At 45.8% G+C, this 125,727-nt stretch overlaps 2 protein-coding genes across 2 annotated transcripts; one reads left to right on the forward strand and one right to left on the reverse strand.

The window, feature by feature from the left end:
- The first annotated feature begins 11,644 nt into the window (after nucleotides 1-11,644).
- LOC148505413 (lamin-B2.L-like) lies at nucleotides 11,645-90,086 on the forward strand. The gene is made up of 12 exons (XM_088448363.1): nucleotides 11,645-12,027; nucleotides 21,843-21,979; nucleotides 42,293-42,449; nucleotides 56,066-56,191; nucleotides 56,288-56,458; nucleotides 56,701-56,826; nucleotides 57,034-57,254; nucleotides 64,820-65,159; nucleotides 73,291-73,395; nucleotides 73,550-73,669; nucleotides 85,031-85,135; nucleotides 87,769-90,086. Exons 1-12 carry the CDS (start codon nucleotides 11,809-11,811, stop codon nucleotides 87,808-87,810), a joined length of 1,869 nt encoding a protein of 622 aa, XP_088304489.1. The 5' UTR covers nucleotides 11,645-11,808; the 3' UTR covers nucleotides 87,811-90,086.
- Nucleotides 38,806-39,813, reverse strand: LOC148505414 (sperm acrosome membrane-associated protein 6-like). Its single transcript, XM_088448224.1, has one exon. The coding sequence runs from the start codon at nucleotides 39,811-39,813 to the stop codon at nucleotides 38,806-38,808; it is 1,008 nt and encodes a 335-aa protein (XP_088304350.1).
- Nucleotides 90,087-125,727: the final 35,641 nt, after the last annotated feature.

The raw sequence follows: 125,727 nt of genomic DNA on the forward strand, positions 1-125,727 counted from the left end.
GAGGACTCAGGAGGAATAGATATTTGCCTGCAATACCTGCATCCAAGCCCCAGATTTAAGAAAAGTTTGATTCTTTGTACCATTCTGTGCCCAATGAAAGTGAGCCAATCAAAATGTGGTATGCATTGTGTTCCCTTCCATGTTATAAAACATCACAAAGTATGATTAGCAAGTTTTACTGTTAGAATTGTATAGATCTTTGTCGTGATTTGTTCAATAAAAGTTATATTCCTTATTCAGATATCAGCCTAGGTCAGAGGTTCCCAAACGCGGTCCTCAAGGATCACCAATAGTTCAGGAGATATCTATGGTTGACCACAGGTGGTTTAATCAAATTGGCCGAGGTACTAATTAAGTCACCTGTACTCAACCATGCATATCTCTAAAACCTGAACTGTTGGGGAGCCTTGAAGACCACGTTTAGGAACCTGTGGCCTAGGTTTAAAATGTTTACCCAAACTACTGGTGGTCAAGGGAATGAGGCTGCAACTCAGCCGTGGTAGTGTTACATCAGTGCAGAGTCATTACTGGTAGGCTCTGAGTACACATTCCATTGGCCAGCCTGGATAGACGGCGGTTTACTACCAAAAATTGTGTTTGCCACCTTTTTAATATGTCGAATCTGCAAATATGAAATACAAGTTAGCAGTTTTTAATCCGTTTTGCATCATCTCCATTGTGTAAGGTGATTGGACAGAAACAATGCAGAATCTTCACAGAACAGTGCATTAGCATACTACAATACAGCCATGCTTTTCATTATTGAAATAAGAGCAAGTGAAGGAATTTGAGGTGAGCATTCCAAAATGCAGAGTAAGCTTAATCTATCACAGAGACAAGCAATGACTTTTCATATGCAGCAGCATTTCTACTTTTATCACATGCTGCAACTCATGTTAGGGGTCGATTCACTTAGGGAATATAACGGTGAATTATTTTTGTCATAATTTACCTCTAAATATACCGTTGTTAGTCTATTTTTCCAAAAATACATTTATTGGATAAATGCCATATGTACAGCCCTAGTTCCAAACCATTATACATCTACTACTCCTGATGTGTATTATTGTAAAACTTTACAACTGTACTGAGTAATACAACAATACCTATTTTAATCACTGGCTCAAAAATCTCAGAATATCCTAGATTAACATGAGATATTGGATTTATCGTATGGAATATTTGATGCTGTATTTTTGTTTTTCTGTGAATTTAGGACCTCATTCAGAGCCGCTCGCAAAATGCGAGCGCTCGCTCTGAATGAAGGCGGCCGCATCTAAAAAATTATCCGGCCTCCTGCCGCTCGCTAGGCTGTGGGTTACCACCCACAGCCTTAACGAGCGGCCAGGATGATGGTCGCAATGGTCAAGACCATCGCGACCATCGGGGCTTGCGACGAGACCCTTGTGGTAGGGTCTCGTCTGCCGCAAGCCCCAGAGAGCTTTCGGCTCTAACAGAGCCGGAAGCTCTCCCACTGACATCACTGGTGATGTCAGTGGGGCCGCCCACAAACGGCATGCATTTGCTTGGGAATGCCTCCGTTTGTGAAGCCACCCCCCCGCCAACCCTACAAAACGGGGCGAGCTGTCGATCAACATTGACAGCCGCCCCTTTTGTAGTGAGCCACGGAGCGAAATTATTTCTCTCGCTCCGGGGCTTGTGCACGCGCAGTGTGGCCGCTGCACGTGCGCACAGCCAAACATCGACCCACTTGCGAGCGCTCAGGCGCTTGCGAGCGGGTCTGAATGAGACCCTTAGTGTGCAGGAATATAAATAGAAAGAGTTCTTACAATTGTATGTGTTTGTTCCTAGGCCTGCTAACATGTTTGAATAATAGGTAAAACATCCACATGTGGCCAGATGGGCATGAATTGACAACAGGTAAACCAGGCCCGGACATGGTATTAAAGTGATTGTGTAAACTATTACTTAAAATGTTAAGCTGGATACGCACTTGTCAATATATCATTCATTCAATCGACCAACGATATATCACTAGTGCATCGGCGGGTGTTTACATCCGATATGTCTGTGAATAACGTCGTTTACAGACATCAGACATATCAAGTCGGCCCTGCAACACAGCCAATGCCAATATTGGTACGTCTGGCTGTGTGTGTGTGGGTGACCCACCGCCCGCCCATTTTCTGGCTGCAGGGACTGCCGACACTGACATCACAACTGGGCGGGCAATTTTAAATGCCCACCCAGTTGTTATATTAGGCCAGACATATTGAGCGACTGATGCTAATAGTGTATAGCTTACAAAATGGCCACTTGGACGGTGGATTGGTCCGCTGACCTATCCGTCGTTTAAGTGTATACCCAGCTTTATTCTTCGTCAAGACAAGCTCTTATAGGATCTTATGTCCCAGCAAAAAAATGTTGATAGCTTGCCCCCCCCCAAAAATCATTCCTTATTGATATGAAGCAGCAAGAAATTATACTTTATGTGGCCCCAACACCTCACCAATGATAGATATGCGCCTTAATGTTCTTGTTCTTCAGAGCTTCTGCAAAGGTAACAAAGAGACAGAAAATCAGATTTAAAGAGCCATATTCAATTAGAGGCGAAGTTTTCGCCTGTCCGACTGTTCGCTTCATTCGCCTGTTTCAGAGGCGAATTTATTCCGTGCTCGTCCCCGCTTTTCGCCTAATTCAATTGCAAAACAGGCGAACACGGAAATAGGCGAATGCGGAACAGGTGAAAAGTACTGAAAGAATTGGGGAAATCAGTCTGTACCCCAGAAAAAGATGCACTAACATAGGGAATCAATATAGATGTGTACTAATAGCCCTAATAAAACTATTTTGCGTACTTAAGTTGTGTAAATTGGCTGCTATTAGCGTCTTTGTAAAAGTGGTGAAGAATGGCATAAAGCTGTATTTTTTGGTGAAAATAAGTAGTCCAGACAAATTTGGGGAGCTTGAAAATGGGTGCTAGCATATTCTTATGTCTCTAAAGTGAAGTTTTAAAAACCGTGAAAAATCCACCTGCTGCATGCACCTGCAATCCCAAAAACACCTTACCCATACTTGTGGACCCCCAAGAAGTATTTTTCGTTACTTTTAATGTTCATCCCCCCACTTTTTAAATTTACACCCCAAAAATGACATGTCTTTTTTGCGGTGTTCTTAGGTTTTAGTTTCTGGTTTTTTTTGCGTATTTGTCCTTTGGGGGCTGTCCCAAGGGGTCTGAGTTGTTTCCCCATGTTTGCACCCCAAAATAAAGATTTTGCATTTGTTTTCACCAGCTATTGATTGGAGAATCATTTTTGGAGAATTGTTTCCACTTAGGCGAAATTGTCCTGCAATTGAATTTGGCGAATTTATTTTAGGCAAATTTTTACAAAAAAACAGGCGAATATGGCTTTTCGCCTCTAATTGACTTCCCCTCAAAATATTTGCTTCTTAAAAGCCAAAATGTACTATACTGATCCCTGGCCTAGCTATGTCACAGCAAATAATACACATGCATATGCTATTCCCATTTTCTTTTTGTCAGCTGTTTTGGTAATGAAGAAAATATTTATTTTATTTATTACTAGTTATTTATATAGCGTACACACAGGGCCGCCATCAGGGGAGGACCGCTGGGCCTCGAGTCCCGGGCCCGGAGAGAGTGGAGAGAGAGGGGGGCCCGGTGGCAGCGGCAGCCAGGGATGGTAAAGAGAATAGCTATACATCGCCGGCAGTATTTCAACTATTAGGCGCCGCGGCCGACTGCAAGCCAGCCAGAGCTTGCGGAACGGCATCCAATCAGGAGCGGACGCTCCTAATTGGCTGCCGGTTCGCGAGCTGTGATTGGCTCGTGGCCAGCGCCATAGTTGAAATGCAGTCGGCGATGTATAGCTAGTCTCTCTGCCATTCCTGGCTGCCGCTGCCACCGGGCCCCCATTTCTTCTACCTGCGCCAGCCGTGTGCTCCCCCCTAGTCCAGCCTCTCCTTTCCTGCCCCGTTCCAGCCAGCCTTCCAAGTCTCTCCATAGTACAGCCAGCCTTCCCTGCCTAGTCCCCCCCCAGTCCAGCCAGCCTTCTCTGCCCTGTGCCTTCTCCCCCTAGTACAGCCAGCCTACACCCCACCAAGTCCAGCCAGTGTTCCCTGTCCCCCCCCCAAGTCCAGCCAGCGTTCCATGTCCCTCCCAGTCAAGCCAGCATTCCGTCCCCCCCAGTCCAGCCTGCCTTTCCTGTCCCCCCAGTCCATCTAGCCTGCCATGCCCTGTCCCCCTTCCCCCCTGGTCCAGCCAGCCTTCTCTGCTTTGTGCCTCCCCCCCACCCCCCCTAGTCCAGCCAGCCCTGTGTCCTGCACTTCCCCTTCCTTTTGGCTTTTTATGTGGATCCGGCTTTTTCATTTTAGATTTTTCGAGAATCTTTAAACTGGTTTATAAACCAATTGATGTCCCACCCCCGGTGTAGCTCCGCTCACCTCTGCCCCATCCCCCCTGGGGGGCCCTATTTTGACAGTACCGGGCCCCACAATTTCTGATGGCAGCCCTGCGTACACATATTCAGAAGCACTTTACAGAGATTACTTGGCCATTCACCTCAGTCCCTTGGGAATAGACTGTACAGGTGCCCACACACAAGGCTATATTTTTACACGATCAGCCCAATTCCGACGCATCGTTATGACAGATCGTGTAAAATATGTCCTAATCGTGAGCGTCCCCGCTGGTCGTACATCGCATCTTTAGATCTTGCCTGCTGCAGGCAAGATTTGCCAATGTCGGACCCAATGTGGTGCGGATCGTACGTGTGTTTGTACTCACGATCCAATGCACGATCTATCGTCCATTCCGTCACTTGACTGACATACCCCTGTACACGCCCAGTCTCCATTTTGTGCAGCATCGTGACTTCAAGGAGACGTACGCGAATCAGCACAACTCGTGGAAGCTGGAATTTAGTGAGTATATTTGTACAGAGCATCAATGTATATGCAGACCCTGTCCACCAATGAATATGCCTGACCCACTGGCCACCAATGTGACCACCCACTCAGCACCTAAATGTGTTTAATGCATCGCACACCCACTCAGCACCTATATGTGTTTAATGCATCGCTCACAAACTTAGCACCTATATGTGTTTAATGCATCGCCCACCCACCCATTGACCTATGTGTTTAAAGCATTGCCCACCCACTCAGCACCTATATGTGTTTAATGCATCGCCTACCCACCCACTCAACACCACTGACTCAAGTAAATCACTGGATTTTTAACAAAAAAAATATTTTAAAATGCAATCAGGATTTAAAAAATTTAAAACACCATAACAACATAACCAAACAACTTTTAAAATGTATGTTTTATATATATATATATATAAAGTCCAGGAATGATGATGTTCGTCCATGCAAGATGACGTTTTGCCTCTTTCTGAGTTCCGTTTTTTTGGAGGGAAAAATCCGAACTCAACGTGCAAACTCGAACCTATCCGAGCCTGCACATCCCTAATATATATATACACAGTATATATATGTGTTTATTTATTTATTTTTTTATACGTCCATATTTTTTTATTTTTTTTTTCCCCCAACAGAAATGTCTATGAATCAGGAACGCGAGTTCATCACAGGCTTCCTGGAACGTTGGGAGGCAAAGGAGTGCCTATGGAGGATTAATAGTCACGACTACTCCAATAGGGCGAAGAAACTTATCGCGTTGGAGGAATTGATTGAATACAGCCGCCAATTCTACCATGATGCAACACTGAAGTCAGTGCGCCTCAAAATCCAAAACCTTTGTACTATGTTTATAATAGAACTGAAAAAGGTTGAGGATTCCAAGCGATCCGAAGAATCTGCTGATGATGTCTATCACCCCACCCTATGGTACTATCCTTTGATATAATTTTTAAAGGAGCAGGAACCACAACGACAGTCCATTGTACTGATGGCTAAGAGAGAGAGAGAAGAGGAGGCGGATGATGGTCCGAGTGGTTTGTCCCAGGCTGGTTTGGTAAGTAGAGTGCATACACACCATGTTTTGTTTTTTATAGTTATCTGAGACAGTCCTTCTGCCATGGCACTGCTCCCGGGTCATTAAAATAGGCCAGATACTCCTCTCTCACCTGTTTGACCCGTGCAGTGCCTGTTGATTGCATTGTTGGTGCTGCCAATGATGAAATCTGGCCAATCACCTCTGGAAGGTCTGGGTCTTCTGGCATAGCTGTGCCTAATGCCATTTGTAGGGTGGTTTTGTGGTGTAAAAAGTTATGGAGAACACAGCATGCCATCACAACCCAGTCTATCTTCTCCACACGCAGGTTTATGCTGGTGTGTAAAATGCGGAACCGGTTACTGAGTATCCCAAAGGTATTTTCCACAATCCTGCATGCCCGAGAAAGCCGATAGTTGTATATTCACTTTTCAGATGTCAGGCCCCTTTGCGCATATGGCTTCATCACATTTTCATGTAATGCGAACGCTTTGTCAGCCACAAAAACTAAGTTTAGGCCGTGCTTCGCCTCCTCCACTGATGGCAAGTTGAGAGTTTTGGAGGTGAGCCTCTCATAGAATGCCATCTGCTTGAACGAACCACTATCCGAAGCACAGCCATTCTTGCCAACATCTACAAAAACAAACTGATAGTTGGCATTCACCACCGCCAACGATACTGAAGTGTTCCTTGTAGTTGAAATACTGTGATCCGCTGTTGGCAGGTGGGTTGATGCGGATGTGTTTGCCATCAATTGCTCCCCCGCAGAAATTCCAACGCCGTTCGAAGTCTTCAGCTATGGTTTTCCACTCCTCAACTGTATTAGGAAACTATGGAAAAATTAAAACAAAAACAAATGTTAAAACATTAACAATCTTTTTTCTTTCAATACAGACTCCAACACAAGAAATAGATTTGGGGTCTACGCCCGATTTAAGTTGCATTGCAAACAGTGAAGGGGGGGGTGTGTTTATCCCAATGCACACCACCAACCACAACGCACCTACCCAGCAAAAAAGAAAACGTCCAGCGAAAAAGACCCAAAACAAAGATCTTGTGGACACATTTCTGCAACAAGCAGAAGAGCTGTTAAGAAGGCCCCCAGACCATCTTGATAATTTTACCACTTATATTAACAGCACCATGCGGAAGATGAGTGATGAAACGCAAAATCAAGTCCAGCGGCTCATGTATGAGTTGCTCATCAGGGCGATGGGTAACAACCTATAGCCAGTTACCTATATTGCCGACTCTGTACCTTTCCCACCTACCCCAGCTCCCTGAGATGCCTCCATCCCAGGCGCAGCCAACTCCACCATCCGCTAACCCCCCCACTGCAAGACAGGCTATATATAGTGCGGATGATGACAATACAGGGTTTTACCAAATGTAAACTTTCTGTTGTTGTTGCCTGCATTATCCACAAATTTTAACACTCCCAATACCTGCCCTATGGTATATGGTGGTGATTATGCTGATTGGACACGGTCAATACCCACATGGCTCAAGAACAGACTTTTAGTAGCCGGGGCTACAATATGTCCTTGCGCCATGTGCGTATTGGCCTATTCAATCCGGCATCTGACCCACCATATATCATAGAACAGGCTAGATATTGGGACTGTTAAAATTTGGGGAAATGCAGTTTTTACATTATAAATGCATATAGCAGCTTTCTTCAAAACCACAATTGCTATGTTATGTATTCCTTGTTTGGAAAGCAATGTTTCTACTGCTGTCATAAAGCCAGTTTTATCGCTTGCAGCAATATTGGTTGAAATTTTGACCCATTTTTAAACTGTTTATACAGTCCTTATCTACATTTGCAAAAAAAAAAAAAGTTTTTTTTTTACAAGAAACAAATGTGTAGTGTTTTTGTTTTTTTTTCTTACCTTGCAAAACTGGTACTGCAGCACTTTGACAATAGCCTTGCAGGTCTTTGGAATGATGACACCCAAAGCCTGAGGGGATCTGAGGGTCCCAAACTTCAGATCTTCCAGTGACCGTCCTGTAGCCAGATACCTCAGCGTAGCCACCAGCCTCTCCTCAGCAGGGATAGCCCTCCGCAGCCTTGTGTCCTGCTTCTGGATAAACGGGGTCACCAGACACAGCAACTCCTGGAATGTGGCATCATCCCTGCGCAGGTAGTTGCGATAGTCATTCGGATTGTTCTCCTTAATCTCCATCAGCAGGTACATGTGAGAGAGACTCTCCCTCTGCAGCAGCCACTCCTTGGTCCAGCATGCTCTCCTCCTATGCTGGGCCCTCTCCTTCATCGCCTTCAACCCAGCATAAGCAACCATCACTCTATACCGATGGGGATCAATCAGCACAGAATACAGGATAGAATAGATAGAATGCAGCAAAGAAAACACTTTGTTGAGCCAGGCAAAACAAAGTATAGCACAATAGCAACGTGCAGTGTTCAGCAGGTATACACCAGGTCTCACTAGTCACAGAGCAGAAGTGCACTGACCTAAAATGGCGCCTGTTTTATATACCACTGACTTAAGCACGCCCATTATTAAAATTTTCGAGCAATCTGACCAGTCATCGTGGTGTGCACACGATTTATTGTGTACGATCTCACGATTTCGTCATCGGACATGATGCACGATAGATCGTGAGATCATGTGACAATTTGGAGAGTTTTTGCACAAAATCAGGTCCACGACTGCCGGGGAGAGTTCACGGGAAATCGGACATGATATCGGATCGTCACCAGATCTCCCTAGTGTGTGGGCACCTTAAGATCCCAGTTGAGCTTACAATCTATTCCCTACTACATGCTCACACACATACACACTAGGGTTCATTTTTGTCGGGAACCAATTACAAGCCCAGGGAGAATATACAAACTCCACACCGTTTGATAATTGTGGGTAAAAATGAAACCCTCAAATGCAGTAATATTGGAGTATTTTTTCCCATAAACCCACTATGATTAAGGGGTCTATTCAGCACTGATTTTTTACATAAAAAATACGGAAACTATGATTTCCGTATTTTTTATGTAAATCCCCTATTCAGCAATGGGATAATGGGGAAGATAACGCAATTATCTTTTCCACTGATTCCCATCTTGCTGAATACCGCACTGTAGGGATCACCCATTGATCTCTACAGTGCTTTAACACTTTTTGCTATTCAGCAAAGCAAACAGTGTTAAATCACTCGATAAATATTTCCTTTATATAACGCCATTTCAGAATGGCGTTATACAAAGAAAATACTTAAATATCCCGAAAACTGCAGGGACAGAGGGAAATTTTCCCATAAGCCCCTGCAGCATTTTGTAAGCCCGCCCACTCTCCATCCCTGCTTGCCGGTGATCGGCAGCAGGTAAGTAATTCTAGAGCCTTTTAAACCTCTTGAAATTGATTGATATGTGTATACAGGCTTTATACTAGCCTGTATACTTATATATTTATGTGCGATTATATTTAACATTTATATATAAATGTTAAACATAAAAGCACATAAATATACATTTATACAGGCTAGTATAAAGCCTGTATACACATATCAATCAGTTTCGGGAGGTTGGAGCTGTACTTACCCCTCTGCGGTACCGGGAAGCCAGGACGGAGAATGTTCCCGAGCGCATGACTGAGCATGCGCAGAGGAACAAACAGAAGGGATTGTTTTCGGAATCTCGAAACAATCCCGTCTGTGGCATTGCAGGGACAGCGTGTTACAGCAACCGCTGTCCCTGCTGAAAATATTGCTGCATAGCTTACATATTTTATCATAATTGATAAAATCTCGTCACAATGTTGCCCGATAATATTCTGGGCAACATCGTCACTGTTGCTGAATAGACCCCTAAGAAAGAAACATCACTTCTAACTATTTTAGATACTCACAGATGAATAACTTAACATGCCTGCTCTACTTAACATGCCTGCTCTTTAAGTTTAAGTTATTTTAGAGTTTACCAAAAAATTCTTCTTAGAACTCTATATTTAAAATATACACCTTTGTTTGTAGATCATATAACTTTGTCATATATTGATTGAAGTGCAGATATTTAAATAAACAATACATGTCTGTATAGATGTATGCTGTTACACAGGTAATTTAATCATTGCATCTGTGAAATCAAGATAAAGAATAACTTTTCATACTATGGGCCATATTCAATTAGTTTCGCACCTGCGGAAAAGTTTTGCCTGACGGACTTTTCGCGGACATCGCGTCTTTTGGACACAGAAACTTATCGTGCGCGTCCCCGCTTTTCGCTGTTTTCTATAGCAACATAACAGGCGGAAAGTGCTGTCAGAATTGGGGAAACCAGCCTGAACACCCCAAAAAGATGCACTAACATTGGGGATAAATGTAATGTTGGAATAGCCCTAATAAAACTGTTTGGGGTACTTAAGTTGTTTCAATAGCTTCTTATTAGCGTCTTTGCACAAGTGAAAATAAGTAGACCTGTAAATTTTGGGGTACATGAAAATGGGTGCTAGCATATTTTAAAGTCTCTAAAGTGAAGTTTTAAAAAAACATGAAAAACGCACCTGTTGCATGCACCTGCGATCATAAAAACACCTGACCCATCCTCGCAGACCCCCAAGAAGTCTATTTTGCTAGTTTTTATACTTGTCCCCGTTTTTTTTTTTTACACCCCCAAAATTAAAGTACTTTTTGGGATATTCTTAAGTTTTTCCCCTGGATTTTTTGACACAGTTGTCCATTGGGGGGCTGTCCCAAGGGTTCTGATAGGTTTCCCTACCTTTACACCCCAAAACAAAAATGTTGCACTTCTTTCCACCTGCTATTCAGGGGTGAATCTTTTTTGCCTATTACATTGTATTTACTTTTCACGTAGGCGAAAACCTTCTAATACGGCCCTGTGGTGAAAATTCAATTCAAAGCGATGTGCCGCATTACCAGTGTGCACATATCAGTAGTGCCGACATGGCATATTTTCCCTTACACCTCTATGGAGTGTGAGCCTGCGAGGGCAAAACTTAATAAAAAGCGCAATTATTAATATATGGTACCAAACAATGAACACTATAGTGATCATGAAGATGGTAAACCTGTAGGTGTTAAAGCGTTGAACATACACCTGGACATTTATGTAATTATTATTAGCAAGCAAAGTGCTGCAGCACACTGCCTTTGTCTCCTCACTACAAAAGCTTTAAGGTTCATTAATGAAAATTAAGGTTCCTTAATGCAATTTTATTTTCTTTGTTATACTGAGATAGACAGCAAACACAGAGAGAGACTTTTCATGGACATACTGCTGGCACATGGCATAGTGACATACAGAATCATTTATGGTAGCGGATAGATCACGCACAACCAAGCAGACATACATAAATAAAGGCATACTAATATAGACTGCATCTAATAGTACAAGCGGCAAACACTGGAAAGCAGCAAAGCAGCTTGCAGAGGGTCTGAAGGAAACAAATGGCCGGGTGACAGAGAGGACTGCTGGTGGCACAATGTATATGTGTAAGCAGGTAATAATGAATGACAGCAGTCACATAGGGCACTCAGGCGGGGCTGCTAGCTGGAGGGCGTAAAATGGCCGCACACAGACCCAGTGCCGAGATTTACAGGGCTGGCGCATGCGTTCCTTCAGTAAACCCCTAACAAGGCAAGTTACAGCGCCATTTTGGAATAGGGCACACTACGTTCAGTCAAGCACCTAGATTACCCCACAAAACATGTCCGCACCGGCTTCGTACGACCCAAATTACGTCAAACACATCTGCTAATGCGTTTGGTTGGCACCGATCGCTCCCGCCATTGAATGAAAAGTGACCGTTGCCTGAGGAGAAAGGAGCCGAGTGGCGATCGCTGTGTGATAGTTATTGACTCAACGTTTGGCGGGAACCCAGAATTGCAGCATGGCAGCCTCCACTCCAAGCCGCTCTGCTGCGTCCCCGGCTCGGGGAGCGTCCACGCCGCTCTCTCCGACTCGGATCACCCGCCTGCAGGAGAAGGAAGAGCTGCGGCACCTCAATGACCGCCTGGCGGTGTACATTGACCGGGTGCGCTCCCTGGAGTTGGAGAATGACCGGCTGATGGTGAAGATCTCCGAGAAGGAGGAGGTCACAACTCGGGAGGTGAGTGCTGCGGGCACCGGGAGCTCCCTGCACGTCTGCGGGCAGCGCATGGGGGGCTAGACGTGTCCGGAGAGGGGGCTCTCTTCTGCTTTGGGGGGTAGCACGGAGTATAGCCCTGCTGGGAGGCAGCACATGGCGGAGGGAGGGGGTGTGATGCAGCCGGCGTCTTTGTGTCACACTGCCAGCGGAGGGGTGTCAGACTGTGACACAGGTCAGCAGCTCAGCCATTAGCTGTGTACTGGGGGTGACCGGCTGGTTGCAACCGAAGCTTGCAGGGAAAGACACATAGCGACTTTGTGTAGTATAATGTTATCTAACTGGGAGCCCCTGGCGTCTATTCCGCTATGGCCCTTTGTATGAGAGCTGTGCATTGTCCCTGCTTTCCTCTGTGCCCCCGCTATAGTAACGCCATTTGTATACAGTGTTACTGTACCGCACTTCTGTGTGCACCATACAGTTCATGTCTGTAACATGCTCCTCTGTTAATTTTTGAGGCATATGGTAGTAGTAGTACCCCCCAGCAGCCTCTGTCTGCATGGTTACATAGCAGTGTGTGCATACATATCACATAGGATAACTGGGGGGTGATCCGCTACTGTAACTTATTCCCTGTGTGCGTGAAGTTTTGGGTGGGGCATAAGATGCACCTGTCATCGCAACCTGCTCCATCACAGCGATCCATTGTAACCAACATACACCCAAGTATATAAGGAGAGGGGGGGGAAGCATATACAGTACGTGTGAATGGCTGAAAATCTCTACTTAAAAACAAATGTAAAAAGTGCTGAAAACACTCCCAGCCTAGGAGCTTAATAAAGATAAATAAAACATGCACACAGTTGTACTTAGGTTAAACAGTAATTGGTCCGTGATACCACTTTTAAGGAGCTCTCCATTTTACCAGAGGCATGAAATAACAGCATCAGTACCCCTGTAGTGTATACTGTCCGCCTAGCTGTCAAATATATTACACACCAGTGATAGGCAACCAGGTACAGTGGGAGATGTATGAAGGGAGTGACTGTCTGGAGCTGCTTCGCCCATTATCGAGGCGAATCACCACCCGCATGTTTTAACATTTGTTTTGCCGATAAGGGAGAGTGCGAATTGCGTTCTCCCTCTTCTGGCTGTCAGTTGTCAACAGATGTGTGTGAACGCGCATGCGCTGTCTTTTATTACCCAGCCGCACCCGTGGCTTTTTATTTTTCTAAACTTTATTATCAAAAGACAAAACAACCACAGCTAACTCGGGCGGAGCAGTGAGGAGACTGCTGCATCACCAGTTGGAGCTGGCAAAATCATTTAAGGTACATTTCGGAACAGTCAGTGCCACTGTCCGTTCATACATTTACCTGCACATCGGCACACCACGTTAAAGATTGGAGCACAAATAATGCAGGGGGCACACATTCATACATGGGGAAGAAACTGTAGCTGCTGCACATAACGTGCGCAGTTACCAGTTATACCCATAAAGCAGGGTCATATAGCGTTCCCGCTAGGCTGTTTAAGCCTGCGTGTTCTGTCCACCCCGTGGGCCGCAGTGTCCCATGGGTGGGGAAACGGCAGAGCAGCGGTCGCCGCCGGTGACCGCCTGGCATCCATTCAGTGACTACGGTGCTTGGGCGGTGCCCGGCATGTCTAAGTGCCGGACACGCACCCAAGAGTGACAAAAAGGGGACACGTCATAAAGACACGACCCCTTTTCGGGCACACCCAGAATGGCCCTTGCTCTAGGTCCGGCACCCTGCCTGCAGCCAGACCTAGAGTGAACACTAGTCATACATCTACCCCCACATTTCAGGGTCCAGCCCTCTAACCGTCAGAGACTGCACATTACTCTTAATCACAGTCGCAAGTTAAATTAATACATTTAATCAATAAGACGCCTATCTGTAATAACTGATCAGTAAGCCTTATGAACAAGCATTATAAGTCAAATTAAACAATTATGACGAGAGGGAATGTGGTGCAACTGGTTGCCAACTTCTGGACTATGCCAACACCTCATTCTGGGGGGATACAATCAGCTCCCCACTTGCTCAAAATTAATCCTTCCATAGTTCATTTGTTTCCAAGTAGCTCATTTGTTCCAGTGCACTTACAAAGAATAAGAAGTGTCACTATATAACAGCCTTATACACTTGTTGCATGTGAGTTTGATAACCATTGGTACATATTTTAGTGAATATCTAATTATAGAAAGCAAAAGTTAACACAACAGCTTGCAAACTTAGTTTTCTGCACGTCCTAATGCTCAACACTATTTTATTGGCTGAATTTAGTGGCACGAATGAAATATGGGGGCATTTATTAAATCTTCACAGGACAAGTGGAAGAGTTGCACATAGCACAGATTCTAGCTATTTTATAGAATTGGGATAGACTGTGTGTGGGACTCCGGATGCTGTGAAACTACACATCCAGCATGCTACGGCCACTGTTTTGTTGTTTTGGCATGCTAAAACTGTCAGGGAATGCTGGAATTTGTAGTTCCACAGCACCCAATGTGCCACAAGTTGCCTACCGATATAGGTAGAATCTTATTGGTTGCCATGGACAACACCTCTGACCTTCCCCTATAGACGTTTTAATAAATGTGTCTTGGGCAGTTATTAATAATACCACCCAACACACAAACACATTCTTTTTAAGGACTACAAAATGTACTACAAGCTGAACAATGTGCCACAGACTGTACGAGGCACTATGCATTTGGTGTTTACATATAGTGTGGATGCTCACTATGACTACAGACTGCACAATGTACAACAAGCTGCATAATGTACCACAGACAGAATGCGGTACTATGCGTCCAGTATTTGTTTATAGTGTGGGTGATATGACTACAGTCTGCACAGTGTACCACAGACTGTACGAGGCACTATGCATATGGTGGTTATACAGTGTTCTCCCCAGAATTTTTTTCCAGCCGGGTGGCATCCAAAAGTTGCCGGGTGGGGGCCTTCGCAATTATACGCGCACGGGAAAAGGGGTATCTCCCTTACCAATCCAGCCCGACAGGTCTCAGGCTGCTTCCCCACTGGCTCTCAGACAAAAGTGCCCATTATACAGTGCCCCCTGTAGTTTTTCCCTGTTATGCATTGCCCCCTGTAGTTTAACTTTGCCCTTATGCATTGCCCCCTGGCTAAAGTAGTGCCTGTATGTAGTGCCCCCAGACTGGTCCCTTATGTAGTGCCCCCAGACTGGTCCCTTATGTAGTGCCCCCAGACTGGTCCCTTATGTAGTGCTCCCAGACTGGTCCCTTATGTAGTGCCCCCAGGTTTAATACTGTCCCTTATGCAGTGCCCACAGGCTGGCCCCTTATGCAGTGCCCCCAGGTTTAATAGTATCCCTTATGTAGTGCCCCCAGGTTGGCCCCTTATGTAGTGGCCCCTTATGTAGTGCCCCCAGGTTTAATACTGCCCCTTATGCAGTGCAGTCAGGCTGGCCCCTTATGCAGTGCCCCCAGGTTTAATAGTGTCCCTGATGCAGTGCCCCCAGGCTAGCTTCTTATGTAATGCCCCCAGACTTAAATAGTGCCCCCAGACTGATCCCGGCCCCAGCACTTACCTTTACTTGCTGGCTGCTGCCGCTCCTGCTGCCTCGCGCTGACTGGATCTAACTAGATCCAGCAGGCGCGCGGGGCAGGCTCATCACGTCGCGGGTGACGTCATGACGTCACCCGCGCAGTGCATCACTGTGGAATGCTGGCCTCTGAAGCGATTGGAGGCTTCTTTAGCCTCCGGTCACTTCAGAGGCCAACGTTCCACAGTGGGGGACAGCGGGGGTCGGCGGGGAAAATTGCCAGGCAGCAGGCTGTTTCTGCCGGGCGATTGCGCTCGCAAAAAACAGCCTGGGGGAGAACACTGTTATATATAGTGTGGGTGGTCGATATGACTACAGGCTGCACAGTGTACCACAGACTGTACGGGGCACTATGCATCTGGTTATATATTAAAAAAAATCACATTCTCTTGTTAAGGTTTATAACAGGAATGTGATAGAATGCAGTTGCTGTGCCTGACATAAGTTGTGTAACTAGCTCTAAGCTACAGTACATACATACATACATTGTTTTATACAATAGAGGATTCTTGCTCTAACTTCTTGTCTTTGTTTTACAGAGGAGATGTGTTATATGCTTTGTAGTTGGTGACTATATACTTGCATTTTTTTTTATACCTAATTTATGGGGTATTGTTTGGTGCCCAGCGCATTTAAACTGTTTATACATTGGACGATTATGAGAAAACTAAGCTTTTTAAGTCCTCTTTCATTCTTTATTCCCTGCCACACTAATTTTTGTCAGAAGCCAATTGTCCTGTCTTTGGAATATTTGAAGAAACTGTAGCACTAGGAGAAAACCCATGTAAACAGAGGCAGAACTTATAAACTGTAGACATATAGGGCCGTAGATGGAGTCTAACCCATGACCCCAGTGCTGTAAATAGCAATGCTAATCACTGTGCCTTCTTGCTGCAGATACCACTAGCTGCTTCATTACCTCTGATTTATCCCAAAATGACTAATATTTTTCTAGTGTTGTTCATTCCAGCAGGTTCCATGTTTCACATTTGTTTGTGATGTCTTAATATTTGTAAAACTTCACACCCACATATCATCCCTGTAATATCCACAGCCTTCAATAACATTAGTCAAGTGCTTCAATAATGTCACTGATTTCTAGTAAAATTCAAGTCTGCATTCTTCTTAGGCTGGGTACACACTAGACGATATGTCGCCTGATCCAGTGTGTACAGACTGTCTGACGACGCGCGCTCGTGCAGCATGGCCCCGGCCACTGCGATGTCTCTTCCGACATCGGCAAGTGTGTAAGGTTTGCACGACAGGTCGCCTGGGTACACATCATTAAATGTTTACCCAGCCTTACTGTTGGTCTAAAGGACAAATGGTTACTCTTGGTGTTAGGTGACTGGTCCTTTTTACATGTTGTAGTAACTTCTGTAGAACTCTAGTGTGTGCCACTAACTGCATTGGTATTACTTGGCAGTGCAGAGGGTAGCTCCAAATAATAAAGATTACCAGGGTTTGCCTGACTTGACTTTCTAATTTATCAGGAAACCAGGCGCTGTGATCTATGATGAGACTCATTTGTGACATTAATACCTTGTGTATGTTACACAGTTGTTTGATTTGTTGTACAAAGCAACTGTTCAAATAGCTTAAAATATATCAGTCACCCAGCAAATGGCTATTTACAGCTATGCATTACAGTTGTAAAGTAAACTATTTCACAGTTGAATGTTTTACACACACACACACACACACACACACACACACACACACACACACACACCTACCTATCGACTATTTTTTTTTAATTGCCTTTTGGATCATTCTGTTAGCTGTCCTTGTCTACACGTTAGGTCAAAATGAAGACTTGTGGTCAAGTGAATAGAACACCTTGTCTAGTTACTGATAAACATGTATGGGGGAATTCAATAGTTTTTCATGCCCACAACTCGTGTCATGATATTTAATTGTTGCGCCGCAAGCGCCCATTGTTTTTCCCTGCACAATCCTGAGCTGTCGAGCAGATATATGCCCACATTTGTACTTTAGAATGTCCAAACTCATCGCACCCAGTAGTTTGCATGGGTTTAGCTGCTTTACGTGGGTAATACTGGTGCATTTGGTCACAATAAGTTAATGTGCGCCCATGGCATCTGCACCCATTGGCACAAGAATTGAATATGGCCTATCGGCTTAGGCAGGAGCTGTGGGCTTGAGAAAACAATTGAATTTCTCCTGTGGAAGTATTAGTTAAACTAAGCTAAAGACAACTCATAAATGTCAGTGGTTTGTGCAGATATCATACATTCACTCGTTGCACATCTGCCATCTGGTGAAATATAAAAGGACAGTTACATTTCTTAGCACTATCCTAGTTTAGCTGTTTGACTAAGAGGTAATCGCTCAATCGTTCATAAATCGATAAGAAAAATGTATCTATAACAACCAGTGATGCGAGCTCCCGCTGGTTGTTTAGACATCTATCATTGGGAAAACATGCTGGACAACCAGATGATAATGTCAGTTTGAGCATGTTTGCAGATGATTGATGTGCCTACACTGAACGACTGCTCGTACCGTGCAGACTCATCACAGACTGACAGACTGCACGATTACAATGTCGTAATCGTGCAGTCGATTTCATGTCTAAGTGGATGGGCACCTATACTCTGACAACACACTAATCCACTAATTAACCAAAAGCTGCATGGGGAGCAAATTGGATGGTAACTTCCCTGAGTAACTGAGTTCAAAGCTGCTCCAAACCAAAATTAAGGTGAAGTTCTCTATAAAAGGAGCTACTTGTGAGAGAAATCTGTATCTTATGGAGTATGTATGTCTGATATAAATATGCAGTGTTCTCCCCAGAATATTTTTCCAGCCGGGTGGCATCAAGAAGTAGCTGGATGGGGGCCTTCGCAATAATAAAATGTCTTAAACCCTAACCGTATAATGATTTAAACTTGAAATAACATATTATTTATTAATTCTCCTCCTATTAGACGCCCAGTCGTCTGATTATGAAAAAGCTGCAAAGTCTGTAGGATCTGGTCCTTTTTACAGCTCCATGATATTGTCCCCACTTCCAGGCTCCCAAAGTGCCAGGTGGTGCACCCGCAAAAAAAAAGCCTGGGGAGAACACTGAATATGTAATTAAAAATAGAAATGCAAAGTTATGCAACCACTGGTATTAAGATTCTGTATTTAGGATGTTCTTCTTACTCCTTTTCTGTGCATACAAAAGGCTGTAAATATTAAATTAATGGGGCTATACATATTTACAGATTATTTTTTTTTTGTTCTAATCGCTCAGTGCATTGGTTTATTACTGTTTTGAGCCATTTTAGTGTTTCTGAAGCACATCAACAAAGTTAAAAACTAAAGGCGGCCATACACTGCAATTATAGGCTGATCGCGCAGATAATTGCAGTGTGTATGGCCATGGCCGAGCACTAAATATCATTCTGTCAAGCATGAGAAATCTTTCAGCATGTCAGACAGATGTAATAATTAGTGCTCAGATCTGAAAGCTGATAAACTTACCATCAGACACAGACTAATTATCTGACAGTGTATGGCAACGTAGGAATGGTAAATGAGGATAAAAAAAAACGTACAGGTGATAGAGTACTAAATATACACTAGCGGTATGATATTGAAGTAATGTTCCTACTATGCTGTTTTAGCAGGGCGCCACGCCCTGCCCGATTTCAAAAGGGCAGAATACACCTTGCCCCTTTTGGTGGCGCCCCGCTAAAACAGCCTGCTGGTGCTGTCCCCACCCACGGGTGAGGAAAACTGCGATGTAGCGATCACCGCCAGTGAATAGATGCCAGGGTGCATGCGTCCGGCATCTATTCACAGAGAAGGGAGAGCTTGGGGGCAGCCCAGCATGTCCATAAGTGCCGGGCAGACCCCCAAGTCCCAGACTTGGGTCGTCTGTCTTTGACGGCGTGGCTATTGAAACAACCCTCTTATGGTCCAGGGGTTTTTCTAGCTCTGTAGTTAACACCATGCTCAGAGCTCAGAAGCCTGCTTCTGCAAGAATTTACCACCGAGTATGGCATACTTTCTTTGAATGGTGTCGACCTAGAGGCTATGATCCTCAGGTGTTTAGGATATCCAGGGTTTTGTCTTTCCTACAGGCGGGCTTAGATCACGGGCTTTGCCTTGCTTCCCTGAAGGTGCAGGTTTCTGCCTTGTCAGTGTGGTTTCAGCGTAGGATTGCTACCCTTCCTGGTGTCCGCACCTCTATGCAAGGTGTACTTCATATTCAGCCTCCCTTTGTTCCACCAGTGGCTCCTTGGGATTTGGCTGTGGTCCTGAGGGCTCTCCAAGGACTGCCTTTTGAACCACTGAGCTCAGTGGATTTAAAATGGCTTACAGCTAAGACTGTTTCTTCTGGCCTTTGCTTCTGCCAGAAGGGTGTCAGATTTGAGGGCTCTCAGGTGGACCTCCCTTACTGATTTTTCATAGGGATAGGGCAATGCTTCGCACTCGCCTTGGTTTCCTACCTAAGGTGGTATCTAGTTTCCAGTATAGCAGCTGGGGCAGTACTGGGGGTAGGGAGGAGGTAAGTTTGGGTAGTGGTTACCTCCTTCCTCCTACTGGAAGTCCCTGGCTGGGGCACTCTTGTCCGTCTCCAGCTCCTTCCTGTCGCGGGCGCCTCCTGTGTGCAAGAGCTGGCTGAAGGAGTTAAGGATGGAGCGCAGACTGCTGGAGGGGCCCAGCACCACCGACAATGCTGCAGCCAAGCAGGATGCCTGATGGCTAGCGGAGAGGCACGATGGTGGGCAGGGAAGGAAGGATGGAGGTCTCGATTGGATGAGTAGATGCTGCAACCGTGGTGATTGGTTAGGAGTTGGGAGACACTTGAGTATGTTATTGGGCCGGCTACTGCAGCGCGCACACAGCGCGTTCTGCAGAACCTGCTCGTTTTTTTTAAAACCGAGGTCCTTCACTGCCAGTAGTGCGTACTTTGCGATCACTGTGAATAGCGCTGGGAATGAGTGCACTCAACTCCCAGGGGTTTAGTCGCAATAAACTGCATTCTCTGCCTTAAATGCCAGGAGCGATGCTGTTAGCGCACCCGTTAAGCCCAAAAATCGTTGTGGCTCTAGTTTAGTCATTTCTGGTTGCACCTCAACATCGCATTTAATTGACAGACTTGTACGTACTGTCAAATGAACATGAGGTAATAAAGTCACATAAGCAGAAAGTGTTGGTGAATCCACCAATGGATTAATAGCAGTCAGATATCCGCACCATGGATAAAGCTATATAAGTATAGAAACACAATCCAACTGTATAATAACAGTAGAATGAAGCCTTCACTTACATACTGTATAACTGTGGAATCAGTGATGGAATGGCCAACGAAGGACCTTGAGGAAACTGCCATCAGTAGACAGAGAAACGCATCAGAAATTGATTTGTTACCTGTGCTGTTACTGCAAGGATCAGTATTCCACCAATTCACCTAGTGCTATTGAGCGCCTATCGGACACCACACTCACATTCCAGGGAGCCAGTGTGTGGAACTATTCCCAAGGGCACATGGTGCTCCTCTGCCTATTCCATCACGGATTCCACTTTTATACTGACTGTTCATGACACAGGCTGAAATTTGCATTTGGTTGACCAGTGATGCCTGTCTATTTACCTTACACTTCAAATGGGCAAATGCCACAGTCCAGAGGGGCAATCCAATTAGCCGCGAGGAGTGCGAATTGGATGCATTTTGCTCTTGCCACGGCGTTGAAACGTCGCCAACGGCACTGCATCTTGCACACTTCACAGCCCTCTTTTAAGCTGAATTCGCTCAATTTTGTACGCAGCCCTATGAGGCTGTGAATTTAGGCTACAGTCAAGCACTGTTGTTGTCACGATGACCCGCACGCATGAGTGCATCGCGCATAATTGTAGTCTGTGCTTCAGTCCCTTTGTTGGTAATGTTTTACCTCAGACCTCAATGCTGACATTGCTTTATACGCTTGCTCATGTAACAGTGGCAAAGTTGTACTGGATTCATTTTACACTTTTTTTTTTTTCAAAGTCACTAAGGTCTACTCTTTCAACTATGATGATGCAGTACAGCATCTTTATACATGACCCTGAGCTGTATTTCTATAAGCCCTGCTCTTAGTCTACTGCATAGCATATATATACCTATAGTGAGCAGCAGCAATTCAACTTTGCAATTACGTTTCTCTGATGTGATTATATTTAAATTTTTTTATATTTTTTGTCTTTTTTTATTTTATTTTTTTTTATTTCAGGTTAGTGGGATCAAGGTCCTGTATGAGACCGAGCTTGCTGATACTCGAAAAGTTCTAGATGAAACTGCAAAAGACAGAGCCAGGCTGCAGATAGAGTTGGGAAAGTATCGGTCAGAGTTTGATGAGATAACGAAGAAGTAAGTGTCTTATAACTTCAATTTTATACTTGTCTTTCCTTCAATGCTCCATAGTAGCCCTTAAAATGGATTAACTATCTAGGTAGGTAGAAACAGGTAAAACATTTACAATTAGTATATAATGAAGCCTCTCCTTTTCCCCAATGTATCTCCTGTCTATAGCATGGCAGGTAGTGTTCAAAAAAGTAATTAAATTTTCTTTCTGCTCAATGGAGAAATGTAGCAGTTTCTCGTCCTTCTCGTGTTGAACATCGGATAGCACAACAGTCCTAGATGTTGGAATGCCCTGTTTTCTGAATCTAGGATAGCTATGGTGCAAGCAAGCGCGCCTTTTTTTATTTTTTGCTACAAACTTGCCAGTGCAAAGTATTCCTTCACAGTTGGAAGTACAACAGTAGCTTTAATTATTACTGGAAATGGGAACTGCTGCCACAAGTGTTCAGATGCAAGAAGTCCCTTGATTATATTTCCCAAATAGGTTTATTTTTATCTGCCCACCAGGTCTACTCTAGTCTGCCTATGCCAAAATATAGCCCCCCTCATACTCTAGTGGCATAACCCCACTTAATGTAATCAACCGTTCCTCTCTGCAGCTTGCGGCTGTAGAACCCCATTCATGTAAAGAATAAAGTGCTTTATTTAATTTCAGCATTTCTAACTGTTACACTGTTCTTGTAACAGCTATATCTGGGAGTGGTTTCCCTTTAGGAAATAACGTCCGGTTACCTACTCTTGGGTGTAATGTAGAATTACACGCTGTCATAACTGTTACAGAGCAGTGTTAAATACAATACATATTTCAGTGAATATGTAGATAAGTCCAGATGGTATGAAGTGTAATGGTACTAGCTGCTCACAGACAGAAACACAATAATGTTTATTTTAAATGAAATCTGCTTTGTAAATCTGTCACGGTTTTGCTAATTTTTAGTTGGCATTTCACTTCCAGGTTAGAAGTGAAATTACATTGAAACGGCTGCAGTCTCCTAGTTGTGCCAAATGTGCTTGAGGCCTATTGATGGGTGTCATCTCCCCCTTCTTCTTTTTTTTTTTTCTTTCAGTGAGGTCTACTCTAGCCTTTTTTTTAATAAAAGGAATCGGAGTGCTAGCAAGGGACGCACAGAGTGGTGTTCTAAGATGTTAGCTGCAAGCGCTTCTTGTAACCTACTGACCTTTCTTGGTAGCCTAGCTGCTAAATATTCCTCTGGATACCTGTAGGATCTGTATGAGTATTTTAATCCCATTCTGATATATAATCCACTTAAAAGGAATGCCATTGGTATTCCTCTTCACCTGAGCTTTTATGTCAAGGGTTTAAGATTCTTTTTGTATTGTTGGCGGTCAGATTTGAAAATATGGAAAATAACTATAAATGGTTAATAGGGCACTGCTATGTGTTTGTCCCAGCTGCTGCTAAAATAGACGATAGTAAGTCTCCTTATACAAATACATCAACCAACATGCAGCGCTAAAAGACAGTGTTATCAAATATAAAAATTTATTTAATATCAAATCACAAAATGAATGATCACAGGAAAGTCATGACAAAATAAATCATAATAAACATAAAAATCATAATGGATGCAAAAAAAGGGCTTCTAATACTCTTAAGAGACCTTGGCACTGGATAAAGGCATTTCTTGTGTACATAACAACAAAGTCCTGTGGGTATTCTAATTCCAGCTAGTTAGGTAATGTTACCGGCTTGTGGTGAAGTAAACAAGGATCCTGGACTTCCGGTGGGCGGAGCATCGTGATGGCCGCATTTTAATACCTTCTTCGTCTCAGCTCTACATAATCTATCCATCGGTGACTGGAGTGAGTTTTCTCTACCTGTCACCCATCATACATGATACACAAGAGTGAGAGCTTCCAGATGCTACCACTTAAGAGCTGAATGGACCACCCTTTCTACCGGAGTCTGGCCTTGCTGTTTGGGCTCATGGCGCGGTGAAGAAATTCCCGTGTAGCCGCACATCTGAACTGTTAGGATCTTACCGCTGATCCTTAATCATCTAAGCTCCTATATATTCTCCCACCCCCCAACTGCTGTCGTCTGTTCAGGCAAGGAGGCTCTTTGGAGAACCCCTCCTCTTACCTGGAGTGAGAATCGCAGGTGCGCTGGAGCCTGATGAGTGGCGTCCCTCGAGGCGCTGAAGATTCCTGGAGAACGCGCGGCCAGGGACTCTGCTCGCTTCGGAAGCTGCAAAGCCTGTGCCGGGAACTTGACCCTGTATTGGAACATCTGCGGGGCACACTGCTAGTGAGATACGGTGTTAGCGCGGGGACGGGCTGCGTCCGACTGCTCCACTGACCCCCTTCGTGTCCTGGCTCAGCGTGAACACATTGGTATCTGAGAGCGAGGCTGCCGTGATCGCTGACCCCATCCACCTGCTGTTTTACTGTGCTCCCTAGAGGAGCTTGTGGAGGCGGATACCGGCCGGCGTTTATTGTTATCCTGGGCTGTGCATGCTGGGGGACTCGCGGTGCCTTCAAGTATCCAACACTGCACAGAGTTCTCCCCCCCCCCCCCCCCCCCCCTCATTTACCTCTACAGCCTGCTTCCTGGTCCAAGACACAGCTGCTGGGCGACATCAAGGTGAGGGTTCCGGGTCTGCTGTCCATGGCTGGAGCTGCTGTACACTCCCTGAGCTGGCTGTTGTCCCTGTGGATTCTCCGGTAGCTGCAGAACCTGCTGTGTCGGAGCTGCTCTCTGTGGAACTGCACAATCGCCGTTTTGCTGCCGGCTTGGTCGTCTTGATCTAAGTGGTGAAAGCGTGACACGCAGATAGCTGGGCAGCCCTTGCGGCAAAGTCTTCTGAACTGACACGGCTCCCCCCTTCCTATAAGGAACTCTTGCCATCAACAATACAGCAGGGTGACAGTGGGCTTCCCTCCAGGTGACAGCAGATCTCATATACTCCTAATGTGGTATCTGCTATACATATGCTGCCATTCTTCCCCCTCCTAATCCAGTATACTGATATATGCAATTTAACCCCACCCATCCCATTTCTAGAATTTTTTATTTTTTACTTTCTCATTGTGATACTTATGCAAATGTCTTGTTTCTGATATATATGTGCCTTAGGTTAGATTTATTCTAACATATAACATACTTTCTTATCACTGCATTTCATTGTTCTCAATAACACTGTTTGCCAATATTCACAGTGTAAAACCTATACAACAGCACCACCTGGTGGCATTGGTGAAATAACTATATATTTTTCAGATTTACTTGTCTGTACCTTGGTCATAGCGAATGTTAACATGCAATATAAGACTTGTCTGCCAAACCAGGGTGTGAGCACATTAGATCTAAAGGCGAACATACTTTCCCTTCTACCCTAGATCTCGGATCAAAGTATAGGCGACACTATCATATGTTACTTCACTCCAAGACACTGTGATATCTATCTTTACATATACTCAATGTAAGTTATGTAAATAATACATTCAAACATCTTGACTTAATGTAACCACATCGCCTAGGAGGGACTTTTGATTATAGACTTGTCTAAGTACAACTATTTTCATACTCATTACTCTTGCATGGTATGGAAATATTTCTAAAACAGGCTAAACCGTTACCCCAGAGAATGGCTAAACACACTAACAGGGGTATTCAATATGCAGCGAAAAGTCATTTCTTGCGATAATTTCGCACCGATGACGTCATTTTCGCTGGTTTTGGTTTTACACCGTATTCAATTTCAAAGACTTTTCGCAGGTTCGAAAAGTCTTTGAAAAATAACGGGGATAACTTTTCACCACTGAATAGGTGGCGAAAAAAGTGCAGAATTGGGGTTTAGGGGTGCAGGCTTAAAAAAAAATAGCCTGCATCCCTGGGAATGTAATTTTTAAATAAACTGTGTCAAAAAAAGTTTAAAAAAAAAAAATAGGGACACCCCAAAAAAAGTATTTTAAATTTGGGGTGAAAAAAAAAAATGTGGAAAAAGTGTTTAAAAATAGGGAAATAGGTTCAGGGCTATTTTTGCAAGTATGCGGCAGGTGTTTTCTAGAATAGGCTATTAGCGGCAGGTGCATTTTTGCAGAATTTTTTAAAAATTACTTTAGGGACATAATATGCTAGTACCCATTTTCATGTACCCCAAATTTGATGGGACCACTAAAAAAAACGAAAAAAATAACCTAAGTGCTCTTCTGCAAGACTTCTTCAATGTCGGGAAAAAAACACCTGCAGCTGCTATTTAAATCCCCGACTTTCATTTGCAGGCTAAAACGGGGGTACCCATAGTGATCCCCCATGTTTTTACAGTTTTAGAGGGATCTTACAATTTATTCCAGGAAAATTTCGTGTTTTTTCGCAGATCCCACTTCGCAGGTTCCCATATTCGTAGCTTTTATATTGAATACGGGGATAAAGCGGGCGCGCGTACGATACTTTATACCTGGAAAATCTCCAATGTGGAGCAAAAAGTCCAGCATGGACTTTTCGCTCCCATATTGAATACCCCTCTAAAGGTGGAAATAAATCTCGCCAATATAAAACGTCTCTGGGTCACAACATGTAATCATCAAATGACTCTCAATCTCCTTTAACACATGGTAACCCCTCTTCCCCCAAATCAGATGCTTCCCAAGAAGACGCGACGATCTTCCACCAGATGGACAAAAAACTGGATAATATCCAGACGTCCATGTATAAAAAAAACTTGACACCATTCAGCTAACACTAAAGGATAACTGACCTCGAACAATGCACTAGCGACAACGAGGATGCCTTACTTACCCTACAAAATATGGTAGATTTAAAATCTAAGGCAATTGAGGAATTAACCGATAAACTGGATGATCAGGAAAACCGCAATAGACGCAACAACTTTAAGATTTTTAGGTATTCCTGAATCCATTAAAGGCTCTGACCTCAATGATCTCCTCAGCGTTGATCTCATCAATGTACTAAAGGTTCCTACAAATGTGGGTACTGTAGCAATTGAACGTTTCCATCATATTGGTCCAGAACGTAACTCAAAAAATGGTGCCCCTAGACAGGTGGTAGCCAGATTTTTAGATTTCCGTGACAAGGAAAATATCTTGAGGGCATACCGCAAAACTAATTCCCTTCAAATCCGCGACTTTAATGTTCTAATCTTCCAGGATTTCTCGGTGGCGATCACTCACAAAAGGGAATTCAGTTTTGTTTGCAAATTCCTCCTTGGAACAAAAAAAATTGTGTGCCCTACTATACCCAGCAAAACTAAGGGTTATACTACTACCAGTAGCTGCTGCATTTCCCATCCTAGGCTTATATTCGAGTCAATAAGTTTTCCCAGTTTTTTTGTGGTAAAATTCGGTACCTCGGCTTATATTCGGGTCAACTTATACTAGAGTATATACGGTATGTGCGCGCCGGGAAAAGGGTTATCTCCCTTACCAATCCAGCCCGACAGGCTGCTCCCCCACTGGCACTCAGTCAAAAGTGCCCATTATGCAGTGCCCCTTGTATATGTGCCCTTTATACAGTGCCCCCTGTAGTTTTCCCCTTTATGCATTGCCCCCTGTAGTTTAGCTTTGCCCTTATGAAGTGGCCCCAGACTGATCCCTTATACAGTGCCCCCAGGTTTAAATAGTGTCCCTTATGCAGTGCCCCCAGGCTTAAATAGTGCCCATTAGGCAGGGCCCCCAGACTGGTCCTGGTCCCAGCCCAGAACTTACCTTTACTTGCTGCCCGCTCGTGCTCCCACTCCCGTTGCCTCGCTCTGACTGGATCTAAGTAGATCCAGCAGGCGCGTAGGTAGGCTCCTCACGTCGCAGGTGACGTCTTGATGTCACCCGCGCAGTGCACCACTGTGAACACTTGCCTCTGAAACGATCGGAGGCTTCTTTAGCCTCCGGTCACTTCAGAGGGCAGGGGGGGTCGGCTGTTTCTTTCGGGAGATGCGCCTGCAGAAAACAGCCTGGGGAGAACACTGCATTACCTCCACCATGCTTGACAGATGGCGTCAGACTGCTGCGTCACTGGGGTAGACTGAACATATATAGGCAATCCCATATACTGACCAACAGTGAGAGACCCCGGGGGAGACTGCAATAACTGCGGAATACCCCCGGGGGATGGGCGGCTGGGGCAACGCCCTGGTAGGGACAGCAGTCGGAACCGCTAGACGGTCCGCAATAGACACCAGCACTTGTGAAAACATTGCCCATGGAGGGTCCTGCGACATACTGGGTTGAGGGACCAGGCAATAGCTGACACCGCCCGCACAGACCATCCTGACATAAATCCTCCCTCTCCACTCCCGCAGAACAGCGTCTGCAGGAGAGCAACACCGGAGCCACGGAGCGCTCAATTTCCTCATCAGACGTGTATATATATCTCGCACAATAGAGAAGTATGGTGTTTAACACCTGTGCACTCACAAGTATGCAACACAACAGGCCACAATATGGTAAACACCCAACTGTATGTGACTGACCTCACAAATACGCGATATATATATAAATGTGAGGTCCACAGAAATCGCCCTTCCCCCCACACACCTGCGGGCCGTAGGAGAAGGAAAGGGATAGGTATCAGCTGACAGTAAGTAGAAAAATTAGCACAGACAGGCAGCACTAACAAAAGTCACATACCATGCAGAAAAGTCAATACTCGCTGCACCTTTCACTACAATCAACCGCCCAGATTCTAGTGTCTGGGAGGGCTATAGTACTGTGTACACTGTCCTTTAGCAGGGGAGAGAGACCGGACCACACGCCGCCTGGGAGGTCTGCGCTGCTGCCAGTTAGAAAATGGCCGCCGGAGACCTCGGAGAGGGAGTTGCCACCAGGAGAGCAGCTCAGCGACGCCAGTACACTTGAGAAAAGGCGTGCTGAGCTGAGGGGAGGAGCTGCTAGACAGGGAAGGCTGCCTCCCCTGGCTAGCAATTAACCCCAGGGTTGCCGTTCCCGCTGCCAGCCTGTCACCCTGGTGGTCTAGCGGTCATGCGGGGTATGCCTCTGTGAGGGGGAGCCCGCTGCTAGCGCCTCCGGTCTGTCCCCAGAGACCGGAGGCAGCCAACGCGCGGCGGCCCGCCGGCTTACTTGTTCACCGGCGCTTCCAGGAGCAGTCGTAGGGATTCCCCAGAGCCCGGCTAGTACAGACTCTGGGGTCCCGCCCTGATCCCCAGATCTGTACTGGGTGTAGGTGCGGCAGCGTGGACGTCCGGAAGGACAGTCTGATGCTGCCGCTCTGAAGAATAAAGAAAAAAAAAAAAAAAAACTCTTCTTTAAAGAATCAGCTTAGGGGCTGCTCCTGCAGCCCCACTGCGCAAGGGTGACCCGACTTTGGCCGGGCACCAACTAAAACTGAGGTGCCTGTGGCTCGGGGCAAGATATAGAGGAGGATGGACCCAAGTGCATCCTATTAGCAGCAAAAGCTTTAACTGCGTGGTGCCCGTGGATCCAGATCCAGCTATACCCCCAAGGTCAACCCTGTGGACTTCGTAGCAACCGAGATGACAAAGGTAAGTTCTTACCATATCTCTTGTTTTTCCAATATTCCTCTGTCCAATGTCTGTGTTCTTTTGCCTATATTAATATTTTCCTTTTATTGGCCAGTCTCAGATAATGGCTTTTTCTTTGCCAATCTGCCTAGAAGGCCAGCATCCCGGAGTCGCCTCATCACTGTAGACGTTGACACTGGCGTTTTGCGGCTACCATTTAATGAAGCTGCCAGTTGAGGACTTGTAAGGCATCTTTTTCCTCAAACTAGAGACTCTAATGTACTCGTCTTCTTGCACAGTTGTCCCACTTCTTTTTCTACTCTGGTTAGAGGCTGTTTGTGCTGTTCTCTGAAGGGAGTAGTACACACAGTTGTAGGAAATGTTCAGTTGCTTGGCAATTTCTCGCATGGAATAGCCTTCTAGATCAAGAATAGACTGTCGAGTTTCACATGAAAGTTCTCTTTTTCTGGCCATTTGGAGAGTATAATCGAACCCACAAAGGTGATTCTCCAGATACTCAACTAGCTCAAAGGAAGGCCAGTTTTATAGCTTCTCTAACAAGCAACCCTGTTCTCAGTTGTCCTAACATATTTGCACAAGGGTTTTCTAATCATCCATTAGTGTTCTAACGCGCTTGGCAAACACAATGCATCATTAGAACACTGGAGTGATGGTTGCTGGAATGGGCCTATATATACCTATGTAGATATTCCTTTAAAAACCAGACGTTTGTAGCTGATATAGTCATTTACCACGTTAACAATGTATAGCGTGTATTTCTGATTAATGTTATCTTCATTGAAAAAAATGGTGCTTTTCTTTAAAAAAATAATGAATATTTCTAAGCTACCCCAAACTTTTGAACGGTAGTGTATATACAATATATTCGTATAAGGTCTTTAGGGTGCGGGTTATAAGCCAGCCATTCTGTATGCCAGCCTCCAAGAATGAGGGGAGTGTAATTAATTTAAACTGCATTTCATTACAGTGGTACAAATTATGTTGGTGTACAACTTGCATAAACCAGAAGACCCATGATGTGGTTTGCAAGCTTAAAGGCTCTATTTAGTACACATAAAAACCTTCTCTTAGTGATATAGCCCCAAAAGGTTTAATTGGGGAGCGATCAGTTATGCTATGATAGAAACGTTAAAATATATAAAGGATTTTAACAAGGTAAAGGAAGGAGACATTCTTCAAAGAAAGAGAAGTATTAGAACAAGAGGATATGTTCTGAAACTGGAGGGTGGTAAGTTCAGGGGAAATTTGAGGAAAAATTACTTCACAGAAAGGGTAGTGGACAAGTGGGATAGCCTCCCATCAGAGGTGGTAGAGGCTAAGACAATAGAGCAATTTAAACCTGCATGGGATAAACATAAGGATATCCTTCAGAAGAAGTAGGGATCAATAAGCGTTGAGGTAACAATGTTTAAAAATGGGGCAGACTAGATGGGCCAAGTGGCTCTTATCTGTCGTCATATTCTATGTTTCTATGCTACTTATGGAGAAGAGAAACTCTCTTCTCCAAACTAATCTCCAAAAGCTGACACCATTTTTACATGGTGTTAAGGTTAGATAAAACAGGAAAAACACACAAACAATGCAGGTACATAATTTTTTTTAATATATTTATAATTCCCTGCTCAAAATGCGATCACGGCCTTAGCAAGGAGACTAAAAGGACTAGAAATGGGGGGTGGGTGGGGTGCTTGGGGGCATGCCTGGTACTTACAGACATGCAGGGCTGCCCCAAAGCTCTCCTGGCTCTGAATAGATCCCGTGCGCATCTATCCACCAGCGGTGATCGCTACACCACTATTCTTCACACACGGGTTGGGATGGTACACGCCAGCGTGGTGCCGCCAAAAGGGCAGTGCGCATTCAGTCCTTTTGAAATCGGGCAGGATGCTATATATATATATATATATATATATATATATATATATTTATTTCTACTTCAGGGTCCATAGGGGGTCCACAGGGTTGACCTTGGGGTATAGCTGGATCTGGATCCATGGGCACCACGCAGTTAAAGCTTTAGCTGCTCCCAGGATGCACTTGGGTCCGTCCTCCTCTATACCCCGCCCCCGGCCACAGCACCTCAGTTTGAGTTGGTGCCCGGCCGGAGTCGGGTCACCTGCGCAGGAGCAGCCCCCAAAAGCTTTCTATTTTTTGAAAAAAAAAAAAAAAAAAAAGAGCCTGTTAGATTTTTATTTTAAAACAGAGGCTCTAGTGTGGCAGCGACTGGCTGTCTATGCAGACGCCCACGCTGCCGCTCTCCTTCCCCGCTGGTGCCGCGACGCCAGTACTGCACTGGGGATCGCGGCGGGAGGCCAGAGTCCGTACTAGCCGGACTCTGGGTCCCTCCCTGGACTGCTGCCGGAGTCGCCGGGGACAAGGTAAGCCGCGAGTCGCCGATTAGCGGCGGCTCGCGGGTTTTGCCTGCAGATGCAGTCCTTTGCCCCCGGTCCTAGGGGACAGACCGGGGGCCGCTAGCGGTGGCGGCGGGCTCCCCCTCTGAGGAGGAATAACCCGTGGGACCACTAGACCACCAGGGATATATGGCAAGCGGGATGCCGGCAAGCCCTGGGGTTAATATGCTAGCCAGGGGAGGAAGCCTTCCCTGTCAGCGGCTCCTCCCCTCAGCTCAGCGCGCCTTTCAGCACGGAGTCTGGCGTCGCTGAGCTGCAGCTACTCGGCCACTCCTCCTCTGAGGTCTCCAGCGGCCATTTTCTCACAGTGGCAGCGCAGATCTTCAGGGAGCACGCGGACCGGTCCCCCTGTGTACCTCTCCCCTGATTAAGGACAGCGTACACAGCACTATAGCCCTCCCAGACACTGAATCTGGGCAGGTTGATTGTAGTGGAAAGGTGCAGTGAGTATATCTTCCTGCATGGTATGTGACTTTTGCTAGTGCTGCCTGTCTGTGCTTATTTTCTACTTACTGTCAGCTTATACCTATCCGTTTACTTCTCCTACAAGCCCTACAGGTGTGTGGGGGAGGGGCGTTTCTACTGACCTCACTTATATAGATCACGTATTTGTGAGGTCCGTCACATACAGTTGTGTGCTACTCAGTGCCATATTGTGGGCTGTTGTTCAGCACACCGGTGAGTGCGTTTTACTTCTACCCTGGTGCCAGATATATAATATATTCTGTCATGTCAGACGAGGAGGTTGAGCGTTCAGTGGCTCCGGTGTTGGCCTCCTGCGGACGCTGTTCTGCAGGAGTAGATAGGGAGGATTTGTCACAGGATGGCCTGTGTAGTCGATGCCAGGTGGCTCCTGGCCCATCCAGACCTTCTCTGGCGCAGGAACCACCGTGGGCGATGTTTTCTCAAGTGCTGGTGTCTATTGCGGACCGTCTGTCGGTCCCGACTGCTCTCCCTACTAGGTCGTTGTCCCAGCCGACCATCCCCCATTCCCCGTGTGTCCCGCAGTTATTGCGGAGTCCTCCTGGGTCTCAGTCGGTGGGTCCCTATGCGGGGTTGCCTATGTATATGCAGGCTTCCCCTGTGCCGCAGCAGCCTGTGGTACCTTTTCAGGCCCCTATGGTGACTCCTCCACCCTGGGTGGATGTGCTCTCCAACTCCGTGCAAAATTTGGCGGCCGCTTCCTCGGCTTTTCAGTCAATGTTGCAGACTGACATGCCTTCTAGGATTTCAAAACGCCCACTCATGACACGGGCTGCTCAGGTATCGGACTCAGAGGGTTCCTCAGATGATGGGGAGGTCCCTGATGACACTGACTCGGACGCCTCGGTCCAGGAAATGGATACCAAGTCGTCCATTAATGTGCGAGCACTAGTTAGGGCGGTGCAAGCTATTCTTCTTATAGAGGATGAGGCACCGGTTCCTAAGTCGAAGTTTCCTAGTTTCAAAAAAACTAAGGTGGCTTCTGCGGTGTTTCCCCTGTCGGATCAGTTGACGGATCATATGGCGGTAGCTTGGCAGGCGCCCAGTAAGAGATTCCTTCCTCAGAAGCGGTTGGCTTCTAATTACCCCTTCCCTGAGGCACATTGTAAAAAATGGGAAACTCCACCGGCGGTGGATTCCCATGTCACCCGTTTAACTCGGGGCGCCACCTTACCATTACCGTCGATATCCTCACTGAAGGATCCCACGGACAGGAAAGTTGAGACTTGCTTAAAGTCTATTTACTCCCTCTCCGGGGCGGTGGCCCGACCGTCCATGGCCATCTCCTGGGTGGCCAAGGCCATTGAGGGGTGGGCCAATGCATTGGAAGATACCTTCCCGGACGATGCTCCGGATGTCCAGCGGGCGTTGTTGGGACAAATGAGGGACGCTGCTTCTTACATTGGAGAAGCTTCTTTAGATGCTAGTCTGCTGACCTCGCGGGTATCGGCTGCAGCGGTGTCTGCCCGCCGATCCTTATGGTTGCGGTCCTGGAGAGCGGACTCTGATTCAAAAGAAAGGTCTGGAGGCCTTACCTTTCAATGGGGAAATACTATTTGGTCCGGACTTGGACAAAATAGTGGACACCCTGGCTAAATCCAAGTCGGCCTTCCTCCCTTCCGCGGCACTGCCTGCTAAGGTTCGGAGTTCGGCTTTTCGTTCCTTTCGGGTTCAGGGTAAGGCGAAAGGTCAGTCCTTCCCGAGACAGTCTGCGAGTAAGACGGCCTCTAAACCCAAGAAGCAAGCCTGGAGTGCTCGGCGCCCTTCTTCCAAGCAGGAAGATAAACCTGCGGCCTGATGGGACGGGCCTCCCTCTGGGGGACCTCAGAGTGGGAGGCCGACTTCTTCTATTTGCCCAGTGCTGGCACAATACCACCACGGATGCCTGGGTTCGAGAAGTGGTCTCCCAGGGGTACGCCCTGTCTTTTCGGCACAGACCACCCCACCAGTTTTTCTGCACAAGTCCTTCTCAGGACAAGACCAAGGCGTTACAGGTTCAGGAGGCTATAGAGTCCTTGCTGAAAGCAGGGGTCATTGTTCCCGTTCCTCTATCACAACGAGGGACGGGGTATTATTCGTCTCTGTTTCTGGTGCAGAAACCCAATGGTTCTCATCGCCCTATCCTCAACTTGAAGTCTCTGAACAAATTCCTCAGAGTTCCCAAGTTCAGGATGGAAACGTTACGTTCCATCATTCTGGCGATGGAACCGGGGGATTACATGGTGTCCCTGGACATCCAGGACGCCTACCTCCATGTTCCGATAGCATCTTCACACCAGCGGTATCTGAGGTTCGCTATCCTTCAACACCACTATCAGTTCCGGGCGCTACCCTTTGGTCTCTCCACGGCACCGAGGGTGTTCACGAAGATTATGGCGGTCATGGCCGCACATCTTCGGAACCAGAATGTACGGCTGCTGCCGTACCTGGACGACCTCCTGTTGCTGGCGAGCTCCCCGGAGGTACTGCTTCAACATCTCCACCTGACGATCGCTTGCCTGCAAGCACACGGGTGGTTGATAAATTGGAAAAAGTCCTCCCTGATTCCATCACAGCGGATGGTTCATTTGGGAGCCCTGCTGGATTCGCGTCAGCAAAGGATCTTCCTGACTCCGGAGAAGGTCGCCTCCCTACAGCTGCGGATACGCAGTTGCCTGAGCCGTTGCCGCCTGTCGGTCCATTCGGCTATGAGAGTTCTGGGGTCCATGGTGTCGACATTCGACATGGTGGAATTTGCCCAGTTCCATTCCCGGCCCCTGCAGGGGCTGATTCTATCAGAATGGAACGGGTTACCTCACCGGATCCGCTCTCAGGTGCTGGTGTTGTCTCCGGACGTTCGGCTATCTTTAGCTTGGTGGCTTCAGACAGCTCATCTGGTCGAGGGGCGCCCATTTTGGATCCCGGACTGGGTCCTGCTCACGACGGATGCCAGTCTCCGGGGTTGGGGGGCAGTGACCGGCTCTTTGTCGCTTCAGGGTCGTTGGTCAGCGGAAGAAGCACTTCTCCCCATCAACATCCTGGAACTGCGGGCAGTATTCAGGGCCCTGCAGTCGTCCGGCCCCGCTCTTCACGGAGGGCGGTACAGGTGCAGTCCGACAACGCCACCACGGTGGCGTATATCAATCACCAAGGCGGAACTCGCAGTCAGGCAGCGATGTCGGAGGTGTCTCGTATCCTGACTTGGGCGGAGGGTCACATTCCAGCGATCTCGGCGGTCTTCATCCCCGGAGTCCTCAATTGGGAGGCGGACTTCCTCAGCCGTCACGACGTGCATCCCGGGGAATGGTCGCTTCACCCAGAGGTGTTTCAGCTACTCGTGGACAGGTGGGGACTGCCGGAGCAGGACTTGATGGCCTCCCGTCACAATCACAAGTTGCCCGTTTACGGGTCAAGGACAAGAGACGCAGGTGCAAGTCTGGTGGACGCGCTGTCGGTGAAATGGACGTTTCACCTGGCGTATCTGTTTCCTCCGATATCCCTGCTTCCTCGGGTTCTGCGGAAATTCAAGCAGGACGGCGGCATGCTCGTGCTGGTAGCTCCGGCGTGGCCCAGACGTCCTTGGTACTCCGATCTCAGGAGCCTCTCCATCGACGCTCCGTACCCTCTTCCTCAGCGTCGGGACCTGTTGTCTCAGGGGCCCTGCCTTTATCCGGATCTGGGTCGGCTGTCTTTGACGGCGTGGCTCTTGAGACAGCCGTCTTGAGGTCTCGGGGCTTCTCCAGTTCGGTTATTGGTACCATGCTCAGGGCACGCAAGCCTGCTTCAGCACGGATTTATCAGAGTGTGGCACACTTACTTTCAGTGGTGTGAGTCCAGACGTTATGATCCTCAGGTGTTCCGAGTTTCTAGGATCTTGGAATTTCTTCAGTCAGGATTGGATCTCGGCTTACGCCTTGCATCTCTGAAGGTTCATGTGTCCGCCTTGTCCGTGTGGTTTCAACGGCGGATTGCAATACTACCAGACGTTCACACCTTTTTCCAAGGTGTTCTCAGGATCCAGCCTCCCTTTGTGCCTCCTGTGGCTCCTTGGGACTTGGCGGTGGTGCTACGGGTCCTGCAGGGTCCTCCGTTTGAGCCTCTTGAGGCGGTGGAGCTCAAGTGGCTGACATTTAAGACTGTTTTTCTCCTGGCAATTGCTTCGGCCAGGAGGGTGTCTGAATTGGGGGCGCTTTCCTGTCGCCCTCCTTTCCTGATTTTTCACCAGGACAGAGCGGTGCTCCGCACTCGTCCTGAGTTTTTGCCCAAAGTGGTTTCGAAGTTCCATATTAATCAGGAACTTGTTGTGCCAGCTTTTCAGTCCCCTGATCTTTCAGCTGGTGAGACTTCCTTAGATGTGGTCCGGGCGCTTAGAATTTATGTAGACCGGACGGCTTCGGTTAGGAAGTCTGATTCCTTGTTTATCCTCTTTGGTTTTCACAAGAGGGGTTGGCCTGCCAACAAACAAACGTTAGCCCGTTGGCTTCGTTCCGTTATTTGTGAGGCGTATGCACAGGAGGGCTTACCTGTGCCAGCCTCTGTTAAGGCTCATTCCACTCGTTCTGTGGGTCCCTCTTGGGCTGCTAGACGTGGCGCTTCTGCTGTTCAGCTGTGTAAGGCGGCCACTTGGTCTTCAATTCAAACGTTTTTGAGGTTCTATGCGTTTGACACCTTTGCTTCTCAGGATGCATCCTTTGGGCGCCGGGTACTCCTTTCAGCACAGGAGCGTCCCCGCCCTTAGTTGTACTGCTTTGGGACATCCCCAAGGTCAACCCTGTGGACCCCCTATGGACCCTGAAGTAGAAAACAAGAGATATGGTAAGAACTTACCTTTGTTATCTCTGTTTCTACGAAGTCCATAGGGTCCACAGGGCGCCCGCCCAGACTCACCTGGCTTCAAATGGGCTGTGTGGCTGGTCACCGGTTTTCCGTCTCCCATTTCTGTGAGTATGGTTTCTTGTGTGTTCCAGTCTTCCTTCTCTCTGTTTAGTCTCCTCCTCCGGCCTTGGCTGCTTACCAACTGAGGTGCTGTGGCCGGGGGCGGGGTATAGAGGAGGACGGACCCAAGTGCATCCTGGGAGCAGCTAAAGCTTTAACTGCGTGGTGCCCATGGATCCAGATCCAGCTATACCCCAAGGTCAACCCTGTGGACCCTATGCACTTCGTAGAAACAGAGATAACAAAGGTAAGTTCTTACCATATCTCTTGTTATATATATATATATATATATATATATATATATATATATGTATATATATATATATATAAATATATATATATATAGACACTCAATACAACACCAGCGTTCTGGGTGCCCAAACACTTCAGGCAGACTGCACTCACGCTGAAATTTCAATAATGGGTCCACAAGAACCTCAAGTTCAATGTTTCAGTTTATGAAACAAACTTCTGTCAGGAACAATTATAACCACATTAAGCTTACCTTTATAGATGCTCCACATAAATATGGATACCTAGCATCTACCATGATCCAGGCATGGCCCAGGTGTACAGCAGCTGTCGGGTGGGTACTCCTCCCCCAGGATGGCAGCAGATCGGAGCAGGGATATTAGGCTCACTCGAAAGCCCCGGGCACAGACTTGCTGACCGAGGAGAAGTAGGCCTGTATTTGTACTTAATTCAACAATAACGCAGGGGGTTCCACCAGCGGTCACTGTAAATGGTGGCTGCAGATCTAGATGGGGAGGTCCCATGTGCTCCCTTTGGTAAAAACAATAATAAAAAACCTGATGACCTGCGCCTGTCAATTTAGTTGTAAATGCTGCAATTAATATGTGCCCCTTAATATTCAATTCCAAGGTACTGTGTGAATATTTGACCAATAAATATATGCTATTAAAGATAATGTAACAAAATAAACAATAACAGAAAATGGTATAAAGAAAATCCCTTTTATTAGATCACAGTGCTTCAAGGATGATGTGGAGTAGCATGGAAAGGGGTACCATACGGAGGATATACCAGGCTTAGAGGTGGGCATCCCTCACCTCCAGTAAATGTGGATTATAAAGTCCTGGTGAGGCCCCACCTGTGATAAATCTTCAATCTTCTTCTTGCTCCCTTGTTGATTCCTTCTTCAGGCTGCAGTCGATGGTGCTGACTATACAGCCACTTACTTAACTTCCGCAGTGCTCTCCAGGGTGAATACTGCCTCCAGTGCAGAATGAGGGAGAGTGTCTGTCTCTTGCGGGCTCGACTCTGCCAATTGCAGAGGAGACTAGATGGGCAGCCCATGCTATATGAGCCACTAGTAGAGAATGTGGCACCTTGCCAGGTGGTCGCAGTGTCTTCCGGGATTGATGGAATTTCTGGTGGTGCAGTCTAGCGAGATAACGTGGCCTGAACTGAGTCAGGTCCCGGGGATCTTTTAGTGAGAGTCTATGCCAGGATGTTAAAAGCAAACAGTCTTTGTGGGATAAACCTAGTAATAACAGGTGTTGATGACTGAACTTGAGCGTGTCGGTCAAACAAAGTCTTCGCCAGGTTCTTTTTCAACATTCGTTGCATAGCGAAATACAAATATTACCATTATAGTCAGTAAAAAGGAGATCAGTGCGATCACTGCAGTGATGGCGATGCAGGTTGGGATACTCGTTGATATTTTATTTTTAATCAGATCTACTATACTGATGTGTTCCCGTGTCGGCTGCTCTGGCTCAACAGTGATGTCTGAGTGCAGGACGTCATCGAAGATCTTCTCTAGCTCTGCAATTTCCTTTCCTAGTCTCCGGGTCACTTTCAGGTAATAAAAGGACTCTGCTATTACATCGTTATCCTCATCCTTTATTTCACAAGCATATGTCCCCTGGTGGAATGATCGCGTAGGCTCAATTAGAATATGCAGGTCTGGTCCTGTATAAATACTGGTGAAGTAGCTCATATCAGTCACCCTGATGTTTCTAGCAAACTTCCATGTTACGGTTATGAACTCAGGAAGGGGAAAGGGCACGCTGCAATAAATGTTTGCCTCTGTCAGCTCTAATACGTCGATGTCTTCAAGTGGACACTCCACAGGTACCTGACAGTCCTCCACTGTGCATTCATCACACTTAAAGACACGTGCCGCTTTTTGAAGACCGCAGGTGGATATACAGTTTTCAGCTGGATTCTGCGAGACAATTTGTTTCACACCGTCTATCAAAGATCTTATCTTGTGTTCAAAAGCCGCTGTCCAATCTTTTGAAGAAAGTGATGGCTGGATCTCCTGGACAGTTTTATTAAGGCTTAACAGATACTCTCTAACTCTGATCATCTGTAAATACGGTAGAAGAAGCTCATCCATAGGTTGAAATCCTTTTCTTACTGTATTCAGGCATTCAACTGCATCCATCTTATCCAAGTTATGGGCATATTGGCAAATTCTTGCCTTATCCTCAGGTGTCACAAGACAGTTATAGCAACAATCATATACATCTGCTCCACAGAAAAGATATAAGACACAAAGAAGCAGGCAACGCTTCTGTACTCGCATGGTTTCCAGCAGCAGCGTTGTGTCTTCCTGTCCGCCAACAATCGTAGAAATTGTCACGCTTTAAAATGAAGAATAGCCTTAAGTATGCATCTCCTTCGGTTATAAATACCTTTAGGTTCAGCCTACCATTAGGTTATGAGTCTCTGTAGACTATGTATCATCTTAAGTAGGAGAGCATGTGTGCAACAATAGGCCATTGTGAGGTCACAGTACTGGTTTGTCACATGTCATGTGGTTACCAGCAGACTGTTATATGTGATGTATGACAATCAGATACCTTACATCTTATTTGAAGATAATTTCAATTAGTGTTATGTTTATTTTATTCTATCTTGTCTTGTAGAACATCCCCATTAATATGGTTGTATAGCTACAAACTGTCTGTAATCACTATTCTTATTTTCATGTCTTTATAAGTGAATATATATTGCACAGGGAAATATTCAAAGGTCAGCAAAAATGTCTTGATGGGGGATTCAGGTTAAATACGGGAGTAAAATGGTCAGAATTTGCGCATTAGAATCCTATTGTGTATTTGTCATATATGTAAATGACCATGAAATCCTGTGTTACCTTACCACTGCAGACAGTCCATACTTATTTCTCCTGCTTTATCATCAATATATACAGTGACGGGCTTTCTTTTGTTCTTTTTATATGCACCTGTCAACCTACACTCTGTAGTTAAAACAATGAATAAGGAATAATACAACTGTACATGTGTCCATTAGAAAATGTTCTTCCAGGATTGGAAAAAGCTAAATAAAAAATAAATAAATAACAGTGTGTGTGTGCGTATATATATATATATATGTTGGGTATGGGATCCCGGCTGTCAGAATGCCGACACTAAAAAGCAAGTTCCCTACCGCTACCCCTTCCCCCGGATCTATCCCTCCCGCCTTAGTGCCTAATCATAATCCCTAACCTAAACCCCCAGTGTTCTCTCCAGAAATTTTTTCCAGCCGGGTGGCATCCAAAAGTAGCCGGGTGGGGGGCCTTCGCAATTATGCGGGCTGGGAAAAGGGGTATCTCCCTTACCAATCCAGCTTGACAGGTCTCAGGCTGCTCCCTCACTGGCTCTCAGTCAATAGTGCCCATTATGCAGTGCCCCCTGTAGTTTTCCCCTATGCATTGGCCCTTGTAGTTTAACTTTGCCCTTATGCATTGCCACCTGGCTGAAGTAGAGCCCCCAGACTGGTCCCTTATGTAGTGCCCTCAGGCTTAAATAATGCCCCCAGACTGGCCCCTTATGCAGTGCCCACAGGTTTAATAGTGTCCCTTCTGCAGTGCCCCCAGACTGGTCCTGGCCCCAGCCCAGCATTTACTTTCATTTGCTGGCTGCTGCCTCGCACTGACTGGATTTAATTAGATCCAGCAGGCGCGCGGGGCAGTCCCCTCACGTTGCGGGTGACGCCATAACGTCACCCGCGCAGTGCATCACTGGGAACGCTTGCCTCTGAAGCGATCGGAGGCTTCTTTAGTCTCCGGTCACTTCAGAGGCCAGCGTTCCACAGCAGAGGTTGGCGGGGAAAAGTGTAGGGCGGCAGGCTGTTTCTGCCGGGCGATGCACCCGCAGAAAACAGCCTGGGGAGAACACTGAAGCAGCAAAGCTGGTTATACAAACATGACATTGGGGTGATTCATTTGTTTATAGGTCATGTCTAAAGTGACTGGGAGCTATTATGAATTTCTGTTTGTATCCTCCTGAGGTGTAAGCAGAAATCCATGTAAAGTAGGGCTTTGAGGCTGGTCGCAAGTGCCGGGCGCACCTTAACTGCAGTCTGCCTGGAACATAGCACAGGAGAAGCCGCATAACGCATCTAATCCCATGCATTAGAGTGGGAGAATGCATTTGTCATTACCATGACGGTGGTTGCTCAAACTTTGTAGATGCCACTGTAAAGATGATATACCTCAGGCTATTTATTTGTAACAGCAAATTTTGTCCCAGTTGGTCATGAACTGGAGTCATTATTATGGTTTTTTGTATGATGTCTTCCAGTGGACAAAGTGGGGTGTTTTGCCTTACTGGCACTTTCCTCATAGAATAGATAATCTAACTTACCTCTTGGTAATCAGTTACCACAAACAAATAAGACTGCAATGCAGAAGCCACAGTAGGTGAGGTTTCTGTCTTTCTACAGAAAATGGCTGCAACAAATCTCAGTAATAGACACTGCTTAGGATAGAATCTAATTCCGCTAAAAGTGATATTCTGATAAAACCTTTATTTAGCAGAATGAACAAAGCAGGAATTGTTTTGTTCTAGTTTACTCAGCCTCACTCTCTGCATCAATCTCGGGACACGTGCAGGATTTAGTGATGAATATCATACCCATTCCGCTGCGGGAGCTCCCTCCTGCGGCTATTGATCATCGCGCTGAATTGAATTCCCCCCCCCCCCCATTGTATTTTTGTCCCAATTGCGTGCTCTCTGTGTTTCCTTCCCCCTGTCTTAACGCATTTGTTTCCCCAGCTACAAAAAGAAAGATGCTGATCTGCTTCATGCACAACAACGCAATAAGGACCTAGAGGCCTTGCATTTCCGGAGTGAGGCAGAACTGAGTGCAGCCCTTGATCAGAAGCGAAATCTGGAAGGTGAACTGGCTGATCTACGAGCTCAGCTTGCTAAGGTATGTTGTGATACTGCTGTTATATATAATCATTGCTGCCCGTATCATTGCCTGCCATAATAGTTTCTAATACAGGAGACCTTCCTAAGTTTATGTATGTTTCTCCTTCATCCACTAGGGGACACTGGAGTTCAAGACAGTGGGGTATAGACGGTGGTAGAGTAGAGCCTGGCACTTTAAAAAAAATCTAGAAGTGTGACTGGCTCCTCCCCCTCTATGCCCCATCAGCCCCAGTTTTTAGAATGTGCCCGAGAGACCCGGAAGCACATCAGGCTGTCTCCAGCCTTTTTTGAGTATAATTTATTTTATTTTATTTTTTTAGAGCTTTTTATTTAAAGCATTGAGGACAGGCAGACTGTTTACTGTGGCAGTCTGCCTGCTACGTGGGAGCCGCCGGGAGGGCACCACACGGCTACTGCAGCCTGTGTCCGGTGACCCTGAGGGGGGACTTTAAACAGAGTCATCAGACTCCATGAGGACCCGACACAACTGAAACCGGTTCGTGTCCGGGTTTCCTCATTTGCCCCCCAGCCCAGCAACCCGGCCGCAGCAGTTTGTAAGTATATCCCACCACTCCTGACTAGCTGGAGCGGTGGGCCAAAACGCTGGGCTTAGGGACAGCGCGTGCTGCGCTCTTGTCATACACAGCTCCTTCCAACCTGCCACGTGGTGGTGTCGGAGCTGCTGACGAGACCCGCCGCTGCACTCAACAGTCAGCGTCAGGGTCTCTGGCTTATTCCTAGCCATCACCCTCTTAATTGAAGGAGGGGATGGAGCGCGGCCCCTGCAACATCAAAAGCGCGGTGATGCCGCGGCGGTCACTGAGGACACCTGCTCCTCCCTCCTCTATATAGGAGTTGTAATGCTGGGTGAGTAGATCACACAGTAATGATAAACGCCGCACTGCTGCTCATTAAACAGTACAGCGCTGACAGGCGAGGTCCCGCCATCTGCACAAGCAGTGTAAGGTGCCGGCTTCGGAAGCCAGACGAGTCCCTCTACAGGAGGCAGTGCAGCGCTGACAAGCAGCGCGGTCCTTGGCGCGCATATATATAAAAGCCGGTATTATGGAAAAAGCGCGTCATGCATGTTAGCGGCGCCATCTATAGTCTGGCCCGTGCTCTCCCTCATCTGAGAGCAGCGCGGTTCTACCAGTGCTCGCTTCAGCAGATAGATTAGCTCTATAGCAAAAGGGCTTTAATGTTATAACTAACCAGCAGCTCTCCTCTAATATACAAAGGAGGAGACGCCGCGACCCTATGCTTTTTAGTGGCTGGGCTGACAGACGGAGCGGTGTCATCCCACAGCCCCTGGACGGGCACTTAGTGGAGGAAGCCATGCCGCCGCTGAAGTACTAACGTGTAGCAGCCTGCTTTTGGGGGTGTTTTCCTGTTAGCGCAGCAGCGCAGACATTCTCTGCATTAGTTCCCCCGCGAAGAGGCACCCAGACGGAGTGCTGTGCAGACAGCCGCCTGCATGAGGGAAAGCACATTAAGTGTAATGGTTAGCGTTACTGCCTCACAGCACTGAGGTTATGGGTTCAGTTCCCGCTACGGCCCTAACTGTGTGGAGTTTGTATGTTCTCCCTGTACTTGCGTGGGTTTCCTACGGGTACTCCGGTTTCCTCCCACACTCCAGCAGCTGCCTCCCGTTTTCCCTCTTTCGGGCTGCCCTAACAGCAGGGATTATTAGCGTGGGTCTCCTACGCGCCACCCTCCCCCTCCTACGCTGGGAATGCTGAAGCGCAAAAGGTAGGGGATGCCTGTCACTGTTTGACAGGAGTAGTGCTAGCTATAGTAGATAGCTGGTTGCTAGCATAACACCGCATTATGCGGTTATGAAAGTAAATGACTGGTATTACCCCCTGTCAGGCTTCCCCTTGGTTCTATACAAAGGTTGCATAGCTTAATCTAATTGCTTGTGAAGGCTACCTCAGGGTGCACTAGCTACCCTGCCTAAATGAACATTGTTTTACATTGGCTCACCTTAGTCACTGTTCTGGTGCTGCTGCCAGAATTTATGGTTATAGCATACCCTTAACCCAGGGTTAGCAGATTATTGCGTCCCATACCCAGGTTATGGCTCACCTTATAGAGGGGCAGTACTCTTCCCATACATATATGTGGCAGCACATATACTAACTTATAGGCTGGTTTTTAAAAACTTCTAGTTCTCACCAGCCTTCTGTGTTTACCTTAGAAGGTATGCATATGTGCATCTATATAGATTATATTTTAGGTGCTCCATTCAGCAGCACATACAAGAGGAAGTTAGTTACTGCCGGTGTGGGGGTTGGCATTGCTGCCTCACAGCATGGAGGTTGTCTTTTTGATTCCCGCTTTTAAAGTAAGTAACCAGTAACAGAAGGGTCCCAGGATAGTCTGGGATAGCACGCTGCTAAAATATCCTGCTTCCTATGCCGTAGCAGAATGACGACCACAGGCGGCACATGAGCAGTTCCCCTGCGTGGAGGTAAGCCACATGTATGTATTTGTATTTTATACTAAGCCCTGCTTTAAAATATATACATGTCTGGAGTGAATTTTGTCTTGTGGCTCAATTCCTTCCATAGCTCTACTATTGCTCATGTTCTATTTTCAAATTATTATCGTCACCTACTAATCTTGTATGTAGGTATGCATGTTTGGAGATAAATATCTATCGCTTCTTATCCTTACCATAAAGGTAGAGGTAGGATCTGTTATCAGTTTTATGTCTGGTACATAGCATATTTTATAAGAGAGGTTTGCGATTGGAGGCTGGTCTCTCGTGATGCGGTAGTTAATACAATAACTCCGCTTTACACCATCTGTCCCTAGGGTTTTGTATGTGGGTATATACCTATATTCCACAGATGGGAAGCCGCCTGGGATTACCAATAGCTGTCAGCTTTATCCATATATATATTAATGGTGGCTCTATAGACTAGAGTCAAGTTCTGCAGCTTACATAATGATAGTCGCAATTCCCTAAGGCATTGCTTCTGTTATGAACCCTATACATAACTGGGGCCTTCTTGTATGTACATGTGTGTGTGTGTGTGTGTGTGTGTATATATATATATATATATATATATATATATATATATATATATATATTAGCTCAGATGGTGTGGTGGTTGGTGTTCCCGCCTCCCAGCGCGGAGGTTGTGGGTTCGGTTCCCACATCAGTGTGGAGTTTGTATACTCTCCCTGTGGCACTCTGGTTTACTCCAAATGTGAGTGGCCAACTTGTCACCATATAAATAACTGGTGATTATTTAATCATATGTACTTTAATCCTCCTGGGGTTATAGTTCTGTTCTTGTCAGTCCCTATCTATGACGCCCCCCTTTAGGGTGATCTATGATTATTTTCAACTTTGCACTTGGTAGCAAACTTATAAGACACTAAGAAGGCGGGATATTTGTGTTATGTATGTATATGTGTGTATAATATATGTATGTGTGTGCGTATATATGTGTGTGTATATATATATATATATATATATATATATATATATATATATATATATGTATATATGTAGCATGCTGATCTCCTGAGGCAGGACATGTATAGATATGGCATGCTGATCTCCCTGTGCAGGAGTCTGACAAGTAAACTTGCTGTGTAGGCACTACTCTTCCTTTCAAAGAGATTGCCTTCTCATGCAACTATGTTGTCTGTGTGTATGTGTGTGTATATATACTGATATATTCCCATTCCTTGTATGAATATTTTCTAATAATTGGAAAAACCTGGTTTTTAACCCTATGGGGGTTATCACTACAGATATATCCCTTCTTTTCTGGGGATAACGAACGCACTCTATGTACAGGTACCCTTCTCCGTATAGATTCCGGTACTCCATATTATTGTCTTGTCACATATTTTAATACATGAGTGTCTAAAGGGCCCCTAGGTACACTCTATCTGTACATAGAGCATCCAGGTTCTATTCCATCCTCAGGGCTTCATTTGTTAAATTAAATGAAGGCCTAGGGCCACCCGCTGATATAGGCAGGGTTAGGCCTGGATTGTATTAGATTTGTGGGCGTAATACACACTTCACCTTTATAAGTGTTAATGTACTGATATTTACACGAGCAGACCGTTTTCTGTTTTATGAAAAGTTTCTATATGGATACACATCCCTAATATAACCAGCTCAGGTGCAGAGTACTGTTGTACAACCTTCTTGTCTCCACTAACATTTTGCTAGTTTATACAGTGTTTTCTACCTCAACATCTCCAGGCTGAAGTCCGTGCTGTAGAGCATAGGGTCTTAGCCCACTGAAGCTACTCCCTATACCTGATGGGGCAGGTTGCTGTGAGATGGAAAAGGTCAGTGACATTCTACATAGCGTCCAGAGGGCTTTTGGACGCTCATAGGTAAGCGGGCTTACCCCACTAATGCCCAACCTGACATGGCATAGCCGTTATTCTCCCTTATGCACCCTAGTGGTGGTCCTAGCAGCCATCCGCTCTGTTAATCAGTTGGCTCTACATTTTAGAGCTTCCCTGGTGCATAGTTTTAACATTGAGATTAGTGACACTATTCTACTAGAATCTGTTGACTGGTACCTGACTGGTACTTTCAGGGTTGTCCTAGTGCTCTAGCCTTGCTGTATGGAATGCTTCCCTATATTGGTAGCTCTCCCTGGGTGGCTGTTGCATACGTGCTCTTTAACTGCTAGGGTATCCTGTGTGTTTCAGAATATGTTCAGGCCAGCAGTTGGTACTGTCTACGCACTTCTATCATGTTGGGAATTGTCTGTTGTTTTGGAGTTTATGGCTGTGATTTTCTTTTCAGCTGCAGGTGTTCAGTCACTGTTTTCTACTCTGTTTTCGGAGTGGGGTTCTGCTGTCTGATCCTCTGAAGGTATTGTAATCTCAATCCTCTAGATGCTGCCTCTGCTTCGTCCCCAGTGTGATCTCCACTCATGGTCTTTTCCTTCTGCTGGTTTACAACTTTGTAGTAGTTGGACCTCCAGAATGGTTGATGGTGACTGTTCGGCCTTGACTTTTACCTCCCTGCAAATCTCTTTGTTAGGAGTCTGTGGACAGGATCAGCACTGTTTCTGTAGATTGGTATCGTTATACTTGTATCTATATGATTTTGTCCAACAGTGCTGGTATTCTGCTATCTGCGACAGCTGCAGTTTCCTGTTTCCGAATCTGGTACGGTTTTCTCGAATTTTGTTCTCGGGTTACTGCCCTTCTCATATGGATTCTGGTTGGAGCTCTCTGCTCCCAATAGTCTGGTTTGGTCTGTTTTCAGCTGAGTTTACAGGGTTCTGATGCTTTTCACCTGAGGGTGTTTTCTCGCTAGCCACTTATTCCATTCTATTTACGCTGTAAGTTGTGGAAGTTCTGTGTCTGTTCCGCTTGGAGTTCTGATTGTCTCCTGGCTCACTACACTTGATCCTCCGCTCTTGTCTTCCATTGAACCTCTGGTTCTTGGCGGTCCCTGTTTCTGTTGGCCAAAGGGTCGGCATGTTCTCCGCGCTTCCCACCCAGGAGGTTGGCTTTGGGACGTCCCCACTGTCTTGAACTCCAGTGTCCCCTAGTGGATGAAGGAGAAAACAGGATTTTGGTACTTACCGATAAATCCCTTTCTCCGATTCCACAGGGGACACTGGACGCCCGCCCAGCGCTGCGTACCTGCCAGTTGTTTGGTTCCTTCTATGGTTGTGTGACTGCATAATTCCCTGCAGTGGTTTCCTCTGTTCTCCTTCAGTCGGTCTTGTTTCGTTCTGTGGTCTTCTCCTTCTCCTTGTTTTCCTGTTGTCCTCCGTCTCCTCTCGGGCTCAGTTCTTAAACTGGGGCTGATGGGGCATAGAGGGGGAGGAGCCAGTCGCACTTCTAGATTTTTTTTAAAGTGCCAGGCTCTACTCTACCACCGTCTATACCCCACTGTCTTGAACTCCAGTGTCCCCTGTGGAATCGGAGAAAGGGATTTATCGGTAAGTACCAAAATCCTGTTTTTAATGTTTTACAGCAGTACAATCTGTAAGACTGCTCATGATATATAAGAAAAAATAAGATTCCTAATGTGTACTTTTATTTTATTTTTTTCTCCATGAGACTAATTATTTTTTTTTTAACGGTATGTTATTGTGTCTCAGCCTAACCAACATTGCTAAAAGAAACCCATATCCCTACTCTTTATTGCTATATATTTTTTTCTGTTAACCTCTAATAAGTGCAGGGGCGGCTCTTAAAGCGCTCGACCAGTGCGGTCGAATATAGAAGATGCAGTTCTCCCAACCATCCCGATTTCAGGGCACTATCCCGCTGTTCCACCCGCAGGCCGAAGTATTCAGCAAAAGGATTAAGCTTTGAATTGGTGTCTCCCTGCATCTTACTAAGGTTTTGCATGGGCGGCCTTCTGGGGTTGGAATACATATGTATGAGCTGCTTCTTGGTGATCTTGTGATTTTATGGTGGTTATTGGCTTAAAGTTAATAAATGTAATCCTATAATAAGTGTTTAGCTTTGTATTGAAGTAAGGGAGTGATGAAGTCACTTATTGGCAGTATGTTGGTGTACCATTACTATGCAGCAATGTTTGCATAGGCATACTACATTGTGGGGACAGTTAGCTTGTGCACCACTCTTGAATTTACCAAATGTATCTGGGTGTTTTCGTAGAGGACTGTTTTTGGAAGCTTCTTCCATGCTAGTCTGTATGGAGGAGATGCCCAGCATAGGGCATAAGTCTTTAAGAGAAACTGATAAATGAAAGCTGTTATTATAATTACTAAACTGCTAAGTGAAGGTGGCATGTGTGTTTTGCCCCATATGAGCAGACCACATTGTGTATGTTGCAGTCACCAGGATTATTTTAATATTGCGTCCCCTATCCAAGTAACTTACTATTTACATTCAGCCACCCGTTTTGCCATTTTTGATCTTATTTCTACAGCTACTGATCATTCACAAACCCAATGCTAAATTTTCGACCTCTGTTTAAACGGATACCTATGTGCCCTGTTGTCGGTACTCTTATGGAGATTATATTCGCCAATAACGGCCGTAATTGCTTGTACATGGGGTGTTTGCCATGTAAGCTGTGAGACCTTGCGTGACATTGTATGAATTTACTTCTTGATGCACCAATGGGTTAAATTATTTTACATGTTTTAAAATAATTTGAGAGATCTAAGTGACCTTGAAGATTGCTCACTGAATGGCTACTCAACTAATATGTTCACTAAGGATTCATGTGACTCTTCGATATAATATCTTTCTACTTCAGGGTCCATAGGGTATCCACAGGATACCTTGGGTATAGGTGTGACGTCAGTCGCAGGGCACCAAAGAGTTAAGCTTTCAGCCTCCCAGGATGCACTAGGTCCCCTCCTATACCCCGCCCCCGGGCCAAGGCACCTCAGTTTTAGTTTGGTGCCGGGCCGGAGTCGGGTGCACCTGTTGGAGTGGGGGCTAGAAGAGCCCCTGAAGCTTTTTCTTCATGCAGCTGTGGCTGCACATCTGGATGAACAGCATGGACAGTCAGTCCTGACGTCCATGCTGTCTTCCCTACACCCCGCCGGTACCAGAACGCCGGTACTGATCCGGGGATGCTGGTGGGCGTCTGGGGTCACAGCTAGCGGTGACCCCAGATGCTCCGGACCATGGCCGGATTCAAGGGGGACAGAGGTAAGCAGCGGGGTCCCGCGGTGGGTCCCCGCTGATCACATGGTCCTAAGTCCCCAGGCAGGGGGCTCCCTGGGGACTGGCTGCAGCGTGGAGCCAGACAACCAACCTGCGCTTCCACTACCCCCTGTGACAGCGGACCGCAGCAGAGCGGTAGCGCTGCGGCGTCCCAGGGGTTAAATGCATGCCAGGGGAGCGCGCCTTCCCTGTCTCACAGCCGGCGCCTCCCCCGCTGCACACAGCCCTCTCTGCACTGTGCTGACTGGTCCTGTGTCAGCGCTCCTCCCCCAGGCCAGCTTCTCTCTGCTCCTCGGCGGCCATCTTCTCTGCAACGCATGGTGAACGCTGCTGGAAGTCTGGAAGGAAGCATCGTGGTCTGGGTCCCCCCGCATACCTCTCCTCCGCCGTGGCTCAGGTCTGTGTATGCAGCGCTGTGTCCTACCAGGCCCTGTGTCTGTGTAGTTGAGTGATCAGCGCTGTTAGTGCAGGAATTGTTATTTCTCTGCATTGTATGTGACTGTGCTAGCGCTGCCTGTAACTATTCTTCTCTAAACTGTCAGCTTTATTACTGTCCCTGTTCTTTCTGCTAAAGCCCTTGCGGTGCGGTGCTGCAGGGTGGTCTCTCGCCTATTTAATACTTAATTGGTGAGAGAGGTCACATACGTGGTGCCATCATGTCTGAAAGTGATTTTCCCCTCCGGCTACAGTGTACCACGTGCAAAGTACCGTTAGCGGAGGGGGAGGGTAGCGCGGAGGGCCTTTGCCGGCAGTGTTTGTCCATGGCGCGGCCTATTACGGTTACAGCACCGGTACAGGAGCCGCCCTGGGCTTGTTTCGCTCAGGCGTTAACAGCTTTAGTGGGCCAGTTAGCTCCGCAGCCCGCGTTTACTCCGATGGGTTTGTCCCAGCAGTCTGTGGTGTCGTCACCCATGCAGGGGTTCCCACGACAATTGGTGGTACCCCACAGTCTCCCTATTTCCCCGCTCCCGGGTTCTCAGGAGCCAGCGTGGGTTAACTCCCTGACGAGTTCTTTACAGCACTTGTCGGATGTGTTGCAAGGGGAGTCTGTGATGCGGCCTCATAAAAGGCCGGTGGCGTCTCTGTCCGCTCCTTATGAGGATGACGAAGGGACGTCTGATGATGGGAAGATTCTGGATCCTTACGATCAGGAACCTTTCCATACTAAGGACGCTGATGCTAAGTCCAAAGTATATATTCCTGGACTTATTCGGGCGGTCCGCACAGCCTTGGTGATTGAGGACGAAGTTCCCCCAGCGGCTAAATCTAAGTATGCCTTTTTCAAAGATGTGAAGGGCGATGCCACAGTCTTTCCTCTTTCGGGTCAGTTGGTGGACCATTTAGAGGAGGCGTGGAAACAACCTGGCAAAAGATACCAGCCGCAGAGACGCCTGGCGGTGGCTTATCCGTTCGCGGATAATTATTTTGCTAAGTGTGAATCCCCTCCACAGGTGGATTCTCACGTGACCCGTCTTGTCCGTAGTGCCACATTGCCGATGCCATCCATGTCCTCCCTTAAGGATGCTACGGACCGCAAGGTAGAAATCTGCCTGAAGTCCGCTTATTCCCTTGCAGGGGGGGCAGCACGGCCGGCTATGGCCATTTGCTGGGTTGCCAGAGCGATGGAGCGCTGGGCGGATTCATTAGAGGCTTCTTTTGAATCCGACTGTCCGGCCGAACAAGCGGAGTTGATTGGCAATCTCCGTGATTCGGCCACCTACATCAACGAGGCGGCTCTAGACATTAGTACTCTGGTGTCTAGAATTTCTTCAGCAGCGGTAGCTGCTCGTCGCACCTTGTGGCTGCGATCCTGGAAGGCGGACGCAGATCCAAGAAAGGTCTGGAAGCGTTGCCGTTTACCGAAGAAGTTCTCTTCGGTCCGGATCTGGATAAGATTGTGGCCACGCTGGCGGCAGCCAAATCTGCTTGTCTCCCGTCGGCCGCTGCTCCTTCTGGTTCTGGACCATCGTCCTTTCGGTCATCTAGGGCCCAGGGCAGGCCCAAACCACAGTCGTTTCCTCGACAGGCTGGCCCTAAGAAATCGGTCAAGCCCCGGAAACAGGCATGGAGTACCAGACGTCCGGCCCCCAAGCCAGATGACAAGCCTGCGGCCTGACGGTCCGGGTCTCCCCTTGGGGGATCCCAGGGTGGGAGGCCGCCTGCTGCAGTTCTCCCGGTGTTGGTCGTTCACTACGACAGACACTTGGATTCTGGAGGTGGTCTCTCACGGGTACGCCCTCTCCTTCCGGCACAGACCCCCGGCTCGATTCTTCACCACGGGTCTACCATCAGACCGGAACAAGGCTACGGAGCTGCGGAAGGTATTGCACACTATGCTCCAGGCTGGAGTTATAGTGCCTGTTCCATTCTCCCAGAGGGGCCAGGGTTTCTATTCAAATCTATTTTTGGTACAGAAACCCAATGGGTCATATCGTCCGATTCTCAACCTCAAAGCACTCAACAAGTCTTTGCGGGTCCCGAAGTTTCGGATGGAGACCCTACGGTCCATCATTCTGGCGCTGGAACCTGGGGACTACATGGTGTCATTGGACATACAGGACGCTATGGCGGTCATGGCGGCTTCTCTGCGGCTGCAAGGAGTCCGCATGTTGCCGTACTTGGACGACCTGTTATTGGTGGCAGGATCTCCAGAGCTCCTGTTACACCACTTGGACCTGACCATTGCACTGCTGCAACGGCACGGCTGGCTAATCAACTGGCAGAAGTCCACTCTAATCCCGTCTCGGAGGATTCTGCATCTTGGAGCCTTATTGGACTCGGGACAGCAAAGGATCTTCGTGACGGAGGACAAGATCTCTGCTTTACAGTCAAGGGTGCGCAGTTGTCTGCACAGCCGCCGGGTGTCCTTACACTCGGCGATGAGGTTACTGGGCTCCATGGTGTCTGTGTTCGACATGGTGGAATACGCCCAGTTTCACTCTAGACCTCTGCAGCACCTGATCCTGTCCAAGTGGAACGGGCTGCCTCAGTCTCTGAAGTTCCAGACGATTGTGCTCACCCCGGAGGTTCGCCTGTCCCTTGCGTGGTGGTTAAAGACGACCCACCTCAACAAGGGACGTCCGTTCTGGGTTCCAAATTGGGTCCTGTTGACAACGGACGCCAGTCTTCGGGGCTGGGGAGCAGTTTCGGGTCCACACTTGTTCCAGGGCAGGTGGACACCGACAGAAGCGGAGCTTCCAATAAATATCTTGGAACTCCGTGCGGTCTTCAATGCTCTCCTGCAGGCACAGCGGTTTCTCCAGGGTCACCCGGTGCAGGTCCAGTCGGACAATGCTACCACCGTGGCCTACATAAACAGGCAAGGAGGAACTCGCAGTCGGGCGGCTCTCGTAGAGGTCTCTCGGATCCTGGTTTGGGCGGAGCGCAATCTTCCGGCCATATCAGCGGTCTTCATCCCGGGAGTGCTAAATTGGGAGGCGGACTTTCTAAGTCGCCAGGACGTTCATCCAGGGGAATGGTCCCTGCACCCGGACGTTTTTCAACTACTGGTGGACAGGTGGGGTCTTCCAGAAATCGACCTCATGGCGTCCCGGCACAACAACAAGTTGCCGGTGTACGGGTCTCGCACAAGAGACGAAGGGGCGTCTCTGGTGGATGCTGTGGACGTTCAGGTTCGCATACCTGTTCCCTCCGGTCTCCCTTCTTCCACGGGTAATCCGGAAATTCAAACAGGAAGGAGGGACGCTCCTGTTGATAGCTCCCGCGTGGCCCAGACGGCACTGGTTCTCAGACCTTCAGGGTCTGTCCGTGGACAGTCCTCTGCGGTTGCCGCTACGACCGGACCTTCTGTCTCAGGGTCCTTGTCTTCACCCGGACCTGACTCGGCTGTCTTTGGCGGCGTGGCTGTTGAGACGGCCATGCTGAGGTCCTGGGGGTTTGCCAGCTCTGTGGTGCGTACCATGTTACGAGCTCGGAAACCGTCTTCCGCGAGGATATACCATCGCGTGTGGCATACGTTCTTCCAGTGGTGTCGACCGAGAGGTTATGCACCGCGGGAGTTTCGTCTGTCTCGGATTCTCGCCTTCCTGCAAGCGGGACTAGATCATGGGCTTCGCCTTGCTTCTTTGAAGGTACAGGTTTCGGTCCTGTCTGTCTGGTTTCACCGTAGGATTGCTACAATCCCGGATGTGCGCACCTTTATGCAAGGTGTTCTCCGTATTCAGCCGCCCTTTGTTCCACCTGTGGCGCCTTGGGATTTGGCTGTGGTCCTGAGGGCTCTCCAAGGACCGCCGTTTGAACCACTGGGCTCAGTGGATATTAAATGGCTAACAGCTAAGACTGTTTTCCTTCTGGCCGTTGCTTCAGCCAGACGTGTTTCTGAGTTAGGGGCTCTTTCTTGTAGACCCCCTTTCTTGGTTTTTCATGGGAACAGGGCAGTGCTCCGCACTCGGCCCGAGTTTCTTCCCAAAGTTGTTTCCCAGTTTCATGTTAACGAGGAAATAGTTGTTCCGGCCTTTAACTCACCGGGTCTTTCCGTGGGTGAGGCCTCTTTGGATGTTGTGCGGGCCTTAAGGACTTATGTTGACCGCACTTCTTTGTTTAGGAAGTCGGACGCTTTGTTGTCCTCTATGGCTTCTGTAAAAAGGGTTGGCCTGCTTCAAAGCAAACTTTGGCAGCCTGGATCCGTATGGCTATTTCTGAAGCTTATCTTCATGAAGGCCTACCGGTCCCTCCTTCTCTGAAGGCTCATTCCACTAGGTCTGTGGGTCCTTCGTGGGCAGCTCGACGTGGTGCCTCGGCAGTTCAGATCTGCAAGGCTGCTACGTGGTCTTCTGTCCATACCTTCGTGAGGTATTACAGGTTTGACACCTTCGCCTCTCAGGATGCTTCCTTCGGGCGGCGGATTCTCCTTTCTGCACAGGAGCGTCCCCACCCTTAAAGGATACTGCTTTGGGACATCCCCAAGGTATCCTGTGGATACCCTATGGACCCTGAAGTAGAAAATATGAGATATGGTAAGAACTTACCCTTGTTATCTCTATTTCTACGAAGTCCATAGGGTTCCACAGGACTCCCGCCCTGTCGCACCTGTGCTGCAGATGGGCTTTGCTCTGGTCACCGGTTTTCCGTCTCCCTCTGGTGAGAATGTGATTCTTGTATGTGTCCAGATCTTTGTTCTCTCTCTTCCTTCTCCTCCTCCGGCCTATGGCTTGGTAACTAACTGAGGTGCCTTGGCCCGGGGGCGGGGTATGGGAGGGGACCTAGTGCATCCTGGGAGGCTGAAAGCTTAACTCTTTGGTGCCCTGCGACTGACGTCACACCTATACCCAAGGTATCCTGTGGAACCCTATGGACTTCGTAGAAATAGAGATAACAAGGGTAAGTTCTTACCATATCTCATATTTTAGTGCTGGACGTGACCTATTCTAATCAAAATGGCCATTAGAATCTCCCCCTATATGTTTGTCTGCTGCCCTTAGTAGGGGAGTTTGGGAACCCCAAATACATCGATAAAATTGACAGACTGATATATCAAATATTTTAATAAATTCTCAGCCCAATTAGAAAATCAATAAACATTAATAACTATAAATTTACAAGGAAGCTATACTATGTTTTAATCATCCTGGAAATATCACAATAACTAGAGTGAATATATCAATGTGAACCCAAAGACCCAATACATTTCTAATAAGGCACTCATAAACAATATAGATCATGATTAGTCGCTCACACACTTGTTACGTGGGTTAAAGCAGGTAGTACAGTATTAATTCACTCACTGAAGAAATGCTTGTAACCATAGGGCTCTTTTGGAATATTGCAAGCTTGCTTATCGGCAGGTTATTTAAAAGGTCAATCTAATTGAAATGTATACACATTGGCTAAATAAAAACATGCTCACAGTTTATACAGTCACTTGTACAGTGTTGGGTAAATGTTACATTACTCCTGTAAAATGTATTGCACGTGAATGGACTAAGTATGGTGCTTTAACAGGCTGAAGATTCTCATGCTGTTGCTAAGAAGCAACTGGAAAAGGAGACTTTGATGCGTATTGACTCTGAGAATCGCTGCCAGAGTCTGAGGGAGGAGCTGGAGTTCAGGAAGAATGTACACGAGGAGGTGGGACCATTTCTACACCTTTCCTGTTACTACATGCAATGGTTATAGACCATCAGGGGCCATTCCTGTATCGTAATTTCATGTTACTATCTGCAGGAATTCCGAGAGACCAGGAAGCGTCATGAGCGCAGTTTAGTAGAAGTAGACAAAGGCCAAAAGTATGACTATGAGTCCAAACTGGCACAGGCTCTGGATGAGCTGAGGAAACAGCATGATGAACAAGTTAATATGTACAGAGAAGAGCTGGAGCTGACATACCAGGCAAAGGTATTATTTTTGTTTTTTTTACATTATACATATTGTTTGTTACATTACCTCTGCACCCACACAAATGTATCCATCTGGAAAACCACTGGTGAAAAGGAATCCTATGCAAAAGGCAAAATGTAGATTTCAAAGCATGTATGATGTTTATATACAACTCTTGTGTTTACAGCAGTAAGTAAGAGCTAAAACCTTTCTTCTTGTAGAGGTTTCCGTGTGGTTAGATATCTCTTTACTCATTGCAGTTGGACAACATCAAGCGTTCTTCGGATTACAATGACCAGGCTGCAGACGTAGCTCGTGAGGAGCTGTCTGAGGCACGAATGAGGATGGAGACTCTCAGTTACCAGCTGACCGGTCTTCAGAAACAGGTACAGCCCAGGAAAGAACACGCTTTTGTTTTTTATGCTGTTCTTATTCTCATTTATTATTGTTAGTTTGTTTTATGGGGCTTATATATATATTATCTAATAGTAAATGAGGTTATATTTTAACATTGCTCAGTTTTTCTTTGGTATTTATAGGCAGTTCTGCTGCTGAATATACAGTTTCTGACTTTTATAATATGTTCATTTCAGCTGAATGCAGCAGAGGACCGCATACGTGAATTGGAGGATTTAGTATCCAGTGACCGTGACAAATACCGCCGACTGCTGGACCATAAGGAGAGTGAAATAGCAGCACTGAGGGACCATATACAGCAGCAGCTGACTGAATATCAGGAATTGCTAGATGTGAAATTTGCTCTAGACATGGAGATAAATGCTTACCGCAAGCTGCTGGAAGGAGAAGAGGAGAGGTAAAGAGTTTTCAGTCAGTGGTGACTTTAATGGTGTACCCATAAACCCAACAAGTCAATACACAAAGTACTGGTATGTGTGTGTTTTTAAAGCTGAAAGGGATTTAACTGCACGTAATTACCTTATTTGTATTTAATGTACTGATACTTTAGTTACTTTTCAAATATGTTTAGTTTGTAGACAACAGATTTTTTTTCATGAGAAAATACACCATTAATCAAAAACTGAAGCCCTGACCACAGATTCATGTGGTGCCATTGCTATAATGAACACAAATTGAGGATATTCTATAGTAAATAGCAATACTACAATACATTTTTCAGGTTATGATTTTAGGCTTTAATATAAAAACATTAAAAATAACACTGAGCTGCATGAATTCTAGTTGCTTGGTGACTGGCGTAGGGCCATTAAGCCGAACAACACAGAAATCTTCCTTTTTTTAAGAAAACCTAGATTACACTAGTTATAAATGCTGGTACTGTAGGGACTAGGAGTAGATGCTGGTTTCCAGTGTGACCAGCCAGCTGTAGAGAGGACACAGGCAGGTGTGTAGGGTAATTGATGTTGATATGTGGAGTCTCTGGTGCTGGTATAATGTGTTGGGCACCATCTGACGTGTTCGGTCACTGGTATATGACGGCTCTGTTTATGCTGCAGATAAATTCCAAAGTTATTTAATGGATTAAATTGTGTTTTTAGCGATAATTCTCGACACCAGACTGCCTTTCAATTGTAACAGATGAGCACATCTTGCATTAAGCAGTGTGGCCTACTTTAAGAGAGGTCGTATAACATATGAGAAGAATAAAGAAACAATGGGTAGCGCTACTAAGAGTCCCTTTGAATCCAAAATTTTGTACTCAATATTCACTGTCTATAAACACTTCAGCTGCTGCACAAAGAAACCAGGTAGTGTCCTGGTGTGATATAGAACTTTCTACTTCAGGGTCCATAGGGGGTCCACAGGGTTGACCTTTGGGTATAGGTTGGGAACCAAATCCGGGCACCACGCAGTTAAATCGCTTAGCTCCCAGGATGCACTTGGGACCACTCTCCCTATAACCCCACCCCCAAGCCAGAGGCACCTCAGTTTAAGTTGGTGCCCGGCCGGAGTCTGGTCACCGTTTAGTGCAGTGGGGAGCTGATTAGCAGCCCCTAAGCTTTATTTTTTCTAAAGGACAACGTTTTTTATTTTTACTTTGGATTCTTCAGAGCGGCAGCGTCAGACTGTCCATAGGACGTCTAAGCTGCCGCTCCGTCACCCCGCTGGCGCTGAGACGCCAGTACAGATCTGGGGATCTCAGCGGGACCCCAGAGTCTGTACTAGCCGGACTCTGCGGGCGCCCAGGACTGCTGCTGGATCCACGGGGAGCAGGTAAGGCGCGGGTCACCGGTTGCGGTGATCCGCGCATTTGAAATGCAGTCCTGTGCCTCCGGTCTCTGGGGACAGACCGGAGGCGCCGGCAGTGGCGGCGGGCCCCCCATACCCCGTGTGTCCACTAGACCACCAGGGACTTAGTGTTCGGTGTAGGGAGCCGGCGTCCCGGGGGTTAATAGCCGGCCAGGGGAGGCAGCCTTCCCTGTTACAGCGGCTCCTCCCCTCAGCTCAGCGCGCCATTCAGTAGCTATAGTCTGGCGTCGCTGAGCTGCTTCCTGCACGGGCCACGCTTCTTCTGAGGTCTCCAGCGGCCATTTCTTTGCGGTGCAGCAGAAATCTCCGGCGATGGCAGTTGGTCCTGTCCCCCTGCGTACCTCACCATCAGGTCAGTGTACACAGTGCTGTAGCCTTCCCAGACACTGAATCTGGGTAAGTTGCATGCAGTGTAATAGTGCAGTATATTATATGACATGTTTATGTATATATGTGTATATCTGCATTGTATGTGACTTATGCTAGTGCTGACTGTACTTTATTCTCTCACCTGTCAGTGTATATCTATCCCTTTTCCTTATCTGCCCTAATACAGCTGTGGTTGGGGTGGTTCTGAGACCTCACATTTATATACTTGTTAATATTTGTGAGGTTTGTCACATACTGTTGCGTGCTGCACGTTGCCATATTTTGAGTGGAACTGTGTGTTGCATACGCTGAAAATGGGTCCCTGCAGCTAATTTTTAGTATCAGTCAGGACCAGTATAGCGCTGCTTGATCGCAAGGCTTGGTCAGATATGTCTGACCAGGAGATAGAGCGTTATACTGCACCCATTTTTACTATCCTGCAAGCCATGTGCTGCAGGTGTTAGTGCGGAGGATTTAACTCTTAAAGGGTTCTGTGTGGAGTCATCTGGTGCCAGCCCCTTTCACGACCCCCTTGGGCAGTTTGTTTTCTCGGGATCCTCTCGATTGCGGATCTCCGGGTGGGCCCTGTTGTTGTACCTCACTTGGGGTTACTTCACCATACTGCCCTTTTTCATCTCAGGGTATCTCGCAGTTTCTTGCACTCTTCCCCTGTGACACAGACTATCGCTCCCTGCAGGGGTTTTTCGAGTATATGAATTCTCCCTGGTGTCACAATAGTTTGTCATGCCCCTTACAGGGATTACCACAACAGCCACCCTGGGTGGATGTCGTTTTTCTACGAAACGCAATTTGGCGTGGTTGACGCCCTGTGGTTACTTCCTAGTTGGCTCTGCCGTGAACTGGATACTGTTTTGGGCTCTTTCCCTCTTACACGGGGGGGAAGCCTATTTCAAGTATTATTATCCCTGCTTTAGGGCTGGTAGCAGGTCCATTCTGGTTAGAGTGAATGTTGATCTGCACCTGTATCATACACCCTCAGTATTACGTGCCTTCTGGTTCCCTTTTGCTGACTAGCGGGTGGATCGCATGGCTGGACTCTGGCTGTTGCCAGATATGAGGTATTACAACAGTGTTTGGCCTCCTGTCCCAAATTCCCTGAGGGTCATCACGAGCCCCTCCTGGGGTGGATGGGCATGTTACTCGTCGGATTACAGACGTTACTACGCATCCCATTCCTGCGTGGTCGGATTCTTCTGATCCGTAGGTGGTAACTCTGCCTGAAATCAGTATACTCGCTTTCAGGGGTTGTTACCCATCCTACCATGGCTATAGCATGGTTGGTTAATACTATTGCATACAGAGCTGATGCATTTGTAATGTTTTTTCCCCTCCAACACGTCTGGGGTTCAAATGTATTTGGTCGCTCACATAATATATGCAGTTGTCATAGGTGGACATGCCTATATTGGATATCAGTCTCCTAACTTTCAGAGTTCCGGCTGCGACGGTATCCTCCGTAATACCCTATGGCTGTGCTCTGGGAATGCAGAGGTGCAGATACCATCTATAGGGTAGATCTTGTTGGGTCCTGACCTTGACAGTGGCAGTACAAATTTCCCACCTTCAGCTATGCCCACTACAGGGCCTCAGACTAAGTCTATTAAGTCTTTTTGTCCTCTGGGTCAGCCTAAAGGTCTATTTCTTCATAGACTGTCGGCCTTTACAAGGGCCGACATATCCAGTACCGAGCAGGCCTGGACTTCCAGCCGATCCTGCTTCTGAACCTACGGTTATATCGTCAGCCTGACGAGACAAGCCTACCACTGGGAGATGGCGATTTTCTCAGTTCGCCCGGTACTAGTGTCTAGTTTCCGCGGCTATGTGGGTAGGAGGGTATGCCCTCTCTTTGCTCAGGCGGCCTATTTCCATGTGATGGTACGCAGGCCCTTATTCGGACCCGAACAGGGCCTTACAAATCCAGAAAGCTATACAGTTGTTGCGGTAAGCGGAGCTAATTGGGCCATCCCCACTTTCTCAGTGAGAGACTGGTTGTTCTGCTTTCTTTCTGGTGCGGTGGCTGAATGGTCCTCTTTGGCCTATTCTCTGTCTCAATTCCCTGAACCAGTTCCTAAAGCTACCTGGGCTCAGGAGGCAATCCCTATGCTCCATCATACTATGTTTGGAACCTGAGGACTTTATGGTATCACTGGATATACAGGACGCGTGCCTACGGGTACTTACAGAGACCTTGCCTCAGCATGGACTGAGGTTTGCTGTATCACAGCACTTACGATTTTTCGGGCTCTGCCTGTTGGGACTGTCCTCAGCCCCACAGAGGTTTACCAGCGTTTTGGATTTTCTGACAGTTCTTCTGTTCAGTATATCCCAATGCTCCTGTACCTGGATGGCCTCCTGCACTTAGCAGGATCACCTGGGTACTTTACAGCCGAGTCAGGTTGACTGTGGCTTCTTCAGGGTGCAGACGTTTAATCAGTGGGGAAAAAGTCCTCCCTGCATCCCTCTCTGGTATTCTTCACCTAGGAGCCCTGCTGGATTCTCAGAATCTGAGAATTCTTCTGGTGTAAGACGGCATCTCCACTCTTCCATTAGGAGTACATGGATGTCTGCGCAGTCGACATATGTCTTTACACTCTGGGATGCATGGTCCACTATTCAGTGTCTGCCTTTGGAAGGGTGGAATGGGCTTAGTTCCATTCCAGGCCTTTCCATAATTGGCTTATCTCCAGATGGAACAAGTTTTTTCTGTCTGCTCACTGTTCAAACGATGATGCTCTCCCCGGAGGCAAGTCGGTCCCTTTTCGGGTGACTATGGCCATCTCGTCCTGGGTATTCTTTGCTAAGGACAGTGTCTGGTTCGCATCCATTTCAGTGCAGTTGGATGTCTGTCGATTCCACCCTGTCAATTAACTTGTTGGAACTTTAGCCTGTCTTGGGCCTTCACTCTGGCATAGCCCTTGTTTCCTGGTGAACCTGAAAAAGTTCAGTCCGACAGGGTCAGAACAGTGGCTTCCTTTTTAGCAATACTGTTCGTTGGGTGGCAATGTCAGGTATGTCGTACATTCGGACATTGTCTGAGGGTCTCCTCCCTACCATCTCGACAGTGTTCATTTCAGGTGCTCTCCATTGGGAAGCGGGAGTCCTCAGCCGTCACGACGTGCATCCCGGGGACTAGTCTCTTCCCCAAGAGAGGTTTCATCTCCTGGTGAGCAGAGGGGGGGGGGGGGGCCCTCCTGAAGTGACCCTCATGGCCTTCTGACTCTATCACACTATGGTGTTACAGTCCAACTCTGGGGATTCTGAAGCAACCTTCAGTGACTTTGTCGGTGAAGTGGTTCTTCCAATTTGTGTACCTGTGTTCTCCGGTCTCCATTCTTCCTCGAGGGAAGTGTTTCAATCGAGACGGAGATGCTTTCCTGCTGGGGGCTCCTGATTGCCCCAGATGTCAGGGGTACTTGGTTTTTCGGAGTCTCTCCATCGATACTCCATTCCTGATGCTTCACTGCCCAGACCTGTTGTCTCAGGGTCCTGGGGTTTGCCTTGGACCTGGGTCGTTTGTCTTTGACTGCGTCCCTACAGTGGTCTTACGGCTTCCCTGGCTTTGTCATTGTTGGAATGATTAGAGCACATGGATCAGCTTTTGCTGGGACCTACCACAAGCTGTGGCAGCCATAATTCTTATGGTATTATACCTGTCGATACGATCCTCTGGTGTTGAGGATTTCCAGATATTCTGGCATTCCTTCCGGCTGGCTTGGGTTTCACCCTCGGCCTGGCCTTCCTGACAGTGCGGATCTCTACACTGTCAGTATGATTAAGATATGGAATTGCTCCGCTCTGGTATCCAGTTCATCCTTTGGAGTGTTTTCTGGATTATGCCTCCATTTGTCCTCCCTAGGGACTCCTTGGGAGTTAGTAGTGGTTCTTCGTTAACTCCGGGGAAAGTTAATGGAACCGCGGGTTGTGATAGCCATTACATGGTCTATTGCTTTGGCTTTCTCTCAGGGAGTTTATATCAGCCAGGTGAGTGTCGGAATTGGGAGCGTTCTCATGTGGCTCCCTCTTCTGGAGGGCATCTTGTCAGGGTGTGAGTTGCTCTCACCCTGTGTTTCTTCTTAGTGATTTTTAGGTTCCATATTATTCTGGAACTTATGGTGCGGCCATTCAGTCCCCAGTCCTCTCGGCTGGTGTGGCCTCATTGACTGTGGTCCGGCCTCTGTGGATTTATGTGATCCGTTCAAGTTCCTGACGGAAATCGGACTCCTTATTGGTGGTCTGAGATTTCTGGTTTTAACAGGAAAGGATGGCTGGCCTGTGGCCAAACGTTGGCTGGATGGCCTCGTATGTCTTCTTCAGGGGCCTACCCATGGGTAGGCCTTTCTGTTGTTGATGCTTGTTTTTCCTCGGGCCATGTAACCCTCGTGGGTGGCGCCTTGGCTGTTTTGCCTTGCTAGGTGGCCACGTGGTCTTCTGTCCACACCTTTTTAAGGTTCTGGGCATTGGTTTCCTTTGCCTCTCAGATGCTTCCTTTTTGGCGGCGGATTCTCCTCTCAGCACAGGAGCGTCCCCTACCTTGGTTGAACTGCTTTGGGACATCCCCAAGGTCAACCCTGTGGACCCCCTATGGACCCTGAAGTAGAAAACAAGAGATATGGTAAGAACTTACCTTTGTTATCTGTTTCTACGAAGTCCACAGGGCGCCCGCCCTGACGCACCTGGCTTCAAATGGGCTGTGTGGCTGGTCACCGGTTTTCCGTCTCCCATTTCTGTGAGTATGGTTATCGAGTGTTCCAGTATTCTCTCTCTTTTTCTCTCTTCCTCCGGCCTTTGGCTACTTACAAACTGAGGTGCCTCTGGCTTGGGGGTGGGGTTATAGGGAGAGTGGACCCAAGTGCATCCTGGGAGCTAAAAGCTTTAACTGCGTGGTGCCCGGATTTGGTTCCCAACCTATACCCCAAGGTCAACCCTGTGGACCCTATGGACTTCGTAGAAACAGAGATAACAAAGGTAAGTTCTTACCATATCTCTTGTTATTAACCACAAAAGAATACAGCAGCGCTTGGAGTGTTCAGTCAATGAAAAGTACTTTAATTCTTAGGTACTATATACAGATGCTAGTAATAACCAGTGTAGAATTAACATTAAAATAATACATTTCCTTATTGAATAAAAAGAGGAAAAATCCCCACATGAAAAAACATAAAAATCATAGTGTCCTTGGGACGCCTCCAATTTGTCACACCTGGGGCTTCCACAGGTGCTGGGCTTACCCCAAACACTCCCCTCTAGGTGTAGAGATGCCTTGCGTATGTTCAATTGGCAGTGATCTGTCACCGCAACTTTTCCCATCCTCGGGACACTGTCCTGTGTGTAGGGAAAGCAAGGCTCCGCATAAAGGGCAGGGCGCATTTTGCCATTTTAAAATCGAGGAAGGTGCAGCGCCCCGCTAATACAAGATAGTGGGAACACTATTAGAATTATGCAATTTCTGTAAAACTCATTACTGGAGAAATATTTGTCTATTTTCAGAGTGACATTTTTACAAATGATTCACACACTTGCACATTGTACCCTAGATGTGTCTGGGCAAATCTTAAGATGTTCACGGGTTGTTTATTTTTTTTTTTCGTTAGAGAGACTTGAAATCTTTGTATAAATTATTTTTAAATGTTGTAATAGCATATAAACTATTTTGACCACCCATGTTTTATGGCTACTGTAGCGATGCATAAAGTAAGAATTACTTTGCTTTGCAAAATGCTAGAACTACTTTTAAATACTGACTTGTGTTTCAATTTAAAGGTTGAAATTGTCACCAAGTCCACAATCTCGTGTTACAGTGTCACGAGCTACATCCAGCAGCAGCTCCTCTACCACCCGCCAATCTCGTAGCAAGAGGAAACGTGTTGAAGCTGAAGAAAGTGAAGAAGGTGGCAACATTCAGACTTCTGGTAGCTGGAGTAGGATCTCCTCACGTGGTTCAAGCAGTGCTGGTGGAGTAGAGGGCTCTGGCATCACTAGTGGACGAAGTAGTACTAGTAAATTTCATATATCGCAGCAGTCAAGTGCTACTGGTAGCATCACTATAGAGGAGATTGATCTGGAGGGAAAGTATATTCACCTGAAAAATAATTCTGACAAGGTGAGTGCCCAGACAGAACATATCAGCATTTTATTGCACATTATTTTCATATTTGTAGATTAAAACCTCAGCATAGTGTTTCTTCTAGGGTTGGTAATAGGCAGAGCGTCTCTCATTGAAGAACACTACTCTGCGCATGCCTGAAAAAGGGGCATGGTCACTAGAAAAGGGCATGACCGTGAGACGCAGTTGCCCCCCAAGCTTTCCCCGCAGTGTGAATTGATGCCATGCTCATTGCCATTGATTGTTTCACCTGAACTCCCGCAGTGGATCATGTTATTGTGGCCCTTCCCCCTGCTTCACAAGGCGGGGCCACGATGTGGTTAAACCCCCAATGCCACGGCAAGTTCCTACCACGCCCCCCCAAGTGTGCTACAACGTGTGTTAACCTGTAGCATGTAACACCATATGGCTGTTTTTCTTCTCATAGGGGTGTATCCGATTGGGCCCGATAACCCGTTTTTCTACTTCAGGGTCCATAGGGGTCCACAGGGTTGACCTTGGGGTATAGCTGGATCTGGATCCACGGGCACCACGCAGTTAAAGCTTTGCTGCTCCCAGGATGCACTTGGGGTCCGTCCTCCTCTATACCACGCCCCCGACCACAGGCACCTCAGTTTTAGTTGGTGCCCGGCCGGAGTCGGGTCACCCTGTCGCAGTGGGGCTGCAGGAGCAGCCCCTAAGCTTTATTTTAAGAGACATTTTTTATTTTTTTCTACTTTTTTTACACTTTTAGAGCGGCAGCATCAGACTGTCCTTTAGGACGTCCACGCTGCCGCTCCTTCTCCCCGCTGGCGCCGCGACGCCAGTACAGCCTGTACTAGCCGGGCTCTGGGGACTCCCTTGACTGCTGCCGGACGCGACGGGGATCAGGTAAGCCGCGGGTTATGCAGTCAGAAGCCTCCGGTGTCTGGGGACAGACCGGAGGCGCTAGCGGCGGCGGGCTCCCCCTCTATTGAGGAATACCCCGCGTGTTTGCTAGACCACCAGGGTAACAGGCTGGTAGCGGGACCGTCAACCCGGGGGTTAATTGCTAGCCAGGGGAGGCAGCCTTCCCTGTCTAGCGGCTCCTCCCCTCAGCTCAGCGCGCCTTTCAACTAGCAGTCTGGCGTCGCTGAGCTGCTCTTATCTTACGGCCACTCCTCCTCTGAGGTCTCCGGTGGCCATCTTTACTGGCAGGCATCGCAGACTCCCAGGCGGTTTCAAGTGGACCGGTCCCCCTGTGTACCTCTCCCCTGCTAAAGGACAGTGTACATAGCTCTATAGCCCTCCCAGACACTGAATCAGGGCGGTTGATTGTAGCGGAAGGTGCAGTGAGTACTAACTTTTCTGCATTGTATGTGACTATTGCTAGTGCTGCCTGTCTGTGACTTATTCTCCTTGCTGTCAGCTTATAACTATCCCTTTCCTTCTCCTACGGCCCGGCAGGCGGGTGGGGGAAGGGCGTTTTTCTGAGACCCTCACTTATATAAAACACGTATTTGTGGGGTCAGTCACATACTGTTGTGTGCTACACAGTACCATATCTGGGCTGTTGTGTCGCATACTGGTGAGTACGCGGGTGTTAAAACCGTAATTCCTCTGGTGATACGTATTTCTTGTGATTTACGGTATCATGTCTGATGAGGAGACTGAGCGCTCTGTGGCTTCTGTGCTATTTTCCTGCAGACGCTGTGCTGCTGGAGTTGATGGGGAGGACTTATCTCAGGATGGTCTGTGCGGGCGGTGCAAGCTGGTACCAGGCCCCTCCAAGCCCCCTGTATCACAGGACCCTCCTTGGGCGATGTTTTCACAGGTGCTGGCGTCTATTGCGGACCGGTTATCGGTCCCATCAGCGGTCCCTTCTAGGGCGTTGCCGCAGCCCACCATCCCCCATTCCCCGGGTGTTCCACAAATGTTGCGGTCAGTCTGTAGTGCCTTTGCAGAGTTTTGCTCCGACGGCTCCTCCGCCTTGGGTGGATGTTCTCTCCAGCTCCGTACAGAGTCTGGCGGCTTCATCCTCGGCATTTCAGTCCATGTTGCAAGGTAATGTGCCACCAAGGGCGTCTAAACGTCCGGTTGTGAGTTCACTAGCTGCGCAGTTGTCGGACTCGGAAGTGTCCTCAGATGTTGGTAGAAATCCATGAGGACTCTGACTCTGATGCCATGGGGCAGGAGGTGGAAGCTAAGTCCTCTATTAATGTTCCAGCCTTAGTTAGGGCGGTGCGGGCTATCCTACATGTTGAGGATGATGCGCCGGCTCCTAGGTCGCAGTTTCCTAATTTTAAAAAGGCCAAAGTGACTTCAACTGTGTTCCCCCTGTCTGATCAATTATCGGATCATATGGCGGCGGCCTGGCAATTACCCAGTAAGAGGTTCCATCCACAGAAGAGGTTGGCGGCGAACTATCCTTTTCCTGAAGCTCATTGCAGGAAATGGGAGACTCCGCCGGCGGTGGATTCCCACGTTACCCGCTTGATCAAAAGCGCGACACTGCCATTGCCGTCTATCTCCTCTTTGAAGGATCCCACGGACAGGAAGGTGGAGACTTGTTTAAAGTCCATTTAGTCCATGGCTATCTCCTGGGTGGCTAAAGCCATTGAAGCATGGGCCAATGCCTTGGAGGATACCTTTCCTGAGGAGGCTCTGGATATCCAGAGAGCGTTAGTGGGACAGATGCGGGATGCAGCTTCCTATATTGGGGAAGCGTCTTTGGATGCCAGCCTGCTCACTTCTAGGGTGTCGGCTGCAGCGGTGTGTGCTCGGCGCTCCCTGTGGCTGAGGTCCTGGAGGGCTGATGCAGATTCAAAAAAGGGTCTGGAGGCCTTGCCTTTTAATGGTGATTCACTATTTGGTCCGGATTTGGACAAGATAGTGGATACTTTGGCTAAGTCCAAGTCGGCTTTCCTCCCTTCGGCCTCTGCGCCGGCTAAAGTGAGGAGCTCTGCCTTTCGGTCCTTTCGGGTTCAGGGTAAGGCCAAGGGCCAGTCCTTCCCGAGACATTCGGCGACCAAGGCCGCACCCAAGCCCAAGAAGCAAGCATGGAGTGCTAGGCGCCCTTCTTCCAAGCAGGAAGATAAGCCTGCTGCCTGATGGGACGGGCCTCTCTCTGGGGGACCCCAGAGTGGGAGGCCGACTTCTCCAATTCGCCCAGTGTTGGCACAATACCACCACGGATGCCTGGGTTCGAGAAGTAGTCTCTCAGGGGTACGCCCTGTCTTTTCGGTTCAGGCCACCCCACCAGTTTTTCTGTACGAGTCCTTCTCTGGACAAGACCAAAGCTGGTCAGATTCAGGTAGCTATAGAATCCTTGCTACAAGCAGGGGTCATTGTTCCCGTTCCGCAGTCTCAGCGCGGGACGGGGTACTATTCTACTCTGTTTCTGGTACAGAAACCCAATGGTTCTCATCGCCCTATCCTGAATTTGAAGTCTCTGAACAGATACCTCAGAGTTCCCAGGTTCAGGATGGAAACGTTACGTTCCATCATTCTGGCGATGGAACCCGGGGATTATATGGTGTCCCTCGATATCCAGGACGCCTATCTCCATGTGCCCATAGCACCGGCACATCAGCGGTATCTGAGGTTTGCTATCCTGAACCATCACTACCAATTTCGGCCTTTCCACGGCTCCAAGGGTGTTCACCAAGTGATGGCAGTTATGGCTGCCCACCTTCGGGGTCAGGGTCTACGTCTGTTGCCGTACCTGGACGATCTTCTGCTGCTGGCGAGCTCCCCGGAGGTGCTTCTTCGACATTTCCACCTGACCATTGCTTGTCTTCAAGCACACAGGTGGTTGATAAATTGGAAGAAGTCCTCCCTGATTCCATCACAGCGGATGGTTCATTTGGGATCCCTGCTGGATTCTCGTCAACAACGGATTTTCCTGACTCCGGAGAAGGTCTCCTCCCTGCAGTTGCGGATACACAGTTGCCTGAGCAGTTGCCACCTGTCGGTCCATTCAGCTATGAGAGTTCTGGGGTCCATGGTGTCGACATTAGACATGGTGGAATTTGCCCAGTTCCATTCCCGGCCCCTGCATCGGAATGGAATGGGTTACCTCACCGGATCCGCTCTCAGATGCTGGTGTTGTCCCCGGAGGTTCGGCAGTCTTTGGCTTGGTGGCTTCAGACAGCGCATCTGGACGAGGGGCGCCCCTTTTGGATCCCAGACTGGGTCCTGCTCACGACGGATGCCAGTCTCCGGGGTTGGGGGGGCAGTGACCGGCTCATTATCGCTTCAGGGTCGTTGGTCCGCGGAAGAAGCACTTCTCCCCATCAACATCCTGGAACTGCGGGCTGTGTACAGGGCCCTGCAGTCGTCCGGCCCCGCTCTTCACGGAAGGGCGGTTCAGGTGCAGTCCGACAACGCCACCACTGTGGCGTACATCAACCACCAAGGGGGAACTCGCAGTCGGGCAGCAATGTCGGAGGTGTCTCGCATTCTTGCTTGGGCGGAGTGTCACGTTCCAGCGATCTCGGCAGTCTTCATTCCCGGAGTCCTCAATTGGGAGGCGGACTTCCTCAGCCGTCACGACGTGCATCCCTGGGAATGGTCGCTTCACCCAGAGGTGTTTCAGCTACTCGTGGACAGGTGGGGGCTGCCGGAGCTGGACTTGATGGCCTCCCATCACAATCACAAGTTGCCCGTTTACGGGTCAAGGACAAGAGACGCAGGCGCCTGTCTGGTAGACGCTCTGTCGGTGAAATGGACGTTTCACCTGGCGTATCTGTTTTCCTAGTGTTCCCTCTAGCTCCGGCGGCAGGCAGGGTGCCGGAGCTAGAGAGGGCAATGTTGTGAGCGCGCCGAAGGCGCGCTGCACGTCCGAAAAGGGGCGTGGTAACGAAAAGGGGGCGTGTCTATAAGACTCGTCCCCTTTTCGTCATACTTGGGGGCGTGCCCGGCGCTTACGGACATGCCGGGCAGCCCCCAAGCGCTGCAGAAAGGGAGAATAGACGCCGGGCGCATGCGCCCGGTGTCTATTCTCCGGCGGTGACCGGGTCACCGCATGTTTGTCCACCCGCGGGACACTGCGTCCCGCGGGTGAGAACGGCTCCCGCAGGCTGTTAGGGCAGGGCGCTTTTTACCCTCCTCCTGGAGGGCAGGGTGCTTTTTGCCCTCCAGAAGGAGGGCAGGGCGCCGCGCCCCGCTAAAACAGCCTAGCGGGAACACTATGCTTCCTCGGGTTCTTCGGAAATTCAAGCAGGACGGAGGCACGCTCGTGCTGGTGGCTCCGGCGTGGCCCAGACGTCCTTGGTACTCCGATCTGAGGTGCCTCTCCATCGACGCTCCGTACCTTCTTCCTCAGCGTCGGGACCTGTTGTCTCAGGGCCCTGCCTTTACCCGGATCTGGGTCGGCTGTCTTTGACGGCGTGGCTCTTGAGACAGCCGTCTTGAGGTCTAGGGGTTTCTCCAGTTCGGTCATTGGTACCATGCTTAGGGCACGCAAGCCTGCTTCCGCGCGGATTTACCACAGGGTGTGGCGCACTTATTTTCAGTGGTGTGAATCCAGAAACTATGATCCGCAGGTGTTCCGGGTTTCCAGAATCTTGGAGTTTCTTCAATCGGGTTTGGACCTCGGCTTACGCCTGGCCTCTCTGAAGGTTCATGTGTCTGCTTTGTCCGTGTGGTTTCAGCGACGGATTGCTACACTGCCAGATGTTCACACTTTTTTCCAAGGTGTTCTCAGGATCCAGCCTCCCTTCGTGCCTCCGGTGGCTCCGTGGGACTTGGCGGTGGTACTGAGGGTCTTGCAGAGTCCTCCTTTTGAGCCGCTTGAGTCGGTGGAGCTCAAGTGGCTGACGTTTAAGACCATTTTTCTCCTGGCAATTTCTTCTGCCAGGAGGGTTTCAGAATTGGGGGCGCTTTTCTGTCGCCCTCCTTTTCTGATTTTTCACCAGGACAGGGCGGTGCTCCGCATGCGTCCTGAGTTTTTGCCCAAAGTGGTTTCAAAGTTCCACATTAATCAGGAACTTGTTGTGCCAGCTTTTCAGTCACCTGATCTTTCTGCTGGTGAGGCTTCCTTGGATGTGGTCCGGGCACTTAGAATCTATGTGGACCGGACTGCTTCGGTTAGGAAGTCTGATTCTTTGTTTGTCCTCTTCGGTTTTCACAAGAGGGGTTGGCCTGCCAACAAGCAAACGTTAGCCCGTTGGCTTCGTTCAGTTATTTGTGAGGCTTATGCACAGGAGGGTTTACCTGTGCCAGCCTCTGTTAAGGCTCAATCCACTCGTTCTGTGGGTCCCTCTTGGGCTGCTAGATGTGGCGCCTCCGCTGTTCAGCTGTATAAGGCGGCTACTTGGTCTTCAATTCAGATGTTTTTGAGGTTTTATGCGTTTGACACCTTCGCCTCTCAGGATGCATTCTTTGGGCGCCGGGGACTCCTTTCAGCACAGGAGCGTCCCCGCCCTTAGTTGAACTGCTTTGGGACATCCCCAAGGTTGGACCCCCTATGGACCCTGAAGTAGAAAACAAGAGATATGGTAAGAACTTACCTTTGTTATCTCTTTCTACGAAGTCCATAGGGTCCACAGGGCGCCCGCCCTGACGCACCTGGCTTCAAATGGGCTGTGTGGCTGGTCACCGGTTTTCCGTCTCCCATTTCTGTGAGTATGGTTTCTTGTGTGTTCCAGTCTTCCTTCTCTTTGTTTAGTCTCCTCCTCCGGCCTTATCTGCTTACCAACTGAGGTGCATGTGGTCGGGGGCGGGGTATAGAGGAGGACGGACCCAAGTGCATCCTGGGAGCAGCAAAGCTTTAACTACGTGGTGCCCGTGGATCCAGATCCAACTATACCCCAAGGTCAACCCTGTGGACCCTATGGACTTCGTAGAAACAGAGATAACAAAGGTAAGTTCTTACCATATCTCTTGTTTTCTCAGAAGCTTTAACCAACTTTCTCCAAAAATGGTTATTGGGCTATCTTATTAGCCGCGGCTTTCTTATATGCGAAATCTTGGGACCAGGAGTATTTTGGATATTGGAATAATCCGTATTTTGGAATATTTGCATACCATAATGAAACATTTTGGGAATGGGACCCAAATCTAAACATGGAAAGCATTTGTTTCATATACACACAGCCTGCATATAATTTGATACCATATTTTCAATAATTGTGTGACTCAGTTTTTGTACATACATGAAATTAATTTGTTCATATACACCTAATACACAAAGCCTGAAGGTAATTTTATACTTTAGTTTTAATAAGCTTGTCCCTTAAGCACAGTTTGTGTACATTGTACCAAAAAGCAAAGTTGTCACTATTTCAGGCATGCTTAAAAAAAATCCGTATTTCTGAATATTTGGGTTTGGGAGACTCCAGCTGTATAGGAATTATTGCATATTTCTTTTTACCACCTTAGAGCAGGTGATGATAAGTTCTGAAAAAACCCTAATTTTGGCAAAAAAAATTTGGGACGGTGCAGGACCACTGGGACACCCTCCTTAATTACTAAATAGGCAAAGCTAATTTTTAATTGGCTTAATTTGGCCAATACTGACATTTCATTTTTGGGGTGAAAAGTTAAGTGTTGAAAAATGGGTTTCAAGTAGTGGGACAAGTCATTTAAACATTGGAGGTGCAAGTGACAGGTGTATTTTTAACATTGAAAATAAAAAGCCCTATAATGACACAAAAATGTACGTACACCTATTTCAATGTACCCCTAGTTTTACTACAGCATTTATTTTAGCCAAAAAATAGTGCTTTCTACATATTTTTTTTTTTGCTGTTAGAGAAATATACATATAACAGCCATTTGACACAATTTAAGAACCCCAGACCTTTGGATTATAGCCACTAACGCCCTTCTATACCATTACCCTACCTTAGTTTACCTTTTTTGGGGTACAGGCTGATTTAACCACCTGTACTTATCACCTGTCATCCATGCAAGAATTATAGTGCAAATTGGTAATCTCCTGTTTTGCAATAGGATAGCATGATAAATGGGACCGCGCAAACATGCGATAAGTGGCAAATTTGGGAGAATAATCCAATAGGTTTTCAGCTAAATAATTATTATCGCGGCTAATTGGATATCCCCCCCTGAGTGTAGTGTATGTGCTTCTGTAGTGTCTTACCTTTTTAAAAGATAAAAGAATTGGGGAGAAATTTAATTGCTACACTTTACATCTTTTACTTCCTAGGACCAATCTCTAGGGAGCTGGAAACTAAAGTTTCAAATTGGAGAAAAAGAAATCGTTTACAAATTCACCCCCAAGTATGTGCTGAAAGCAGGCCAGTCTGTTAAGGTGAGGTGTTTTTTTTTGTTTTGTTTAATCCTTTAAGGGGCATTTCACATCTTGTGAGTCCTCAAGTAGCTTTCTGTGACGTATGCTAAAACATTGATTTTGATGTGTAATAGTTTAAGTTGTCTAGATTTTTAATGCAGCCATGTTTCACTAGATATACAGTGCAGATGCAGGCGTGGCCCATAGCCCTCCTTCTGTCTTGGTCTGGAAGAACCAAACTTCTTGGGGAATAGATGGTAACTTCAAAATCTCCTTGGTGAACAGTGATGAAGAGGTACGTCTAAAGTATTATATTATTTAGAAGGCATCAACATTACTTGGATTAATCACAGGCTAACTGATATGACTTTTATTGTATTTTTTTATGTTTGTTTGCTTTTGCAGCATTCCCTTAAGTCCAAGGCCTGTTTTTAAGTTTATTATAACTTGTTAGAGCATTGCACAAAGTGACTGTGTTTGGATATTTTGTCTGAGACAGCTGTATTAGCTTGTAGTCAGTGTACATTTATGTTTACATGCAAAAAGAAAAGTATTGTCTCTTTATTGGCGCACATAAGAAGAGAAAAATATGTAAAATTTAACTTTTATTATACTAATTAAAAATCACTTTACCTTTTTAGTGAAATATGAGATCATAAAAAATAATTAAATTGTTGAAACAAAAAATGTATTGTAAGTATCGTTATTTTTTGAATTATTGACAATACATATATCTCTGTCCTATAATATATTCGGTTGACCTTCTGATTGATTTTACAAAATTGTGTATCACATAATAATCATTAATCAAATAAAGTGTATATCATCAGTGATATATTGTCATCTATTGAGTATGGTCTGTAATAATTTCATAAACTATTTATCCAAAAGGAGGAATCAGTTAAAAAATTGATATAAATATCATAACCACCTTTATTAGGAAGATTATTGTCTATCCTGGATTATTGTCACATGGGATCATGTGTCCAGTATCCAATATACAGACATCAACTTCCCATTGGGGTAAAATATGATGAATCATCTTATTATCAGATTCACCATACGTAGGGAGTGTAAAGGGTTAACTCACAAAAACGGGTGCGTTAGGGTTTGTTATACATCCTACAAGCCTTTATGTGCAGAAAGATATTTTTATTGTATCATTCCTTATTTAAATATATAAATCCCAATATGATGTGCAGAGGGATCAATAGTATCCTCTAATAGATATTATATATTGTGTTAATAAATTATCTGATATTTTTGTACTGCAAGTTAACAATCCTTTTTTTGGAATTCAGCAATAGTATATATCAATTGTAGTGCCCCCTGTTGGTTATTTTCGTTTGTGTTGACACCGCACTATATAATATTTTATATTGCCGTATATGTAACACCCTCTAAAGGATATTACACATTATATCAATACGTGTTATTGGTTCTTATGCAATCAAATATCTTTTTAATACACTCCCTATTCAGTAATTCATAATGGTCTAAACCAAATAGTTAGGTGTTAGAGGTGGGGATATAGATAGGGAACTTCTCAGGTTTGAAACTAGAATGATTTTCCTAATGAATAGTCTACATCCCTTTGGACTAAATGAAAACATAAACTACTCATCTTTTTTATGATCTATTTACTGGAATACATAAATAATTAGATACTGTTTCTTCTTTCTTGTGGATTATCTCATTAATAATTAATCATTACGATAATGAGGGGCCCTTACTCGTGTTTGTGTACGGATCTTTTTCTGATATAATCAAATTTTTAGATAGATGAAGTTACATTATGAATTTTATAGGTATATATTATTGATATGAATTTGTGTCGATTTAAGTTATAAATAAATGGATTTTTGGAGTCATATCTCACTTTATTAATTATTATTTTTTCACACAATTTTACACTTTCACATATTTTTAACACACCAACTAGTTACTAAATGCACATCATATAAATATATCTTATTAAATGTTTATTATATTTTTAGTGTATATAGACACTTATTTAGATTTCACTAGTTTATTGACTGTAGTAAGGTCATGACAATAATCAGTGAATTAATTAATAATCCATTATACCAATTTTTTTACACTTTTTTTATTTTTCTTTTCGTTTTTTTACTTGCACTTACATACGTATCAAAATATTAGCATTATGTTTTAATTTGCTGTGAATTTTTTGAACATTATATTAATACATATACACAAGTCACAATATTCATATACACATACTTTATTAAATGTTTAGATATCCATTAAAATTTAATTTATTTTTTATAAACACTTATCTAAATTTTATTAATTATGGTAACAATAAATTAATCCTTTTCCTTTATACAATCTTAAAGGAATATTTGTAGGAATATTAATAAATATGGGTAATATATACAGATATGGGCAACATAATTGTATCATTAATTGATCATTATGCATAATCTATGATATATAATTAAAACAATTATAGAACTTATAATGACAGTATTTAATGTCAATATGATTCCATTGGGTTATAATTATGTAACAATAATCTATAAAAGGGAAAAGATTATGATCAAGATTATCAATATGTTTAGTGCAGTGAACGTTATCTATTCATATCAATAAGATATGCTCTGATCTTTGTTATTACACGACAAACCAGAGACCTACTTTAGACAGAATAAGTGATTTTGCCATAGAAGTGTGTGATTCTGGTTGCTAGGTAACGTATCAACATGATGCTATGGGTCCTAGTAATAAGATCATGTTGTTTTGATTGAAGATGACTGATTTGGTCCAATGTCCTGGGTGATGACGCTGATGAGTCCTGATTGGATGAGTGGAGCAGGCTGTTGATTGACCCGGCGTCCTACGCGTATAGAAGGCGATGACTAATTTTCAGCTTGAATGGGTCATGAGTGCCGGGATGACTAAGCTGGTATCACATGTTAGGAGGGAGTTAGGCCAATGCTGATTGGCCTGATACCCCATGTGATCAGCAATAAGTAAAACAGTCCGCTATTGGTCCGGCGGCTCACATGATTATAGAAACATGCCCTAATTGGCTGTTATTTTTCAATAAAGCCATACTAACAGGCACAAACGGGTTGCCTTGAAAAAAACTTAAATTTTGAAACGTACGTTGGCGTGGGCAGCTCTGACTGCTCTCTCAAACTCTATGTTGTGACCTTAAAAGATTGTTGTACCACTTGCATCCCATTAAATAACTGTATGGAATAGCAAATAATCTGAGTTTACAATTAATATATTAATTTAGTGGGAGCAGGATACATTAAAAATTTTATATGTGCCGCCGATACATCCAACAGGGGGCGCTGCAAAAAATAACACCTTACATAATTTGCAAAGAGCTTTGATTGCTCTTTCATGCTGTGTGTTGTGAATTAAGAGTGTTATACCATTTATATCTCACTATATAATTGATTGGAAAGGCAAATAGTAGCCTGAGTGTATAACCAATACAAACTAATATAGTGGGAGACACTAGAGAATTTTATTTTGCACGTGCAGCAATTACACCCAACAGAGGGCGCTGCAATAAAAGTAACTGCAACAAATTTTACAGAGTAATATAAAAGTATCCAATAGGTGGCGTGGCATGAACAGCTCTGATTGCTCTTTCATGTCTTATGTTTTGATCTAAGAAAATTGGAGTACCACTTGTATCCCACTAAAATAGTCGAATGGAATGGTAAATAATAACTTGAGTATACAATTAATATAAATGAATATAGTGGGAACTGGATACACTAGAGAACTTTACACGTGCAACGGATACACCCAACATGGGGCGCTGCAATTAAAAACAACTGACTGCACAAATCTTACAGAGCATTGATAGCTTTTTAATGCTCGATGATATATCTTAAAAAGATTGTTATATCACTTGTATCCCGCTAAATAATTGTTTGGAATGGCAAACAGTAGTCTGATTATACAATTGTTTATAAACTAATATAGTGAGAAACAATAGAGATTTTTACTTTACACATGCAGTAAATATACCCAACAGGGGTCGCTGCAATAAAAATAACTGTCTGCACAAATTTAATAAAATATAAAAGTAACCAATAGGTGGTGCTGTGGTTGATATGCTTAAGTGTGCAAATTACTGTATGGTGCTGTACTAACATAGTGTGAATCATCCAATAGGGGGTGCTATAATAACTTATATGTCAACACATAACATCTCATAATACAGTATTAATATTAAGTAAAGCTACCAATAGGGGGTGTTGTAATTGGTACATATTATTACTGAATTTCCAACCAAGAGTTGTTGATTTGCAATATGAATCACTGAATAGGGAGTGTATTAAAAAGATTTTTGATTGCATAAGAACCAATAACACGTATTGATATAATGTGTAATATCCTTTAGAGGGTGTTACATATACGGCAATATAAAATATTATATAGTGCGGTGTCAACACAAATGAAAATAACCAACAGGGGGCACTACAATTGATATATACTATTGCTGAATTCCTAAAAAAGGATTGTTAACTTGCAGTACAAAAATATCAGATAATGTATTAACACAATATATAATATCTATTAGAGGATACTATTGATTCCTCTGCACATCATATTGGGATTTATATATTTAAATAAGGAATGATACAATAAAAATATCTTTCTGCACATAAAGGCTTGTAGGATGTATAACAAACCCTAACGCACCCGTTTTTGTGAGTTAACCCTTTACACTCCCTACGTATTGTGAATCTGATAATAAGAAGATTCATCATATTTTACCCCAATGGGAAGTTGACGTCTGTATATTGGATACTGGACACATGATCCCATGTGACAATAATCCAGGATAGACAATAATCTTCCTAATAAAGGTGGTTATGATATTTATATCAATTATTTAACTGATTCCTCCTTTTGGATAAATAGTTTATGAAATTATTACAGACCATACTCAATAGATGACAATATATCACTGATGATATACACTTTATTTGATTAATGATTATTATGTGATCAATCAGAAGGTCAACCGAATATATTATAGGACATAGAGATATATGTAATGTCAATAATTCAAAAAATAACGATACTTACAATACATTTTTGTTTCAACAATTTAATTATTTTTTATGATCTCATATTTCACTAAAAAGGTAGTGATTTTTAATTAGTATAATAAAAGTTAAATTATACATATTTTTCTTTTTTCTTATGTGCGCCAACAAAGAGACAATGCTTTTTCTTTTTGCATGTTTACTCTCTTATTGTCTTTGGCAGCACCCCCAAAGGTTAATTACTCATGTGATCTATATCAGTCATTTGGGGCCAATACACAAATATTTCTTTGTTTAAACCAAAACCTAATGCAGAGGTATATCCCTAATCCCTTATCCTTTATTAAATACATTTGTTTACCCAACTTGCAGGAGCGAATTGCATGTAGGTGACCAAAAATCCTATTTCTACTTCAGGGTCCATAGGGTATCCACAGGATACCTTGGGGTATAGGTGTGACGTCAGGCACCATAGAGGTAAGCTTTCAGCCTCCCAGGATGCACTAGGGTCCCCCTCCTATACCCCGCCCCCGAGCCAAGGCACCTCAGTTTAGTTTGGTGCCCGGCCGGAGTCTGGTGCACCTGTTGGAGTGGGGGCTAAGAAGAGCCCCTGAAGCTTTCCTGTATGCAGCTGTGGCTGCACATCTGGATGTACAGCATGGACAGTCAGTCCTGACGTCCATGCTGTCTTCCCTACACCCCCGCCGGTACCAGAACGCCGGTACCGATCCGGGGATGCTGGTGAGCATCTGGGGTCACAGCTAGCGGTGACCCCAGATGTTCCGGACCATGGCCGGATTCAAGGGGGACAGCAAGGTAAGCAGCGGGGTCCCGCGGTGGGTCCACTCTGTTACATGGTCCAGAGTCCCCAGGCAGGGGGCTACCTGGGGACTGGCTGCAGCGTGGAGCCAGGTAAGAACCTGCGCTTCCACTACCCCCCTGGGACAGCGGACCGCAGCAGAGCGGTAGCGCTGCGGCGTCCTGGGGGTTAAATGCATGCCAGGGGAGCGCGCCTTCCCTGTCTCACAGCCGGCGCCTCCCCCGCTGCACACAGCCCTCTCTGCACACTGCCGACTGGTCCTGTAGCAGCCCTCCTCCCCCAGGCCAGCCTCCCCTCTGCTCCTCGGCGGCCATCTTCCTTGAACGCATGGTGAACGCTGCTGGAAGCCTGGAAGGAAGCATCTTGGTCTGGGTCCCCCCGCATACCTCTCCTCCGCCGTGGTCAGGTCTGTGTATGCAGCGCTGTGTCCTACCAGACCCTGTGTCTGTGTAGTTGAGTGATCAGCGCTGGTTAGTGCAGGAATTGATTTTCTTTGCATTGTATGTGACTGTGCTAGCGCTGCTGCCTGTATCTTCTATACTGACTGTCAGCTTTATTACTGTCCCTGTTCGTTCTGCTAAGCCCTTGCGGTGCGGTGCTGCAGGGTGGTCTCTCACCTCTTTAAAATACAATTCACATACTTAGTACCATCATGTCTGAAAGTGATTTTCCTCTCCGGCTGCAGTGTACTACGTGTAAAGTACCGTTAGCGGAGGGGGAGGGTAGCGCGGAGGGCCTCTGCCGGCAGTGTTTGTCAATGGCGCGGCCTCTTACGGTTACAGTACCGGTACAGGAGCCGCCTGGGCTTGTTTCGCTCAGGCGCTTACAACCTTAGTGGGCCAGTTAGCTCCGCAGCCCGCTTTTACTCAGATGGGTTTGTCCCAGCAGTCAGTGGTGTCGTCACCCATGCAGGGTTTCCCAAGACAATTGGTGGTACCCCGCAGTCTCCCGATTTCTCTGGAGCCGGCGTGGGTTAACTCCCTGACGAGTTCTGTACAGCACTTGTCGGATGTGTTGCAAGGGGAGACTGTGATGCGGCCACATAAACGGCCGGTGGCGTCTCTGTCGGCTCCTTATGAGGATGACGAAGGGACGTCTGATGATGGGGAGATTCTGGATCCTTACGATCAGGAACCTCTTCATACTAAGGACGCTGACGCTAGGTCCAATGTATATATTTCTGGACTTATTCGGGCAGTCCGCACAGCCTTGGTCATTGAGGACGAAGTTCCCCCAGCTGCTAAATCCAAGTATGCCTTTTTTAAGGATGTGAAGGGTGACGCCACAGTCTTTCCTCTTTCGGGTCAGTTAATGGACCATTTAGAGGAGGCGTGGAAACAGCCTGGCAAGCGATACCAGGCGCAGAGGCGCCTGGCGGTGGCTTATACGTCGGATAATTATTTCGCTAAGTGGGAATCCCCTCCACAGGTGGATTCTCATGTGACACGTCTTGTCCGTAGTGCCACATTGCCGATGCCATCCATGTCCTTTCTTAAGGATGCTACGGACCGCAAGGTGGAAATCTGCCTGAAGTCCGCTTATTCCCTCGCGGGGGGGGCAGCGCGGCCGGCTATGGCCATTTGCTGGGTTGCCAGAGCGATGGAGCGCTGAGCGGATTCATTGGAGGCGTCCTTTGATTCCGACTGTCCGGCCGAACAAACGCAGTTGATTGGTAATCTCTGTGATTCGGCCACATATATCAACGAGGCGGCCTTAGACATTAGTACACTGGTGTCTCTAATTTTTTCAGCAGCGGTGGCTGCTCGTCGCACCTTGTGGTTGCGATCCTGGAAGGCGGACGCTGACTCCAAAAAGGGCTTGGAGGCGTTGCCCTTTAACGGAGAAGTTCTCTTCGGTCCAGATCTGGACAAGATTGTGGCCACGCTGGCGGCAGCCAAATCGGCATGTCTCCCGTCGGCCGCGGCTCCTTCTGGTTCAGGACCATCGTCCTTTCGGTCTTATAGGGCCCAGGGCAGGCCCAAACCACAGTCTTTTCCCTGACAGGCTGGTCCCAAAAAATCGGCCAAGCCCCGGAAGCAGGCATGGAGTACCAGACGTCCGGCCCCTAAGCCTGATGACAAGCCTGCGGCCTGACGGTCCGGGCCTCCCGTTGGGGGATCCCAAAGTGGGAGGCCGCCTGCTGCAGTTCGCTCGATGTTGGTCGGTCACCACGACAGACACTTGGGTTCTCGAGGTGGTCTCCCACGGGTACGCTCTCTCTTTCCGGCACAGACCCCCGGCTCGATTCTTCACCACGGGTCTACCATCACACCGGAACAAGGCCACGGAGCTGCGGAAGGTCTTGCACACTATGCTCCAGGCTGGAGTTATAGTGCCTGTTCCATTCTCCCAGAGGGGCCAGGGTTTCTATTCAAATCTTTTTTTTTTTTTTTTTGGTGCAGAAACCCAATGGGTCGTATCGTCCGATTCTCAACCTCAAAGCTCTCAACAAGTCTTTGCGGGTGCCAAAGTTTCGGATGGAGACCCTACGGTCCATTATTCTGGCGCTGGAACCTGGGGACTACATGGTGTCATTGGACATACAGGACGCTTACCTGCATGTTCCTATTCTTTTGCGCCATCAACAGTTCCTCAGGTTTGCAATCCGCAGCGGCCACTAACAGTTTTGGGCGTTACCTTTTGGCCTGGCGACAGCACCGCGTGTGTTCACCAAGGTAATGGCGGTCATGGCGGCTTCTCTGCGGCTGCAGGGAGTCCGCATGTTGCCGTACTTGGACGACCTGTTATTAGTGGCAGGATCTCCATAGCTCCTTCTACGCCACTTGGACCTGACCATTGCGCTGCTGCAATGGCTCGGCTGGTTAATCAACTGGCAGAAGTCCACTCTAATCCCGTCTCGGCGGATTCTGCACCTCGGAGCCTTATTGGACTTGGGACAGCAAAGGATCTTTGTGACAGAGGAAAAGATCTCTGCTTTACAGTCGAGGGTGCGCAGTTGTCTGCACAGCCGCCGGGTGTCTCTACACTCGGCGATGAGGTTACTGGGCTCCATGGTGTCGGTGTTCGACATGGTGGAATATGCCCAGTTTCACTCTAGACCTCTGCAGCACCTGATCCTGTCCAAGTGGAACGGGCTGCCTCAGTCTCTGAAGTCCCAGACGATAGTGCTCACCCCGGAGGTTCGCCTGTCCCTTGCCTGGTGGTTGCAGACGACCCAGCTCAGCAAGGGACGTCCGTTCTGGGTTCCAAATTGGGTCCTGTTGACAACGGACGCCAGTCTTCGGGGCTGGGGAGCAGTTTCGGCTCCACACTTGTTCCAGGGCAGGTGGACGCCGACAGAAGCGGAGCTTCCAATAAATATCTTGGAACTCCGTGCGGTCTTCAATGCTCTCCAGCAGGCACATCGAGGTCTCCAGGGTCGCCCGGTGCAGGTCCAGTCGGACAACGCTACCACCGTGGCCTACATAAGCAGGCAAGGAGGAACACTAAGTCGGGCGGCTCTCGTAGAGGTGTCTCAGATCCTGGTTTGGGCGGAGCGCAATCTTCCGGCCATATCAGCGGTCTTGATCCCGGGAGTGCTAAATTGGGAGGCGGAGTTTCTAAGTCGCCAGGACGTTCATCTGGGGGAATGGTCCCTGCACCCGGACGTTTTTCAACTGCTGGTGGACAGGTGGGGTCTTCCAGAGATCGACCTCATGGCGTCCCGGCACAACAACAAGTTGCCGGTGTACGGGTCTCGCACAAGAGACGAACAGGCGTCTCTGGTGGATGCTCTGTCCGTCCGGTGGACGTTCCGGTTCACATACCTGTTTCCTCCGGTTTCCCTTCTTCCACGGGTAATCCGGAAATTCAAACAGGAAGGAGGGATGCTTCTGTTGATAGCTCCCGTGTGACCCAGACGGCACTGGTTCTCAGACCTTCAGGGTCTGTCCGTGGACAGTCTTCTGCAGTTGCCGCTACGACCGGACCTTCTGTCGCAGGGTCCTTGTCTTCACCCGGACCTGGCTCGGCTGTATTTGACGGCGTGGCTGTTGAGACAGCCATGTTGAGGTCCAGGGGGTTTTCCAGCTCTGTGGTGCGTACCATGTTGCGAGCTCGGAAACCGTCGTCCGCGAGGATATACCATCGCGTGTGGCATACGTTCTTCCAATGGTGTCGACCGAGAGGTTATGCACCGCTGGAGTTTCGTCTGTCTAGGATACTTGCCTTCCTACAAGCGGGACTAGATCATGGGCTTCGCCTTGCTTCTTTGAAGGTACAGGTTTCGGTCCTGTCTGTCTGGTTTCACCGTAGGATTGCTACAATCCCGGATGTGCGCACCTTTATGCAAGGTGTTCTCCGCATTCAGCCGCCCTTTGTTCCACCTGTGGCGCCTTGGGATTTGGCTGTGGTCCTGAGGGCTCTCCAGGGACCGCCGTTTGAACCACTGTGCTCAGTGGATCTTAAATGGCTAACAGCGAAGACTGTTTTCCTTCTGGCCATAGCTTCGGCCAGACGTGTTTCTGATTTAGGGGCTTTTTCTTGTAGACCCCCTTTCTTGATTTTTCATGGGAACAGGGCAGTGCTCCGCACTCGGCCTGATTTTCTTCCCAAAGTTGTTTCCCAGTTTCATGTTAACGAGGAAATTGATGTTCCGGCTTTTAACTCACCTGGTCTTTCAGTGGGTGAGGCCACTTTGGATGTTGTGCGGGCCTTAAGGACTTATGTTGACCGCACTTCTTCGTTTAGGAAGTCGGACGTTTTGTTTGTCCTCTATGGCTTCCGTAAAAAGGGTTGGCCTGCTTCAAAGCAAACTTTGGCAGCCTGGATCCGTATGGCTATTTCTGAAGCTTATCGTAATGAAGGTCTGCCGGTTCCTCCTTCTCTGAAGGCTCATTCCACTAGGTCTGTGGGTCCTTCGTGGGCAGCTCGACGTGGTGCCTCTGCAGTCCAGATCTGCAAGGCTGCTACGTGGTCCTCTGTCCATACCTTCGTGAGGTATTACAGGTTTGACACCTTCGCCTCTCAGGATGCTTCCTTCGGGCGGCGGATTCTCCTTTCAGCACAGGAGCATCCCCACCCTTAAAGGATACTGCTTTGGGACATCCCCAAGGTATCCTGTGGATACCCTATGGACCCTGAAGTAGAAAATATGAGATATGGTAAGAACTTACCTTTGTTATCTCTATTTCTACGAAGTCCATAGGGTTCCACAGGACTCCCGCCCTGTCGCACCTGTGCTGCAGATGGGCTTTGTTCTGGTCACCGGTTTTTCCGTCTCCCTCTGGTGAGAGTGTGATTCTTGTGTGTATCCAGATCTTCTTTCTCTCTCTTCCTTCTCCTCCTCCGGCCTATGGCTTGGTAACTAACTGAGGTGCCTTGGCTCGGGGGCGGGGTATAGGAGGGGGACCCTAGTGCATCCTGGGAGGCTGAAAGCTTAACTCTATGGTGCCCGATGACTGACGTCACACCTATACCCCAAGGTATCCTGTGGAACCCAATGGACTTCGTAGAAATAGAGATAACAAAGGTAAGTTCTTACCATATCTCATATTTTTTTTTTATAAGTGTGGATAGGCTGTGTGTGTTTGTGTGTGTGTGTATGTATGTATATATATATATTAGATATATTATATTTTTTTTAATAAAAAAAATCTAATTTCTGTTGGCATTTTATTTCTCCTTTTATTTCACTATATTTCTAAATTTTACATTGCACACTTCGGTTTTTCTTTTTCTTGTAAAATCAAAATAATGCTTTGATATATATGTTGCATTGTTTATGTACTGTGCATACCTTTTTTATTATACATGTCATTTGTGACCTGATCATTTCTTCACACTATTCCAACAGGAAGTGGCGGTGAGAACACTATTAAAGTCTGTTCTCTCCAGTGTAGAGGAGGATGAAGAGGACGAAGAAGCAGATTTTGGGGAGGAAGATCTTTTTCATCAGCAGGTTAGAAACTTTTTTGTGTTCATTTTATGTATTTTTTATATTTGGGACGGGGGGTTACGATATTTGAAGTTTACACATGCATGTATACACTTGAGTTGTGCAGGAAACATAGGCCCGTATTCAATTTGAAGCGAAAAGACGGTTTCGCAAGCTTTTGGCGAAAACTTTTCGCTGATGACGTCATTTTCGCCTGTTTTGATTTTACTCCATATTCAATTTGGAAGACTGTACGCCTAGGCAGAAAGTCAATGAAATGCTTTTTCGCCTATGAATACCAGGCGGAAAAAAGTGCAAAATTGGGGTTTTGGGGTGCAATGTTGCGGGAACCCCCGTGCAGCCTTCAGACAGTTTTTAAAAAAACACTTAAGGACACCCCAAAAAAAACACTTTGAATTTGGGGATAAAAAAAAAATGTTGGGGGACAAAGTTAAAAACTAGCGAACTTGACTCTGGGGGGGTCCCCAAATATGCCCCAGGTTTTTTTTTTCATCACAGGCGCTTGCGGCAGGTGGATTTTTCACAATTTTTTTTTTTTTTTTCAACGTAACTTTAGCAACTTTAAAATATGCTGGCCCCCATTTTCAAGTACCCCAAATTTGCTGGGATAACTTATTTTCTGCAAAAAAACCCCCACTTACACAAAAACACTATTTAGCAGCTTTTGAGCCCGTTTGAAAACACCAAATACCTTCAGCAAGCCAAATCAGGGGGTACCATAGTGAACCCCCATGTCAGAGCATTTTTTGGGGGGTGTCAGGCTGATTTCCCCAAATCTGACAGGACTTTCCACTTGTTTAAGCTTCGCCGGGTGCTGTTTTAGCGTCCTTTGAAATTGAATACGGCGAAAAGCGTGCACGGAAAGTTTTCTCCAAAAAAATGCGATGTAGGCGAAAAATCCGCGACTTTTCGCCTCACATTGAATATGGGCCATAGTCTGATGCCAAGAGAAGCTCCTAACTACAATGTACGTATTATGGAGAGTAGTGCGTACAGGCCTTACTTAGAATTAGTCTTTGGGTTTCCAATTTTGTCATTTGGTAACTAGTAAGAGTACTCTTTTATACAGTAGAAATCAGTTTATTTTTTTATACTATATTTTAATGAATAGAATTTTAATAAGGTGCAGGTCATTTCCCCTATTGCAGCCACCTATACTGTATGACTAAATATACACAGTACTATCTGGCTCTCGATCATTTATACGCCCCTATTCTCTGCACCCTCCACCCCTCCTTATCTTGGCTCACCCTTTCATTCCCACATTTTGTCTCCAACAGTGAATACTTTATTTTACACTTTCTAAAATGATAAATTTATTACATATGCAAAACAATGTGTACATTACTTTCATAGTATATTTTGATTTTGCATATTGTATATACACACACGTATATTTATTTGTGTTTTAGTATTTTTGAAAATGAAAACAAATTATTGCACCCAAGAATATATAATTACAATGTCATTCAACAGGAAACTTGAATGGTTGTTCTTAATTAGGCTCCTCTTACCTCAAAGTGAGCAAATGCCCCCTGGAGGGATGTATCCAATAAAGCCGTTCTGAAGCCGGGTACACACTTGTACGACCGGCAATCTTGCCGATGGTCGCAGCGATTTACCTGCGCCTCGGGCCATGCAAAATGCCGGTACACATTACAAACTTTAATGAACAACTAAACAATGTGGATGTGGAGAGCTCAGTCGGGCACACCCTCCACACGATATGCCCGATTTTGTTTTTCCAGTATGGCAAATCGGGCCGATATCGTGCAAGTGTGTACCCACATTGACAGTACTCGTTCTTGACAGCACCATTAATATATTTTACAATGAGAAGATATTGAAGGAGAATTCAAATGTTGTCTATATTCTGTCATTATATTGCAGTTTATTTGAACACTCAGACAACTTATTGTAATGAGTTAAAAATTGGGAGTAGTTTAACACCATAAAGTCGCATAATTTTTACCCTTGTTATATAGTCTGTTTTCACTTTTAGGGGCCTATGTATCAAGCTATTTGTTGCATAACATTCTGCACAAATTATACATCTTCAGATGGTGTAAACTGCTGTAAGCCTATGGGGCAGGAGAGAACTTTCGGTTTCTCTTACAGACCCCGGCCAGTTCCGGAAACTGACGCTGTGCGCATGTGCAGTGTTAGCTTCCCCCGGAGAAGTCTTTCACTTCTGTGATAGACTTCTAGAATTTGCTGGGGATATAACTCGCATGGACAGCCGTATCCTTGCGAGTTCCTCTTTGTACATAGTGGGGATATTTTAATTAAAAATGAAAATTTCTCCTGCATGATGGATGGATAATCTCAGCAGTACCGCGATTATTAGTATATAGATCCCTAAATCTCTTCATATCATTTATTAGTAATTTGAAAGTGTACATTCTAATAAATGCTGTCTTAGCTACAAAACGAGTTATACTGTATAGTGGTGAAATGTGCTTTGACCAGTGTAAAGTTATTATGCATATGTTGATTGACCTGGACCAAATGGACCCCTGCTCTGATTCTTGCCATCTGAATCCTTCCAGGACATTAAAAATTGTTTTTCAATTGAGGTTTTTAATTTTGAAAGCTAATTTTGTGTTTTTTTTTTTTGTTTTTTTTTTATTTTACAGGGTGATCCACGTGCAACCTCTACAGGCTGTTATCTGATGTAATGAATCTCTACAATGTTTGATTTACTGCCAGAGCAACAGAAATCTATTTTTATATCTGGAATCTTTTTTTTATTTTTGGCATTGTTTAGTTGTAATTCATGTGAAGACAAAAATCAGCTGCCAGGCATATCTGGGAAGGTTTTATATCCTTTTTTTTTTATTTATTTTATTTTTAATGTTCTTAACACTATATATCTTGCAGTGAGAACAGAAGTTTGTTTTCTAATGGCAGAAATCTTGTAGAGAAGACGTTTTAATGTGGCTTGTTCTCACAGAACGCAGTGCAGTTTTATTGGTTAACTTGTTTGTGACACTGATGGCCTACTTTTAAAGTTTGAAATGTTTTTAGAACTCTTGTTTCCGTTGCAACGATAAGATGTTCTAGGAGTATATATGTAGCTTAGATGCTCAGAGGCCAGGCTAGAGCTATGTGTCTAGTCGGCTGGTCACTGGCAGGTCTCTAACGCTCAAATAGCCAAATCTTTTGTTAGATATCAACCAAGTGATTTCAAGGCAGGAATTCCCAAACACAAGTTGTGTCTTCTTATCAGTAAACCATTGTATTTTACCCCATCATAGCTGACAGATATACTAAGAATCTGCAGATAAAGTAAACAAAAATAATGTATATCTGTCAGCACTGGAAAACTTAATAGATAAAGCAATGTTTAGTGGCCCCTCAAACTTCACACCATAGTTATAAAGGCTGGTGCAGTTCTAAAAACAACTTTAACTGGTAAAAGCTATGCTGTGAATTGTTTTCCTGTGTTCATACATTATGGTATTGCAGGATGTTGGGAGAAAACTACCATATTAATTGCAAAAATAGTCTTATGTAGGTTTAAGTTTGTTCTATTTTAAAGTTACGTAAAGTGATATCTGACTTAAAAGGTAATTTCATTTGATCTCAGTATCCTTCATTTTCCCAGCTAAAAGCACCATGGGCTCCTTTCCAAGGTACCACCTTGATTTGGGAAACCTGTCCCTGTCGTCGGCATGCTTAACCCAGCATTGGGCAGAGCTGCAGCACCTGTATTGGCATTGCCAATCTCCTGGTTGCCAAACACTGGCAAACTTCTAAACTAACTCTGATTTAAACAGCTGCTTTTAGTCAAGTGGACAAGAAGTATTGTGCTGTGGTCCATATTTCTAAACAGTGGTGCCCGGCATGGAAAAATTGGTTGTATAAATTGAGGTGAGGGGAGATGTTGGTAGATTGCTGTTCTAAAATGTGTGACCTAATCTTTCAAAGCTGATGAACCGTAGCCATTTAAAGTAGATTTGTTTCCTTGTTTGTTGTATGACTGTATCACGAAGCTTTGGGTTAGTTGGGGAATTGTGCAGAGTGTAGCCATGTACTACACAAGTATACTGGCCAGGAGCTGCACTTTATTCAACAGAAGGAAAAAGGTTACATCCATTGTCAAATCATCCCAGCATGTTTCTTATAGATTAGCTACCACTAAAAGATTGATCCATCTCATCAGCTATCTGGAGGTGAGGCAGTGCTTTATGGGGGGTATCCACTTAGTGATATACAAACGAGAGCACGATTGTGACATTGCAATCGTGCTGTCGTTTGTATAGCTAGTGATGTGCCTAGACTGAACGCTCACTCGTTCAGTCCCGGCACATCCCTCATCCCCGCACATGCAGAACCTGATGAGATTGTCAGGTTGACCTGCATGTACGGGCGACGTCGGAAGCAACCCGTGGGCACACACATCGTGGGTCGCTTCCGTCCACAACATGCCCGATGCATGCGCGATTTGCAAGCGATTGCACGATAATGACATCGTTATCGTGCAATCGCTTGTTTAAATCGCTAAGTGGATACCCCCCATTAGACCTTCTGATTTGTGTATGTGTGTTGCATTTAAAACATTCATCCCGTTCCAATAGCTTTGTTACAGATGTGTCTATTTTCCAGGCAACCCTGGAATTAGAATCTACAAAGTGCTGACATTAGGGCGGTTCTATCTTCAGGCAGCAATAACCTGTTGAGAGGAGGAACTTTGCTGTTATATAACTCTAAGCTCTTTGAAAAGTGTTTTGTTCTACCTGGGAGGGGGGTGAGATGTGGTGGCTTATGATGACTTAATGTTCCAAAATATTATGTTCATATTTAAAGGTCACATTACTGTGTTAATCAGGAAAAATAATTTCATGGTTGTGTAATACTGTTGTTTTGCTACTAAATGTGAGACAGGATTGATCCATAATTACTGTCAAATCACGTTAACACACATTGCAATAAATATTTCTATTCAAGCAAACTGCAATGTAATTGAAATTGCTATATATTGGAGTAAGTTTGTATGGAAAATAAGTTTTATGTTTTAGTCTATTAAGCAAAAGTGGTGGTTACCCATTTATTCCCACCAACCTTTTATTTACGTCCTATCGAGTTGTGCGCTCAGGACTCCAATATAGATAAACAGCAGGTTGTACCATCATTGCAGCTTGGTTGCTGGTAAGAGCCCATAGATCCAGTAAGGGGGATGAAGCAAATTACTTTGACTCTTGGGGCCTGATTCAGACTTGGGAATAGAGAGAGAGCTATCTCTCTCAACTGATCATCTTGGTGAAGCCATGCTGCACTGCAGGTGGGGCAGATTTAAAATGTGCAGAGAGAGTTAGATTTGGGAGGAGTGTTTCCAAACTGACATCTAAATTGTAGAGTCATAATAAAGCTGTGCAGTATTTGTGAGCTACATGCAAAAGCAGCCAGTATTTACCCCACATGCAAAAAATTTATGTATTTACACCCCTTGTACACAGGTAGACAGTTAAGTGCTATCTCTCTCTCTCTATTCCCAACTCTGATCAGGCCCTTGGTCCCATGATTGCTTACACTGTGTTCAGTTGTAGTGGTTCCATATTAAGTGATGGGGGGGATACACAGACAGGGTCACCCCTGCATACTAGCTCTATTATATAATAATCAACTTATTCATCAGATTTTGAATCCAAATTACATATGAGATGCTCTCACTTTTGGCTTTTTAATACAATTTTTAAACCCTCTTTCAAGGAAAAAACAGTGTCCTACATTGTTACAGTAAAACATTCTGAGAGGGATTAATGTCACTGAAAAGTAAGATTGTCCCCAAATATCAGTTCACTTTTGGAACTTAAATTGTGGAACTGTATCGGACCTTATTTAAAGTATAACTGTTTTATATCTTTATACTCAGAACTGCTCAGTTACATTTCGGTGTAAAGTTCTCGACAACACAACTGCATAAAGTAACCACAATCATGGGAAAGTATATTTAATTTTCCTGTTATAGAATGTCTGGAAACTATATCTAATATATTCTCTATCCAACACCACATTCTTAGACAATGGTAAATGTTTTAAGACCTCTTTTGACCACCCACCACGTTTGTATTTTGTTCAGTTTACCATTGGGATTCCATACATTGGTTTAATTAGTACATTAGTTTATTTTAGGATCTAATCAATATTTTTCTCAATACTAGTTTGTGTTTATTTTCCAAAACACATGTTTATGCACACCTTATTTTTTTTGTGTAAAAACAAAGACGTTTGTCTTGCAGGTGAGGGATCACATCATACGCCTTCTGGTTTTAGATGCTACATGTTAAATAGATTGTGTTACCGCTAATCTAAGCAAAAGGCATGATTTATAAGTGGCCATGCTGTTTCCATTGTACAAGTGCCTGTTGGAGCTGACCCTCCTAAAGCCTGTGTTTTGGCACCTTTTGATCACTGGCCTTTACTAGTTATGGTGTATTCTCACAACACAAGTAATATATCGTTTTCTTTCAAACAAGTATCTAAATGTTTCCACGTACAGTTAATGTACTGTATTCATGAATTTTATGCATTAAATGGGTGTTCTTTTGCTGCACAGACACCAGTGAGACTTTCAGCTGTCTTATTAGCATTGTGAAATTAGGCCTATGTATCAAGCTGTTTTTTACTTAAAATTGTGCAGAAACTGCCTACCTATGTACTAAAAACTAGGGATGTGCAGGCTCGGATAGGTTCGAGTTTGCACGTGGAGTTCGGATTTTTCCCTCCAAAAAAACGGAACTCAGAACGAGGCAATACGTCATCTTACATGGACGAACATCATCATTCCTGGACAAAAGACCAGGAATGATGATGTTCGTCCATGTAAGATGACGTTTTGCCTCGTTCTGAGTTCCGTTTTTTTGGAGGGAAAAATCCGAACTCCACGTGCAAACTCGAACCTATCCGAGCCTGCACATCCCTACTAAAAACACAATGCAGAAGATCTCACAGAAATCTTCGGCAAAGTGTTATTTAGTGCTGCAGATCGCAGTCCTCATTATCGATGAGGACTACGATCTGACCCCTATGTACTAAACTCCTAAAAGCAAAGCTTTTTGGAGTTTAGCCACGGTAGTTTACACCATCTTCAGATGGTTTAAACTGCTGTAAGCCTATGGAGGCTCCAGGGGCAGTCTCTTTCCCCCGGGAAAGTTTTCAGTTCTATGAATGATTTCCACAGGGACAGTGGAACCCGCAACCACTGTCCCTGTGAGCCCCCATTGGTACATAGCGGGGATATTTTCTTTTAAAAATGAAAAATATCCCCTGCGAGTTGGACTAATAATTGTGGCAGTAGCAGGATTATTAGTACATAGAACCCCAAAAGCAGCAAGCTTTATATGACATGCAAGCCTCTGCTTGCAGTGTATAGGTCGGCAGGATATTTTTACTAGCACTACTGTACAGTTTGTGACTCTAAGCGATATATAATTTATATGCAGTTCTAGTGTGAAAGTTACATATAAACTTGCTTATGCAAGTCCTCACATTAATGGGAAAACATCATTGCTTTTGAAAACTAAACTGAAACATGATTTTTCTTCATCCACTTGTACTTTCTAGCAAGCGAAAGGTTGCAAAGCGTTGTTACATATGCTTCATAAATTGTATGCTCCAACGATTAGTGGCATATGAAACGCTATTCCCTTAATTCCAAGGGGTCATACACACTAGCTTCATAGTGATGTGTTCACCTGATGTCTTAAACTGCATTGTGCAGGGAGACTGACCTACTTTGTCCATATACAATGCAATTTAATGACATTGTGACTAGTGAAGTGAATAACACTCCTGTGTATGTGTCGGGCAGATGCTATCTGTTCCCTGAAGTATGTGGACAATGGGCTGTTAAATACTCATCCCAAAGCCTAATTTAGGTGAGGTAATATTGCCTCATAACTAGCCTTCTATTTTCTATTATTCTGTCAACTAATTTTGTATTGCTTGCTTTATTTTGTAGTGCTTTGATAGTTTATACCTTGCATGTAACACAGCTAATGCTGAATACTTTTTCGCAGACTCAAAGATTCCATTTGGTTTCCATTGTGCAATCTATGCAGCTGGTATACAGATGTGCCCAAATACGCCTAACTTCTATACGCCATAAGGAGCGTGATGCCCAGCACAACTGAGCCTGGGCTGCAACTTTAACGGTACAGGAATTAGTATTAATCACATACAAAGTCGCAGATGAAGCACAAGGGTACACAATGCTCTGCTCCTGGAATTCCCAATGAATTTAGGATTGCTGTCACCTGTGTTGAAACACCTTTCTCCTCAATTAACTAGTTTGACACAGGTGACTGTAATCATAAAGAGAAGTCCAGGAGCAGAGAATTTTGTACCTGATGCAAGGGGTCATGTTGGGGGGGGGGGGGGGGGGTCTGTTATGTGACAGATAGATACAAAGATACATAAGCTATAAAAACATTTAATTTTTGCCACAATGCCTGTGAATTCAGTCTGCATGGAGGCCTGTATTGCAGTCTACCTGCGTAGTATTAATTTGAAAAGCCATACACAAAGTTTAGACCAGGAGCTTCAGAAGTTGCCCTCAGTCCCACTAGGAAGCAGCTCTCTATTTGCAGATAAGCATCAGGTGAGATCTGAGCACCAGCCTGTATTTTTTTTTTTTGACTCGAGTTGATCTGAAGATGGTACCATTTCATATTACAATGATTTACTAATCACTGAGTTTGCCACCTCATCATTAGTGAGGACCACAAGGGCCTGTGTGAGGGCTCTCTGTGCACTGCTGGTTTATACACTTATACAGCCTCAGCTAACAAAGTATGCTGCAACTATTATTACAGTGCAAGAGAGATTCTCATTGCAGCAACCTGTAATAAGCAACAGGAGCGATAGACCATTTCTCCAGAAAATGGCTGTATGATATGGTGGCTTACTGAATTATGTTCCCAAACACTGGATTTTCTAAGTATATATGTTATCAGATAATGTTTCTAGACTGATTTCTGACTGTGAATGAAACCTACTGTGACCCTTTTCGTCATACATATCCATTACTCTTTTATAGCCGTGTACTCTTCATATTTAATTTTGTATTTATGGCTGAAAAGCATACTTTCACTTGAGCCTGGTAACATGACTGTGCATCCGGAATCTAAATACAAATTGGAAGAAAACTTGTATTAATTTTAAAGAGAAAAAATAATTTGGAAACAACAATTGCATGAAATACTTGGCTTTCATTTATTTATTCATTCTATATCATGTATAATTTTTAACATGTAAACAAGAAATGTTAGGCTATAGATGAGGAAATGGAAAATCGTACATAATTATCCCAAAATAACGATGTAGTACTTAAAATGACTAGCTGCAAAGCAGAATACATTTCTTTATTTAGTAAAGCTCTTTTTGGTAAATATGAACTAAAGTCTCTTATCTAGCACCCACCACATATAAATCCTAATACTTATGTCCCTTCCCCACTTTCTAATTTTTTATTTATTTTTTGAAGTCTTACATTGTAGAAAATAATCTGAAGAATATCCTCACCAGGCTGTTTGCAGGGAACACATGCATATTGCAGGCCTGTTTCTCATTGTGGTAGCTGTTTTTTTTCCTGTACATATTAAAAAAAAAAAATTGACTCGTGGTAGAAAAAGTTTCAAGGAAGCAGCCTCTGGTGCAAGCAAAGTTTTTGGTATCTTCTGTCAAATCGTTAAAAAAAAAAAGTTATGTTTATAAATATCAGTGTAAAACACCACTAAATATGAGGAACACTTTACACAATCATCTGGTGACCTGTATAAAGAAAAATCTTTCAGCCCTGTCCTTATAATCGTAGTACTCCGAGCATAGGCAAACGCAGGGGGGGTTTCTGTCTGCCTGGAAACCCCGCTCCCCAGCACACACCGTGACCACAATAGAAATAGTAATATAATAGAATGTTACTAGTGCTGCATGTTCTTCTTAGTATCACAAACGAAATGATTAGCAACACCTGTGGATCTTTTAAAATGTGTCAGCCAGTAATATATAGACCTGTGCACCAACTAGGAGATGTGGAAAATCTACACTGTTAGGGGTGCACTGCTATAGACCATCAATAGGGTTAATTATTAATACTGTATAATAATACACTATCCAGTACATAAGGAGACCAATATGTACATATATGTCCAGGGCAGTGCTAAGTTCTGCTGCTCCCTCAGACTCCCGGACTTGCTCCAATGCTCAAGAATAGTGCCCACATCTGGAAAAAAAACATTCTGGTCAGACAGGATGGACCTACTGCTGCATCTAATGGCTTACTGTGATCGCTGGTCCTGTATATGCTGGAATTATGCAACACAATTCACTTTGTATGACGCATATTATAGCTGGATAAGTGCTAATTCTACCCTCTTCATGGACTGGCCACACTCTAAAATCAAGCATTTGGAAACCCCCCTCTAGAAATCCTGTGTTTGCCACTGCCGAGGTGGATAACATGACCCCTTTCATCAGGTACAGAATGCTCTGCTCCTGGAATTCCCTCTTAATTTATGATTGCAGCCACCTGTGTTGCAACTCGATTACTAGTTCAACACAGGTGACTGCACTCATAAATTAAGTCGTCCAGGAGCAGAGCATTTTCACCTGATGGAAGGGGTCATGTTGGGAGGGTATAGAATATTTTTATTATAGGAGACATAAAGAAGTTTTTGAAATGCTAACCTTTTCTTCCAAAATTGAATTTGGAAAAACAGTATTAAATATAAAAGTGGTATAATTGATGAAAAGGCCTAGATAGGGCCATATTCAATTAGGGAGCAAAAATTCCGTGCCGGACTTTTCACTCCACATCGGAACTTTTCTGGGGATAAAGTATCGGGCGCGTGCCTGCTTTATTCCCGTATGCAATCTAAAAGGAGCGAAAACGGGACCCGGCGAATATGGATCTACGAAAAAATAAAACCGGGAATTTTTGGGAAATGTGCCTGGAACCCCCCTAAAGATGTCCAGACATGGGGGATCACTATGGGTACCCCCATTTTTGCCTGCTGAAGGAAGTCGGGGTTTGTAATTTCCGCAGCAGGTGCATATTTGCGGCTATGAAGAAGTGGTGAAGAATAGCACTTAGATTTTTTTAGGGGGGAAAAATAACTATTAACTATAACTATTGCTATCAAATTTGGGGTACATGAAAATGAGGGCAAGCATTTTTTTAAGTCCCGAAAGTGATTTTTAAAAATTCTGCAAAAATGCACCAGCCGCTACTCCTGCAATGTAGAGAACACCTGCCGTATACTTAGTAACCCCTCTGAATTTAATTTGGATATTTTAGAAGTGTGTTGCCTATTTTTTTATTTTTTTTTAACCCCCAAAATTAGTAATTTTTTTGGGGTGTCCCGATTTTTTTTTTTTGGACAGTTTATTTTTAAATAACATTCCCAGGGGTGCAGGCTATTTGTTTTAAGCCTGCACCCCTAAACCCCAATTCTGCACTTTTTTTCGCCACCTATTTCAGTGGTCAAAAGTTATCCCTGTTTTTTTTTCAAATCTACGAAAAGTCTTTGAAATTGAACACGGGGGTAATTGAAATTACGTCATCGACAATAAATGATCGCAGATTCCGACATTTCGCTCCAAATTGAATATGGCCCATAGTCTTAAAACCTGCAATACCAATCTATAAACTGAGTACAGCAGTGTTTTTCAACCACTGTGCCGCGGGACACTAGTGATGGACAGATCAGCACACTTGTACTGTAGTGTGTTTCATTCCTGAGGAGGCCAATGCGTGTGTATTTTTTTATGTGGGAGCCAATGTATATGTTTTATCATTGGTTACTCATGCCACATCGCCAGGATAGTGTGCCTTTGCAATGTTAAAATCTTGCGTAATGTGCCTCGAGTAGAAAAAGGTTTAAAATCACTGCAGTACAGTATTCTATTTACTCCTGGCCCCCACCAGCATGCTGTCACTGTTTAAAACAGTGCTTCTTAAACTCTGTCCTCAAGACACACTAGCAACCCAGGTTTTAAGGTTATTCATTCTTGAGCACAGATGGTTAATCAGAATGACTGCAATAATAATTAAGTCACCTGTGCTCAAGTATGGGAAGCTTTAAACTTGGACTGTTGGTATTTTGAGGACTGTTTGCAAAGCACTGTTTAAATAACCAGATGCCAGAGTGGTGGGAATTAGGTGTAGATGGAAGACTTTGTTGTCCTATCCAGACAAAAGAAAAATGGAGAGCCTGTATTAGAGATCAGAACACTATATATCTTTTATTTTCCTGTTGTATTTATATAATATGAATATTACAGAATAAATAAAATATATAACAGAGCATGGGTAACTATTACATGCTTGCTGCGCTTACCATTTTAGTACAGTTCTGTTACTTGCTTTCTCTTCCACATAAAATCTTAACTACTTGCAGAATACTCTTAATTCTTTTTGAGGCCACTTTTTAAAACTGCATATATTGAAATAAGACCAAAATGAATTGCCTTTTGTGGAATGGGTCATTATTTTGGTAAGTGCTGGTAGAAATGTACCAGTATATGAGCTACATACTTAAAATGACAAAATATGTAATATGGTATATGCTTGCTTCAAGTAGTCTTATTTGCATCTTCGTAATCATTACGGTATTGTTTATAAAACACACTATGGGGTCATTCCTACTAGCCGTGAGATCCTTCGTGGCATGAGTAAGTTCGGCTGTATTCCGCACTTGCGTAACCTCTGGACAGATTTTTGGTCAGTCGTGTACAGGGGGGGCTAGTTGCTGTGCCATTGATGACATTTTAACTCCGTTGCAATGGCAGCTCGCCCCCTTTGCACCAAATAGGAAAGACCCCCTAAGTCTTAAGATGTGATATTTTTATTTTGAGCAATTTTTGAAATTTATACTTGGTTGCAGAATCAGCTACAAGCTGCTCCTGGGACCTCGCGCTGTACACAAGCACAATGGTAGCAGTTTTCTACTCGCACCTCTGCAGGTTACGAGTTGAAATGTGGCGAGACACAATGCAAAGCCACTGGTAGCTATTCCAGTGGTAGATCACAGATAATTGAATTGGCCTTTAAGTTTTCAGGAATGTGATTGTTTGAATTTAGGCAAAAAATGTTGCATATCTAGACTTAATCATTATCCTTATTGTATATGCATGTCAAATGTTTTTTATTCATCTTTATTTGTTTTGCAAATTTGTAACTTACACTGTTAGACTAGAATGTTTTTTGTTTGTAAAAAACAAACAAACTTTGCAATAAACTTTTTTTTGAGTGCAAATAAATTGTTTTGATGTAGATACATAGCACTGATGCAATTCAGTGATGTCTGTTGACGGTTTGGGTATGCGATCCAGGCTGTCAGGATGTCTGCTGTAAGAATACCGACAGCAGCATCCCAACAGTCACAATCCCGACACTGGAAGGTAAGTTCCCTACACCTAACCCTCCTCGATGCCTTAACCTAAACTCCCCTCCCCCCTCCCCTTTAGTGCCTAACCCTCCCCCTAGTAGCTATCCCCCGATACTTACCTGCGGGATGCCAGTGGTTGGAATTCTGGAGCCGCGGTCCGACGCTGGTATGTAGACCGTCTGCATCCCGTCTGCCCAGATGCTGACTTCATCCCCTGTTGACACTGATACTTTCCTCAATGAGGTATATCTGACACATGAATATTTATGACAGTGATACTTTCCTCAATGAGGTATATCTGACACATGAATATTTATGACAGTGGAGTACAGAAAAACTAATGAACAAAGGGATTTCACAATTCTGTATTGAATTCTCAAATTATACCACTACTTTAGCTCTTTTACTGTTTTCATTAGTGCTACACACTGTTTTAGTGTACTGTGCAATCTCCTGTATGTAATAAAACAAAAACTGCACAAAAGAAAACTATGGCTTTATTGCAGGGCCTGAACATGGCATCTAATACTGATATATTGTGAATGTTCAGCATTCCAATAACAATACTTAAATTAGACATGACATTGGGGACAAATGTTTTGTAGTACATGTCTGTTGTATCTGAAAATTTGCAAATCATGGGCTGAAATATTTTCCTAAATGTAAAATGTAAGTAGCTAGCAGGTCTGTTGCAGAATGAATTGCACTTCTGATGTAATGTCCTCCTTTGGATGTATTCAATATGCCATACTTGTAATAGCCCCTATTTCTTTAAAACTACTTTGAAACTGATGCCTGGTCCCTGCTGTAGTAAATTACATTATATAACTTTAGTCGAATATCAAGGGAGAAACTGAATAAGTATCAAATATTGAATTCCTTTATCATCCTTCTGGGAGATGCCTTACATATGGGTTATGTGTAGTGATGGGTGGAGTTGGACACTAATTGAAAACCGCCTCCCACCCCCTATATAACCTCCTTAACCACCGTAAGCTCAGGCACTAGCTAAATAGGTCCTAGCTTTTAGTTAGGTTTTATTTCTTTTAATTTATGTTTGAATTTGGGTGTTTAGTTCCTGGAGACAGGTGACAAACACTAAGAGTGGGAGTTATATAGATTAGAGTGGGATACAGGTTCAGCCAAAACCTTCTAAAAACCCCTGAGAGAGTCACCACACTAGCATGTTCCTGGGTCTCTCCAAACCAGCACACAGCTGAGGGGAAAGGTAGGATTTACAACTAAAGTGTTAAATATTGTTGCCATATTACTGCTGCCTGGCACACTGCTTTTGAGCAGATTGGCCAGGGCTTGGAAGTACTCACGGTCTGATGGAGCAGGCTGGTCTCACACCTCCAGGGGTGGTTAGCACAACACTGCTTCAATCCTCACAAGAGAGGGTAACAGAAGTAACAACATGCTGCTGCTTTATGTATAGAGAGGGGATTTGCTGGTTCCAGGATGCCACTGACACGTTAAGTGCCACCACAAACTGAGGTTGCAGGCTGAATAGTAGCGCTGAGGTGCCGGCGGCGGCTGACATCAAGGACAGCGGGTGCTCGGGGGAGTTTTGCGTAGATCACCGCTACATGTAGAGTCGCATAGCGGTGACTTAATCAGGCGGGCCGTGTTGCCAGGGAATTTACTGGTGTCCTGAATTAACAAGTCACTGCGGCCAGCCACGTCTCTATTTCCCCAGGTATTTATAGAAGATTGAAGGCTGCTGTAAGAGGCAGCTGAGGACCGTGGAGTCTGGCACTGGGGGATGGAGGCATGACAAAGCAAACTGCAGTAAAAAAGCATTTGTACTATATAGTTAACCTGGTGAAATTGGCTGATGGTTATTGTAGTTACTGCACTGTTATCATTGATGGGCAATACCTTTCGTGTGTGTGTATATAACTCTTAAGCTGCATACACACGTAAAGATTTTCTGTCCAACCATCCAACTAGTTGATTGGTTGGAATGAAAATCTGGTAAGGTATAAAAGCAAATGACAATCAGCAATTTGCTCCCAAACGCCGGAAAATGGACAAAAACTGTTTGAACAAATTGTTTTAAATCAAACATTTAACAAACTTGTCTAACAACAATTTTCATCTGTGTTCTGGCATTTAGGAGCAAATTGCTGATCATCAGTTACTCCCATACCTTACCAGATTTTCATTCCAACCAATCAACTAGTTGGATGGATGGACAGAAAATCTTTACGTGTGTATGCAGCTTAAAGTTGCATACACACGATTTTGTTACCAACGATTTTATGAACGATTTTCTGTCAGATTTTTTAAAGTGTAATGAACGATTTTTTGAACTACAAATGATTTTTGTAACTTCCCTTAATGAAAATCGTTCAGTTGGTCAGTCAGAATGAACTATAAACGGGAACGCGCATGAACGATAATCGTTCATTGTTATAACTCAGAAACTGAACGATTTTTTGGAACGATAATGACGTTGTTATAGTTAAATCGTTCAAAAATCGTTACGTGTGTCTGCACCTTTATTTTACCTCTTTTATTTTGGGCTGCACTTTTAGAATTTAGATGGCAATAGGCTTGTCTTCAGTATGGATAAATCAGAGAAGGGGTCTATTCTGTGTATATTTGTACAAAATTGGAGAAAAAATTGCTAAAAGGTACAGACCAAGGGTCGCTCTGCAGGTTGTTCAAAGGAGGTTTCATTATAAGGAGGTTCGGTAGAACAGTTGCTGATCTATGGCAGATGCCATAGGTGAACTGTCATTTCCAGGATAATTATGTGAGATCATGTGATCAAGCATTTTTGGCTGATCCCTCAGTGGAGCCCGAATGGGTGCAAAATATGGGGCGATGTCTCAAATGGCGAGATCTTTAAATAATTTGGCACAGTCTGCAGGAATCACAGCCGCTAAAAAACAGTCACATTCCTCTACAGTTTTTCCAGGAGAAGAGGCCACTTCTTCTTTGGAAGAGGGGGTATTGGATTATGACGGGGAAGACACCTCAAATTGGGAGGGTGATTCGCATTCTCATTCAGGGGCTTCTCTGTTGATAGATGCTGTAAGAGCAAGTCTGCAGTTACAGGAGGCAGCTATGATAGAGGCTAGTGGAAGTTCATTCTTGAAACATAAGAAGCAACATGTTTCCGTTTTTCCAGAGTTTTCTCATTTCAAAGAAATATTAAAGGAAGCCTTGTTAAAACCTGGTTCATGATTCCGTATTCCTAAGAAGTAAAGGGGTCTTTGGTATCCTTTTAAGCAAAAGGGTAAACTGGGAAGTTCCTCCTATGGTGGATGCTCCTATTGCTAGGTTGTTTAAGAATACGGTTATCCCCACTTCTCAGTCGGTTACTCTTAAAGGTCTTCAACTTGACGGGTATCTCTGCTTTCCAATTCTGGCCAGTGGGGATATTATGGGTGGAGAGACCAGGCAGCAAACAGTTAAAGCTTCAGCTCCCAGGATGCCTTGGGTCCTCCTCCATAATATACCCCGCCCCTAGTCATAGGACTTCAGTTGTTTGTTTGGAGCGGCAGGATCAAGACGCACCTTTGTAACAGGACTGCTCAGGCAGTCCTAAGCTTTTATTTGATGATTTATTTAGGGTTGGCAATACTAAGCGTCTGAATTAAGACGCACGTACTGCAGCTCCATCTACCTCCGCCGGACCACAACACCAGTAACTCGACTGGTGATTCCAGAGGATTGTGGCTGAGCTTGCTAGCAGGGATGCTGCAACCGGACGCACGGGGATGTCTTGTAAGGCGATTCCTTGCTTACGAGGAATTGCGCACGGCAGTACTTGCTTCTGGTGAGAATCCCTGGGATTGTTCGTTCTCACTACACCACTGGGGCCTTATCGTCTGACGCCCGGGGATCGGCAGCAGATGCGGTCCACGCTCAGTGCACTCTGTAACTGTTGGTCTAAGGAGTGTTTGGGTTAGTATCCCTGTATAACCTCTCCCTTGGTTAAGGTATATAGGGCCTGATTAAGCAAGGGACAGGAGTGCACGCTCTCAGCCGCTGCAAATATATGCTAATCAATGTATATGCATGGCAACCGCAGCATAAGATGCAGAAACCCAGCACTACACAATGCCGCCCACTTCCCTTTATTCAAAGCCTGAGTAGTCCGCAAGACAGGGCAAACATCTGTAACATCGAGAACCATGCACACAATAGAGGTTGACCTGATCTCATGCAGGATTTTGGCCACTTTCTCCGTGCACTGAGTCGCCTGGCTGCGTATGCTGGCGCACTGCCTTAATTACGCATGCCCCTATAACAGCGTCCAATGCACAGGCACGTCTACGTTTGCCCGACCACCCCGTCACCACCTGCAAACTGCACTTCCTGTCAATCAATATTGGAAGGGTCTATGTACACAGAGTGCAGCCTGCGTACCCTTACTCGCTCACATTGGCTAATTCATGCACACGCAGTGCGAATACATCGCCCGGGTGTGTATGAATTCTCAACTGTGTTTCTTGCAGAATAGTCCCCATAATGCTCTATATCCTACCATTCCTTTGTGTTTGTGTAGTTGATCTAGAGTCGATTGTAATTATACATATGCATTGTATGTGACTGTTCGCTAGCTGCTGTATTGACACAGTCTTTTATTTCTGTCTGTCAATTATAACTCAGTTTTGGGTTTTTTTTCTCTTCATCCTCTGGGATGGAGGTTTTTCTCTGAGTTCTTCACATTCATTAAGATTTTGAGAAGGCTGTCACATAACATTGCAATCATTGCCTTTATTGAACATGTCAAAAGATAAAGGGAAACAGGAGGGGGAGCCACCTGTGCTGGTTTCATGTAAATCATATGTATGGCCTGTGTGTTTCCTGAGGATGTAAAGGATGGTGTGTGTGTTGTCTCCGTCCTCCCGGTGGTGCAGCTGCTTGGCCAGTGGCCACCCCTCTCATCCGTGTCACTGCTGATCTGTGTCCCCGGCCGTCCCCCAGCCAATGCGACGGCTCGGTTAGCCCTCATCTGGGCAGCTAATCTGTGTCCACCCGCTCCTCTTGACGCTGCTGCTTGGCCACCCCTCTCACCCGGGCGGCCGCTGATCTGTGTCCCCGGTCGTCCCCCCACCCGCACCTTCCAGTGCTGCATTGGTTCGGCCAGCCCACTCATCCGGGCGGCTGATCTGTGTCCCCAATGCGGGTGCAGTTGTGTGACTGACAACTGACTTTAGTCGGCGGCATCAATACCCCCCTCCCTCCCATTCTAGCTCCACCTCTGTCCTTGGCCAGTAAAAATATATATATATTTTATTTTACAATTTTTATGGCCACCGATCATCGATGGTTTGCAAACCATTGATAGTCTGACATGTGTTTTTGCCATCGCTGACTGGTATTGTTGCTGCACCAACAATGGCAGCCCCCAACTGATTTTAAGGAAACATCAGTGGCTGCAGTCTCAAACCATCGAGTTTCTATCAGTGGTTGAACCCATTGGCCACCGATGGTACAGTTGTCAATGGCCATCACTACAGTATACCATAACAATTCCTATATTTATGGTATACGGTGTTTGAAAAAAATAATTTATAAAATCGTGCTGGAAAAGTTTTAAAAAGATGTTCTTGACCTAATTCAATCATAAAAGAAAAGTCAATTTCGCAGCGTTTTTTGGGAAAAATAAATTGTCAGTTAAGTGCTTAATCCGAAATGTTACAATACCTATTCCGTCGGCATCTTCTCTGAAGGATTCCACAGATGAAAATATTGAGTAAAGACATGCTTCAATTTTTCTATCATCTGGAGCTGTTACTCGTACAGTTATGGCTGGAGCCTGGGTAGCGAAAGCTGTTGAAGAAAGGATGGGGGCATTGGAAGACTCTCTACCGGAGGCTACCAGAGAACAGATGATTTTTATCTCCCACATATGGGAAGCACTTCCTATCTGGGAGGAGCTGCAGTAGATGCTGGAATTTTAGCTCCTAGAGGATAAGCAGCTTCAATAGTGGCACGCAGGGCCCTTTGGTTAAGAACCAGGAAATCTGATACAGGATCAAAGAGGGAACTGGAAGTCTTACCTTTCTATGGAAAGGTACTTTTTGGAGCAGAGTTGGATAAAATAATAGCTACTCTGGCAGCTTCAAAATCAGCAGGTCTGCTATCCACGGCTATAAAGGCTAAGCAGGTTTCTTTTCGGTCCTTCCGTCCTCAGAGATGAGTTAGGGTACAGTCTTCCTCTAAACAGACTAGTTTTCGCAAAACAACAAGGCGACAAACTAAGAAGTCTGGCCCGGCAAGACATCCAGCTTCTAAACCAGATGACAAACCCTCGGCCTGATGGAGCAGGCCGACTTCTTCAGTTTGCGGATTATTGGCATCAAATAACAGATGCCTGGGTCTGAGAAGTGGTCTCTCAGGGGCATGCCGTCACTTTCAGGAGGCATCCTCACTTTAGCCCTACAGGAAGCTATTCACTCCCTGCTGCAGACCGGGGTTATAGTCCCTTTTCCTGTGTCGCAACAAGGAAATGGTTATTATTCCAATCTATTTCTGGTTCAGAAACCGAATGGGGCCTATAGCCCTATACTAAATCTAACAACACTCAACTGGTTTATCCATGTACCCAAGTTTCGTATGGAAACTCTCCGGTTAATTATTTTGTCAATGGAGGCGAAGTATTACATGGTTTTCCTGGATATTCAGGATGCATATCTGCATGTTCCTATTATACCATCCCACCAGCAAGTTTTACGGTTTGCTGTCCTTCAGCAACATTACCAATTTGGGGCTCTACCCTTTGGCTTATCTACAGCTCACCCAGGTCTTAACCAAGATAATAACAGTCATGGATACTCAGGCGTCGGGGAGTCAGAATTCTGCCATATCTGGATGACCTGATATTGGGGCAGACTCCGATGGTTTACAAAACCATCTTCAACTGACCATAGCCTGCCTACAAAGGCACGGCTGGATAATCAATTGGAAGAAATCATCACTTTCTCCAACACAGCAGATGGTACATCTGGGAGCGTTTCTAGATTCTCAAGCACAAAGGGTGTTTCTGCCAGAGGAGAAGATTGCGGCCCTACCATTGCGAATATGCAAGCTGCTAAGCAAGCAAAGAATATCCATTCTGTTAGCAATGCAGGTCCTGGGATCAATGGTATCCACCTTCGACATGGTGGGATATGGTCAGTTCCATTTCATGCCTCTGCAAAAATTGATTCTCTCCAGGTGTAATGGACAGCATCATCTAATAAGGTCCCAGAGGATCCTTATCACTCCAGAGGTTTCACTCCCTCCTGTGGTGGCTGAGAAAGGACCATCTAAACAAAGGGTGCCCATTCTCGATTCCAAATTGGGTGCTTCTCACCACGGACGCCAGTATTCACAGATGGGGCAGTGACCAGTCATCACACCTTTCAGGGAAGATGGACAAATCAGGAAAGTCATCTGCCAATAAACACACTGGAATTACGAGCAGTATACAAAACACTTGTCATGGCACAGGACCTGCTCCAGGGCAGGCCGTACCAGATCCAGTCCGACAATGCAACTGCAGTAGCCTACCTCAATCATCAGGGAGGCACAAAAAGTTATGCAGCCATGAAAGAGGTGACAAAGGTTCTGGTTTGGGCAGAACATCATCTTCCAGCCATCTCAACAATATTCATACCTGAAGTGCTCAGTGGGGAAGCGGACTTCCCAAGTCACCATGACATACACGCCGGAGAGTGGTCTCTCCATCTGGTAGTGTTCCAGCTCCTGGTAAACAAATTGGGTCTACCAGAGAGATCTCATGGCATCACGCCACAACCACAAGGTCCCCAGGTACGGGTCCAGAGACCCATCAGCACCCTTTGTGGACACACTGGTAGTAAGATTGGACTTTGAGCTGGCGTTTCTCTTTTCTCCAATTTCTCTCCTCCCAAGAGTTCTCTGGAAGGCGGAACAGTAATATTTGTGGCTCCGGCTTGGCCCAGACGTCATTGGTCCACAGACATACAGAATCTGTCCATAGACAGTCCGTATCTGCTTCCTCTATGGCAGGATCTGCTAATGCAGGGTCCCTGCCGACATCTGGACTTACCCCATCTGGCTTTGACGGCGCGGCTCTTGAATCTTCAATCTTAAAAGCGAAGGGATTTTCCAGTTCTGTAATTCAAGAGCACGGAAGCCTGCTTTTGCCCGCATCTATTACAGAGTTTGGCATTCTTTTGGTCAATGGTGTTCTCATAAGAAATATGATCCTAAGGTGTTCAGGATTTCCAGGGTACTGGTTTTGCTGCAGGCAGGTTTAGACAATTGTCTGCACCTGGCAACTTTGAGAGTGCAGTTTCTGCACTGTCAGTCTGGTTTCAGATTTTTTTCCCAAGGGTTTCCTCGAGTTCAGCCTGCTTCCACCAGTAGTACTGTCTTCGGTTCTTAAGGGGTTACAAGCTTCCCCATTTGAACCTTTAGGGCCGTACTAATTTGCCGGCAAAGTTTTCGCTGATGACGTCATTTCGTCTGTCGGAAACGTTCCACCGTATTCAATTGCAAAGACTTTTTGCCGGTGCGAAAAGTCTGCGCCTTGTAACCAGCGGAAAAGATTTGCCTCGGAATGGAGGCGGAAAAAAAGTGCAGAATTGGGGGATTGGGGTGCAAAGTTGCGGCAACACAACTGGAACATTGGTACAGTCCCCCAAAGGTAAACTGCGTAAAAAAAAAGTTCAACATTTACTAAAGATCACCCCCAAAAAGTACTTTCGTTTTGGGGGGGAGTGTGTCCCGAAGTAGAAGGGTCAGTGGAGAGTGAGGGGTCTGCACCACCAATGGTCTGAAACCTACAATATATTCTGTCACTTTGACAGCGTAATGGATTGCAGCCAGTTGTTTGCACATTCATAAAAACCTTTCAACTGGAGAAATACCCTAGTGGTCTACTTACAGATACTACTTGTTGTAGAAGGACCGTTGATACAGACTCTGGACCAGCATGGGCCTAAATGGCCATTTCGCCTTTTGGATGTGGAGTGGCTAGCACTGGAGCAGAGGAAAGATCTCTAGGGTTGGTGTCACCTGGTGCTGTAATGCACGGTGACACCCCCCCTCCACAAAAAAAAAATATAGGGACCAAGATACATGCAAACATATATAATTAGGGGTGAGCGGGTTCGGATTTCTGAAAACCGAACCCCCCCGATCCGAGTCAGGCTCGACTTTTCCCGCCTGACTCGGATCTGAAATCGAGGCAAAATGTCATCATCCCGCCTTCCGGGTCTCGCGGGTTTTGGATTCTATATAAAGTACCCGTGTCGGCGCCATTTTCTCACTCGGCTGTGGACAGTGAAGAGGGAGAGTGGGAGTTAGGGCTGGCTAGGCTGTGTAGTGTTGTACTGTGCTGCTGTTGTCCATAGGGGCTGTGTCCACTCCTCCAAAGTCCATAGGGGCTGGCTGGGCTGTGTTGTGCAGTCAGTTGTCCATAGGGGCTGTGTCCACTCCAAAGTCCTGTGCAGTGTCCCAGTCCTAAAGGGGTGCTGTAGTGTTGTCCAGGGGGTGCTCTGTCCATCAGGGGTGCTACCCCCAAGTGCAAAAATAAAATAAAAAAAGTTCTTGTGTTTGTGAATTGTGTGCGCAGTAGCCGCACGTGCATCAACAAGGTAGCGTGCGCCTGTGTCATAAGTAAAGGGCCAGCTGGCTCATCCGTTAACGCGTGCTGTAACCCCCAAAGTACACTCCAAATATATATATTTTTTCTGTGTTTGTGAATTGTGTGTGCAGTAGCCCCACGTGCATCAACAAAGTAGCGCCAAGTGTGCACCTGTGTCCCATAAGTAAAGGGCCGGCTGGCTTGTCCGTTAAAGGGTGCTGTAACCCCCAAAGTGCACTCCAAAAAATATTAAAAATTCTTTTTTTTTTTTCTGTCTTTGTGAATTGTGTGGGCTGTAGCCGGACCTGCATCCTCAAAGCAGCAGCGACAAGCGTGCGTCTGTCTATTAAAGGATTACATCGGTGACAGCATCCAAGTAGGCATGTCAGACAGTCCGTACCTGTACTGGCAGGAAAAAGAGGCAATTTGGAGGCCCCTGTACAAACTGGCTCTATTTTACCTGAGTTACCCCCCCCTCCAGTGTGTACTCCGCAAGAGTGTTTCGTGCAGCCGGGAACCTTGTCAGCGAAAGGCGTAGGAGGTTGCTTCCACAGAATGTGGAGAAGATGATGTTCATAAAAATGAATTATCAACTCTTCCAGGGAGACCAGCCTCCAGAACGTGCAGAGGGACTTGTGGTGGTGGATTCCAGCGGGGACAAATTAATACTCTGTGAGGATGAGGATGTACACAACACTGAAGAGGGTGAGGAATCGGTGGATGAGGATGACATCTTGCCTCCCTAGAGCCAGTTTGTGCAGGGACAGATTAATTGCCAGCTTGTTTTGTGGGGACCCAAACGAACCAATCATTTCAGCCACAGTCGTGTGGCAGACCCTGGCGCTGAAATGATTGGTTTGCTAAAGTGTGCATGTCCTGTCTATACAACATAAGGGTGGGTGGGAGGGCCCGAGGACAATTCCATCTTGCACCTCTTTTTTTTCTTTGCATTATGTACTGTTTGGGGCCTAGTTTTTCAAACTGCCATCCTGTCTGCCACTGCAGTGTCACTCCTAGATGGGCCACATCTTTGTGCAGCCCACTTGTGTCGCTTAGCATAGTCATCCAGCTACCTCGGTGCAACCTTTTGGACATAAAACAACTATTGTGAGGTGTTCAGAATAGACTGGAAATGAGTGGAAATTAAGATTATTGAGGTTAATAATAGCATAGGAGCAGAAAAAAATCCACAAATTTTGTGATTTCAGCTGTTTTTATGTTTTTTTTCAAAAAAATACAGATCCAAAACACAAAACCCAGAACCCAAAAAAACGGAAGGGTGGTTTTGGCAAAACCAATCCAGATCCAAAACACGAAGAAAGATCCAAAACCAAAACACGAAAAGTGGCTGGTGCATACCCCTAATATATAATATATATATATACGCACACAGTATGTACGCTAACACACACATACAAAAATTTAGAGTAGATAAACTATTTAAACTTTTCAAAATATTTTTTTTTAATGATTAAAAGGAAAAAAGCACCTTTTTAAACTGGAGAAAAATCCATAAAGGCTTTAGGGCCAATTTGTCTATAATAGCATACTCAATATTAGTGCCCATGATCGCATTGAAGTATGCAATGATAGCTCCGGGATGTATGAAATAGTACCCACAGAGACAGGTGATCTGAATGGAGCCCATCCCTGCGATGTGAAAGGAGTGAAGAGACCGCATCAGCATTAATGATATATATGGGCCCTTAATAACTGAAAATTGTGCTTACTTGGCATCCTTAGGTTCATTTTTGCGGTGTTGAATGAACTTGATCCTCTGTCCAGTCGTGCCTCTTTTGATCGCCAGCCAGCAGCCAATGGGTGAGGCTGCAGAGGCACACATAGATAATGTGGGCTGAGGCACAATGTGGATAGACAGCACACAGAGGAAAAAGGGACAGGGGCATAGATAGGTAGGGGGCACACATTTTTTTGGGGTCCCCTTTCCCCACCCAGTACGTATATGCACGCAGGGAGTGTCTCTCTGGTGGAGCTTGTCAGCCCACAGTGCAGAAACCCTGGGGGAGTGGAATCAGGGACAGTGGAGGAGATAGTAAAAAGAAGAAAATCTGAGTTAAGAGGAAGAACTGAGAAGCCATATAGTAGGTGTGTGTGTCTCTGTGGGTGGGTGGGAGGTGGAAGTCAAGATGGAGGTATCGTGTTTTGGGTAGGTTTGAAGGGAATGGGGGTGCAGCTTGGTACTTTACCACTACAATCATTGGTAATATTGCTGCTGTTACAGGTGTTTTGCTAGCACCACACAAATGTAAATAGAAAGAAGGGCTATTTGCTCTATAAATGCAATATAAATTTTGTTATAGCAAAACTGAGTTACAGTATTAGCAAAATAATAAAAGTTTTATTATTTGGCTAACTAGTAAAGTGCAAAATGCGCCTGGGTGGGATTCTGAATTTTTTATCAGAACAATGGGGAGCCCCTGTGTGCAGCCCAAATTCCCTCAGCTCCATGAAGAATTAGTAGCCAGATGGGGATCTCCAGATATAGATTTGATGGCTTCTCATTTAAACAAGAAGCTTCCAAGGTACAGAGCTCGGTCTCTGGATCGTCAAGCAGTAGTGGTGGATGCCATGACAGAGCCTTGGTAGTTTCAGCTGGCATACATCTTTTCTCCACTGGTAATGTTGCCAAGGGTAATTCAGAGAATTTGACAGATGAGATGGTGTGTCCGGTCATTCTCAGACTGGCCATGCCATCATTGGTATACAGGGCCTGATTCAGAGCCGGACGCTATTTGCGCTCGCTCGTTCAGAAAAAGGGGCCGGCTATTTAAATTGAGCGCTCGCTCTTTGCGGTCTGTTGACGCCTCTATGTCTGATCGAGTGAACGAAATATGCGCTCGCTATTTTGTAAAGACGCCCCCTGGCCGCTCGCATCCTACGTCATCTCCGCTATTTATTTGATTAATTGAGTACATCGAAAGGCGTCTGAACTGCTTGCAGTGCTTGTGGTAGGATTTTCCTACCGCAATCATGAGAACAGTTCAGGCTAAGAAACAACCAAGTGACGTGGTCGATGACGCTGCTTTGTTAATTATGCACACCCTTAAAACGCCCGTTTTGGCACGCCTGCGTTCGGATCACCACTCCCCGTTTTCAAGCACCTTCCCCTGTTACCACCCACAAACGCCTCATCCTGTCACTCAAATTAGCAGGCACTCGCTACTTTGCGAGCGTTCGATTTCCGACCGTAATGACTGGTTGGCGCATGCGCATTACGATCCATACGCATGCGCAGTTGTGCGAACATCGCTCGGAGCGAACGAGCGGCCTCTTACGAGCGGCTCTGAATCAGGCCCACAGTTCTTCAGGTCATGTTGGCAGACGTTCCATAGCGTCAAGACCTGCTGCTTCAGGGTCAATGCCGTCACCCCAATTTGCCTCACTTGGCTTTGACGACATGGTTCTTGAATCCAGGATTCTGAGGGTCTGCAGTGAAAACCATGATAGAGGCTCTTAGGCCAGTTACTTCCAAAATCTATCATAAGATATGGAAGATATAAATTATTTTGGTGTGAACAAAACGAGCTTGGAATTGGTATGTTCTACCGCCGAACGTTAGCCCGGTGGATGAAATACCAACAAGGTAAGTATAAATGCTAACCCTCCCTTAGGGGTGCCTAACCCTAACCTCCCCCCCTAGTGCCTAACCCTAACCTCCCCCAGGGGTGCCTAAACCTAACTCCCCCTCACCGCACCCTAAACCTAACCTTCCCAGGGGGTGCCTAACCTCCTGGGGGTGCCTAACACTCCTGGAGGGGTGCCTAACCCTAAAGCTGCATACACACACAACAATTTTTGATTGATTAACGTTAAACTATATCGTTTGAAAAAATCGTTCACTTTCTGAGTCAAACGATGAACGATAAGAGCCACGCCATCAAAGATAGATGACCTAGATCCTGGTGGAGGCAAGGACCTTGAGACAACAGGTCCGGATGTTGAGGCAACAATGTCGATGGAGAGACTCCGAAGATTTGAGTACCATGGACGTCGGGGCCATGCTGGAGCCACGAGCAGGACCGTGCCTACCTCTTGTTTGAATTTTCGAAGAGCTCGAGGAAGAAGGGAGATTGGAGAAAACAGGTACACAAACTGGAAGGTCCACCTGACTGACAGAACATCCACCAAGAAAGCTTTGGCATCTCTTGTCCTGGACCTGTACTGTGGCAGCTTGTGATTTAGCCGAGAGGCCATGAGGTCCACATCTGGAAGGCCCCACCTGTCCACTAAGAGCTGAAATGCTTCTTGATGGACAGACCATTCCCCGGGATGCATGTCGTGCTGGTAGATGGCCTTCCGCCCATGTCAGAATGCGTGACAACTCTGTTATTGCTGCCTGACTTCGAGTTCCTCCTTGATGGTTTAAATAAGCCACTGTCATGGCATTGTCTGACTGCACCTGCACAGGTTTTCTGTGAAGCAACAGCCTGGCTTGCTGCAGAGCCCTGTAAACTGCCCCGTAGACTAGCATCCATCGTCAGAAGGACCCAGTCCGAGACCAAAAGGGACGCCCCTTGTTGAGGTGGGCCGTCTGTAGCCACCAAGTAAATGACAGGCGCACCTCCGGAGAGACCACCATTAATTGAGTCCATATATGATGGGGAATCTGTCCAACTTGGACAGGATTGATTTCTGCAGAGGCCGGGTATAAAACTGGGCATACTCTACCATGTCGAACACTGACACTCTAGATCCCAGCAACTGCATCGCCGAGTGTACTGACACTTGGCAACTGTGAAGGCATCTGTGTACTCGCATCTGCAAAGTGGAGATCTTCTCGGCTGTCAGAAAAATCCACTGCTGTTGTGAATCCAACAGCGCTCCCAGATGGAGACTGAATCAGTGAGGACTTCTTCCAGTTGACCAACCACCCGTGTACCTGGAGCACAAATACCATTGGCTGCAGGTAGTGGTGAAGGACCTCTGGAGACCCTGCTAGCAGCAAGAGGTCGTCCAGGTATGGTAACAGGTGGATCCCCTGCAGCCGCAGATAGGCTGCCATTACCGCCATGACCTTTGTAAACACCCGAGGTGCAGTTGCAAGGCCAAATGGTAGAGCCTGAAACTGGAAATGCTGTTGTGATACAGCAAACCTGAGAAAACATTGGTGAGTTGAAGTAATTGTAACATGCAGTTATGCATCCTGGATATCCAGAGACACCATGAAATCCCCAGGTCCATAGCTAGTATAACTGAGCATAGGGTTTCCATCCTGAACCTGGGTATCCTGAAAAATTTGTTCAGGGACCTGAGATTGAGAATAGGATGGAAAGAACCGTTTGGCAACCGGGCTAGAAAAAGTGCTGAAATAATACCCTGTTCCTCTGGGACATCGGGACCGGTACAATGACTCCTGCCTGTAGCATGGACTGTACCATCTGTTGAATAGCCAAAGCCTTGTCCGCGTTTTTCAGAAGCCCTGTGCAAAAGAGACAGACTTCCCTCACCCAGGAATCCGTGGTAGTCTGACACCAGTGCTGGGTGAACTGAAGAAGTTGTCCTCCCACCCTGGGGTCCCCCAGGAGGAAGCTCGTCCCGTCAAGCAGAGGGCTTGTAATCAGGTTTGGCAGCCGGGTGTCTGGTACTCCAAGGCTGCTTTTTAGGCCTGGCTGATTTCTTGGAGGTGGATGGCCTGGGAAAGGACTGAATTCTAGCCTTACCTGGGGCCTGATAAGTCCAAAAGGCCGGAGTCCGAGCCCCTGAAGAAGCCGAAGGCAGACAAGCCGACTTAGCTGCAGCTAAGGTATTCACGATCTTTTCCAAATCAGGGCCAAACAAGACTTTACCATCATAAGGCAAACATTCCAACCCCTTCTTGGATTCCACATCAGCTCTCCAAGAACGGAGCCACAGAGAGCGTCGAGCCGCAATGGCCGCCGAAGAAACCCTGGCATTTAGTAGACCAATATCTAAAGCTGCCTCATTTATCTAGGTAGCAGTATCTAAGAGATTTCCCACCAGATTCAGCTGCGCCCTGGTAGCATTAGAGGCTAAAGATGTTTCAAGGCTGTTAGCCCAACATTCCATGACCCAAACCACCCAGCAAATAGCCATAGCTGGTCTGCACGCAGCCCACGAAAGGGAATAAACAGATTTAAGGCATACCTCTACCTTCCTATCTGTAACATCCTTCAGGGTCAACATGGAAGGCATAGGAAGCGTTGCGCTTCTTACCAAGCGTGTGACATGGGAATCCACCACCGGTGGAGTCTCCCATTTGGAAAAATATTTCTCAGCAAAAGGGTAAGCAGAGACTAGATGCTTCTGTGGTAGATACCACTTTCCAGGTGTTTTCCAAGCTGCTTCCAAGTGATTCACCAATTGGTCAGACAATGGGAATGTAGTCTCAGTCACCTTTTCTTCCATGAAATATGCATGCCTAGATTTAGGCGCTGGAGCCTCATCCTCAATTATCAGGGCTGTCTTTACGGCTTGTATTAGCCTGGAAAATATATTTTAGACTTGATCCCTGCCTCCAGAGGAGGTGGCTCAGAGTCAAACTCATCCAGAAGCAGTCCATCATCAGATGATACCTCATCATCATCCCATACAGTAGATTGCGACGATAGCAAGACCATTTTAGCTGGTCTGCTGCTAGGTGCATCATTCTGACGTACCTCAGTCCAGTGCCAGATTAAGGTCCTCATGGGCCTCGAGCTGAAATTTATGAAGGGCCTATTGTGTGCTGTTGCAGGGGGTGCGACTACTGATATGGGGGTGTGGTCTGTGCCGTGATGTGTGATTAGCATCATGGAGCATAGCTACCCACATACATTCAACCATCCTCGAAAGACTCATCCTAAGACTGTGACACTGCTCATGTGTACATTGCCAATTATCAGTGATGGATGGATAATGCAGAACAGGAACCGTAAGATTCCTTTTCCACTAAAATATATATACACATACAGGTGCAAGATACAAATATTAGTCAGGGTGCATACAGACACCGCTTTGTCGCACGTGATGATTTCACAGGTCTCACGAGACTCAGTGACCGAGAGCATCCACACCACAAGTGAGCTGTAAACAAAGAATGTGATTGGGATCCGGCCGTGCCATTGTTGGCCCAGTGTGGGTATTTAGCTTGGTAATTATTATGTTTGTATGCACCCTGACAAAAAATTTAATTTTGCACCTGCCCCTTCCTATCTCATTCAAATATTGCACTTTTATTTGCCATTGATTCAAACTTAAAAATCAAACATGCTGAATCGCGTCATCGTGACCCCGCCCCTGCTTCACAATTACATAATAACTGCATTGTGAAAAGGGGGCAGGGCCACGATGATGCGCTCACGCTGTCACATCACCATACTCCGCCCCCAAATATGTATAATCGTCTGGCCACGCCCCCTTTTTTACCACGACCCGCCCCCGCCGAGAAAACCCGAAAGCTCTCTTCCGGAAGGAGGGAGAGAAATGTAGGCAAGTATGAGAGACACACACACAGCAATTACGGCCGGCACTCTAAAGGGCTAAGAGTGTAATGTGCGCCTGGTGCCTTCCTTAAATACCTGTCCCTGTGATGGGAAGGAAAAAAATGTATGCAGCAATGGGCAGCACTCCCAGCGACCTCCCAAAAGATACAAACACTCGTAGTAGGAAATCAACGTTCCTTCCTCAGGATACAATCTAATATATATATATATATAGAGAGAGAGAGCGAGAGAGAGAGAGAAATCAAATGGTCCAGCACTCACACACAACTTCAATTAACTTATGGAGGTGCCCTAAACGTTGATATATAACGCACCAGTTGTTGTTGTATTTATTAAGGAGAGTGCCGCACCTTGGACTGTGTGTGTATATACATATAATGATAGGCGGCACTCCGAGACTTAGCAAATAGATAAAGCTGTATTAAGGCATGTCACAGCGCCCAACGTTTCAGAGAACCACTGTGCTCTTTTTTCAAGGTAACATGTTAAAGAAAAAAAAAAAAGCACAGTAGTGCTTTGAAACGGACGCTGTGACATGCCTTAATACAGCTTTATCTATTTGTTGTCTCAGAGTGCCGACTATCATTATTTATTTACAATTACAGAGGAGGGCACCCTGGCAGTTGATTCATTGGAGATAGAGGGCCTGATTCAGACCCGGTCGCAAGCGCTGAGCACTCGCAACCGGTTCGATGGTGGCCCACAGCGCATGCGCACGACGGAGCCGGCTCCGTCGAGTGCATGCGCTAGACCCGGCTAGCAACGGGCAATACGTAGCTCCGGGTCTCGCACCAAAGGGGGCGAGCTGTCGATGTTGAGTGACAGCTCGCCCCCTTTGATGGGCGAGCCAGGAGGGTGGCTGCCCAAACGGAGGCGTTCCCGAGGGAACGCTTGTCATTTGGGGGCGGCCCCACTGACATCACGAGTGATGTCAGTGGAGAGCTTCCAGCTCTGTTAGAGCCGAAAGCTCTCTGGGGCTTGCGATGAACGAGGGTCTCGTTGCAAGCACAAAGGTCGCGATGGTCTTGACCATCATCCTGGCTGCTCACATTAGCTGTGGGTGGTCACCCACAGCTATGCAAGAGGCCAAGTGGCCGCTCCAAAAAAAAAAAGCCCGGCCCTGATTCAGAACAAGCGCTCTGTCAGAGCGAGCGGCTCTGAATCAGGCCCAGAGTGCCAGTCCGAGAGTCTGTCTGTCTCTCTCTCTCTCTCTCTCTCTCTCTCTCTCTCTCTCTCGTGTATATATTTATATATAAATAGTAGAGTGTGTCTGTATGCATATATATATATATATATCTCAGTTGATCTGCGTACCATTGGCCGGCCGCGGTGACCCATGGGGTCCCGCAGCCGGCCGTCGCAGTTTAGAGGAAGAGGCCAGGAAATCTCCATCACCCGACGGAGATCCTGGCTTCTTCCCTCCCCCGCAACGGCGGCGACACAACCAAACGGTAGCAGACTGTCAATCACTGACAGTCTGCTGCCATTGTGCAAGCGAGTTAGCAGGACCCATTCTGCACACTTTCAGAATGGGTCCTGCGCCTGCACAGATTCCCACACATTGGGAATCTGCGTTCAGCAGTGCACGCTGAATGAGGCCCATAGTTTGTATACATGCTCTTTATATTTAGATATTTAGAATATATACACAATATTATATATATTGATTTATAAACATTTTTGAGAAAATTTATTATTATGTATAGATATGCATATATACATACACATATATATATATATATACATACACACACACACGTACTATATATATATATATACACACACACGTACTATATATATATATATATATATATATATATATAGCTATATATAAACAGTGTGTGTACAGTCACAGTATAATATATATATATATATTATTACATATACACACACATTTTAGATATATATATATAGATATATATTCACACATGTACTATATATGTATATATATATATATATATATATATATAAACTGTGTGGTGTGTGTACAGTCACAATATATATATATATATATATAACATATATAGTATAATATATATTATTCCTAAAATATATATTCTCTCTCTCTCCCCCCCAATCAGGCTGCAGTATACTACTATACAGCAGCAGCCGGCCAGCTGGACTGAGAAGCACCTCACCTCGGGGGACTCATCAGACACCATTCTGCTGCAGCCAGCCTTCACGGAGCTGATGTGTCTGAGCCTATGTTGCAGTGCTGGTAGACATAATCGCCGGCTGGGCTGCTTGAGGGTGCTTGCTGTGCAGTGGTGGCGGTGAGCGGCACTTGTGACGTCACACGCAGTGACGCGGAGGCGGCGCTGCTGCCGAATCACTGTGCTAGCGGTGCTTGGAGGGCTAGTGAAGCCCAGCTCTCCACTGCGCCGTCATTATATTTATGTAGTTTATCCTGCTGACGCCTCTTGTTCATCCATTGGTGCCGCAGCCGGGCAGGAGACGGGAAGGGGGCGGGCCCTCGAACTGGATGGAGTGGCCACTGGCAGACTGCTGTAGAAGGGAGAAAAATCCTCTCTACACAGCAGATGTCTGTGGGCCTATTCTAATTGTGGGCCTGGAGCTGAAGCTCCGTCAGCCCCATTATTATTCCGGCCCTGCCTCAGTTGCACCCTGCAATATAGCAGGAACTGTATTAACCCACTGGGGGGGCAACACCTGTGAAGGTGGTTGCAGCAGGTTTTGCGCTGGCAAAAGGTACTGTTGTTGAAAACTGAACTGTGGACACCTAGGAGGGCCTGCTAAAAGCCCCGCAATGGTTGTTAGTGCTTTTGCAAAGCACTCCCATGGCGGCTCCTGCTGAGTGACAGAAGCTTCAGAAGGACCCAAGGCAGTGTAAAACCGGAAACATAACTCCTCAGAGACTATGGACCTTATTCAGAGGTGGCCGTACGGTCTACGACCGCACGGCCACCTCGATGTTTTGCCAGTGTGCATGCACGAGGGAGCCGGCTCCCTCGTGCGCATGCATGAGACCCGCTACGACCGACAGCGCCAGTCGTAGCAGGTCTCTTTCCAAAGGGGGCGAGCTGTCGATGTTGATTGACAGCTCGCCCCGTTTGGAAGGCGGGCCGGGGGGTGGCAGCCCAAACGGAGGCGTTCCAATGGGAATGCCTGCCATTTGGGGGAGGCCCCACTGACATCACTAGTGATGTCAGTGGAGAGCTTCCGGCTCTGACAGAGCCAGAAGCTCTCCGGGGCTTACGACAAGTGAGACCCTACTCTAGGGTCTCGTCGTAAGGCCCGATGGTCGCGATGGTCAGAGACCATCACCCGAGCGGTCATTAGAGCTGTGGGTGTTAACCCACAGCCTAATGACCGCAACAGAGGTGGGCGGTCAGGATGCAAGTGGCCGCCCAGTTTCTGAGTGACCGCTTGCATCCTCCGACCGCCTCTGAATGAGGCCCTATGTTCCCTGCACCTAACACTGCTGTACATTTTTTACAGCGCAATTTAATAGGGGTAATTAGTCATATCCCTCTCACTGCCAGACATAGTTAAGAGGACCACTTAATAACTGATACTGCATCTGAGACTGATCTCAGCTTGCAAATTATGCCACACCCGCACAACACCAGTGCTATGGCTCAGAATAGCAGAATAGGTACAGGGATATCAAAAAAAGAATTACAGTTTTTAGCAAGAAAACAGACAGCGCTAGCATACAGTCGCAAACAAGATGCAGAAAACGACAATACCTGCACTTAATGGCACTTCCTTAAGTCAACTACAGAGACTTAGCGTCTAGTAGGACAAAAGTGCTACATACACTGACCATCAACCTTAGGAGGGGGTGTGTAGGGGGACCCGTACTCCATACTGCCTGTCGAGATCAGCGACACACAGCCAGGAGAATGAACATAGAAGAACTCATGGGGAGGTGGAGCCGGAAGCTGTAACAGTTCAAGACAGACTGCAGTGGAAAGAAGTGCTGAGCAGCGGGGAGGAGCCGACTGTTAAACATGGAAGGCTGCCTTCCCTGGCCAGCGTTTAACCCCTGGGATGCTGGAGTGTTCCGCAAAACTTCAGCCCCAGTCCCAGGTGGCTTAGTGTGGATGCAAGACTCAGTGCCTGGCTACACTTGCTGTCATCTCCAGGGTGTCCCCCAACCCTGGAGGAAAAAGACTGCGACTCGGCACACACCACCATGGTGTGTCGCTTACCTGCACCCCGTATAGTCTGGCCACAGTCTGGGGATCCTCCGGGATCCCTGCTAGCCAAGACCCCTGAGGCCTGCCGAGAGGCACGGATCAGTACTGGCATCTCAGCACCAGCGGGGTGATGATACAGCAGTGCGAACTTCCACTGGACTGTTCGTGCTGACTGCACTTATAAAACATAAAACAACTTCACATTTTCAAGGGCTTTTAGCACCAGCCCCACTGCGATACAGTGACCCGACTGAGGCCAGGCACCAAACAAAACTGAGGAGCCTCTGGCCTGGGGGCAGGGTATAGGGGGAGGGCCCATAGCATCCTGGGAGAAAAATGTTACTGTGTGGTCTTCGCTATCACCTATAATCCAAGGTTCCCTGCGGACCTTCTATGGACCCTGAAGTAGAAACTAGTATTACCTGTGATGACTCCTACAGTCCATGTTATCGATTCCTACCTATCTATACACCCTAAATGTCGCTATTTAGTGTTATAAGTCGCAAAAGGAATAATTGCTTTCAAGACTTTGATTGTTTCCAAAGCACAAAAAGATATTATTCACCAAAAAGCAGATAGTTACACGCTGTGATCTAAATACAATTAGCGCAAACAGATTATACAATCACTAGGTACAGTCAGATACATACGCATGCGCTCTGAATCCAGATTCCCGGCATCAACTATGAAACCTCCGTCAACAGCAAAGAAAAGATGACTGACTAGCAGATTCAGGGTGCTTGCATATAAACCCTTGCAGAGATAGGCAATACAATAGAACAAGTTGGCATAATCCCATTGGTTCTTCCTGGTTTTCCTGTTACGATGCAGTTCATAGGTCAGTTTGTATTGTAATAGTTCAGCCTCCAACAGCTTCTTTGTGGCCGTTTTCCAGCTGAAGAACAAGTCTAAACTGGCTAATTACATTACATGAACAGGGTACATTTCAATGCCTATCTCTCTATGATCCATAATTCCCAGACACATGTTGCGATTTCCTTGCCAATGGAACTGGAAATCTGCAAATAAACAGTGGTTCAGAATGGCACCAAACACGGTCTGCTTATCATGTACTAAACATGAGATCTTAAACACAGTCGCTTTATTACATAATTAATAATGAATAAAATCTCGGATATTAACCTTAATGCTAGGGAACCTTCCTATGTAAGTGTGCAAAGTGTAAGGATATTAAGAAAAGACGCTAGTTAGCGTTGTGCGACTACGTGTTTGCGGAGTACACCGCGGTACGTGTTTTGCAGGGTTGTTCATATTGTATGTTTTAGTAAATGTATGTATTTATATAATGAGGACTTTTAACATTGTTCTATTGCGTGGGAATCGCACAACGCTAGAAAATAGCATCGCCGTATGTACTTATAATGTGTGAGATTCGCTAAAATGGCACTGTGCAGCCATTCGCAAAATGGCATCGTGCAGATTTTAATTTTAACAGATTCTGTCTCAGCCAATCATCCGGCTTCGATAGTCCACCCTTTGGTAGCCAACAACATGCTATTGCACTCTGCAGGTAGTGGTGAATTTAAGGTAGGCTTACGTTATGATATTATTTAATGTTATATTATGGGATGGCACAAGGTAGTTCTTAAACCATCAATATTGTATCTCTGGGGGACATAAAACTACCCTCATACGCACACCGCGGATCTTGGGAGATCATAGGAAAGATGTGGGGATGCATTTAACCTATAAAGGAAGTCTTGAAGGGGATAGGGACTTAAATTATTTAAGATGTTTAAAATAACATTTCAGAATACATTTCATGCATGTCTAAATCTATATATCATCTGATGGTACATTCTAGTTCAGGGTTTTAATGCAGTCCTTCATTTACCTCAGTATTCATATTGTTACTACTAACCACCATCATAATTTCATTCATTCGATTTACCTTCTCTTTACATTTTCCACATTTCAACACAGTAGGAACACATTTGACACATGAGCCAATTACTATGATGACAACCAAAATAAGGATCAGGAGTTTACCTATGCTAGCAACCATTTCCTGGACCCACTCTCCTAGACCGGGGAACCATTTCACTAGGTTCAACCAAGAGACCCATCCTCTACCTTCTCCTCTACTTCAGCCACTGAAGCATTATGGTTCTTTCGAAATTCCCATTTTAACAGCAGAATTTCATCCATCTTCCGGTCTATCACCTCCTTGGGGTCACTAGTATTATTTGTAATATATGTGCAACACTTTACACCAAATTGGGTGGCCAAAGTTACACAATACCCTCCAGTGACAGCTGTTAAATAATTTAACACTATTATTCCCAGTTGCACAAGTTCTTTCTTATAAGCTTGTAACTCCCTACCTGTATACCTAAACGTGCCATCATACATCTCAGTGATATTATCTATTAATTTAGCAAGATCTTGGACATGTCTAAAATTTAGTGTACCCCGAGAGATCCTGGTGGGATCCAATGTGACTAAAACTTGAAAGCCAGTTGTTTCACTAATCAATTGTGTGGCTTTATGTACATCACCAGGTATCATGTTTCTTTTGTCTCTATGTTCATACTGTGTGTGAAGATATGGTGATGGTGTGTTTGTATGAATACCAAGCATTTCACCATGTGTAAGGGTCATAACCTCTGGGAGTACTCTTCCCAGATAACACAAACCTTGGGAACTCGGAGAGAGCCACTTATACGCTTTCCTTCCACATATAAAATATACATCATTGGGGAGAACATAAGGAATAGAATGCACCATGATCATCCAACACATTTCCCTAACAAATGATCCTATCTCAGGTTCTCCCATCTGGCTAATACACGTTTCTGGTTGTATAACCCTGGCACAGAACCCTTCTGGTACTCTGCCAACCATTTCTTTGATGTTACTTAATGTATACTGATACCGGAAGTGTCCACCTAATTGTGCGTAACAGGTCAAAATTTATAGGCTCATAATCAGCTCTTAGTGAGAAAGTCATCGTCTGGTTATTCCCAGTCACCTCCCAATTTCCTGGTTTATTTGAGTTGGTGATTTTCAAATATAAAAGTGATTTATCTACTTGGTACTGGTGGAGTTTAAAATGAGGTGGTGTGGTGTTGAGAAATTTTCCATCCAGTGTTTTCCCTTGTTGTAATTCTAAGACCTCAGAGACATTTAATGGGAGTGGCACTAATCCTACATTATGCTGTCACTGAGGCACATGAGAACACACCCAACAGTCAGTCTGGTTTAAAACTTTGCCCACCATAGTAACATAATCCTCTAAAGGATACCCACCCCAATACTGGTTATACTTAGGTTGGCACTGCCGGATGCAATTCTCATCAATTAAGGACCCACAAAACTCACAAATACAATAATCCTCAGATGATAGACCTTCACACTGTCTCCAATTTTCCAACATAGCAGATCTCTTAACAATTACTGTACTGGGTTTGGTCAGATACTCCCCCGGTTGGTTTAGCACTCCTTCTCCCAACTCCACTTCATTGATATCACCATCAGCTCCCCTCTCCGTCCTCTGTCCTCTGTCACAGAAACCAGAGATCCCGAAACAACCCAAGATAATGAGAACTCTGGGAGAAAACACAAAGATAACCACAGCAGACCAATCCATTGCTGAAAACAATGATCTACAAATTTCTTTAGCTCAGGTGTCTCACTGTAACCTTTAACCTTCCCGGTACAGACTCGCAATTGACAGGTCTACGTTATCTGCCTCGATTCTGCCTTGTCTCTCCACTGGTTAGTTGACCTTCTTACCGTGAGTGGAATTGACCTAAGTATCTCTCTCCGCCACTTTCAATGAAGTTGTACTCGTCAACAACACCTGATACGGACCTTCCCACCGATCTGGCAAACAACCTGAACGCAAGAAATTTCTGATCATATCAAATTCTCCAGGTTCAACATCATGACAGATTGTTTCAGGCATATCATGTGACAACAATTTCAGTTTTTGCTGTTTTAACTGTTTACTCATTGTTATAGGATACCTTACAGTTACCTCATTGTTACTTTTCAAATCTTCCTGTGGACTTATAATCAAATGAGGTTGTCTACCAAACAGTATTTCAAAGGGGAACAGATTGAGAGGGGGTCTAGGAGTTGTCCTGATACTATGAAGGACAAGTGGTAGTGCTTCTGGCCAACCCAGTCCAGTTTCCGCCATGATTTTACTTAATTTATTTTTAATAGTCCCGTTCATCCTTTCCGCCTTGGCACTGGCTTGCGGTCGGTAGGGGGTGTGAAGTCTACTATTAATATCCATCAACTTACACATGTTTTGGAAGACATCACCTGTGAAATGAGTACCCCTATCACTTTCAATAATTCTAGGGATACCGTATCTCTGCATACAAACTCCTGAACAATCTTCTTAGCAGTAAATGCAGCAGTATTAGTGGCAGCTGGGTATGCCTCAACCCAACTAGAAAACACATCAGTGCACATTAATACATACAGTGGGGCAATAAAGTATTTGGACAGCCACCAATTGTGCAAGTTGTTGCACTTTAAAAGATGAGAGAGGTCTGTAATTTCCATTATAGGTACACTTCAACTGTGAGAGACAGAATCTGGACAAAAAATTCCGGAAATCACATTGTATGATTTTTAAACAATGTATTTGTATATTCTTGCGGAAAAAAAATATTTGGACAATCAAAAAGTTTAACTCAATACTTTGTAAAGTAACCTCGGTTGGCAATTACAGAGGTCAAACGTTTCCTGTAGTTCTTAACCAGGTTTGCACACACTGCAGCAGGTATTGTGGCCCACTCTTCAATGCAGATCATCTCTAGATGTGTCATGTTTTGGGGCTTTTGCCAGGCAACATGGACTTTCAACTACCTCCACAGATTTTCTATTGGGTTGAGGTCAGGAGTCTGGCTAGGCCAATCCAGGACCTTGAAATGCTTCTTACGGAGCCACTCCTTAGTTGCCCGGGCGGTGTGTTTGGGGTCATTGTCATGCTGGAAGACCCAGCCACGTTGCATCTTCAATGCTCTTACTGAGGGAAGGAGTTTTTTCCCCAAAATGTCACGATACATGTCCCCATTCATCCTCTCCATAATACGGATCAGACGTCCTGTCCCCTTTGCAGAAAAGCATCCCCAAAGCATGATGTTTCCACCCCCATGCTTCACAGTGGGGATGGTGTTTTTGGGATGCCACTCATCATTCTTCTCCCTCCAAACATGGCGTGTGGAGTCTATACCAAAAAAGTTCTATTTTGGTCTCATCTGACCACATGATATTCTCCCAATCCTCCTCTGGATCATCCAGTTGGTTATGGGCAAACTTTAGACAGGCCTGGACATGTACTGGCTTACGTGGGGGGACCTTTCGGGTGCTGCAGGATTTGAATCCATGACGACCTAGTGTGTTACTAATGGTAACCTTTGTGACTGTGGTCCCAGCTCTCTTGAGGTCATTGACCAGGTCCCCCCATGTAGTTCTGGGCTGATCCCTCACCGTCAAGATCATTGATACCCCACGAGGTGAGATCTTGCATGGAGCCCCTGGTCAAGGGGGATTGTCAGTGATCTTGTATTTCTTCCATTTTTTAATAATTGCACCAACAGTTGATCTCTTCTCACCAAGCTGCTTGCCTATTGTCGAGTAGCTCATCCCAGCCTTGTGCAGGTCTACAATTTTGTCCCTGGTGTCCTTAGACATCTTGGCTATGGTGCAGAGGTTGCAGTCTGCCTGTTTGAGGGTGTGGTCAGGTGTATTTTATACAGTTAACCAGTTCATACAGGTGCCATTAATACGAGTGGAGGATAGATGAGCTTCCTAAAGAAGAAGTAACAGGTCTGTGAAAGCCAGAAATCTTGTTGGTTGGTAGGTGTCCAAATATTTATTTTCCGCAAGAATATACAAATAAATTGTTTAGAAATCATACAATGTGATTTCTGGAATTTTTTGTCCAGATTCTGTCTCTCACAGTTAAAGTGTACCTATGATCGAAATTACAGACCTCTCTCATCTTTTAAAGTGCAACAAC

The sequence above is a fragment of the Taudactylus pleione genome, unplaced genomic scaffold, assembly GCF_031769625.1.
Source record: "Taudactylus pleione unplaced genomic scaffold, aTauple2 ptg000454l, whole genome shotgun sequence".
NCBI classification, from domain to species: domain Eukaryota; kingdom Metazoa; phylum Chordata; class Amphibia; order Anura; family Myobatrachidae; genus Taudactylus; species Taudactylus pleione.

Coding starts and splice junctions, on each gene's coding strand:
- LOC148505413 (XM_088448363.1), top strand. CDS start 11,809: ATGGCAGCCTCCACTCCAAGCCGCTCTGCTGCGTCCCCGGCTCGGGGA. Junction 21,980..42,292: donor TTTGATGAGATAACGAAGAA/GTAAGTGTCTTA, acceptor TTGTTTCCCCAG/CTACAAAAAGAAAGATGCTG. Junction 65,160..73,290: donor TGAAAAATAATTCTGACAAG/GTGAGTGCCCAG, acceptor TTTACTTCCTAG/GACCAATCTCTAGGGAGCTG.
- LOC148505414 (XM_088448224.1), bottom strand. CDS start 39,813: ATGCGAGTACAGAAGCGTTGCCTGCTTCTTTGTGTCTTATATCTTTTC.